The sequence below is a fragment of the Euprymna scolopes genome, chromosome 16 (assembly GCF_053919585.1).
Source record: "Euprymna scolopes isolate OS-2025 chromosome 16, ASM5391958v1, whole genome shotgun sequence".
NCBI lineage: Eukaryota > Metazoa > Mollusca > Cephalopoda > Sepiida > Sepiolidae > Euprymna > Euprymna scolopes.
Genome location: NC_136497.1, coordinates 22780229 through 22924407, shown reverse-complemented (window position 1 = coordinate 22924407; position 144179 = coordinate 22780229).

Sequence of the window (144179 nt, the reverse complement as noted above, 5' to 3'; positions counted from 1 at the left end):
AATAGTCAACTACCTCAGCAGGAATAACCTTCTTAGTGACACACAATATGGTTTCCGCTCTGCAAGATCTACCGCAGATGTGCTGACGGTTATATCCCACAGGATTAGTGAATCTCTTGACAAAGGCTTCCTTTCTAGGGCAATTGCTCTTGACATATCAAAGGCCTTCGACAAGGTATGGCATAAGGGTCTACTTCACAAGATTTCCATCTACGGTATAACTGGAAATGTTTTCTCAATCATTAAATCTTTTCTCTCCGATAGGCTCATAAGAGTAGTGGTAGATGGGCAAAAATCGGAGGCCTGCAATATAAATGCTGGAGTCCCTCAGGGGTCAATCCTGGGCCCAACTCTCTTCCTGATCTACATCAATGACCTCCCTAAACACATACTTAAATCATTCGTTGACAGCTATGCTGATGACACGACCATCTATGGCAACACATCAAAGGCTGTAAATGACAAAGTTCTCTCTGATTCTCTCTCCTCTGATCTCGAGCGCGTGGTTCAGTGGGGGAAGATGTGGCTCGTTACCTTTAATGCATCCAAAACCAAACTCCTATCCTTACATCATCAACGCTCTGATCCCCAGCTGGCATCAATTGTGATGGATGGCTCTCGTCTGGGTGAGGCCCCGTGTTTTGATAAGCTTCTGGGTTTGATCTTTACTCCTGATCTGAAATGGAACACGTACATCAAGTCTGTTGCCAAGGTCGCTGGAAAGATGGTGGGATCGTTCTAGCGCTCCAGAAGATACCTCACTACTGAGGCAATTATCTATCTATATAAAAGCCAAGTACGTCCAAGGATGGAATACTGTTGCCATATCTGGGCAGGAGCTGCTAAAAACAGCCTATCCTGCCTTGACAGAGTACAAAATAGACTTCGTGGCTTAGTGGGGGATGCCCTTTTCTCTTCCCTGCAACCTCTCTCCCACAGAAGAGACGTTACGAGCCTATCCTTGTTTTATCCTTATTTCCATGGCAGATGCTCGTCTGAACTCCAATCTCTGGTCCCCCCTCGCCAATCTTTCACGAAAAACACCCGTCTAGCTGAATCCACTGTGAAAAATTTCCCCCACTCTATATCTGTGCCTAAATCAAAACGCGGATTCCATGAACAAAACTTCTTTCTTAGAACTGCACGCCTGTGGAACTCTGTTCCGTCTGCCTGCTTCCCTTCGGACTACAACTTGGATGTCTTCAAGTCCAATGTTAACAAATTCCTAATGAACCGCCCCCTTAAGTAAACACTTCATCAAAGCTCCACACTAAGGTAATGTACTATCAATAACCCTTATCCCTGAGTGGCTTCTGGGCCTTGATAAGTGGTGATCAATGTGTAAAAAAAAAAAAAATTATTTATGACAAAAGTATGTGATAAAACTTGTGAAAAACATATTATTTCAAAAAGACAACATTTATAGAAACGTAAATAATAACAATTCTCATTAGTTTTTTTCGTGATAACACAAGTGTCTGAACAAAAAAAAACTAATCATAAAAATGTAAAAAATGAAAGTTTATTATTTTTGTTTCATGATGCACAAGAAAACTTAAATGATTTTGGAAATAAATTGTTTCTATATGGTTTTGCATTTCGTTTCATGTTTAATGTCTTCGATTCCATGTTTAGGTAAATTGTATCAACTTTCGGTGTCTTAACTTTTCGTACTGAATTTTATGACATAAATACCAGAAGTTTTGCACTTAATTTTTTTTTATCAAAAAATAATTCAATTTTATTTGACAAGAACGAATTGTTTGGATTTAAACAAGGGAAGTAATTTTGCAAAACTTCATGTTTATAAGTCAATGAAATTATTCAGATAAGTGTTAAAACAAAAAAACAAAAAACACTATTGATAGAAATGTAAAAAATCAAAAGTTTATTATTTTTGTTTCATGATTCAAAAGAAGTGTTTAAACTTAAATAATTTTTTGAAATAAATTATTACTATTTTTTGTATTTCGTTTTATTTTAACTGATTTCCATTGCATATTTATGTAACCCGAGTCCACATCCGGTGGTTTAACTTTGCGTACTGAATTTAGGAAATAACCGGAAAATCTACTGCTGAAAGACTGGAAATATCATGATGACTCTAAGAAATCTAAATGGTAAATGTTTTATAAGAAGCAATGACTTACGTGTTCAAATGGTAGTATAAGATTTTCTTTACTACATTTGCTGCATCTCCTGATGCAGTAATGCAATCATCCATGGGATGAACTTAGTTAGCTGACCATGCAATAGGAAATACTGAAGACAAAATGAAGTCGTCTTTATTGCGACAGTAAGTGCCATTATCTACATCATTAAGGTGATATGGAACTGTGTTATTGCGTTAGGGCATGACATAGAAGCTAGCGAAATGGAATCAGCAATTCCTGGTCGCAAAGACAAAATACTAAGATAACCGCTAAGCGTATAAAAAAGAATTAAAGAGAAAGCTCCAAAGAAAAGGAAAACGTTTTATTCAAGAAAAGAAAGCATGTTTAAAAAAAAGTCGGTTCTTATGTAAGACTAACTGGACACCAGGTGTTGCCTGGTCATATAACACGCTTAAACATTTTTTAATTTATCCAGATTGCGTATATATTATTATAGATCAATCCTTTATTGTTTATTATATATTATGGGGAATAATTTATTCGGTGGAATACTTTGAAAAAAAAACAAATAACAATTATATCGTTTATCAAATTCCGTCTGTGTTTACAATATCACGTCAGTTCATATTTGGGCTTGCCGATCTTAAAACTAGTATTTATTCTCTTTTAGATATAAAGAAAAAAATTACATGGGAATATTTTACGTTACACCGGCCAAGGTTAAACCGATGGAACGTAAAATATTCCCCTGTAAAAATTATTTTTTATCTATAAGAGACGAAAGACTATTAAGATCAGATTTTTTTTTAATTTTCGATACTTATCGGATAATGTCTATAAAAACATCTAACAACACTGCCAGAAGTTTAAACTACCTTTGTGTGAAATTTGCAAAAGATATGCTCAGCTGTTTCGGAACCTATGAGGAAGGAATTCACACACAAACACAAAGTGACTTTTATGTAATAGTAAAGATACAGATATCTATTCTTCCATAATAATGCATTACATTAAAATAGAAAAGCAACAGCATCACTGATGACAATTTTAACTATATCTATAAAGTTATCTTATATGACTCATATAGACTTTAATATGATAAATTAATGGCAATTTGCATTTGTTATTGCTATACAATGTTATTAGCAATATAATAACACACTTCGCAGCAAATTATTTGAAAACATAGTGAAACTTTGCACAACGTTTTTTTTTGCGATTCAGAATAATCTTCCGTAATATGTTAACGGATCCAACACGTTGTAGATGAAAGTCTCACAATGAAACAGAGAAAAGAAAGAGGAAAGAAATTTGTCTCGGCATGTTTTCTTTTAACAAAAGGCATTTATTCTTGGTATTTCCAACAACGCTGTACATCTTGTTTTTAACAGTTAATTTTAGTTCATCTCGTCTGCCATGTCTTTTTAGAATGCTCTCGTCATACACGTATTACCCAGTTATTTTTTGGCCATGTCTCGAACACATGCTTCTCCGGCCACGTATCTCTTTCTGTCCCTTCTGTGACGTAACTGACGTGTCTCGAAGATGTGTTTTTCGTCCTTCTCCTCTCACGTGTGTCTATGCATCTCTGTTTTTACTTTCCCTTCTTTGTGACATAACATCGAAAACTGGCGTTGTCATTTGCATATGTATTATGTATCTACCAGCGTCAGTGGCTCTGTTAGAATAGTTCGACCCGGAAGACTCATAATAGAAAATCTGTTTTCCAATAAATGAAATTTATCAATGGGGCTGACATAAATTTTATATTTAAAGAAAGATATAATAAAAGTATTCTCACTTATAAATATAATTTTGTTTATTTTTTTATAAATTTTTAAATTGTGAAAACAAATAGAACGTAAACACTAAATGATTGCAACGCATCCTGGGCAACGCAGAGTGAATACAACTAGTAGGTAATAATATAAGAAACTAAATACAGAATATGAATGATTCTGAACTCCTTTAAAACACATTTTAAGTGTTTATTTTAATAAGATTAGCATCGGTTAAATTGAAATAATTTTTATTTTTGATTCTGGAGCTGTTCACATTTTTATACGTGAAATATCTATTATATTATAAAACGCGAATAGTCTTGCTTCGAAGTCGAAGCCGTGCGTCCGTTCCGGTTTACTATGCGCATGCATAAGGAAATGAAATGAAAATCATAAAAGTTTTTTTTATAATCGACAAATTTTCGCTTTTAAAATATGCAAAGGAAACGAAATCGGTTAGTAGCTTTGCTTTTTTTACATCGGCATTTTACCAATTTTATTTATATTTTTCATTGAAAGTTAGAATCGTTATCAAACTAAGCAAATGTTTACGATTTAATGTACTTTATATATTCTATAATTTACAGTTTAAAGACGACAAAAATTACTCAAATCAGCTTGCTCAGTCGTTAAAAATGTGTTGATAACAAGAAAATATTTTTCTGTTAACAAATAACATCTGACATTTTATATTATTTAAAAATTAGTTTGCGTTATAAATAAAAGAAATTGGGCAAGATTGGAAACATAAAAGAAACCAAATTTTCCTTATCACAGTTATGTTACTATGCAAACGAAACATTAATATCGATATTTCAGAAGTTAAAAGTTTTAAATAAGCAGAAATTCTTAGTCAAAAATAGACAATTTTTAGTTGTGACTATTCACATTAATCATAAAATTCCAACAGTAAAATCAGATGAATGATAAAGTGTTAAGGTTTCTAATCTATACCGATAATCCGCAGTAATTCAGTATATTCACTGATTTTATTACCGACTGAAAATTTCAATTTTATTAATCACTTTCACCTTATAAAAACAATGTTACAAAAAGTAAAACTTTATTATTTCTTAATAATACTTACAAACGTTGTATGTGTGCCACTCCTTATAAAATGTTCAATTTATTATAAAAATCCAATGTATTTCTATCGACTACGCATGAACATACGTATCATTTATAAAACAAACCTGCAATAAAAATTATACAAATTTTAATTTGTGAAAGTTTTAAAAGGATAGGATGTTTTGATAAGTTGGTGAATGAATTTTTTTCGCAAAATCAAATTTTTCAAATCAAATAATTCATTGAATTGTAAGCGACTTTTTGAGTAAATATTTTCAAGACTTAAACGTGATATTTGTGATTTTTTAGCATTTTTTAAGAATTAAAAACAAGTTTCAAAATGAATAATTTTATTATTTTAGATTTTTCCTTCAACGAAATTTAACCACTAGTCTCTCTCTCTCTCTCTCTCTCTCTCTCTCTCTCTCTCTCTCTCTCTCTCTCTCTCTCTCTCTCTCTCTCTCTCTTGAAATGAATTTTAAAAAAACTCAATACCAACCTAATACGTTCTGCACTTTCAATTAAGCTCCAACCGATGAATTCGCCGCACGTGTATCGTCTCGTCGTACATACAAACTCTGTTTAACAACAAAACCCCAACCCTTTATTGAGGTAGTCCTTAGACGCTGGAAAACCTTCTACAATGATAGGTTTTTTCCGTCGAACTTCTAAACTTCAGTGTTTGCTCCCTGTTAACTGCCTACCTGATTCTACTGCCATGCAGAAGTTTAAATGTAATTTGAACCAATATCACTCACATCTTCTTGTTTATATAAACATGGTCCCAAATTGCAGCTCTATTACGTCTAAGTTGTAATGTGCCTTGTTTGAGGCGAAAATGATTTTAAAAAATACTAACAAGTGATAAAGATTTTGACCAGATAATAATAAAATTTAGTTTTAGCAAAAAACAATAATAAATTAAAGTTTTAGCAAAAACATAAAAAGTAATAAACGATACCATTAATGTTTAAAGTACAACAAACTAAAATTCACGTAAATAATTCGTTGAATATAAATTTTCATTAAAATAACTGGCAGACAGATCCCCCCACCAATCAGTTTCTCACGATTAAAGTATTATAATTTTATTTTCGTTTAAACAGAATGATGTAGAGGGAGATCCGAAGATTCCTTTTCGTTGTCTACTACATCGGGATGAATAGAGGGTGACACATATTCCCCTAAATTGCTCCAGTAGTCTTTGATCCTCATTTTATAATACTGAATGTTTAGCAAGGAACCATCATCAAATATGTTCAAATCTTGAGTATAATTAGACTAGGATTGGACCATGGTCACCCTGTTATGTTACGAACACTGACTATTATATCAAATCAATCGGTCACTTTCGTTCACATGATTATAAGATGCATTTTTTCATTGCTCAATAAGTTAAATAACGGTACTCCATAACAGCAAGAAAGTTTAATTTTTAAAATATGCAAGTTAAATTTCCTTATCTTTACATTTTCCATACTGCTACAAGTTAAAGTTATTCATTTAATTCAAAACTCCATGAGAAATAATGTATTTAGGAAATATTTCAAAGAAATTACATCATTTTATTTACTGTAACTTCATAATAAAAGGCTAAGATGCAAGTTTAAATTTTCAAATACATAAATTGCGAATTACTTAAGATTTCTATTCGACCATGACTAACAGAATGAGAGCACGTTACTCTCCTCGATTAAATAAAGGGTTCCGTTCATTCGAAATGCATATTCCCGAGTTTTACAGAAAGATATGCCAGGAGAAATTCAGAGATTACATTGGCGAAAACGTTGCAAAAATAAGAACTTTTGATGAGAAGAGTAGTTAGAATTGTTCAAATGATACGAATTTTTAGGAATCGCTGATAAAACTATGGATTTTCTGACGACTTTTCATTTAGATTATTGGATCTCACATCATCTGATTCGATGCCAGAGACTTTCAGACGCCGAACCAAATTTATAGTGTTAAGAAACACTACTTGCTTCAATAACGCTCGGATATCAAAGAAGAATTCATCCAATATAATAGGATTATCTCTTTATTTTCAGATTAGTATTGGTTAGTTGACTGAGATATAAGAAAAAGTATTATTTGAATAGGGATTATACAGAGTAGGTTTTTCCACTTGAAATTCGAGAGCAAATATTGTCGCTAATGTTGCGTTGGTATCGAACCAAACCACACAGTTTGGAACTTACAGAGTGGAACGATAAATTTGTCGCCCTAAAAAAACAACACTACAGCTTTAGTTTAAAACTTTTATTTAAAACACCAATTCAAGTTACTTGGTTATGTAATAGAGCTGTATTAATGTAGCCTCAACCTCAAGTAACGCGGCGAATGGTCGGTGGATAGCGACGATCAGGCTTGCTTTATTGTTGTGGGAGGTCATTTTGGCAATATTCTCGAAGCATGACCCAATGAAGTAGTCCAATGGGTTCAGCTCAGGGGAAAGAGAGGGCAAGTGAGAGAAGGGTACAAAGTCGTAGCATTCCTGAAGCCAAGCTTGGGTCTCTCTGTACTTGTTGGCCGGCGCCAAGTCCTGCTGCAACATCCAGTAGATCTGCCAGCGGCAACCTGATTACACCACGGAATCACCACACTCTTCAGCACATCCATACACATGGACGGAAACTTCGTTGAGGTGTGGCCTCAAGCGTTAAACCGCCTGATTTACATTTTGAGAGTGCTGGCAATGCTCCTGTTGTCATAACTTGGATCAGTAGAGAGCATGAGTTATACAACGGCTCATCTCCGATCCTGCTCGTTGACCATTGCGTCACTTTCAGACATGATAAAAGGCTCCTATCCCTCTTAGGATTTGTACACAACTGGCCAACTAGTAGGTGGTATGCAACAAAGAAAAACAGTTTTTTTCAAACGGAAATGGAAAATGTCGTCTTGTCTAGGGCAACAATTTCATCGTTCCACCCTGTAGTTTAAACTTCACCTATTCTGGCACAGCAAGGTCATTTAAATACAAATGTAGATAAATAAGCATTAAGTAAATTCCAAACGATATTCGGGAAAATTAAATTATATGCATTTATATAGAAACACAAGGAAGTTAAAAATTGAATCAGTAATATTTCGGTTGAAAAAATTAGGTTGGATCACACTGATAATTATTGTGTGAGTATGTGCATTTGAGCTTTGTGTATTTTTTCTCGCGGGTTGTTTTAAATAGTGTTTATTTTATACTAGAAGTGAGTGTTTGATTTTAAAGTGGTAAACGTCGGTGTATATTATTGTGCTGTCAAGTTATTGACGATTCGACTGTAAAAAAGCTCTGATTAATTTTTGTTGCATGGGGTTTCATATCCTGGCCACGGCACCAAATCGCATGATGTTGCATGGGGGTTCATATTTTGTACATAACGTGCCATGTATAACGGGGTACATATAATACACAAATGACGATTCTTAGGAGGCATTTATAACAGTTCTTATAACACATATAGAAAGGAGATAAGTCACTTATGATGATTGTGGGGAGGACACATAATCTTGGAAGGATTACGATGTTCGTTATAAGATGATGATAAAACACATTTACCTTTTTTGTTGTAAGCAATGACGACATAAAACAACAGTTACAAACGTAGTTGGTTCCTTTATTATTCAATCGGCCGATCGGTGATGCTAGGAATTCAAACTTTGATTTACATGGTCTATGTTTCCTTACTTCGTTCCTAAGAGAGCTCTCCTCTTCAATCCACTCTAACTCAGAAACTGACCAACTCTTGACTGACCAACTCACATACTGACTTGTAACTTCGAGCCCTTAGATTACTATAGTGAGAAATCTCCTTTGTTTTTGATGTCAGAAGTGTGTTTTTCAACGTGACTAATTTTCACGTGGATTTACAAATGTTTGTCCTAACACACTTTGGGCAAACAAAAGAATCATCAATTCTAATTCTAACCTATTTTTAAACAATATATATTTAATTTGCATTGTTCATTCTTTTAACTAACATATTTAATATTCAGATTTCTAAAAGAATGGGCAATCGACTCTTTTTTCGACATAAACAATATTTAACTATTTCCAATAGAATTGTCAATAGACTTAATGTCTAACATACCATTCTACATTTTCTTTAACAGTTGCCTGCAGGGTTCGATTCTAACCTTATCCTAATATAATTTTCACTTATTTAGTATGCCTTCTTACTTAAATGATAAAGGGACAGCCCTTTCATGTAACATTTTTATAGTATGAGAACTGGCTTCCAGCGACTAATTGACTCAGTTTATGGTTTCACTGTTTACTTCTCATTGGCCAAAAAATAGACAGTTTCTTCTATTTTATTATATTTGAATTAGGGGTTGATTTTTAAATATTTTCTTTTTGTTCTTTTTATTTTGATTGTTCGAACTATCGTTCTCATCTTGGCTGGCGCATATAAATCCATATTAAAAAAAAAACACTATATTAAGCCCTAATCTATATTTTTTAAGTGTTGGAAGAACTTTTTCTCACACATTCATATTGACTACCACTGTCACTTACGTCGACTGGGAAGCATTTAGTAAGAAACTTCTTTCGTAGCAACATTGCTATTATTATTTATATCAGGTTTTAAATAGTACATTAAATATTCAATCATTTAATATGAATCGGTGCAAGCTGCCTCCTTCAACATGCTTTCTTTTTTATGTACGTTTTCACTAAAAAAAATCCGCATTCCTAAACATTATGTGTTTATATGTATTTTTTATTTGCAGAATATTATCCTTATCTTCATAGTTGTTGCTTACCACATTTCCTTTGGCCTTCTTCTGGTGGAATAGTACAATGGAATCTTCAGAGGAGCAGTTATCCAAAACCTAGTGAAACAGCAATAACTATGAAGATGAGGATAATAGCCTGCAAATAAAATAAATATATGCAAATTTAAAGGATTCCAATAATAAGAGTAAATAATATTATGTGTTTATTAATCTCAGTCATCAGAATATCAGAATTGCAGAAGGACTAATAATACCGAGACTTTTAGTATTCTTTGTCAACAAAATTATACAATAATCTAGTTTACTTTTATTTCTTAAACAAAAAAGACAATTCCCTAAAATGAATCTATATTAAAAACAATAGTCATCCCGTTATTCTGTATTCCTATAATCGATCACATCATTAAAATCAATGCTTGTGTTTATTATGTTTATATTAAAGCTGGCATTCTACTCAGTGGTTTATCACATAATTATGCCATTTGTTATTTTATAAGCAATTATTTGACGATCAATCGCTTTCTTTCTAAAACCCGTATATAATCTAATCGGTTAAAATAACACAATAAGTTACCTTTAAACAATCAAATTAATTTGGACTGAGTTAAAGTAATCGTCATTCCGTTATTCTATCATTTCGTAATCGATCGTTTCATAAAATTAACATGCATATTGTAATCAATTCCGCAGTATCAATTGTTTTGCACCAATCAAGGATAAATTTCCTTTTCTATGTTTTTATTGTGGCCCTTATCCGACTCAGTTAAAAGAATAGTTATTTTATCATCCTCTCAATCTATAATTAACTACTTCAACAAAATCAAAATGGATGTGCTTTCTTTTAATGTCAGCTTCCTAGTTATCCAAATCCATAATTCTGTTGGGCGTCCGACAACGTTAAAATAATATTTATTCCGTCATGAAATTGAATTGAATTCGAATTGAACCAAATAGTTAAATAATTGTTGTATATTATTTTATTAAATTGACTTTAAAAATCATATTTAGAGGATAATTTATTTACAAAAAATTACTAAAAATAAATCAACACGAACGCTTTTCGGTTTCTTAGAGATATTTTCCAAGGGTCAATCAATCATTATAATGTTCTAACTTTAGATTTCTTTGCTGTCCTTCATTTATTTTATTTTTCTACTTTCGAAGCAAATTATGTTAAATAGTTTTAGAAACAGATATTTAAACAATATTATCCAAACTTGCAGCCTACCTTACATGGGGGCATAAAGTATATTATAACTAGACGTACGGCGAATGTTTATCTGTATACTTTGCAGAGTCTTATTATTAAAAAAACTACTGCTGATTTGAACCGTTTTTTTAAATCATAATCATTCTGATATTTAATTTTTATATACGTCAATTGATTAGTTGAACTAGTTAAACTATTTTGTTCGGGTAGAAGCATTAATCCTTTATTATTCTTGCTTGTTGTTACATAGAATTAGGATTGAAACTAAACACGTTATGAAAATTACCACTTTGAACTAATTTTTTATAAAAATCACTACAGACAAGTCATAAAGCTACTTGATGTAAAAAAGCTAAAAGTACTATATCAAGGTTACAAGCTAGTCAACAATAAAGGTTACATGAATAAATTTCAACAGAGAAAACAGCAATTTTTTCCTTTTATCAGAAACATCGCTTGTATTATTGGGTAAAATAAGAGAAGCAAGAATTGTAAAGCTACACTGTTAACGCCAATGTTGATAAAGAATTTATTATTTTATATATTGACTAACTGGCAGCCCGGCGTTGCCCGGTCGTACAATACGCTTAAAATGGTATTTTATCTATTGATTATTATATATTACGAGAAATGGTTTGCCCGGTGGACTAATTCTCAAAAAATTATTAAATAAAAAATAATAATGATAATCAAATTCCGTCTTTGTTTGTTTGCAATATCACATCAGCTGATATTTAGACTTGACGACGAATGCCCTCTACAGGTCACTTCTGGTTGATGTTTAGTTTTAGAATATGCAAACAAAAAAATAATTTGCAGCGATTTCAAATGGTGTCTCTTATTTTATAATAAACTGAACTCATTCATAAGAAAATTTTTAAAATAAAATGGTGAGGTACACCGGGCTAAAACAGGAGATTATTCGATCTGTAGTCGGATGCTCTACCACTAAGCTTCATCTCCAGGTTATAATGAATCTGTTTTTTTACGAAGAAATTATTTGCTAGAAGTTTATTGTCTCCCTTGGCCGGTGTAACGTAAAACATTCTTCTGTAAAAACCATTATTTTTTATCTATAAGACAGAAAAGATATTTTTAAGATCGGTTTTTTTCGATTTTTGATAGTTATTGGATGACTTTCTGTACGCATCATATATAAGAACACTGCCAAACATAGATTAGCTGTGAGTGAAATCTGCAAAAGATAGGCTCAGCCGTTTCAGAACTAATGAGAAAGCAACTCTCACACACAAACTGACTTTTAAATAATAGTAAAGATATATACAAGCAATATTTCCGTGAGAAAGAGTTTAGTTATTTTTGTAGTCGTTGCATTTGTAGAGAAATGATTTCGTTTCACATTATTTTAATTGAGTTGAATTTGTAATTCAGAGGCAGGAGAAATAGATGTGTGTGTTTATATTAAAAATGCAGAACAATAATGAACACTTTCGCTTCTAAGAATTTCCTTTAAAATTACGCATTAAATACATAAAAGATAATAAAGTTTTAAACTCATTAGCAACCATTCGATGTTGCATGAATTCTGTTTTGCTTCGAGTCATTTCGAACCATTTGTTTAACTTAAATGAAAACAGAATCTATTAATATTTATTAAATCTTTCAAAATCAAACAAAAACAGTTTTTGAAGTTTATTTATGCGGAAAATTTGCCGATATGTCCAACGACGGTTATCACGCGGGTCATAGTTACCAAAGTACTAAAAAAGTGCAACAATAGAAAGAAGAAAGAAGCAAGGAATGATCGTCTAGAAGATAAAATAATTTATTGAGAAAGAAGAGTTAACAAAATGATTTTTTAAAAAATAAGAAAATGTAAAATGTTCACTTGCGTCGTCAACTGCTAAATTTGTCCCTTTAGCAAGGTCTAATAGACCTTAACTAACTATATAGAAAAATAGTAAAGTGGGTGAGGTAGAGAAGAAGGAAAGAAAGAGAGATAGGTAGAAAGAAGTCACTTACTGAAACGTTTTTTACAATGAACGACCTTATTATCTTTAATAAGTCAACATAAGTTACTCCCCGTTAATTGTCACAATATCTCTTTTCGACTTTGGGTAAATAGATCACTGTTAATTACTTGTATATGACGAAAATAAAACCACCAATGTTCAATCTAAGTTCATTTGGTAATTCCCGTAATTCCCGTAATTTCGTCTCTTTGGTAGCTGAGTTTCCACCACCTTGCTCGGCAGAATTTCTCTTCTTGTTGTGCACATCGAAGCCGTCCTTCCATTTGTAAAGTTGCTAAAATTTAACCTCGCAGCTTTTCGGCTTCGTGTATGCCATTAAACAACTTCTTCATTCCCAGAAGAAATATTCTGTCTTTTACTCTCCGATTCACGAAGGTTACTGATTTTTATGTCTTTACTGACATGCCTACTTCGACTTTTTATAATCTAGTCACATGAGGATAAACATAATCTTCACTTAGCGATTTTCCCAACTTTCTTGATTTCCAACTGTTTTAAAGTCCAGTTTTTACGCCTTTTTTGACGGAGACAAAGTTCACACGTCAATGAAGCCATGTTATGTAAGGACCTAAGTAAAAAAGAGCCAACGATAAGTGTTCACAAATTTCGACCTAGAAAACAGCAATTATTGACTCTTTGTCAGAAACATCACCCATAGAACGTAAGGACTAAAATATAAAATAAAAGAAGGAAGAGATACGAGGCTGTTGAAACTAAACCTCAGGTCTATATTCTACTATCCTTATATCGGCATTGTGTCCAGTTGTCCTGAATTTCTCTTTGCCATTGGAATCAAGAAATGTCGATTCAGAAGAGCTATGGTTATCGATGGCACAACCTATGCTTCACAATTTTATTCGCACTCATCCTTTCAAGGGCATTTATTGTCCCTCAAAGTTATAATCCTATATGTAGAAATAAGAATATGCGTTCAAACACATTCTGTTTAGTTAGGTTGATTTTTAGAGAAACACTGTGCATGTTAGATACATACAATAAAGTAAGTTGAACGAGTATTCGCTTTAAATAATCTTTCATTTGAAAACTAAGCGTTTCCTAATTTATATGTATATGACAATTTTTTATCATCTGGTCCTACCAGATCGGGTTGACTGAAGATATTGGCTAAACGCGCCAAACATTGATATTATTGGAATTTTTCTTTTCCTCTGCTAAACTCAACCATGTTACACAAAGCTAAAAAAAAGAACCAGCAATTTTCTCTACAACGCAACAAAAAAAAAATGAATATCATCATGAATAAATATTTGAAGACATAAATAACTTGAAGCAATAAAACTTTGCTAAAACGATTAAACCAGAAAAGGGTTGATATGACGTAAAACAAAACAACACAATCAAACTTTTTTTAAATTATTTTTCCTGTAGAATATAATTTCGAAGTGATTTATTTTCCAAACTTTCCGTATGGATTTGAAAATATCTATTTTAACTATAATTGATGTTACAGTTCCTACATTGCGCAACACATTTAGATTTCATATGATTAGAACTCTATACCACAAATTCCATAAGCCAGTCACACGCTTTCAAAAATGCATATTTTTATCGGAATCAAATTTTGCTCGGATTCTCCATTGAAAATATAGATTTTTTTAAAAGCTTTTTTTTGCTTGTTTTTAATTATGTTATTTTTTTTCAATCAGAATACTCATAGGGGCATTCCTGTCAACAAATGTTTCGAAAGTGTCACAAACCATGTTTACGTCTGTCCATATGTTTCTAAGTCGACTTGTAAAACATTCTGTCGGTTTTTGCTTTTGTTATGGGAAAAGAAACAAGTATCCCCGAAGACGCAGAAGATATAACTTTTGATTATAGTAAAACAAGCAGTCTATATTTTGGAGTTTTTTATTGGTCAAATATTTGCCATTGCACGTTGTGTTTTATATTTTATAATATACCTGAAAAATATTGAAAGAAAGAATCAGTTATAGGCTTCGTCATGAAACTGGATTGATTTTTCTTATATAAAATATTTGACAGGGACCTTATAAAAAGTAGCTCTGAAGAGGAGATGAACTCTCGAAATACAAATATATAAATAACATTATACAATAGAAATAAATTTAGAGCAATAGGAAGCAAATGAGATAGTTTGGAAAAATATGTGCCAATAGCTGATAGAATTTACATTCCGCAAATGACAGATGAATTCGAAATTTGTGACGCAGAAAGATTGCACTGATTTCAAGGGTTAAATCTAAACACATCATAATATTTAAAAAATAAATGTACTTCGCATGCATTTTTGTTCGCGTGACTTACATAATATACTTTAAATGATACCTTGCAGAAAGAGACATTGGCACATAAAAACTGCCGCAGTTGCTATATTTCTGCCCATGTAATAGTCTTTAAACTGGTCATGATGTGTTCGCTTAAAGAGGATGATGACCGTGTTAGTGAATAGCAGCATATAATGAACTAATAGGAATTTTTAGTTGTGTAATTACTGCAGGCCGTGGTGACGCGAAATCGATAAAACAGATGAACTCTAAGTCAAAACAAAAAGAGGTCACGTGGGTTAGATATCAAAGAAGTATGAGATGAAATTATGATAATGACGTTTCATTTGTCTGTCGAATTGAGGGGTGAGAAAGTTTTTTTTGGGGGGGGGTCTGTCTGCGAGTTGCAGTTGGCAAGGTATTTTCAGAAAATACATCTTTGAACAGAATCAAATTTGCCCGGATTCTCCATTGGAAAAATATTTTTCTGTATTCTTTGTTGCTTTATTATTTCTGTTTTATTTTTTTTATTGTTTTTTTTTCAATCATGGTTTCTCACAACAGCTTTCTTTCCTGCCAACCCATGTTTCAAAAATGCCATAAACTACGTCTACGTTTGTCCATATGTTTCTAAGCCGACTTTTAAATCATTCTGTCGGCTTTTTTCTGTCTGGGAAAAGTAACAACTGACAAGGAAGAAGCAGAAAAGAGAACGTTTTATTATTACTATGAAAAAGTAGATGGTTTAATTATAATGTGTTTGCCTTGGTTTTATCGATCACGTTGCCTTGTATAATATCATTGAAAAATATTTTAAATATTTAAAATAAAATAAGTTCAAGTTTTGTCATGAAACTAAAACTGACTTTTCTTACATAAAATATTTGACAGAGACATAAAAAATACCAATAAAGAGCTGCTACATTATATAAATATACACAATATAAATATAATTATGCAATAAAACAAATTAAGAGCAATCTGTTCTTTTTAGTATAAACTTAAACTAAATAAACAAGCACCTTAGTCTCCATTTCTGTGCGAAGAAAGTTTCTTTCAGTTACCTACACTGAAGTGTCCCTTCAGAAGAGTAAGTCGATGTAAATCATGTAGTGATCACTAGACCAAAAATCAATGCGACGGCGAGACGAATCGCCAGACACAACTGCGGCGACGGCAGCGATAGCAGTATCAGAATTTTGGGGGAATTTTTGACACCCCTAACAGAAAACTGCGATTAAAATATAGAAAACTCGTAATTTCTCTTTCTAAAGTGGGTTATTTATTTTCTTTATAGAATATGCTTCCAACATAAACTATTTAAGTTGTTTAAAAAATAATAGAAATATTATTTTTCATTGTTTAAAAAACAGTGTTTACAAAGTGCGTGCGTGCGCTCTGGGAAGCCATTTTGTTACGTAATGAAATCAATTGATTTTTATGAGATGAATATTTTTCAATTTTTAAACTTTAAAAATCTATCAAAATTTTCCTATTCGTTCAATTGTTACGTTTTTTTCAGGGTGAATGTAAAATTTTATGCTCTTTCCGATAAACTAAATATAATATTTTAGACAAAGGTTGTTTTATAAATTCACCCCCCCCCCATTTTGGAATGTCTATGAGAAATTTAATAATTAATTTTGCTTGAAACGTTTTATATATCACAAATTGAAGATAAAACATGAATAAATAAAATACTCAAATTTAAAACAACAAAAAATATCACTTATCTGGTAATTTACCGGTAAAGTCCAAAATTTAAATCCTTCTTTTTTCGATAACCACGTGTTATTTTTTTGTTTTGTTTTTTTTACGTGGAAGCTTAATTTTTGTTTAGAATGTTCCAGTAATTAATAGTCGATCAGTTTATATAATTATATTTAATTCCTGGTTTCCTTTTTTTCGATATATAAAAAAAAAAGACGAATTCGGATTATGCAGATGTATAGTATAATAAAAAAAATATTCAGGTATTTCTTTAAGATATTAAAAAAAGAAAAATACCAATGAACATCTGCGTCATATAGTAATTCGTGTTATTGAAAAAATGAAAACTATCAGATTTTTTCTACGATAGCGTCAAGGCACAATAATAAAAAAACCGGACAAGTTATAAATAAACTCAATTTCTTATTTCAATAAATGCAAATGGAATTTCTTTGTCTTTCTGCTTAATTTCTCACATCTTTGAAGAATTTATAAGAAATTATTTGATTAAAATCTTACTTACATTGCAAAATAGGAAATGTCAATCCTAAAGTGTTACCTTCGTTTATTTTATACAAAACGGAATAAAAAACTTATATTATAAAGAAGACGTGTTTTGGTTTGTTATTATTGTTATTATTACATTAAATATTTGTTTAATCATATATTGTAAATATGAAGAATTCCACACTTTATTCAATATAATCCAATATCGATTATTAAGGTTTCTGAATTAGTGTTTTTTTTTTACACTTATAGGCCTCCGTACATAAGTAAGAGATAATTTTTCACTTCCGGTGTCGTTACAACTTGCTTTAAAGACACGCGTGGTCGCGATGTGTGTTGGAAAAATCCTTCCATTTAAAAATACATGGATTATAATACATAAATATGAATAAATTCTCATACAGGAAGATTAAAAGAAAGCATATCTTACTCATTAACCAGGTAAGTTCTTTATTTTGCCGTTAAAATAATTATCGTAAGATTCAAGTAATGTTATTGTTCGAATGTTAAGTGAAGAAATCGACGGAAAAATAAATAAAATTGTTTATTTCTCTATTAAAGCTTTTATGATATTAAAATTTGGTCTTTGCTCGTTTTATTGAAATAAAATTTACGGGTTTAAATTACGTTTTACTATTATTAAAATCTGAAAGAAAGATAGGTGTATATTCAAAATGGCGACTTCGCCTGCGAATGTCCCCAAAATTCTGATACTGCTACGGCAGCGACGGTGGAAAAAGAAGAAAAACCACGAAGAGAAACAGCAAGAATTCAAAAAAAGAAGAAAAATTGTGAGTAAAGGCTTTATCCGAACACAAACTTGAACGCCGGGATAGAATTTGAAAGTATTTCTTTTTCTCCCATCGGGAGAAATGTGGTTGGAAAGTGTGATTTAAAAGTCTCACCCTGCAAAAGATATATGTGTAGCCTCGTTGTCATTCCTCGCCAGAGGCGCACCAGGCAATTACCAAAAAACTCAAAGAGAGAAAGCAAAGCCTGTGAGGGTGGATCTTCAAGGAGTACATAGAACTGACATTACACCGCAATCAACAAGGAACAAGTCATTACAGGAATGGTCTAATTTCTGTTCCTTTTGGGGCGAAATGAAAAAAAAACGAAATAAGCTAGAATATGAATGTCTACTAGACGTCATTCCCGAGTGTCTATGGTCTTCCTGTACAGGATTTTGTCAGGACAACCTGGCATACGGATACTTCCTCTACAAGTAAACCGTGATTGCATATTCAAATAACACAGTATTCGAAGCTTAAAAAAGATTTTATGATAGTGCTAATGAATGCTGGCTTATATAAGAAATTATGCACCTTCTCCAAGTTACGTAGATTCTAGTAAGAGCACGAAGCTGGATACTCCAGCAGACTAGATGAATTCTAGTCCTTGAATTTGGTAAGACCAAACGATCACAAGAAAGATATATTAGAACTTCGTTAACTGGCAAATTAGGGAGAAAAAGTTATTCAACATTTGAGGTGTAACGGAAAACTTTAATAGGATATTCGAATATCAGTGTATCCCATATAGAAATCAAGTGCTACCATAGAAATAGGGCTCCTAGATTTTTGAGAACTTCGACTGAAGCAAAATTAAACAACAGTGAGAATAAACAATTCAGATTGCCGCTTTAAATAACAAACAAAATAATAAACGAATGAAACGCGTAAAAGTCGTGTAAATCAATTGTCAATAAAATATGTTACGTATAAAAAGAATATATTAGAAATGTTTAAAACATTGCACGTGCATAACGCTAGAAATGTCTTAATAAATTATTTTGCATCCGGCACTAGATCATTATTTGATAGCTTCGAGAACGCTCAGTTTAATAATGTATCAGGATTACTGTGTTTAAATCCAGAAATGATTTATTTGGTGGTTTTAATGCCTTCGATTTCTATTCAAATTGCGATAGGCCACAAAGTAAAAACATTTTATTTTCTACCAACTTTTATCAAAAGATTAAAACGTCTTACTTGAAGAAATACAAGTAGATGTATTTATTGTATTATATTTATATATCTATATCTATAATATATTATATATTATTATACTTATATACTAGCAGGTTGTCCAACGTTGCCCAATCATAAAGTACGCTTAAATATAATACGTTAATTCATTTAGATTACTTATTTATTGTTATAAGAAGTATTCTCTATTGATTATTATATTAAGCCTAATATATATTAGCGAAATCAAAACTTAAAACATATAGATATGACTTGGTTGAAATCAGCTAGAATTGAAACGGAAACATCCAACTTTCCACCCTAATCCCTTGGCGTCTGAGCCCCGTATATACGCATAAATTAATCTACCATTCTTTTTAAAAGATGGAATCACCCGATTGTCTAAGACAAGATTCAAACAATCAAGTAGGCACACACCCACACACCCACACACCCACACCCATATATATGTGTGTGTGTGTGTGTTTGTGTGTGTGTGTGTGTGTGTGTGTGTGTGTGTGTGTGTGTGTGTGTGATCCTGCTCGATTGTTTTAATCTCGTCTCTGAGAATCGGGCGATTCCATCTTTTAAAAAGGGATGGTAGATACATTTGAGGAAAGACAATCTATGATCTTTTAATTTAATTTACCCTTATTCTTTTTGCACGGATACTCAGCTCAGTAAGTATTGCCCCATGTTGAATTGTTCGTGCTGAATACAATAACAATATTAAATCTCTAGTTTTATACTAAACACAGATTAAATTATATAGGAAAGATTAATTAACCTCTGTGGAAAAATAAATTTAGACATCTACTTCGTAAAATCAGAAAACTTGTAAATATCTCCAACTACTACAAACAGAAGACGCACATGTTCAAATAAAATCCGTATATTATCTACAAAAAAAAAGAGATCAAGTTTACATCTTTATACTGACTGAATTTAAAAGAAATTTTATAAAATAAAACGTCTGCGTTCAATGTAAGTAAATGTCTTAAATGTATGGTATTTTTTCTTCTTGCTGTGTGCATTTTATTTTTAAAACAATCTATTTTAATGTACAATTCACTGTTGCATGTGTGATAGTATTACGGTTTTCTTTTTTGTTTCTCTCTCCATTCATTTCCTAAAATTTACTTCACGTTTGGATTGGCTGGTTCTCAAATACAATACCTCGAAGATATTTGTACCCAAAATACATGTATCTTCATTAGACACAGGTTACGGGTAGGGAGCGACAGGAAGGGATGACTTCACTACTGTATACTTAAATATTACATTTAACACGTTTATCTAGTTAGCTTTCCAGGAATTCTATTTCATGCGATAATTTATCACGTGTACGTTCATTTTAGTTTTTTTATGCAAGTCATTTTTTATCTTTTGATCCATAGTCATGTCACGATTTCCATTGCTTGGAGAGGGTTGGAGAATTTGCTGTAAGGCCACCATAATACACTACTTACACTATGTATAACTATAAATGGGATATGATATGATATATATATGATATGATATGATATATGATATGATATGATATGATATGATATGATATATTGAAATCGCTCTAGACAAGGCATGAAGCCACTTGATATAAGGAGCTACAAGAAAGAAAACTGATCTTTTACATTTAGGAATCTCTACAGTGTGGGGGTGTGATTTAGCAGCCTGCCGGGTTTGTCGAGGGTGCTCACGTCGTGGGGGCACAAGTGATTGCAGTTCGTCAGAGCATTCACCACTAAAATACTTGTAGAAAAGGCAGAGGGATGCAACATTTCGTCGATGGGACAGAGGCTGAAGCTTAGATGCCAGTTCAGGGCCTATCAGGTTTGCGACTCTCTTTTGAGCCTTGTCCAGGAGCGAGAGACTAGTAGCAGATGCACCAGCAAAATGTGACAGCAATACTCAATACATGGGCGAATGGTGGCCTTATAGAGGTACAGGATACTTTCGGGTGTTAGTAGTTGTCTAGCACGGTAGAGAGCCCACCTTTTTTGCAGCGGCCCTAGCAATGCCTTCAATGTAATTGTTCCAACTCATGTTTCCTGTGAACGTTAGGCCAAGGAGTTTGAAAGATGTACTCTCAGATAAAGAGTCGTTAGCCATTGCTATAGGTGGTAGAGAGGGTTTCTTGTAATTATTGAATGAAACTAGTTTAGTCTTGGCGGCATTGAACGCGACCAACTACTTTTGTCCCCATTCCACCACAGATTGGAGGTCTTCCTCTAGTGTTTCTGCCATTTCTTTAGAAATATGTTCATTCGTCTTCCTGTCGTGCCTGCTATAGAGTGTAGTGTCATCAGCATATATACCCATCTCAGAGGCAATTTTGTCGGGGAGGTCATTTATGAATATCAGGAACAATAAAGCTCCAAGGATAAAACCCTGGGACACCCACGCATTTATATCATATTGTTTAGATGTACGACCGTCGAGGACAACCTGGATTTTTCTCTTGTCTAAGAAGGATTTAAGTATGTTAAGTATTCTACCAGTGATACCGTATGATCTAAATTTCCTGAGAAGACCCTCATGCCGTACCCTGTCAAAAGCCTTAGATATATATAGAGCTACCGCTCTGCCCTCCCCCGCTTTGTCCAGTGAATGGTATATACGTTCAGAGATTACAGTGAGGATGTCTGCTGTGGAACGGGTTTATCTAAATCCATATTGTTTTTCAGTCAGAAGTTTAGCATCTGTAAGATGATGGACTAGAGCATGGTTAATTAAGGTCTAAGATATTTTGGCAAAAAGTAGGAGGAAGCTAATGGGGCGATAATTTAATGGGTCAGCTCCTTCGCCAGAATTCTTGAATACTGGTACCACAGAAGCAGTTTTCCAACAGCCCGGAAAGCAAGCTTCATTAAGGCATTTGTTGTAGAGTTTGGAGCTACTTCGGCTGAGCACTTTTTTAATAGCACAGCTGGGATGAGATCGGGTTCACATGCTTTTGAAGTGTCAAGGTTTTTCATGATAGCATGCACCTGAGCAGGGGTGATTTTCAGATCGTCTAGCGTGGCGTTTGTCGGCATAGGAAAGTCAGGTAGGGGGTTGTTGGAAGGGTCCAGTGTGGAGTTTGAGGCAAACCGACTGGCATAATGGTAGTAATTGCAAAACTCAGAATATATGTCATTATTAAACTTATAATTAATTACATTTACTTTTTATTTTATTTTATTTATTCATTTTTGTTGGCAGTGATAATGATTATTCAGCTAAAAAGGTGATTAGGAATTCCTCCCAGTTATTTTCTACTAACTAGCACTGATATAACTTTACTGGGGGTTATATTAATTATCTGAAAATAGTAGTACCCATGGATCTTATGCACGTATAAGACTATGTATACACACGTATCCATATTCTGATATTTTGTATAACCCCTCCGATTAGATGTATACAGGTGTTATGTGGATTCATTTTTCAACGTCTATATCTTATACAACAACAAATCCGGGTAAATCCTAACCTTTTAGCATAGAAAAATCGTAATATTAAATTAAAACAAATAATAAAAGGTCTTTAAGACAGCCTACACTTGAAGTTTCAGACAGTCAGCGGACAACAGACGAGTTAACCTCATACTTGTTTAATATAACATCTACATAGCTCTGCCTGTACAACCCAACTCCTCAATTCCCTAACCTTACAAACCCTACTACCTAACACCAACATTAAATGAATGAATAAAGACACGGTAAATAAGTGAATAAACTAATAGAAAAATAAATAAACTAACAAATTCGCACTCAATCAACCCAGTTCTCCACACAGCTGAATCGTCACCCCATGACCCGTTTAAAAAAATTTAAAAACTTAAAAAAAAAAAAAGGCTTCTTTTGCTGAAAGTTGATTTTCGGTTTTCATAAAGAATTCTGCTTTCGTAAATAAGCGATGTTGCCGGAGGAGATCTAGTTGCTAAACGCTAGAAGACCGAAACATACTCATGACTGTGTAGCAACAAATTACTGCTTACGTAAAAACAAATTGAAAATGCAACTTGCTCTTCTTTTGTATTGAGCACTCTTGTATTAACTTCGTTATATTTCATTGGTTACCTTACTTTTAAAAAATAGCAACCTCAAATTATATATATATATATATATATATATATATATATATATATATATGATCACACAAACACTCATATATGCGGGAATTCTGAAAAATAAAAAATAAACTGAGCGTGGTGCATTAACTACAAATAATAGCATGATTATAAATAATAATTATTATTTATAAAACATTTGCAATTGCGCTATGGGTCTTACTTCACTTTTACTTGTTGCCTAATTAACAAAGTAATATATCAATAATCTTTCTATGATACAGTTTAATCATCATGTAAAAATAAAATGATAAAGACCGGCTAAGACGATAATCAAATTAGAAATTGCAAGACATTCGACTTTATAAAGCTTAAAGACAACTTTTCCGAGTGTACGAGACCAGTGCGAATACATAGAGGTATCATATTTTCTATTCCATATTAAAAAAAATATCATATTTTTAGGTATAAAAAAGCTAAAACACTGTATATCATTTAGTGTTTAGTTTCGGCTCTCACATTTGTGGCTATCGAGAATGCACGTACGGGTTCACAAGTATGAAAAATAAAATCAAACAAAAAATACAAAAAATACATAAACTTACAAATATACTGAAAATATAAGTTGTGTGTGACACCATCGACCTTCTACATGTTAAGGTCCACATCTACGTCCTATTGAGGTCGTGTTCGTCAGTCGATGTCAGCCCATTTTGATCCTCTTAAGCTCTCTAAACATGGCCTAAGCCACGATCTGTATTCTACTGTGTTAAACAGGAAATTGTCGTCGACAGCCACTGTCGTTACCGTCGCAAATCGTAGACCGTCGCAAATGTTCTGAATTGTTCATCATCATCATCATCATCATCATCATCATCATCATCATTATGCAGTCCGTCAGTCTTGACAATGACTAGTCGGAGCCTCAGTGCTTTATCCTTCGGTTACAGGACTTTCCACGTTGGATCCTAACTTGTTTGCGCAGTTTAGGTGTAGTATCTGTTGCGCATCAGATAAACACTCTCTGAACCTCCAATGCTCATTTGCAGTGGAACGAACCCGCGACGACTGGCAGCAGAGGAGGTCGCAGCTTATGTCCAAAAGTAATCTCAGTAAGGTAGACAGTCGCCTTATCGTGTCCGCTACTACGCCTTTTCTTTCTGAATGAGGTTCCATAGCCTTTTAAGGAAAAATGCAAGGCAGCAGTAGGATTCGAAACCAGAGTTCCCATCTCTTAGGCTTTTGCTGTTGTGCCCACAAGGCAGTGGTGTTTGATTTTGATATTTGTTCCCCTAGTCTTCGCCCAACCAAGGGCACCCATGAGACAGTGGAGTAAGGGGTTGGTAGTGTGCCAGGGCGTGTCCACACATCGGTGGGCCATAACAGACTACCTCTGCACTCTCTACTACTCCGAGATCTCCTACAGGTTTAGCTTGGGGCCACAATGCACCCAGTTACCGTGTGTGGCCAACGTGGAGGCACTGTAGGAGTCTTGATGATGTAGAGGCTATGTACTCGCAGGGAAAACTTATGCATAGCTGCTCCCTTTTCACCGTGAGGTTAACCAGCAGTGTTAGCTGGAAGCGAAAAGCATGCAAGCATGGACTTAACACTACTTTGTACCTAACACAATAGACGCATCATACACCCCTGCGGGATTAAGAATCCAAACACACAAATTGTTGTAAAGTGTTACAAAACCCATTCCCACTTCTATAAATGGCTGTCAATTAAGCCTAACCATATTTTTTTATTCATTGACACATCCGGATCAACAATCTCATCTCAGCATCCTTTTGTCTTCCCATTGCCTTGCCACCAACCTTACTCCCTATATTTTCGTGTACCTAATAAACCTATTTCCCCCTTTTTGTCATTATTTTTCATCTTTCTACGCTACTTCCTAACACATATAAAGACCTCGATAATATCACAATGGGCAAACGGAAAAACGTATAATATCACAATGGGCAAATTCGAAAAACGTATATGAACTTTTATTATAACATTACGTTGACCTAATTACATATGTTACGTTCGATTAGATGGGTCATTTTTCGTTGGAACAAAGCAGCTATGAATCTTATTAACACATTTTACGTAGTTAATTGAATGGATAGTGACATATATTTATTAAAGTATGTATAGTATGTTTAATCATTATCGAATAGAAATTATAGTACCAAAAAAGTTCTGTCCGTTTTATTTTCGTTTTTTTTTAGCCATTGAATGAAGTAGCAATTGTTGGAGACACTTTGCAGAATGTGCTAGATGTCGACTGCAATTATTTCAAAACTGAATATATGTTACTATAATGAAAACATTACACATAAAACACGCGAACAGTATCTTTACTCAATTGCGTAATGTTATTTAGACTTTTTTTCTTTTACAACCCTTTTAAAGTTCCATAACCCTATCACAGCTGCCATGCTGGTTAAAAGGGAACCAAGCTTCGAAAAAGAGGCGACGGAATCCGATCAACTCATCTGTTTAAATTAAAGATGTTTCTTCTCTTCATCACTTCGTGTTCGTTGACGCCATGGTACATTTACCCTAATCTTTTAACTCCTAATGGAATTTTCTCTCTCTTTGTTTTATCTAATTTTACGTGGAGAATATCCTATATCTCCACAAAGCTTTTATTCGATCATGCATGGGGTATTTTTGCCACATATGGGCTGATGTATCTACCACTAGTCTTTCAATCTTAGAAAGGGTCCCAAAAATGTCTCAAATCTAATACATCCCGCACTCTTGACCAAACTCTAATCTCTGTCCCATCACCGCTATATTGCATTCTTGTGCATGTTTTATAAATACTTTCATGTAATGTTCCCTAATTGAATTCATATTACTTCTGCTCCTTCGACATATATACTCCCAACAAACTCTACATGTACTATAATCCCACCTCTTTAATGCTGAGGTACCTGGATGCCGGCAAGCTATTTACTCTAATAATTTATTAGATTACTAGACTTTGGAATTTCCTCTCTATTTCCTCCTTTTTCTTACAATATTAACATGTATATATTTAAATGTACTGTGAACGGACACCTTATTTCCAAACTCCCCAAAGTACCCTGCAGAAATGATTTCAAATGGTAATCCCTCACATGCTAGTGGCAATATGTTTTCTTTGAGATGAAAAAGAGTAAAAAATAATTTAAATGAAGAAATTCCATGAAATGAGAAATATATTTAATCAACAAATATATTTTGATCAAGCTGATATTTTTTCTTACAATGTAAATTAAGTAACACTTATTTTAATGAAATATATTCAACAATCTGTAATGTAACGGTTCTGTAAGTTTTTTTTCCTGTGCAGATTATTTTTGAGATATCACAGTTATCTAAAGAGTCATGCAAGTGTAAAAAGTTTGGAAAATGCTGTTTATCGGCAACGTGACAGCTGTCAAACTTCCCGCTTTTAATAACAAATTAAAAGCCTTCGAAATGTTATTAATTAATTTCGTGTTACAGAAAAAAAATCAACATATATATATATATATATATATATATATATATATATATATATATATATATATATATATATATATACATTAATTATTATTATAATGCTTACTGTTAATATAAATGCTTTTATATACGAGAGAATTCTACGTTCATGAACATTCCAGATTTTCAATTCTAATTAGACATTGCTTATTAAATAAAAAATAACGTTGAAAAGAAAAACATATGATCCGTTCTATTTCAGCGTATCAAAGAGTTCGAACATCATATGATGTTTTCAGTAACAGTGTTCTAATGTTGTGGTGTCTTCCTTACGAATAACAATGAAATTTGCTACTTGTTATTAAGACATGGAGAAAATTCCTCCCGGCGTATGCACGTTATGTACATCTAGCAGTCTGACAGATGTATAACCAATCTCTTTATTTAGTGTACTTGCTTTTCTTTTCAGTATTTATATTTTTCTCCCGGATCCTTACCGGTCCACAATGCTCAAAGAATTGGATAATCGTATGCTGATTTCAACAACATTTTGTTTAAGAGTGCAGGAATTTTCTAATGTTTTCAATAACAGTTTGTTTTACAGGGCAGAACGATAAAACTGTCGCCCTAAAAGAAAACAGCTTTTTTTAAAGACTTTTATTATAACAAACCAATTCACGTAAATTGATTACGTAGTATGGCTGGCATCTACTCAATGTAGCCGCCGCTAACCTCAATCACACTCAATACGGGTCTGAAACTAGAAGCATGCATTTTCCATAAGTGGGGGTGGGATATCGGCGAATAGTCGGCGGATGGCGGCGAGCAGGTTGGCTTTGGTGTTGTGGGAGGCCATTTACTGATGTTCTCCACATATGATCAAACGAAGTAGTCCAACGGGTTCAGTTCGGGAAGAAGGAGGGGCAATGAATACACTTTGTACACACTCCTTCTAAAGTCAAGCCTGGATCTGTTTGGAATTGTGTTCCAAGTCCTAATGCCACACCTAAGGTCTACTAGCGGCGACCTGATTGCACCAGGGGATCATCACACTCTTCAGCACATCCACGTACACTTTGGTGTTAACTTTCAAGCCGACTTCGAAGATGTGAGGTGGCATAATGTGCTCCTCACATGAAACCACACGAAAGAAAATAACCGTGACCATAAACTTTGTTTTCATCACTTTAAGCATGTCCTTGTTATCCGGGGCAATACATCGATGCATTTTGAAGGTGCTGGCAATGGCCGTGTGTCTATAATTTGGATCGGTAGAAAGCATGAGTTGTACAGCAGCACATTTCCAATCTTGCTCGTTGAACACTGTGTCACTTTGAGACATAATAGAAGGCTTCTATCACTTTTGGGATTTGTACACAACTGGCCAACAAGTAAATTGTCTACAACAAAAAACGAAAGCCGGATTTTAACCAACGGAAATGGAATCATGTCATCTTTTCTGGGGCGAAAATTTTATCGTTTCACCCGGTAGAAGGCAAGAATTATTATTAGTTTCCAATGTCAGCTTTTCTTGAGTTTGTAAAGACATGTGATATTTTAAATGTATGCTTTTTCAGGATTTCAAAAATCACTTTTTTTAATGCCAGACTGTTCTAGAGTTCAAACGTGATGGAATATTTTCCATAAAGGCTTATAAGGGAGTCATTTGACGTATATTCTAGAGTTCGAAAATCAGATGATATTAGGTTGGTGCAAAAATAATGCCGTTTATATATATATATATATATATATATATATATATATATATATATAGTTGAACGTAAAAAAACGACATTATTTTTGCACTAACCATATGTTTTTAATGTGAACGTATTCCTTAAATAATACACCGGTTTTAATAACATGTTTTTGTCAGAGTTCACATATGTTTCTACATCTTTAACGCCATCTCGTTTAGGACATTGGAAATCATAAGATGCTTTCAATAGCAGCGTCTTCTAGAGTTCAAATATACATAATGGTTTCGTTTACCGCTTTAAAGAGGGTTCAAAAACTATGGTGTTTTAACTGTCATTTAACCCCTTAGTTAAAAAATCACATGCTTTGTAGCAGGGTTTTTTTAGAGTTCGAAATTCCTATGATGTTTTAATGACAGATTGTTTAAGAGTTCAAAAATCATAGGATGTTTTAAATGGAAAGGGGGGTTTTTTCCTCCAGAATTCGTAAATCATACTATTAGATAAAATCATAAGCTTTTTGAGTTTGAAAATCATGTGATGTTTAAAATAAGCTTTAGTTCAGAAGTTAGAAGTTCACATGATATATTTAATGCGAGCCTACTCATAAATCCAAACATCATATGTAATTTTTGATGATTACTTGTCCAGGAATTCGAAAATCATATGATGTTGCCATTGCTAGCATAATGGTCGGAAATAACATGATATTCAGTGCTAGCTGGTTTTAGAGTTCGCAAATATGGTTTTAATTAACGCGAGTTCTAAATTTTCCAAAATCAAATGTTTTAATTGTGATTTGTTGTGATTTGTGTTCTAAAATGGCAGATTTTCTTTCCTTAAAAATCATATGATGTTTGAATAAAAGTTTATTATAGAGTTTAAAAATCCTATGATGTTTTGAATAACAGTTTATTATAGAGTTTTAAAATTATATGATGTTTTGAATAACAGTTTATTATAGAGTTTTAAAATTATATGATGTTTTGAATAACAGTTTATTATAGAGTTTTAAAATTATATGATGTTTTAAATAAACGTTTATTATAGAGTTTTAAAATTATACGATGTTTTGAATAGCAGTCTATTATAGAGTTTTAAAATCTTATGATGTTTTGAATAACAGTTTATTATAGAGTTTTAAAATTATTTGATATTTTGAATAACAGTTTATTATAGAGTTTTAAAATCCTATGATATTTTTTTACACAGTGGTCACCACTTATCAAGGTCCGGAAGCCACTCAGGGATAATGGTTATTGCAAGTACATTACGTTAGTGTGGAGATTTGATGAAGTGTTTACTTAAGGGGGCGGTTCATTAGGAATTTGTTAACGTTGGACTTGAAGACATCCAAGACATAGTCAGGTGGGAAGCAGGCAGAGGAACAGAGTTCCACAGGCGTGCAGTTCTAAGAAAGAAGCTTTGTTCATGGAATCCACGTTTTGATTTAGGCACAGATAAAAAGTGGGGGAAATTTTTCACAGCGGATTCGGCTAGACGGGTGTTTTTCGTGAAAGATTGGCGAGGGGGGATCAGAGATTGGAGTTCAGACGAGCACCTGCCATGAAAATAACGATAAAACAAGGATAGACTCGCAACGTCTCTTCTGTGGGAGAGAGGTTGCAGGGTAGATAAAAGGGCATCCCCCACTAAGCCACGAAGTCTATTTTGTACTCTGTCGAGGCAGGATAGGCTGTTTTTAGCAGCTCCTGCCCAAATATGGCAGCAGTAGTCCATCCTTGGACGTATTTGGCTTTGGATATTTTGAATAACAGTTTATTATAGATTTTTTAAATCCTATGATATATATGTAATAACAGTCCATTATAGAGTTTTAAAATCCTATGATGTTTTGAATAAAAGTTTATTATAGAGTTTAAAAATCATATGATGTTTTGAATAACAGTTTATTGTAGAGTTTTAAAATCATACGATATTTTAGTAGTAGCTTTTGTAAGATGTCAAAAGTAGTATGAGTTTTTTAATAGTAATTCATTCTAGTATTCGAAAACATTACGATGTTTTAGGTAACAACGTGTTATGGACTTTTAAAATCATATATTTTGAGCTTAAGTCTTTTTACGAGCTTGAATATTATATGATGTTTCAATGACAGCATATTCTACAATGTGAAAATCATACGATTCTTTCAATGTCAGCTATTTAAAGAGTGGATAAATTTTATTATGTTTGTCATTATATGCAATTCTCAAATGAGATGATACGTTCTGGTTTACGGGTTGTTTGTTTAAGTGAAACTGGATTGAGAGTTTGAAGACATCTTTAAGTGTTCGAAAATAATATGACGTGATTTCGAAACTTATAATATCTTCTTAAGGACAGCATCTTTAAGAGTTCTTATATCATATGATGTGATTAATAGCAGCTTTTTAATGCATTCTAAAGTCATAATAATTTAATAGGATTTTGTTCCAAAGTTTGAAAATGATAGTGTTGAAAAATGGTTTTATACCAGCTTGTTCAAGAGTTAGAAAATAAGGAGTTTTTCATGATTTTATCAGTTATCAATATCACTTACACTTAAATACAGGATGATGCAGAGCAACTTGCTTATTTTGAACACTAATTAAAACACAAATAATGCTGGTATACAAGTAATTCTTTGAACTGCAACTAGAACAACATTTAAGTTTTATTCTTTTACTAGTTTTAAAAATAGTATCGGTAAGATAGCGTCTATTTTTCTCTATACACCGACTTAATCGAACTCTGAAGTTTCGGTCAGCTCTTTCCAGCATATCGATGAGTATGTTGGCGACATCTCGACGAATGTTGTTTTTCAGATGAGTCAACGTGCTAGGAAGATCGTGTGTTAACAATTGATTTCAGATATCCCCATAAAAAATAGTCACATGGTGATAAATTAGGGGGCAGTGTTGGCCAATTCAGATCGCCCCTCAAGGAGATGAGGTGCCCTGGGAAGTTCTGCTGCAAAACAGTCATTGACGTGCGCGCTGTATGTTCCTGAAAAGTAAACAAAAAATAAATAACGCACGTTGAGAACCAAACTACCAAAGCCCAACTACGTCCCTCTCTACTACTCTTTTAGCAACCATTGCTTCAGAGTGCAAATTTAAGTAAGCACTCTTTACTATATAAAATAAAGGTTATCAGTTAATTTTCAAGTCCACAAAAACCTGTAAACAGATTGCGAAATATACATGGTAAGTGTATAGCTAGGGCTACTTAAACTCGTATATAGTTCTTAAAATATACGGTACTACCGTCTTTTTAATATTTTTATACAGTTTAATAGTTTATAAGATACACATTATAAATTTACCATAAAGAACAATGAAGTTAGTAAATAACTTATAAAATCAACATTATCAGATTTTTGTTTAGACCACATAAGCTTGTAAATAGTTTATGAAATAAGACCACTTAACCTTGCTAGTTTACTAAATAAGCTTTATAAGCTTATTGTGCAGACATATTTCCTAAAATATATTTACTCACTTTATTTTAAGACTGATTGAGCTTGTAAACAGTTTATAAAATAAAAATTACCAGATAATTATAAAGACAACGTAAACTTGTAAATATTAAAAAAAAAACATTATCTGTTAATTGTTAAAATAATTTGCATATAATTATAAGTTTATTGTTCACTCAGTCTATACCTGTAAATAGTTTATAAAATAAATATTAATAAATGGTTATTTAGACCACTAAACATTGTAAATATTTTTAAAATAAGCGTAATCAGTTTATTATTAAGACAACTTAAGCTTGTAAATATTTTACAAAATAAACATTTATATAAGCATATAAATATTTTATATAAATAGTTTATAGAATAAACGTTATCACTTTATTGTTTAGACTAATGCAGATTGTACATATATACTGTATATACTCAATTTATAGTGAGGACAACTTAAGCTTGTAAATGTTTTTTTTTAAAAACTATCAGTTTATTGCTAAGAACATTTAAGCGTGTAAATAACTTACAAAATATACATTATCAGTTTATTGCAAACGCTAATTAATGATGTACATTGTTTATAATATAAACATTATTGGTTTACTGTTAAGATCACATAAGCTTATAAAGAGTTTATAAAATAAACCACATAATTTCATTGGTTAATACAGCACAAGTTTTTGAAAGCAGCCAGCATGTTGTTGAAAAATTATGTGTAGTTTTTAACTTTATTGTTGGTAAGAAGTTCTTCACTACCAGACAAAGTGCCTTACGCGCTTGAAGTTCTATTTCACGTTTTAGTATATTGTACAGAATGATTAAACTTGTAAATACTTTCTAAAACAAAATGTTATCAGCTTATTAAACTATTTACGGTTGTACATAGTTTATAAGATATGCATTTTCAGTTTATTGTTAAGTTTACTAAACTTCTAAATGGTTTATAAAATATACGTAATCAGTTTTTTTATTAAAACTGGTTCAGCTTGTAAACTGTTTATAATATAATAATTATTAGAATATTGTAAAAACACTTAAGCTTTTAAATCGTTTATACATTATACAGTTAGATAAACTATTCTAATAAAAAACGGAAAATAGTACATAGTTCTTAAAGAAATGGAACACATTGTCCAGAAGAAAAAATAAGTAGAACATACTGTTTATACCGGGGATGGGAGCAGATAAAAAGGAAAGAAGCGTGCTGTGTCACCAGTAGGTTGCAAAAAGGAGGTAAAGACCAACCGGAAGAGGAATAAGGAATAAAGTAACTTTTTAGTTAGAGTAAATAAAAAGGGGATAATAGGTTCAAAACATGAGGCAGAACACTTCATTTTAAGGTTAAAAATGTATAAAATAGCAAATATCTCTACAACTTGACCTGATAAGAAATAATTAATATAATTTTTGGAATTAGCAGCCTCAAATTAGTCTAAATCAGCTTATAAAACTTAAGTACCAGAAAATGTGTTAGCCAGTGTAGTTTATAAAATAAACCTTGTTATTTATTATTTTATTTTTAATTTATTTTTAATTTATTTTTAATCTATTTATATTTATATATTTATATTTGTTTATTATTTTATTATTGTTGTTTATTGTTAAGATCGCTTTAGCTAGTAGATTGTCACTATAATATATATAATTATTTAAAACGTTGAACCTCTCAAGTACTAAATAGTTAATAAAATATACATTATCAGTTTATTAGAAAGTCCACTTAAATATTTAATTTTTTTATTATATAAACATTATCAGTTTCTTCTATAATCACTTAAGTTTAAAAATCTAATATATACATCTCACTATGTCTGTTTGTCTGTCTCTGTTTTCCAAATTGTATCTCCTCTCAGACGGAAGGTCGCTGGACAGTGTGCAGCAGCTCAAAAGATTGCATATTTAGTGCAGACTTTTATTACATGTATTTACTCGGTTAAAATACTTGCTAAGGTGTTCAAAAATGGGTTCAAAATTAAAGGAAATCACAACTTGGCAAGCGTAAGGCAATGGCGTCGTTCTGCTTATGCGTACGTCCTGTAAAACAGACATCTAGCTATATAATTATTTCACAACATCTTCAAACCTGTTGTCCCTTGGTGCAGTTGATAGCATTCCGCGTGGGGACATGTGCTTCAATTGTTGTTTTAAACCATTCATTAGTCTTATTTGCGAACTTTTCAGCAGGAAGTGAAAAGATATTTCGCCATGGGGCGTATCCGATGAGATTCCTGATGGCTTCCCAGTCAGCCTTTTTATAATATCTCGTTGTTTTGAGTAAAGGCTCTTCAGTTTTGGCTCTAGAGTTTAGGGCGATTTCAACCAGCAATATATGATCAACGTTCCCAAGTGGGCTGTGGGCATTCGTAACACAATCATCAGAAACTGTGAACAGAAACAGATCTAGAAGTGATGCGTTTTGTTCTTGCTGGTCTGGGAAACGGGTTGGAAACGTAACCATCTGTGATAGGGAATGAGATATATAGAAGCTATGTGTTGTGCTACCAGCTGCGTCTGTGTAAGTACAAAATCCAAGCCAGTTTTTGTGGTGGACATTGAAGTCACCAAATATATGCACTTGTACGCTAGTGTCGAGGGAAAGTGTTGTATCTATGCTGGCAGAGACTTTGTTTATTAGGGCACAGTCCTGTGTCGGGAGAGAGCGGTAGAGAAAACAAAAGTAACTAATGTTATGTTGCATGGTTAGTCTAAAGTCTGATCGTCCGATTCTAGTTGTTTCTCTAGTCAAGAGGGGTCGAATATAGACTCCAAGCCCGTGCATATGTATGTCAGAGTCCTTACGGCAGAGTGGGGGATATCCGAGCACGTTAAATTAATTAGAGGGGATGGAGGAGTGTAGGTTAGTCTCACTTAGTGCTAAGATATCCGGGGTGTTTGTTAGGAGAAATGCTTCAACATCGTTTAAATTAGTGCTAAGACCACGGATGTTGGTAAATGCAAGCCTCAAGGGAACAGGCAAGTTGGTTTTGTTTACGTTTTGGCCTGGTTTAAGCGTAATTTTTTTGTACTGTCATTTTTAAGAGTTTCAGTTTAGGTAAGGGGTGCTGAACATGTGGTTATGCAGAATACCAGACATGAAACACAAGTAGACCATCAATTGACCTTCCATCTACTAGGATTGTGGCGTCAGGAAAGCCTACCGGGGATGAGTGCAGGGTCCCTTTCCATGCGCGACATGGCACTAAAAACACCCCGATATTATTCAACTGTTGATGGAGAAGCCGCTCTGAATGCTACCAAAGAGTTTGGGCACCTGTACTACCAGTCGGAACTGTCCATCCGATACTCTCAATCCATTAGACGATGGTCAACCCAATTTTCTAAAACTGCCATTATGGCATTCAAGCACTCCAAGTGCCCAGTTTAGAGGGACGGGATGTGTCGGTATTTGAAGTGTCGGGTTTGAATTGTCTCTAACAAACTTTTCTCAGAATATTTTGTCTACATTGTTGAAATTTGTATATATTGGGTATTTTGGCCTGTAGATAACCTTCGATTTGGTTTTAGTCGGTAAAAATTGCTACAAAGAGATCAACACTGAAAATAAACAGTTGATTTTAGCAGGGTAAGTCAAATGAAACATTATTACAGCTATTACATTTGCACAAAAGTTGCTTAATTGTAACTGTTCGTATTTGTTCGTATGGTAGCTCAGACGGTAACGATGCTGAAGACATAAAAATGTCTAAGGCTGGAACATTAAGCGTTCTGATTTCGATCTCGCGGCCGATGCTCAAATCATATGTTTTAATAACTTTTGAAATCACTACGACAGATTGAATAATAATTAGCAACGAATTATTTCTATAATTTGAAAGACAAAATTTGCATGGATTAAAATAAAATATTTATGCGTATTTTACGACTGGACAACGCCGGGCGAGCCGCTAGTTATTTATAAAATATATATTCTAAGTTTATTCTTAAAACCACTAAAGTTTTTAATATTTCATAAAACAGAGAGAGGAACGACAAATTTGTCGCACTAAAGAAAACAATACTGCAGCTTTGTTTTAAAACTTTTACTGAAAAAATCAATCCAGATAACTTGATTATGTAGTAGAGCTTACACCTATTCAATGAAGCCGTCTTCAGCATCAATCACTGCCTCGATACGTGTTCAGAACTGGGAGCATGCATTTTCAACAAGCGCCAGCGGAGCTCGGCTGGTGCTCCGCGGATGGCAGCGATCAGGTTGGCTTTAATGTTGTGGCAGGTCATGTTGGTGATGTTCCTGACCTATAACCAAACGAAGTAGTCCAGCGTGTTCAGTTCAGGGGGCAGGGGGTAGTGCGTAAAGGAAGAATACAAATATTCGTAGCAGTCCTTCTGAAGACAAATCTGGGTCTATTTGGGCGAATGGGCCAGCGCTGAGTCTTGCTGCACACCCAGGGCCTGCTACCGGTCACCTGATTGTGTTGAGAGGTTTTATGGTAACAGTATTGAACAAATAAAAACAATGTTCCAAATAAATAAAAATTAATCAACCCCCTAAAACAATGAAAATAGCAGCAAGTACTCGTGCGAGCGCAAAAAAAGTAGTAAGCAGGCAAGCCGGCTCGAACTTGTAACGCTAAGAGGAAAACGAAGTGAAAAAATAGTGAATAGTTTTGTCACCGCGCCCACCGTGACAAATTATGCTGGCAGAGATCGAAATAAGGCTAATGATTTCAAGGCGTATGATGACGTTAAAAAATGTCGACGAAAAAAGTGACTTCCTCCTTGTAAAAACGGCCCAGTTGAAAGTGAAAGAATTAATGTTTTGGGCAAATTTTGGGATATTTATCGTCTTATCCCAAAATTGGCCCAAAACATTAATTCTTTCACTTTACACTGGGCCGTTTTTACAAGGAGGAGGTCACTTTTTTCGTCGACATTTTTTAACGTCATCTTTCAAATGATACCAATTTTGTGAGTGTTTGTCGGGTAGGTGAAATTTTCAGCAGGACATATAAACACACACACACACACAGTAAGAGCCGTTTGAGATTTATATTATAGACTAACATGGATATCCGGCGTTTCCCGGGTGTCGAGAGATGGTATGGTAGGGGTAGTGAGTAACCAAGCCCTCCGAAAAATGTTTCAATAAAAATGGCTGCAAGTACCCGTGCAAAAAAAAAAAAAAAAAAAAAAAAAAAAACATTAGCTGCAGTAGCCGGGATCGAAAAAGGAAAAGGGGGTGGAAAAAAACAAACACGTAAACCATCCTGCCCACAGCGCACTTGTGACGCCATGGCCTTCGAAATAACGTTTTCAAAGCGTTCGCTGAGATTGCTAGGTGTGAATGACTTGCGAAAGTATCGATAAAAAGTGACCCCTCGTTGCAAAAAACGATCCAGTTGACGGTCAAAGAATTAATGTTTTTGCCTAATTTTTGGATGTTCGTCGTCCGAGAGATCGATCATGCTAATGATACCAATTTTGTTAGTGTTCGTAGCGTTTGTCGAAAGTTTTTGTCTGACATACAAACACACACAGACACACACACACATGCTAACACAATTTTGCCTTTATATAATAAACTAGCGGAGGTACCCGGCTTTGCTCAGGTGTGGAGAGGTTTTATGGTACGGTTATTGAGCAACGTAGCCCTAAAAATGTTACAAGCAAAAAATAAATCAACCCCTAAAAATGTAAATAGCATCGAGTATTCGTGCGAGCGCAAAAAAAAAGTAGGAAGCAGACAGGCAGGCATATAGGCAGGCTCGAACCTGTAATGCTAAGAGGAAACGAAATTTTGAAAAAAAAGCGAGTGGTTTAGTCGCCACCGTTAATATGCCTGTGACATAGGATGTCGTCGCCATTCAAATTAAGCCTAGTCATTGCAAGGCGTATGATGACTTTGCAAAAATGTCGACTAAAAAAGTGGCCACTCCTTTTAAAAAAAAGGCCTAGCTTACGGTGAAAAAAATGAATGCATTTTGCCAGTTTTTGGATATTTGTCGATCGAGAGACTTAGTTTTCAAACAATATCAATTTTGTCAGTGTTGGTCGCGTGTATCGAAAGTTTTTGCGAGACATACGAACATACATACTAACAGTCGTTTGAAATTTCTATCATTGAAGATTACAAACTTAAGCAATCTTCAAAAGCAACCATTAATATTGCATTTGTTATGTATTTTTATTTAATAAGAATAAAAAAATATTGACTTTTTAAACTGATATTACACTAAATGAAACCCTTTAAAATACATCAAATACCTTTACGTTGGCAATATTTTTATTCGGTAGTTGCTACCTGTTGTAAACAGTTTATCAAAACCGGAGATATGTCAATCTTTGCAGAGAGGGTCTTGTCATATCTCTTTGTTTTATTTGCATAAAAGTCCATTAAACTCAACATTTTACCTACACTTATATCTCGCAATTGTTTTCAGAGAATTTTCATGATTAGTTAATTTGTACGTGGTTTATTGCACACACATATATGTATAAACATCTACGCATATCTACCTTAGCTATTTGTGTGTATGTGTTTATGTGTGAATAAATTATTTTTTCTTCATTGTTTGGTTATTCCTCTAACGAAGGTCACGAGTTTCTAATATAATCTCTTTGTTTACTGATGCATCGTGTCTATCGTTAATTATATCATAGTTACGAAACAAAGAAAACTCTATCATGCCCCCCTCTCTCTCTCTCTCTCTCTCTCTCTTTCTTTCCTTCTGTCTCATCTACTCGTCCACTCTTTTGCTCTTGTATGAGGTCGTATACAGACGCACTAAATAACCTCTCTGTGATAAAAGATTGATTGGTTGGTTGTTTTTGTTTTACAGCATATCAACTCTTTTCAGGTTATTTAATGTCGAATTCAAAGATTTCTAAGAAAAAATTTTAATAGAATATATTTGTTGTTTTCAAGTCGGTTTCTATTTAACCCATAGTTGGGATCCTAACAGGTACTACCACTCCGGGTCAGAGTGGACCTGGGAGCAATGGCAATTAAAGGGTGCCTCCACACTCCCCAAAGCCTGCAAGCTTGGGCCTCACCACTGGATATAGTTTAAGGTCATATCCAGAACCGGGAAGTAGGGGAAGAAAAAAAGGGGGGCTGTTGATTTTGTTTTTGGTTTTGTAGAACATAATTAAGTTTTACAAAAGAGAATAGAAAAACAAAAAGGAACATCAGGAAGCCAAATGGACAGCCTGATCTGGTAGCACCAGGTGATAAAATGAAAATAAAAATAAATATTAGTTATGTAAACTATTTAAACGCCATTTTATATTTAAGGTTGATACATTGATTGTAAAGAACGAATTGTTAATATAGATAAGTACTATATTTAAAACATATTTTGGAATAATGAAATATCTATCAAAATCCACTGACAAGTAAAAACGGTGTTTAAACAAACTGACTGTGTCTTAATTTTATACAGAAAAAACAAATAATGAATTTAAAATGTTTTAATTTATTGTAGATTGATAGCGCGGAAAACTAACATAATTAGTACAACTATATTTAAAGAGTTTGATTAAGCTTGGCGGATTTCCTAATGAACCGCGCCCTTAAGTAAACATTTCATCAAATCTCCACACTAACGTACTGTTCTTGCAATAACCCTTATCCCTGGGTGGCTTCCGGGCCTTGATAAGTGATGATCGCTGTGTAAAAACAAAAAAAAATTCAAATACCGACAAAGAAAGTTAAATAAACCCTCCATCATCAAATTTATAGTCACAGATATTTTTTTTTTCAAATTAAGTGTGGCCATATTTTTATTTACTGTCAATATAAAATTGTGAATAATCATTAAAACAATTGGAATTTTTTTTTTTACTGAGATGGTTCATAGAGTAAATGTGGTATTGCGGCGAATGCTGAGATGAAAGTGGTGGCCAAATGGTAAACGAATTGAAGGAAATATTTTTTATTTACTTATGTCTGAAGAATAGATTAAAATCCGTTTAGTTCATCAGAGGATGGCCACAACTTTCACCACATTTATCCTTTATCATAAGATTTTCCCTATTTGTATTCTTTTTTACTTTTGGAAGATAATCTTTAAAAACTTAGATAAAAAGCTTAAGATAAATTTTAAGCGGTTCATATTATATTCGTTGAATTGAAAAGCATCTATCTCACCAAAAGGTGCCAGTTAATTGAGCGATCGATTCAATAAAAATTATTTTCCTTTTACTTCACACCTAGATGAGAATAATCGCATCGCATCTAACACGTGTTCGTGAGCTAGAGGGGGACGAAGAAAATTCTAGCGATTCTATTTAACTGGCGGAATCTGTGAAAATTCCACAACGGCCTATTTCATATGTAATATATTGTCGCTGGGTCTTCTTTGGATGTTCAGCGTAAAATGGACACCCAGTGATATTGTAGCTTTTTTTGTTAAAACTGTAAAGGTATTTATGTAAGGGTTCTGGTTAATGTAGTGTCAGAATATAGCTGGTTATTACGGTTTGTCTCCAATATCCTTATAGAAGTGTGTGACATACTTCCATTTTATTGAAGCCCGGCTCGAACAGAAACCTCACAATATCATTATACCATTTTACGAAGTACAGATACCACTCTTGATTTTTAGCTAAAAAAAAAAAAAAAAATTGGTATATTTTAGTTTCACGTACAGTCCAAAAGTGACATAACTTTTTTATATTAATTTTTTATATTGCGTCTTCGGTGATCGAGAGATCATATAAATTACAAATTAGCGTATATATATAAACTAATTTAATGTTCGTAGTGTGTTATTACCTTCTATCTTCTTTGTTTAATAAATAGGATCTCCCGATCGAATAATTTATAATCTGGAAACCATGACACAAGTAAAGGTACTACGATATTTATACATAGATTTGTTTTTGAGGAACTGATGTAATTTAAGCTATAATACTAAAACTGATAATAATAATAATAATAATAATAATAATAATAATAATAATAATGATAATGATAATAATAATAATGATGATAATGATAATAATAATAATAATAATAATAATAATAATAATAATAATAATATTTTCGCATTGAATATATTAGATGATCCGAAGGAGTGTGGGAATCACGGATTTGAATTGATAGAAAAAGTAACAGCATATTAGATGGAGAGTAATAGGATGACGCAAATAAACACTTAACATAAATGCGTCTGCTGCGTCACCATAGCAACAAAAGTTTGGATTCGATAATATAAATATAGTTTTATACGCCAATAGCATTTCTAACAATGTACTTAGTTTTTTCATAGTTGATATCTAGTACGCTGTTCGTGAAATCTCGCTAATTTCTGTTGAAAACAGATGGTAATGTTATTCCTATATACTTCTAAAATTCATCGTGACAATCAGTTAATGACACACCTGTTTGCGTTTTTTTAATTACATTTTCACCCCAAACAAGGCACGTTGCCATTTTGATGTAGGGAGCTGCTATCATGGACTTAAGTTGCAGGGGTACTAAGTAGGGAATTTAGCAGCAAGATGTCTGTACAGTTGGGGAAGCAGCAAATCGGAAGAGACTTCCAAAGTCCTGCAGTTCTGGGGAAGAAGACATTAGAGTAAAAGGCTTTCTTACATCTAGGCATCTCAACTGTATGGGGGTGGGGCTTCGTTCACTGACGGGTTTGTCGCAGGTATTTTTGTCGAGGGGGTACACGGGCTTGAAGTTCGTCACAGCATCCACCATTAAAATACTTTTAAAACAGGCAGAGGGATGCAACATTTCGTTGGTGGGACAGGGGCTGAAGTTTAGATGATAGTTCGGGACCTATTAGGTTGGCGACTGTCTTTTGGACCCTGTCCAAAAGCGAGATGCCCCAGCCCAAATGTGACAGCAGTACTCCATACACGGGCAAATGGTGGCTATGAACTATGTTGACCCAAAGTTCACAATCCGTTTAATTAATTTCACAAAGCATGAATTATTGCCGCGTTTAGCCGACTTCCTTTAGAAAGGGTAAGTTTCTAGGGAATATCTAATTCACATACGGTACCTACTCGCATATGTATTTCAGTTGGTGAGATAATTTTAATGACGTTACTTTTGTATGGCCAACAACATTTCATTTGTTTTCGAATCATAAATTATTTTTTCTGAAAGCTCCATAAATATAACTGTATCTTAGTGTTATGGATTAGGCTGCGTTGGTGTTATTGTTTTCGCAGGTAGAATTACGAGACAAACTATTTAGTTTGTTAGAGGAATGGATATAAACAAAGTCTACTAGAAAGTGTAAAAATAAAGACTTGTTCAATATACAAATAATGAGACGTAAAGTAAATAGATTGCATGTATATCAATATTACTGTTGCAACAATGGTTTTATAAACAACTTAATAATTTCAGAAATAAATAACTAATATTAAAACAACAATATTAGTATTTAAAAAAAAACGGTTCTGATATCTCCGATTACAGTAGCTTCCGATTACAGTAGCTTATTATACAGCCTTGTAGAACTCTCTGCCTGCTGATTGTTTTCCCCTACATATTATCCTGGTCATTTCAAGACAAAATATTAATTAGACATCGCCTATGTTTGCGTTGATCATTTTCTGTTCTTTTCAGTTCTTTAATCAAGTGGCTTAAATTAGTTAAGTTTATTTAAACGTAACACACATTGTTGAAGGGTTCCTAAATTCAAATATACTAACATGAAATATCTTATTAAAAGAATAGTTAACGAATTGAATTTTGAATTCTAACACTAAAATAAATAAATCTAATAATAACTTTTTTGTACAAACATAACAAATACGGAATATTTTTAAATGAAATAGAGAAAACAATGATAATTACAGGAATTTTTTTACATGGTAGTCACTACTTATCAAGGCCTGGAAGCCACTCGGGGATAAGGGTTATTGTGTGTACAGTACGTTAATCTTGGATATCTGATAAAGTGTCTTACTTAAGGAGGCGGTTCCTCAGGAATTTGTTCACATTGGACTTGAAGACATCCAGGTTGTAGTGGTGGGAAACAGGTAACCGGAACAGAGTTCCACAGGCGTGCACTTCTAAGAAATTATTTCTAAAAATTATTTAATAACTTTAACCATTTTAGTGTAATTGCTTCGTAGTCACTTTGATATTTACTGCAGTAATGCAATACAAACAATATCAGCAATGAGATATGAGTCAGTCACTATTTTAATCAAAAGTGGTGTTTCTTCGAAAATTATACACCACTTGTATCGAGTGATTCCATAAAAACTTATTCTACAATAATCTTATTAAACGTTTTTAATTAGTCGCTAACGAGCGACCGTTATGACAAGATAATTGACTCATATGACCTTCGGAGGATCATGCGCTGTTTCAATTGATGTCTGCATCAATCTGAACAAAGTAGATCTGTCCATTTTTGAAGATTTTGTGTGTTTTTCTTTCACGGATATATTCGTAAGGGAAATATCGATCTAACTTCATTTCATTGAATACTTATTCTGCAATTCGTTTCTGAAATGTGAATATGATGCTATTACTTATAACTTCTGTTTCTAATATGAAGCGACACTAATGAAAGCTGAAGCGGACTAGCTTCAAAATATATCAGTAAATGTTATAGTGATACCTTGGGACATCAACCACGATACATGTCTGCCCTTCGCTTGGCAACGTTTCATAAGCTCAAATTTCATATTTAGTTTGACAAGTGAGAAGGATAAAAAAAATAATTCATATTCACACGTCATCATGAATTATTACAACTAGTAAACTACATTTGCTAACATACGCTCGGCGAATAGAAAAAGAAAACGCATACATATTGTGTAGGTTGATTTGGCTATAAATTCAGTTTAATAAAGTAAACACATACTTGTTCAAATGTTGTGTAGGACTATAATGTTTTTATTCATCTGTGAATGATTTTAAAACACACAGTGATCCGGAATAAACGTGAATAAAGATTATGGAAAGTGGCGTATATCAATATATCAATATATTTATCTCATCGTCAATAAGGTAAATGGATGACAAACTTTGACTGAAGGTCGTAGGCGATCAACATATGTATATACTTTCTATATATCAACTGATAGCGATTAAGACCAAAAGCTTCTTTCTTAGAAGTGGAACGCTTTTCTGTTTTCCTGTTTCCCACCTGACTACAACCTGTAGTTCTTCAAATCCAACATAAATAAATTCCTGATGAACCGCCCCCTTAAGTAAGACACTTTATCAAATCTCCAATACTAACGTACTGTACACGGAATAACCCCCTTATCCTCGAGTGGCTTCCGGGCCTTGATAAGTGGTGACTACCTTGTAAAAAAAAAGACTAGTGAAACGGTTGTTCCCGCTACAGGGTACTCTATCAATCACGTAGGTTAAAATTGTTGCGCCACATTAGGGACCATCCTGATTTTCTCTCCGTGCATTCCTTTTATCGTCAGTACTTGATGTTTCCTAACCAACACACATCCAATCAAACTTCAAGATTCTTCGAACAAATACACCCAAGCAGAAGATTAACAAATGCTAACTTTTGAAAATTAAACTTTTATGGCCATCTTTACGTATTGCATCTATGTTATTTTTAATAATTTATTATTTTTTAATAATTGATTAGTATCCTTTTAACTGTTTATTTTGAATTTTAACTTCCTTATAAGGTAATGTAAATTTCTTGAAGCATTTTGTGTAATATGTATATAAGGAGGTTTTAAGAGGTAATTAAAAACAAAAAGGATAAATGTTTTAATGTGGAGAAAGTTATTCATTTATTTATTTGAATAAATCTTATATTATACGGTCTAAACTTCCCCTTAGTCAAAAAAATCGCTTATCTAAATTAACGAACGGCTTTAAAATCTCGGCATGAAATACACGCTACGTCGAGCTAATCAGTAGAGCTTTGATATGGCGTAACAGTTGTAGGTTGATGCCGAAATTCTTTTCCTGTTAACTCGTGGGTTCAGCTCGTTAGTAACGGAATAGCCGAGTATGATTTAACGAAAGGCACCAGGAAATGGTGTGAATGGAAGAAACTTCGACTACTGACAAAGCGGTAAGGTTTCGGAACTTAGATTGAAACCTTGCTCTATGTACTCATACTGAAAGGCCGTAACACGGTGGAAATTATATATATATATACATATATATATATATATATATATATATATATATATATATATATATATATATATATATATATATATATTTCTTCACTTTTGGAGAAATAATTTCCTTCAAAGTGCTCGATTACAAAGAAAAAATTTCAGTATAAGAGCTTAATATTTATTTATTTAAAACTGTATAAAAAAACATTGGTACCGTCGGTTTCAAGCCTAACATAAAGGGGGTCCAGTTAATGGTAAATAATGTTAGGCTCTCTTCAGCCATATTGTTTTCTATTTATCTTTCTGAGGAAAAACTAGGAGCACACACATTATCTCTAATAATGTTCATTTTTATTTAATTATAGCTTATCTGTCCCTATTTCTATATATTTTATTTTAATATCAATTTTTCAATTATTTATGTAATATATTTTAGTAAGTATATGTTTATATTATTTATTGTGTCCTATTTTGTTTTTGATTGACATGGCTTCCGGTCTTGATTGGTTATTTCTGACAGTTCCAAGAGAAGTAATTAATGTATCTTATTAATTCTTTTAACTTTTTATCCTTTTTTATTTTAATTAAAGGGAAGAAACTCATGAATTTTTGCTATTTTTTGCCAGTACTTTTATTCTCATACTTTTATTTTCATTGAAATCGGTAAAATCGCCCATTTTTCACTCAAATTGATTGATGGTCTTTTATAGTCGGGAACCTACTACAATGAATCGAGAGAAAGCTTCATATGCATCCACGCAATAATCTACATTGCACTGTAGAGAAAGTACAGCTGATTTTATATAATGGTCTAAATTAAATCTTGTATTACGGTTTGATTATGGTGTAAAAAGTCCTTAATTTCGAATGCATCCCTGTCTTATCAAAGAATCCACTGTTGATTTCATATGCTTTACCCTTCGTTTTGTGCATTGGTAAAACTACTAAAAAGCGTGTGTGATGTTAGGCTGTATCAGAGTGTTAACTTAAGTCAAAATCGAATATTCCTTCTTTCGCTAGATGTTTTGATTATCGATTTTTGACTTTTGATACTTGTGGATCCAACTCCGATACACAACTACCTAAAAACACTGATATATATAGTACATTTGTGTGAAATAACAAAAATTGGTTCAGCTATTTCAGTGTCTATAGGGAACGAACTCACACAAAAATTCCATTTTTGTATATAAGTATATCTATATACAGGCTGTCCAAAAAGTAACTGAATTATTTTCAACATTGATAGATTCTTTATTATTTATTATATATTTCTGTAATTTAAAAACAATCTGACTAAGACGTTGGACATTTATTTATTTTTTTAATTCAAAATTCAAGCAATCTTTATGAAAATGTCTGTTGCTCATTTTTAGCGTTGCATATTTGTGCTTTGTCCAAAACATTATTCATGACGGATTGTAGAATCTCTGGATTGCGAATTAACTCCCTTATTTCCTTCTTGATGTGTTCCTTCAATTCTTGCGGGGTTTGCTCAACTCAGTGGTTAGACGGCGACGAAGCTCCACAACACTTCCCGAGGCAAGAGTTGCACCAAAAGAAGATCATGCTAACTGTTTGGTGATCTCATCCATTACAGTTTTTTTAGAATGCAGACGAAACTGTCAGTAAATGGAGAAAATGCATCAGAAACATCGACAACTCCCAGCATTAGTCAACAGAAAAGACCCAATTCTTCTCTACGACAATGCCCGAACGCACGTTGCTAATCGATGCTGCAGAAGTTGAACGACTTGGGCTGATCCGCTTCATTGCTACATCCGCCATACTCTCCATACCTCTCACCTACCGATTACTACCTTTTCAACTTTCTGCATGAGAAATGCTTCAAAAAGCTAAGTGATATCAAAAACTCCTTTACTGACTGAATCGCTACCAGAACACAAACTATTTACGTTACTGGCATAAATACACTTGTTTTGCCTTGACAAAAGTGCGTTGATTCTTATGGTGCTTATTTCGATTGATAAATTTTTGTTTGGGTCGAGATATGTTCATCTAAATTTAAAAGCAAGAAGTTTCTTATCAAGGTAATGTGTGTGTCTTGTTCGTCTCTATTTCAGCGTGGATATATGTGGCGAGTGTATATCTAATGTATAAAAAGCTATATGCCTGTGTCTGTCTGTCTCCATATTTTCAAACTCTATCTTCTCCGAAACAATAAGTCGCAGAGGGGCGTTAGCTGCTTCAAGTGATTGGATTTTTATACAGGCCGTTATTTTATAGATCTTTTGTCGGTTAAAATAGTTCTAAGGGGTCCAAAACGGGTCCAAATTGAAAAAAATCGTTATAAATGTTGTACAATTATCTTAGTTTATTGTTAATTTTTAATCTGTTTATATGCGTGTCACAATGGTAGCTTTGAATGCTACGGTTTCGGGTCTAGCTGATGGCGCCCAAATACTTTTATTTATTTATTTTTACTTTGGAAATCACGACTCTATAATAATACTATACTACCCGTGACCCGTTGGGTCAGTATGTTATATTAGCTATGGAATTCATATATGAGCATGGCACTTGTGACGTAAAGAAAATAGCTTTCTTTTGACATAACAGAAACATTTCTATGAAAGTATATTAAAATGAAAAAAGAATATAGATAGATTTCTATGAGTCGTTCTGTTTATTAGAATTGATTATTTTTGGAAAAAGCATATTACAGTTACTGAATTATAAGTGGTTGACCATACTTATAGGTAAATGTGCACTGAACAGATAACATAATACTTATTATAGTTAAATTCAAATTTTGATATATCTGCTTTTTTTTTTACATCGTTCATTTCTGTATTACGTTTAAGTTATTTTAGACCCCACCCTTCCTATGTTAAATAATAATTTCGAAATAATCACGTTAATATTTCAGCGTCTCAATTGTTCTTTTGTTTGTTTGTTTGTTTGTTTGTTTTTTTCGCGTTTGAATTATCCAAATAAACAATTGTTAATACTGTCTGCTTTTTTTTACATCTTTTATTTCTGTATTACGTTTAAATTATTTTAAACCTCACTCTTCCCATGTTAAATAATAATTTCGAAATAATAACGTTAATTTCAGTGCGCATGCGCAACCGGATGTCGTAAACAGGAAACTGGGTTACATACATCGTTACAAGGTCATTTGAGTTTTATAATTATATAGATATACGAAATCTGGACAAATTTAAATATTATAATTAAGCGTAATTTACGCTCCGATAAAGCTAGACTCCGCCCCAATTTGTATATATATATATATATATATATATATATATATATATATATATATATATTTATATATATTTATATATATACATATATACATATATATACATATATACATATATATATATATAAGTAAATAAGTAAATATATATATATATCTATATATATATATATATATATATATATATATATATATATATAGAGAGAGAGAGAGAGAGAGAGAGAGAGAGATAGACTGAAGAAACTTGGAGTAAAAAAAAACTGTAAAAACAAAAAAATAGAATCAGTTCAGTTTAAATTCCCGGGAAAAAAAACTAAAGTTAACCTATTGCAGCACTTAGCACCTACATAATACGACTTTTAAAAGAGAGAATTCATTTATAAAAGGATGAAAAAAAAGCCTTAACTAAAATTGTTAAATAGAAATAGATTTAGCACTTGCATGAGCCAATTTCTCAAAAGTCTTCAATCATAAAAGAGAATTTAAATATATAAGGATAAAGAAAGAAAATCTTAACTAAAATTTTGTAAATAGAAAAGGGGGATCCTAAGCTGCTTACCATGTAGCGGTTTCGAAGATTTAAAAACAGGGCAGTTGTTAAATACATGGCTCTCCAGTGAATAACACCACTTCCTTATTAAGAAAGTGTAGAATAATACGGTTAATATTTAAACTAATATATAAAACATAAATATGAACTATTAATAATATACATAAGTTAATTTAACAAGATGAAAAAATCTATTCTGCGATATGTTAACTAGCATATAAATTATTTGACATTAAAATGCATAAAAGCTTACGTACCTTTGGTACCAGAAAGGCAAATAGATATGGGGAAAGAAACCCTAGCCATACATAACTAAAACTCAATATATAGTCTGAAGAAGCTTTAAATAACAAATGTAAAAAAAAGAATGCAGTTTAAATTCCCGTAAAAAAAACTAAATTTACCCTAACGCAGACTTAGCACCTACATAATCCGTCTTCTAAAAAGTTTTTTAATTACAAAAGAGAATTAAATTATATAAGGATGAATATATATATATATATATATATATATATATAACATTTGTTTAAAATTTGTTTTTGAAATGCCGTTACTTTCAATGTATACCGTTTGAGATAACACTAAAAGATGGAGGAAGTGAGGAAGCATGGCTGTGGAAATCTTTTTACCCGAATACGATGTCCAGCATGTTAAAAATATACCATTTGTTGTAAAAATCTGATGGATAAACATCTGATGAAGTTGGTGAGGACAGGATATTTTTACTGAAACATAAATCGTAAAATTGCCAACTTATTAATGAAACGGCTGTAATGGAAAAATCCAGGAAATAAACGAATGTTATAAAAAAGAAAACGTGAGTCGTTGAATTTTCAACAAAATTTTGCACTATATATATATATATATATATATATATATATATATATATATATATATATATATATATATATATATATATATCATAAACTTTCCCGACGCGCGTGTCATATTCGTTTATAACACGTTACACGGCAACAAAATTGCTACCTATTAATGCGTATTATCGTGATATAAACAAGTACAAAACGTGTGTCAGGAAAAATTTTAAATAACATAATATTTTACATTTATTTTATAATTTATCGGCGACAAGACATTAAAAGACTGTTAAAGACATGCAGATAAACGAAAATATACAACAAATGGAATTGCTATAAATTATTTGGAAACAAGAAATACAATTTTCAATGTTAATACGAAAATATTGAAGAGACAAAATAAAAATAAGCGAATAAACGGAAATCGGAAATCATTTACATCGTCTTAACAGTAGAGATTTTTATTTCTTCGTATTATCTAAAAGTTGTTTGGCCTCAGTCGGAAATTGACTTCTCGTGATTTAAAAAACATTCTAATAATCATATCGCATGAATCATATGATTTTATTGTTGGCATCGGTTTCCTCGATATTTCTCCAGTGAGAATTATTTCTAGAATAATATCACGATATCATGTTAGAAATAATTGTAGAAATAATATGGTAAGGTTGTTGACATCCCAAGTGAAAGTCATTTTGTGGAAGAAACCAAGTTTGAACTTGGAACAACCAGGTTGTCAGCTCGTGTCATAAATCACTTACCCATCGTCACGTTCCAAAAAAAATATACTAAAGAGTATAAGTCATTTGGACAAAGTCTAACGTATTCCAATAAGAGAGTTTCATCTTTGTATTTAGGACAATGAAGTGAAACAAATAAGTTATATCTTTCAGCAGATGCGCCCTTTAACGCAAAAAGCAATACTATCCAAGTGCGATAACTTTACACAGAACCAAATACTATCGAAACAACGACGTGTGTCCTAACGTTTAGTCTTATCTTTAAGTGCAATATCATATTAAATACTTAATGAAACGTGTTTATACTCGGTTATATCAAATTATTCGTGTGTTATAGGGATTGCAGTAGAATCTTTTGACTTAACTATGGATGTTTTCAGACAGCGAGGCGCATAGATTGGCAAAATGGACCGAAAATCAATGTAAACAGCCCTTCTTATTTAATAACCGAGTACGCGCTGAAACTTCGACTTAATTATATCGACAGCTAAAATCAATAAATAAAACATGACTGCAAATAAGAGAAAATGGTGAAATAAAATCTCTGCGAATTTTTTCCAGTCTTTTACGTATATAGTTTTTTTTTATAACAAAAGCAGATTCTTTCATTGTGTTATATTGCACAAGAATTCAGGGAGTGCCTTCGGGACTTCTTTTTAAACGTATTGTCGATAAATCAAATGTAAGTGGGCAAAGGAATTATATATATATATATATATATATATATATATATATGTGTGTGTGTGTGTGTGTGTGTGTGTGTGTGTGTGTGTGTGTGCGCCCGCGTGTGGGTGCGTGCTTACCAGTATATATATAGGAGGAACGATAAGATTGTCGCCTTAGAAAAGACGACATAATTTCATTTTATGAAATTATTTTTTTTTTATACCGTCTACTAGTTTGTCGGTTGTGTATAAATCCCAAGAGCGATAAGAGCCTTTAGTCATGGCTGAAAGTGACACAATATTCAACGAGCGATATTGGAAATGTGCCTCTGTACAACTCATACTCTCTTCAGATCAAAGTTATTGCCAGCACCCCCAAAATCCATCGCTGGATTTGAACGAGTAACAGGGACATGCCTCGGGTAAAGAAAACAAAGTTGCCGGCCACTGTTATGGTCTTTGATATGGTTTCAAGTGAGAGCCACATCATGTCACCTCACATCTTCGAAGTCAATACCAAAATCTACCTGAATGTGCTAAAGAGTTTGATGATCACCTTGTCCAATCAAGTGGCCGCCGGCAGACCCTTGGTGTTGCAGCAGGACCCTGTGCCGATCCATAAGTCTGAAGAGAGCCAGGCTTGGCTTCAGAAGGAGTGATAAAAGTGTCTACTTTCCTCTCACTAGGCCTTGTCCTCCCCCGACCTGAATCTGCTGGACTAATTCGTTTTATCATATGTCAAAAACATGACCAACATGACCTTACGCAACACCAAAGCCAGCATGATCGTCGCCATCCTCTGAGTATTCACCAAGCTCCCGCCAGCGCTTGTGGAAAAGGTGATGATTGAATTTGAAGGCAACTACATGAAATAGATGTCAGCTCTACTACATAATCAAGTTACTTGAATTGATTTGTTCAATAAAAGTTTTAAAATAAAGCTGTAGTTTTGTTTTCGTTTAGGGTAGCCCTAAACGAAAACATACAAATTTATAAACATATAAACATTTTTAACGTTATTTCTCATATGATAACTAGGGCTATGACAACAGCATATTTTTTTACTGTTTTCACTCTTGAGTATATATCGGTTAATATCATATATGTTGTTATATAGACTGATGTGGTTTTCGGTTGATTGATTGTGTCTTACTGTGTCGGATATATGCTTAAGAGTTAAAAGAATGAAAAGAATATTCTCTTGTGACAAACCTAATAATAATATAGGGAAATAATAATGATTTTTTGCTTCTACAAAAAAGACAGCATAGCTTCGAAAACGCAGACGACACATAAAAATTAGCTATGCTCACACAAGATATATCTGGTGCAAGTTTTCCGGATATTACGTTTCTTTATTAATCAGTATCATATCTTCTTATATAAATTCCGGCTAAAGTCACTCTCCCAAAAAACACACATATAGAGGGAGTAGCATATTACTTACTCCCTCAACACTTTCTCCTTGCACATTTCCATCATACACCGGGGTTATTATTTCATAGTAATATTTCATTTTATTCGTGACCGTTTTCCTCTTTTCACTACATCATTTCCACGAAAATAATTATCGGCCTCTTCTCAATCGTCACTTTTCCAGCGATTTCATTAGTTGTTTTCTTTCATTCAGTTAATCCATTCCTATTAGTGTTTGACATCAGTGAATGCGCGTGGATCTTTAATGGTTAGGAATGTGTCAGCTTGTTTCACTGTGACGGACTACCTCGCTTTCTGGTTGTGTCAATTTTTTCAGAACGATTAGGTAGCTCATCAAATGAATTAACACACGACTTCCCACAAACCAAAAATCGTTAAACATGTTTCGTCTCATCACTAAAAGATTTGCCCACAGAGTTTCATACCAACGGTCACGTGTTGACAACATCGAAAGCAACGCCATGCGTGTTCTTCTCATGATATTGCCGTCACACTATTTTTTCTAGCGTTACATTCTTCCGTTCGGATTACAACACAGTGGTCGATTAGCCGGTTCTCGCATTTATTTTCTAATAAAATGTAATGAATTATGTGATATATTCACAGCGGCCGGTCGTTCAAATGTGTTTTTTAGTATATATAATTGCTAAATCTTGTCACTGGTCTACGATATATACACACTGACAGCGAGTAAAACAGAACACAGCTGACCTATAAAATAATATTTAGTTTTATTTTACACCGACAAACAGTTTTAAATTTACAGTTATGACAGGTGTTTGACATTAGTGAAGGCGCGTGGGGGTGGTGTGAATATCTGACGGTTAAGAATGTGTCAGCTTATTTTCGCTCTGTTTGTGTCAATCTATGTAAACATTCTTTCACGCTGGATGTTTAATAGTTTCCATTGTCTATTGTCTCAATCCTTTGACCGATATCCTGCCGCATATTTCTGGTCAATTTATGCATTCCAATAGACAATGGTAGAAAGTACTGGGTTCCTCAATGGAATCAAAACTGCGTGTGTATAACTTATCGAATGTCTATCTTCCTGGAGTCACTCGCCAATCCTACAATTATACTATGCAATTTCAGCACAGATGTTTACATTTCGATACATGTAACTTGTATTCTCGTAAATAATAAACTCATTTCAACAAATCTATTTAAACAACGATATACACACAAGGTCTCGTTTTTTTATTTAGTTTTGTGTAACATAAACACAATGTTTGTTCGATAACCTCTTACTAACTATTTCAGTGGATAATACAGTATATACACAAAACACAAAGAAACGTTTTTTTTTTTCACATATATTCCTGGACTGTTTAGCTAGGAAAAACTGTTCTACATATTCTTACACTAAACTTGACCTTTTATCTTCTTGGTCGTTATAAACTGGTACTAGACAATACATTAAAAAATATTTAAATATAACTTTATGGAATGAGGTACTTTACATTTTGGTACCTATCTAAAATGCCTCTTTCTTGGGAGGCTAAAAGTCTTTGTCATTTTATTTTGGTTAATGTGTCTCAGAGGACCAAATGAAGACTCAAGATTAAAAAAGTTTATTTCTCGGGGTATTCATGTGTGGTATGAATGAATTTCACAGTTACATTTGTCGCCGACGAGTAGTTCTTATGATATTAAGACCGTCATTATCCAATGAATTCTTTATTGTTTTCATTGGTCGCCATTTTTAACATGAGAGGTGGTTGTATTGCTTTGAGCTTACGTCAGATATCTTATGTTACAAGAAACATTGAGGACACTTTAAAGTGTTTAATAAGACATGGGAAGATATTAATATCATAAAACATTACTTATCGACAATATATTTAACTGTCATATTCGTTCTTACCGTATCAGCATACCTCTAAATATTAACTTTTCAAAGGTATGTCACAATGAAATATTTTATACATGTATCTCTTTATACATTGCCACAGCTTCAATTACAAATTAAATAGTCAATAGATTTTCCTAAATACCCTTTAAATTATATTGAATAATCGTAGGAATGAACTCATTTAAAAACGAGATCTTAATCAATAAGCAATACTTCGGCACTTATTTCTTACAATGTTTTCTTCAGCTAAAATACCCAGGAAACAACACATTCTTTATAATAATTCCATCTATTTTTATATTTAAGTTAATTATTCACATCAAAACAGCAGTAATTAGTTCGAAACAGCAGTGCCCGCTACTGTCCATCATTCCTAGCCATTATCAGCTAGTGTCTACCACTAACCGCCATTGCCAAATAGTGACACTAATCACTGTCAGTAACCGTCTTGACCGTCAGTGTACAGCAGTGCATGGCACTGGATGACACTACTTTACAATGGATGACAGTGCATGAATATAAAAAAACGACAATGACCACCAGTGTGCGCTATTGAAAACAGAAAATTTCATTTAAGATAAGTCAAATGGAAACCGATGTTGGTCATGGCTGACAGTGAACGTCGCAAACAGATAATGACAGTTGGAAAGTACGCCAGTGTCCACCAGTCAAATGGAACTTGATACTGATCATGGCCACCACTGACTAACAATTGCAAAGCCAGTCAGTGCCTACCAGTACACGCCAGTAATCTCTAGAAACAAACATTACTCGCATTTAACCCGGAGTGCTGACAATAGCAGTCAGTGGTTTCCGCTAGCTGTCACTGCCACACAATGCCCGACTGTGGTAGCCGGGTGGTTTCATTTGAGGCGCAAACGCTAGTCCCGCTATTTTCAAGGGCTAGCAATCCTAATTAATATGTTTACAGGGGTATGCTTCATCAAAGTTATCTGTACTTGCAACAGGCAACGCCGGTATACGAGTTCTCCTAGTGTATATATATATATATATATATATATATATATATATATATATATATATATATATGTATATATATATGTATATATATATATCTATATATCTATAAAAGTGAACGTGTCTGTCTGTCTGTCTGTGTACATTTCCCTACGCAATAACTCTGTCAATTTTTAGTCTATAGACTCGAAATTTGAAATACTGGGTACTGAGATTTGGGAAAATCGATGTGACGGGTGTCAGCCAGAAATTTGGCTGTTAAGGGGTCAAATTTCAACGATTCGACCTTTAAGAAATCTACCAAACTCCTCCGACAATTTTGGGTCTAGACACTTGAAATTTTAGATATAGGTTTCTTGAACCTAGATCTAACTTAATAAAGTGATTTGAGCCCGAAACTATAAATTTTAAGGGGTCATAATAGGGGTCAAATTAAAAAAAAAATTTACTCTTTTTTTTTTTTTTTTGCTCATCATACACCTCCAAACACCCGGGCAACGCCGGGCTGAAATGCTAGTATATATATATAAAACTTTACTCATTTATATACAGAAAAATAAACAATATATATGTAGCAACACTTACAACATAATATAAGCCAAAATAGACATCTATCCAACGTTCATGATACAGTATAAGACAAACCAAATAAATATTAACAAAACGCATTTACATATATATATATATATATATATATATATATATATATATATATATATATATATATATATATATAACAAATTCAATCAGTATATATATATAACAAATTCAATCAGTATATATATATATATATATATATATATACATATATATATATATATATATATAACAAATTCAATCAGTATATATATATAACAAATTCAATCAGTATATATATATATATATATATATATATATATATATATACATATATATATATATATATATATATAACAAATTCAATCAGTAAAGATTAGGGTAATCAGCCAAAAGCTTAAGTAATCTTGAACTATCATAAATATAAATATTAATGTTTATACAGTAATCTCAACCAAATAAAAAAGCTCAATACAACAAAGATAGGAAATTGTGCTTGTTATAGAAAAACACAAACTTAAGACTCTAAATTATCTGTGTTCAAATACTTACGATTTATGATTAATAAATATATATTTACTTCAAATTTGATTTCGTTTAACCTACATTTCGAAATCTTTTGTTATTGTAGCCTGTTTTCTATTATTTCCAATATTTATTTTCGATAACATTGTACATTAGTTCGATCGTTTATCGATATCTGCAGTTTCACGGAAACACGAGTAATCTAGCCTGTAAGCCTAATGTTGTATATTTAGCAGGTGACACTGTAAAGAGAGGCATTCAATGGGTTGAACACACGAAAATGAATTCCATTTGAAGAATGCTAGGATTCCACCATTGTCTATTGAAATGCATAAGTTAACCAGAAATATGTTAGAGGAATATCGTTCAATGAGAAAAAGTAAAATCCAAGAATGAAAGAATGTTTATATAAATCGACAACAGAAAGCTAACAAAACAGAGAGAGAATGGTCGAACACAGAGAGAAAACAAAATAACACATTTTCTTCACTGCTAAGCAGACCCACCTACCCCACGCACCTTCACTGATGTTACAACTATTATACTGAAATCGAAAAATTTGTCATGGCCAATAAACAAAATATTTTATAACCCAGCTGTATATGTTTTTATTCGCTGCCAAGTGTATATACCGAGACAGTGACAAGCGTTGATTTTAAGAAATTATATAGGCCGCAACGAATATATAACGCTAAAAACATTCTGAAACATGGCAGCTTTCGTCTTCAGGGTCTTAATACATAACAATATGAGTTTTATCGATCGAATTAAAAAACCAGACCCGAAAAATATAATATTTTATTTATATAAAAAATATACAAAAAGTAGATCTAAGTAATGATTCTTTTTATATTAGATTGAAAAAATATGTATAAATTGAATGAATTTCGGAGGCATTTTAATTTTTTAATCTGATTGTAAGTTATTAAACACTGGTAAACTCTTTACATGAATACAGGGTGACCCCCCCCCCCAAAAAAAAGAGGACATTCAATTGTTTTTCTGAGCATTTTACAGTCAACGGAGAAAAAAGGGCCAAGGATCCTAGTGTTTTGATGTGATGTTTTGAATATCATAAACTATTTATGACCAAAGTTTCATTTCATTTGGAAAAACATTAAGAAACGGGGCCTAATTATAGTCGGGGCCCGTTTTTTTTAGTCACCCTGTAGTAGTAATATTTTGTATATCATAAGCTATATCAATATTGGTATATGTTGTTAATATTGATAGAACGAATTTCCAGCAAATAAAGTGTTTTTACATTTATACGTATTATGTTTATATGACGTTAAATTAATTAATTTCTCTAGCCATGTACAATAAAACTGCTACGTAAAACTTTGTGTAGAATTTAATTTTTTAAAATATATAATATTGTTTTTATATTTAAATTAATTTTTTTAAAAAAGTCAACTTAGACTTAATATGGGTTGTATTTGATACCTTCCTGTTATCTTTTCACACGTTATAATCTTCATTCCATCATATTTTTCTCTTAGTGCTAATTCTACCTGGATATAGCTCTATTGAGTTAGGTTCGAAATCGTTTAGCTAGCTATTTTCGCTTTTAATTTGTAAATTCATTATATTTAAATATACATAGTATGTATATAGCTATATTACAGTTTTGTACTACACAGAAATTTGTATGAAGGGATTTGTATAAATGGAACTTAGTTTAACGGTGATAAGAGCTGACTGTCGCCTTGGCGGTCGAGTTTTTATTCTAGCTTGAGGTAGTTGCTGGTCTGGCCGTCATAATGAACTGTGATACAGCGAAAAAGTATTGCATGTGGATGACTATATATATATATATATATATATATATATATATATATATATATATATATATATATATGTGTGTGTGTGTGTGTGTGTATACATTTTTTCAAGGAGATTAAACACAGAGTAAGGTCCAATTATAGGAAGCCAATGAACAAGGATAAGCTTTTAAAATGTCTGAGCAGCTTAGTTGATATTTCTTGATAGGGGCGTCTCAGGCATTTAACAATAAAATCATTCGTTCTCAGATAATAGGCAAATTTTAGTAGTTGAGGCCTTGCTAGAGCTGACAGTATTTATACTTTAGCCTGACAGCAACAATGAAACTATCGGACTGAATAAAGTCGTATACTAATTCTATAAACAACACACACATACGTATATATATTTATACATAAGTTATACTAACTATATAGCAAGTGAAATACATATAAATGTGTGTGCATTGAATTCCACGAAGTAATTCGCCAAGTAAACTGTGGAAATGAACATTCTAACATCTATTTCATATGCAAATGATATTTAACATTTACTTCCTACCAATTAAAGTTATTAGTTTTATTGTCTATAACACAAAATCTCACATGAACTTCACGCTTTACATAATTAAAGTTAAGCTGATTTCCGATAATATTTTGGCTTATACACAAATGCATTGTCAGCGCTAGTAATGTTTAGGTTATTTGTGCTTCAGAATTCTTATAATGATGTTAAATTTTGTTGATATATATATATATATATATATATATATATATATATATATATATATATATAAATTCCCGTTCACATACACCTTTCAAGATAAAGCTAGAACCCAGAACTAGATAGAATCGAGCAATTGCATCGACAACGGACAACGCCAGACCCAAAGTGGGTTTCGATGTACTGCATCTCATCAGTGACGTGCTCCGACATAGGCGCGAACCCAGGTCGTCGCACTCATGTAGTGTGCAATACTGACGACCTAACCTCCTCTTAATGTCTAATATATGTAGAAAAAAAAGCGGGTCATCCTTCGTAGGGACGTGATGTCCCTCAACAAATAAGGTTGTTCCGTAATCGTGTCTGGGGAGTCGGCTAATTTCAGTTAAGTTTGTAAGATGTGATATCTACCGCCTGCATACCAGCAGTAACTATCTTAGTTGTATATGACGCGTTGCTCGTTACATCGTAGAATGTAGAACTGGATGAAAATATAAGAATTTAAAAAATCGAGGCATAGTCAATAGATTGTGCCTTGGCCCATTTCGTTAGGTCGTCAGTATTGCACACTTCATGAGTGCGACGACCTGGGTTCGCGCCTATGTCGGAGCACGTCACTGATGAGATGCAGTACATCGAAACCCACTTTGGGTCTGGCGCTGTCCGTTGTCGATGCAATTGCTCGATTCTATCTAGTTCTGGATTCTAGCTTTATCCTGAAAGGTGTATGTGAACGAGAATTTATATATCTATCTATAATCTCCTCTTAATGTCTAATATATATATATATATATATATATATATATATATATATATATATATATATATATGAAGCAGTAACAATGATACTAATTTTCAATTGTCAGTGTCTGGTCGGCGAAGATCACAACAAAGTATTTTCATCCAACTGTAGTTTTGCAAGACGACGAGGCTACGAAGTCACAACGTGGGCCGTGTTTTACATACCTCACCTGGTACTTTCAAATAGTTACCCAAGAACTGACCAAGTTTAACATCGATTACAAGGTGGAACGATAAAATTATTGCCATAGAGAAGATGACATGATTCCATTTCCGGAGATGTACCGCTGTACAATTCATACTTTCTACCGATTCAGGTTATGACAACAGTACCATTGGCAGCACCCTCTAAATGCTAATCCGGATGGTTCAATTCTTGAGGACACTTCGTTGTTTTTGGTCACAGTTATAATCTTTGGTGCGGTTTCAAGTGAGAGACATATCATGTTATCTCAACTCTTCAAAGTCGGGTTGAAGGTCAACATCAAAGAGCACCTCGGTGTGCTGAAGAGTGTGGTGACCCCTTTGTGTAATTAGGTATCCGCTAGCACACCCTGGGTGTGGATGTAGGACCTGGAGCCAGCCCGCAAGTTCAAAGAGACCAAGGCTTGGCTTCACAATGCGTTCGACAACTTTTTACTCTTCTCTCATTCTCACTCTTTCCCTGACTGGAACCCGCTGGACTACTTCGTTTCGTCATACGTCGAGAATATCATCAACATGACCTTCCACAACACCAAGGCCAGCCTGATCGCGGCCATCCGACGACTATCCGCCGAGCTCCAACTGACGCTTGTGGAAAAGGCATGCTCCCAGTTCCTGACAAGTATCGAGGTGGTGATTGATGCTGAAGGCGGCTACATTGAATAGATGTCAGCTCTACTACATAATCAAGTTACCTGAATTGATATTTTCAATAAAAGTTTTAAAATAAATCTACAGTGTTGTTTTAGAACGACAACTTTTTCTTTCAACCCTGTATTATAGCATCAAAAATATATTCCCTGAAATAATTTTCAGTATTTTCTTTATTCATTAACTCGCACACACAAGATGAAAATAGTAAGATCGCAATCTATTAAGAGTAGACGTAAATTCACCATCTTAAAGTAATGATTTCATTATCAATCTCTATATACATGGCTATCTATATACATGTCTATCTATCTCTGACTTTATTATCTATTTATTTATCTATATTTCGTGATTGATATACGTTTATATTTGTTGTATCACCTAAATAATCCATCATTCAATTAGAGTTTTCTATTCACGAAAATATCTCTTCACTCTGAAAACCCAACGATGCACACGTCGAACCAATTGAGATAGGAATTCGATGCAGTGATAGGCTGATACGTTAGTGTGTTGAAAAGTCAGTGTTCACATAATGAATCTCAGCTAAACACTTCAAATATTCCTTACAATCTCTTCTAACCCAAGGCAATTTGTTTCAATCGAGTTTTACTTACATTACGTCATTCAGTTTCAAACTTCAAGATGGAGTAGCATTCTTGCCTACTATCTCTGTACGCTCACAGTTCCCCGGGAGTCATTTTACTTTCATTTTTTTTTATTTTGATTTTTTTTTTTCAACAATGGTTTTTGTAGTTTTACGATATCCAAATAGATAAATGCGAAACACTTTTCCATCTATCCTAACTATATTAACATCAAAATGGCTTATGCATATTTAATTATATAGTAACGTATAATGTATTGAAACACCTTATAGAGTAATCTCAAAACACCAACAACCCGCCATATCTATATCCCACTTACCTATTTATATCATAAATTTTTTTATCTACATTTCTTTTTTATTTCAATTATAAATTATTGATAATTTTTATACTTATCGATGACATTCCTATACAATACTTATCTAAGAACACTGCCAAGCATATCAGGTATCCTAGTGTGAAATTTCATAAAAATCGACCCAGCTGTTTTCGAGTCCATAGGGACAAAGGCACACAAACAGACACGTACACAGACAAAGTTCCTTTTATATAATATTTCCTTCCTACAATGCCTCCCCACGGTACAGTGTTAGACACTACGGTCGTTTTTAAAGGTGGCAAAAATGAACAAAAATAAAAATTGTATCAGTCGTGAAAGATTGCTCCTCCACTGAGAGGGAAAAAGAAATTAAAGTGATCTTGGGCCGAAGAGTAGATAGAGAGTATCGTTAGAACATTACTTCTGTTAGACTTTGAAGCCTTCTAACTATGTCATAACCAGGAAATTATAAGTAGTCAATATAAAGGCATTTGGCGAACTGTTTTTTTCTCTAAGTATAAGGACCATGTTTTGAAACTCTATAGAAAAAGAAAATAATAATCTTTATTTTGTATGCTTTTATTCAAAAAATATATATTGTAAAATATAATTTGCAAAATTTGAACTTCTTTTCACACATCTCTCTACTGTTATAGAAAATGAACTTTATCTGTCTGTGAGAGTCCGTTCCTTTTTTTCGATTTTTTGGAAATTTCACACGAAGGTACTTAATGTATCTGAGAGTGTTCTTAAGTAGGTTTTGTATCGGAATGCGCCTGATAAGTATTGAAAATAAATAACTGAAAAAAGAAAGAAGTCTGATTTTGACCAAAGTTAACAGTTTTAAACAACCTAACATCACAAGTGCATCTGAGAACATTTCCATTGCAAAAACAATAAAGAGCATATTATAAAATCAATTGTAGATTCTTTTATAAGACAGGGGCGCGTTTGAAATGAATATTTCCTCATAGAACACATTTGAACCATGATACTTTACTTTTGCATTTTAAACTTTAAGTGAAGCTATTATTTACATATAATTTTACACAATCAACAATAGATTCTCTACAGCGCAGTAAAGACTAAAATGTATTGTTGGCTAAGTCACTGCGGGAAGGCATATTAATATTCCTCCCGGCACTCTGCGAGGGGTGTCCCTTACTAGAGTAGACAATCAATCGATTTAGTTTTAAAAAATTAGTGATTTCACTGATTTCAATTACAATAAAAAGAAGTGTGGAATATTTGTTAATACTTATTCAACCCCGGACAACATTTTCTTATATAAATCTGTTGTTTACTTTTTTTAAAAATTGTGGAGGAGGGTGCATGATAGGTTAAAACGTTTGACAATTATTGTATTAGTGAATACCGTGAGAAAGAAAGTAAACAATATTATTTGAATATGACGCCAGGCATCCAATAGAAACAGTAGCTGGTGCAATTCCATATCATTCTCAGTGAGCGGTTGAACAAAAAAACGCGTTTAAAACTTATTTAAAGAGAATATTATTTGCGTAATATTTGTACTATCAACTGTATTCTTGCATTAAATATTTTTGAAAATATATAATATGCATTTAGCTTTAATAAGTACATATGTCGACACAGTTCCAAATCAACTGCAGTAACCTGCACTCTAATAACCTTTATAACAGCATGCACCCGTATTTTTCGCTGCGAAATGTGAAATAGCAACTTATGTGCAATTTATTGTATACATTAAAACTGAGTAAAATAGTCATTTTTGTCAACATTAAATAATCTAAAAGGGCTGATATGCCGTTTAACAGATGAAATCAAGCATATTTTTTTCATATGAACGCGATTATTATATTTGGGTAAGAATCTACTAAATTACATGTCCTTTGTATTTCATTTGAAACCACTTCCAATTCAATTGTTACAGTTCTATAAATAACGTATCATATGAAGTTTTATCAGATTTCAACGTGTATTTTAAAAAGATTTGAACACAAAGTTTTCGTTAAGTAAATTCGGTTGGTAAATTACTTTGATATTGACGTAACAGATAACTTACTTGATAAAATTCAGTTGTGAGCTACCCTCTACTGGTGGATGACGGTTCAATCCTCAGTGTGGGCGATACTCAGCATACAATTGCGAATTACTTAAGACTTCTACACGGTCATGACTGACAGCACGAGGGCATGCTACTCGCATGGATTAAGTAAATAGTTCATTTCAGGATTCCCGAGTTCGACAAAATACAACTGAAGAAGGTCGGAGACTACATCGGTCGAAACGTTGTGACATTAAAAAAGATGAAAAAAATAATTCGAAAAATGCGAATAATACGAAAATAAATTTAAGTTGACTTTGCATTTATGCTAAAATGAACTCGTCCCCTACATCTCGTAGATATCGATGGGAATGTTCGATGCATTTTCTAAATCGTGCATGTTACCTGGCCGTACATGTTAGGATCAGAATGTAGAATTTGTTCTGTTCATTTCTTGGGACATCCTCCTAGACAATTCAGAATGTACGGATTTATCGTTTGTAATCCGAGGTACTCCCAGTAGGGAATGCATACAGGTCCACCCAGGCACATTTTATAATTCATTAAAGGCAGTGAACACGCTTGTGATATTCAGAAATTGACGCATATATTAACCTTTCTATTTTATCATACTAAGACCCTGTAGGGAGACAAGCAAAACAGTAAATTTCATTACATGTTGTGCAGCCGTAGTCTAGGATCTAAGTACAGCATCTGTTCTGTTTATTTCTAGTGAAGTAATTCTTCAAGGCATTAGATGTCTCGCTGCTGATGCGGTTCTCTGTCTGTGTGGGAATCAGGTACGTTTAGGGTAGAGTATTGTAGGCAGGAGCTGCTGAAGAGATCTTATCCTGCCTTGACAGAGTTCAAAATAGACTTTGTAGCCTAGTAAGGAATTCCCTTTTCTCTTTCCTGCGTCCTCTTTCTCACAGAAAAGATGTTGCGAACCTGTCTTTGCTTTATCGTTATTTTCATGGCAAGTACTCGTCTCACATCCAATCTATGGTCCTCCCTCGCCAAACTCTCACGAGAAACACTCGTCTTGCTGAAAACACTATCGATAATTTCACCCACTCTTTATCTGTGCATAAACCTAATCGTAGATTCCATGAACAAATCTTCTTTCTTAGAACTGCGCACCTGTTGAACTGTTTTCCGTTTGTCTGCTTTCCAGCTGACTACAATATGGCCGTCTTCAAATCCAACGTAAACACGTTCTTGATGAGCCGTTCGCCTTAAGTAATCCAATTTACCAAATTTACACTAATAACAATTACTATAATATTGTCACATTGACTACTGTACACTCTTTAACCCTTATCCTCAAGTGGCCTCTGAGCCTTGATAAGTTGTGACTCCCATGTAAAAAGAGCTCCTCCGAAAAGGTAAATCGGTTTATCACCAGGTTCCTGAGCTGCCCACAGCAGAAATACAGACGAGTCGAACAAAACAATTTTACAGATAATTCCTGTTCAGAAATGACAACACCTACATTAAAATCAACCTTATGTCACATCCAGCCGTCGTGTAGAGGCAGATAAATAAGGTTCCTGTTGCATGTTGTCATTCACATAACCGCCGGCAAATGTCATCCATTCATCGATTTTGTGTTTAACTTCTTTATTATCTTCTTTTTAGTTTTAATCCATGGATTTCGATTTAAAAGCTTAACCTTTGCAGTTCATTCTTTTGCTAGTTCTTCTTTGCCTAAACATTGAAGATACAATTTTGATTTGGTTTCTTGTTTCGTAGTTGTTTTCTTTACTCTTTATTCCACGCGTTTCCTTTTTTCTTTAAGCGTCGTTGATGTTGACCTATTGTCAACATAGTTTCTCGATAACCTGCTACAACTTTCACCTGGTGCTCGCATCAGGGATCTTTGATAGTGACAATAACGAAGGTCAATGATAAAAGTCACTTCATTCACATAACTGAAAAACATTATATCCATTCAACTGAGCATGCTCCTTCTACGTATTCCCAATGTTAAATGCGATGTTTTTTGTTCAGAATTAAATACTCAATGGACCAGATGCCCGAAGCAAAATGATAAGGGTTAATCAAAAATTACAGATACAAATAAGAAATGTATTAAAATAATTAAAATGTCTTTATGTTATGACATTTCTGAACATTGTAGATAAATATTAAATAAACGTAGTGTTTAGATTCCTCGGACTACTGTCCCTATCTTGAATGTTATTTCCATAACGTTTCCGCCGATGTAACCTTCGACCTTATTTCAGGTATATCCTTTTTAAACTTATAAATATTTTTGTCGAACTCAGGAATATTTCTGTGCAAAGCTAATACCTTGAATTTAAGTTTAAATGAAAAAGGCAAGTACCATGGTAAAACTGTGCTCTCAACAGAAACATAAATGTCGACAAATAGTTGTTTTATATGACAGTAACGTGTCCCTGTCATATTAAAGAACCTAAAGTTGATTTTATACGCCGAGTGTTTCGGCTTGTGTGGTAATGAAACTTCTTAAATGTTTTTAGGATGTAAGGTTGCGTAAGATGTAAACTTTGGTAAAAAAAATTCGCCCGTTCCTTATTTCATCGGATTATTTCGATTATCGATATTCATCGAATACATCCTGATACAAAAACTTATCTAAGAACACTGCAAGGCACATAAGGTACCGTCGTGCGAAATTTCAGAGAAATCGACCCAGCTGTTTTGAAGTCCATAGGGAACGAACTCACAAACACGCATATAAAGTTTATATATATATATATATATATATATATATATATATATATATATATATATATATATATATATAAAGCTGAATGCCTGCGTGTGTATGTGTGTGTGTGTCTGGTCATGAATAGGCTCCTATATGGTTGACTATTTTAAACAACTGATTACATATAATGATAGAAGATGTATCGAGGCACAGGAGTGGGTATGTTTGATCTGGCAGAACGGTGTTTCATTAAAATTGTGGGGTCTGCATTCGCGCCTGGTCCACAAAGTATGGAAATAAAAAATAAAAACATTTTTAAAATAAACGTTTACAAGTGTTTTTGATATTGATGTGCATAAGAATCATTTGATAAGTATGTTTTAAGTTAAATAGGGATGGTATAATAAAATTGTGGGTCTGCGTTCGCGCCTGGCCTCCATGGAATGGAAATAGGGACAAACTTTGATAAAGACTTTTCATATCTACCTGCGTAAGTATACTTTGATAATTATGTTTCAGTTTGAAGAAATATGGTATGATAAAATTATGGGGTGTTCGTTCGCATCTGACTTCCATAGAATGGAAATATGTCACAAAGTTTAACAAGCGTTTTTAAAATAGATCCACAGAATATTGTGATAAGTGTTTCAGTGTGAACAGATATGGTATAATAAATTATGGGGTTTATCTATTTTTTTTTTTACTTTCATCATATTTTGCTTTGGTTTTGATACCCCCAAATTCGAAGCTATCTCTTTACAGCCCTTCCTTTTCATAAACTATCATACCTTCATAAATCAGACTCTAGTTTCTGTAGGCTGTTTTTGAACCCAGTCAACTTGCTAGTATATATATATATATATATATATATATATATATATATATATATTCATCGAATACATCCTGATACAAAAACTTTTCTAAGACTGCAAGGCACATAAGGTACCGTCGTGCGAAATTTTTCCGTTTTTTTTTTCCTCCCCCTCCATATTCATGATTTTTTTAATCGTATTTTCCTCAATTTAGCTCTGTTGAGCGAGGAACTAAACCTAAATAACCATGCATGTGCCACGAATTTCAATGCTGACATGTTTATGATCTTGAGTAAGTCGCACTCTCCCTGTCATTTAAAAATTCTGGAGACTATTTTTATTAAGTTTTTGAGTCCTTCTCTTTACAAGCAAAAAGAAAATCTTTTAGGACTTAATTAAGCTTCTACGTAAATTTTCTCCCCGTTTATTTTTCGTTCCCCCCCTCCATATTCATGATTTTTTTTTAATCGTATTTTCCTCGATTTAGCTCTGTTGAGCGGGAAACCTGGTTAGCTAACCTTTATTTTCATTTTTTATTTTTTTATTTTTTAAATCATTATGTTGATTTCTCTGTATTTAGCCATATATATATATATATATATATATATATATATATATATATATATATATATATATATATATATAATCCAAACACAGTAGTGTTTAGAATATATGGTTAAGTAGCAGTTTTAGTCATTAAGAATTGCTTTGAAGCTTCACCGGTCACTTATTTTTTGACCAACATACAAAGAAGTATTACAGGTTACATTCTCAGCTATATTGTGAAATATTTTTTTTCAATTTTCGTTTAGTAAAGCGAAAGTTATGATGAATTTGTTGGTGTTCAAAGTCGTAAAAAATATGTAAGGAGGTGAGCGACGCTTTTTATGATTAGTTTCCATAGCAACCAAGTCGCTTTAGCGACGACTGCTGCTGCTAATTCACTGCTATCGGTGAAAGAGAATAAATAAGAGAACAGAGAGAATAAAAGCATGAAAGGGAGATTATGAGGGGATTTTATTGAAAGCAGACGAGTGCCGTGCATTGTTATTACATATGTGTTTATGGAGGCAAACAAAATAAGACGAAAATTAAACAAAGAACAAGTGAATTTATTGGAAGCCTGGAAAAATTATGGATTACAATAGAAAAATGCGAGCATGAAAAGTAATATGGTAACGCTTAAACATGGAAAAGTAAAGGACTACTTGTTTAAACTAGAAAAGAAAAGGATAAGATATTCTAGTAAAAACATAATAAACTCATGACTTAAAATAATGCAGCATTCTAGTAAAAATATTATAAATTTTCAATTTAAAATATTGCAGTATTTACATTTTTTATTCAATTTATAAAATTATATAATCAATTCTTAATGCTGCAATATTTTAAGTTGAAAATTTATAATATTTTTTACTAGAATATCTTTCCTTTTCTTTTTCCAGTTTTTTGTTTACAACTAGTTCTTTACTTGTCCATGTTTAAGCATAACTATATTACTTTTCATGCTCGCATTTTTCTAGGGCAATATATATATATATATATATATATATATATATATATATATATATATATATCACGAAGCTCAAATCTCCTTGCTTGGGCGGTGGAACTGTCCAACCGCTTCCACTTTACAAGTTCCGGTTAACGACTTCTGGTTAAAAAAATTCTGAGTAAATAAATAAAAGCAACGCCATAATAGCTTTTATTAACTCGACAATTTACGAGGTCGCAATGTTTTTTATTTTATTTATTTTTAAATAGATTTATACATTTTATTTTTTTACACCGATAGCTACATAAAAATTAAATAAAACCGAAAATATTTTTAAAAATTAGTTTTCGTTACAAATAATATATATATCGCATAAAAGGTAAAGAATTCCTCTAATCACCGTTATGTTACTATGTAAATAATAATAATATATACTATGTTAATAATAATATATACTATGTAAATAATAATATATACTATGTGAATAATAATATATATATATACTACGTAAATAATAATATATATACTATGTAAATAATAATATATACTATGTTAATAATAATATATACTATGTAAATAATAATATATACTATGTGAATAATAATATATATACTATGTAAATAATAATATATATACTATCTAAAGAATAATATATTATACGGTGAAAGACTTCTTCCAAAAGCCATGTACGTTTATAGCGCCCAAAATGTTTAAAACAATTATTCCGTTTGTATTTGCATTGGAATCGTTTTTAAAAAAAAATAAAACAAATGTCTTTCTAATGTAAAAAAGTACAAAAACAATTATTTAATCAATTTACGCATTTAAAAAAAAATATTTAGTATTTTTTTACGACATAACCCAGCGTATTTTACCTCCAAAAACGAAATTAATAACTCAGATGCTGCTAGTTGAGTATTATTTTTTTTAATTCATGGTTCTAAATGCAGGGTTGTTGCTAGAAAAGCGGGAAATTTGAAAGTCAGCTTAGATCATGAGCTTGGAATGATATCCCACAAGTTACCCTTGAAAACGCCACACGAGCTTGGATTCCTAGGTTAAGACGCTGCAGTGAATTGCATGGACGACATTTTAAGTATCTATAAGTATAATATAACATTTGTCTTTGAAAAACTTTGTAAAAATTATTCTTTTTAAAAATATATCGTTGTTTGACAAATTTTCTGCTTTTCTAGCGACCACCCTGTATTTTAAATGCATTAAACAAATAGGCATCATAATGGAGTTTATTTTACCTAATCTTCAATTCCATCAACGAGGATGTTTAAGGGTAAATTCTAAACAAAATATCACTATTGGAACAAAACGCTATTTAAAACACAACCGAAACGACAATATAAATCTTGGGTGCAAAAAATATTTGTATCCAGATGTGGACAAGTTGAGATCAGAGTCACTTAAGTCTGAGCTCCAATCTATGGTCCCGCCTCGCCAAACACTCGTCTAGCTGAAAACACTATCGATAATTTCCCTCACTATTTATCTGTGCATAAACCTAATCGTAGATTCCATGAACAAAGTTTATTTCTTAGAACTGCACACCTGTAGAACTCTCTTCCTTTTGCCTGGTTTCCAGCTGACTATAATATGGTCGTCTTCAAGTCCAACGTAAACAATTCTTGATGAACCGTTCCCCTTAAATAATCCAATTTACCAAATTTCCACTACTAATAAATATTATTACATGGTCCAATTGACCACTGTACGCTTATTAACCGTTATCCTCGAGTGGCCTCTAGGTCTTGATAAGTTGTAACTCCTTTGTTTAAAAAAGACTCTTTTAGCACCATCTTGTCTTGAGAAACTGCGATTTTCTTCATCATTTTTTTTTTAAATCTAGTACGTTATTTGAAGACATCAATCATTTTGGCAAAAGTTTTATTTAACAATAACATCTCGATTTCTTAAATAAGAAATATTTATCGACTGTATTCATAAAGGAATTAGTAAATGAAATTCGAGTAGTAGTAGTAGTAGTTTAATTTGGTTTTAATCTTGAAATATCTCTTACGTCACAAAGTTAAGCAAATCAATTGTGCATGACCTTTGATTTTTAGTTAGAATATCGCACCTTCAATAATCTTTCCGTTACACATAACATTAATTTTCACCATATATATCTCGTGTGTGTCGTGTTGTGTTATCTGATACTGTTTGCATTAGTAGTTCCAGCAAAACGTATCTCCTTACTGTAGCCAAAAATGTGAAAAACAGCAAAGTATAAACTTTTTTTTAATATATTATTAGTTTCATTTTTCTTTAAATTTCTTTTACAAAATTATGTTTGGTAATATTTCTCCTCTTGTATGTGGAAGTCCTCATGAAACACGTCTACCTTGTATCCCATATATAACCAAAGAGCATCTTGTATTTTTCCGGACGTTTTACTATCCTGCGTCATTTTTTTGAAGAACGATTTTAACTACTCGTTACTCAGCCACGTAGCTCCACATTCTTAACTGCTTTTGTGTAAATTGTTATCACGTAATTTTTTCTTTCGCAATTAATTGCATATTATTAATATGAGGTCCCAACTGACCACAAGGACATCCATTGTCATTTAGTTATGATAAAAAAGAACACGTAAAGAACTCCGATGCAAAAATGCCAGCTCAGTAATATGCAATATAAGAAAGATAGACGAAAAAGCATGCTTCATTTATCATCCAATTTCGTATGTTGTTATTCGATTGATTTATTCGAGAAACTTTTTGTTCATCAAAGTAGAAATTAAAAAATACAAATTATTGCAAGCACTATTGCAATATTACAACTCATTAGATACATTGGTAAATTATACACTTTAATTTGCTGCACACATCAGGACGTCTTTGTGACAAAGGCTTCCTTTCTAGGGCAATTGCTCTTGACATATCAAAGGCCTTCGACAAGGTATGGCATAAGGGTCTACTTCACAAGATTTCCAGCTACGGTATAACTGGAAATGTTTTCTCAATCATTAAATCATTTCTCTCCGATAGCCTCATAAGAGTAGTGGTCGATGGACAAAAATCGGAGGCCTGCAATATAAATGCTGGAGTCCCTCAGGGGTCAATCCTGGGCCCAACTCTCTTCCTGATCTACATCAATGACCTCCCTAAACACATACTTCAATCATTCGTTGACATCTATGCTGATGACACGACCATCTATAGCAACACATCAAAGGCTGTAAATGACAAAGTTCTCTCTGATTCTCTATCCTCTGATCTCGAGCGCGTGGTTCAGTGGGGGAAGTCGTGGCTGGTTACCTTTAATGCATCCAAAACCAAACTCCTATCCTTACATCATCAACGCTCTGATCCCCAGCTGGCATCAGTTGTGATGGATGGCTCTCGTCTGGGTGAGGCCACGTGTTTTGACAAACTTCTGGGTTTGACCTTTACTCCTGATCTGAAATGGAACACGTACATCAAGTCTGTTGCCAAGGTCGCTGGAAAGATGGTGGGATCCTTCTACCGCTCCAGAAGATATCTCATTACTGATGCAATTCTCTATCTATATAAAAGCCAAGTACGTCCAAGGATGGAATACTGTTCCCATACCTGGGCAGGAGCTGCTAAAAACAGCCTATCCTGCCTTGACAGAGTACAAAATAGACTTCGTGGCTTAGTGGGGGATGCCCTTTTCTCTACCCTTCAACCTCTCTCCCACAGAAGAGACGTTGCGAGCCTGTCCTTTTTTTATCGTTATTTCCATGGCAGATGCTCGTCTGAACTACAATCTCTGGTCCCCCCTCGCCAATCTTTCACGAAAAATATCCGTCTGGCTGAATCCACTGTGAAAAATTTCCCCCACTCTATATCTGTGCCTAAATCAAAACGCGGATTCCATGAACGAAGCTTCTTTCTTAGAACTGCACGCCGGTGGAACTCTGTTCCGTCTGCCTGCTTCTCTCCGGACTACAACTTGGATGTCTTCAAGTCCAATGTTAACAAATTCCTAATGAACCGCCCCCCCTTAAGTAAACACTTCAGCAAATCTCCACACTAACGTACTGTACTTGTAATAACCCTTATCCCTGAGTGGCTTCCAGTCCTTGATAAGTGGTGATCACTGTGTAAAAAATAACACACACACATACACACACATATATTGTATGTTTCGCTATTTCCGATTGGTCAAGGTTTCACACTGACATAAGTAGTCTCATGACAGTTTTTTTGAAACCTTACTACTTTCGGACTAGCTTAAGGAGAAGTACTTTCCGACTTCCTGGAAAACCTCATCAGTATGCCCTGTATTTAAGAATTCAGCTGAGAAGTTATCTCCCTCTCAGTACAGACCAATAAGTCTCCTGTATGTTGTGAGTAAGTTGCTGGAATCCATATTAAATAGAGAAATAGTCAACCACCTCAGCAGAAACAACCTTCTTAATGGCACACAATATGGTTTCCGCTCTGCAAGATCTACCGCATATGTGCTAACGGTTATATCTCACAGGATTAGTGAATCTCTTGACAAAGGCTTCCTTTCTAGGACAATTGCTCTTGACATATCAAAGGCCTTCGACAAGGTATGGCATAAGGGCCTACTTGACAAGATTTCCGGCTACGGTATAACTGGAAATATTTTCTCAATCATAAAATCACTTTCTCCGATAGGCTCATAAGGGTAGTGGTCGATGGACAAAAATCAGAGGCCTGCAGTATTAATGCTGGAGTCCCTCAGGGGTCAATCCTGGGCCAAACTCTCTTTCTGATCTACATCAATGACCTCCCTAAACACATACTTCAATCATTCGTTGACATCTATGCTGATGACACGACCATCTACGCCAACACATCAAAGGTTGTAAATGACAAAGTTCTCTCTAATTCTCTCTCCTTGATCTCGAGCGCGTGATTCAGTGGGGGGAAGTCGTGGCTGGTTACCTTTAATGCATATAAAACCAAGCTTCTATCTTTACATCATCAACGCTCTGATCCCCAGCTGGTATCAATTGAAATGGATGGCTCTCGTCTGGGAGAAGTCCCATGTTTTGACAAGCTTTTGGGTTTGTCCTTTACTCCTGATCTAAAATGGAACACGTACATCAAGTCTGTTGCCAAGGTCGCTGGAAAGATGGTGGAATCCTTCTACCGCTCCAGAAGATATCTCATTACTGATGTTATTCTCTATCTATATAAAAGCCAAGTACGCCCAAGGATGGAATACTGCTGCCATATCTGGGCAAGAGCTGCTAAAAACAGCCTATCCTGTCTTGACAGAGTACAAAATAGACTTCATGGCTTAGTGGGGGATGCCTTTTTCTCTTTCCTGCAACCTCTCTCCCACAGAAGAGACGTTGAGAGCCTATCCTTATGTTATCCTTATTTCCATGGCAGATGCTCGTCTGAACTCCAATCTCTGGCCCTCCTCGCCAATCTTTCACGAAAAACACCCGTCTAGCTGAATCCACTTTGAAAAATTTCCTCCGCTCTTTATCTGTGCCTAAATCAAAACCTGGATTCCATGAACAAAGCTTCTTTCTTAGAACTGCACGTCTGTGGAACTCTGTTCCGTCTGCCTGCTTCCCAACTGACTACAACTTGGATGTCTTCAAGTCCAACGTTAACATATTCCTAAAAAAACGCCCCCTTAAGTAAACACTTCATCAAATCTCCACACTAACGTACTGTATTTGCAATAACCCTTATCCCTGAGTTGCTTCCGGGCCTTGATAAGTGGTGACCACCGTGTAAAAAAAATGACAATTTGCTACACACATCAAAACGACCCACAGGCTCGACTATTCTAATTCCACATGCATCTTTAAAATATGACGTATTTTAATTATCGACTAATTATCAATTATTTAAAGCAGTGATTTTGCAACCTTTGCTAATTAAGTAGAGATTACAATTCTATTCATGACATCTGTTTATCAATCAGCTTGCCAAACAAAAGTATAAATAGAAAGATATTTCCAGCGTTAGTTTTAAAAACATTCCATCTTATATCAGCCTCATCATTTCTCAGAAAAGAATTAATACTCCTATAAGAATGCCATCGTAATAGTGATATAAGCGTAAAACCTGTTTGATGGTCAATATGAGTAGGAGGGTACGCTCATGTGCTTTAAACGAGTTTAAACGATTTTAATCGACTTTTTTCATGGATTCTGTAAACGCAATCCTTTAATTCATCATTCGCCTGAAGAAGACCCATGAAAGTCGAAAACGCGCGACGATGGAAAATTTCTTTTTACCTACGAACAAAACGTTCGAATATTGGCTCACCAAATGAAAAAAAAACGGATCGCAAGAGAAACAAACAGGAATTATCTCTGCCGTTCAATGAAACAAGCATAAAAGAAAAAATGCTGCCCAAATATACTAATATATGTGTGTGTATATATATATATATGTATATTTATATATGTGTGTGCGTGAAATGTTGGTTTTTGACATGAATGTTTCTAACAATACATTGTTCTTTATAACCGATAATATATTTTTCGTTTCAAATATGTCAGATATACATTAATAGACACTGAATCAGTGTTAATTTAACACGTCACATGTCGTCTACTAACTCATCAAATATATTTAAAATTTCCAAAGCTAGGTAATAGTTTACTTAATTTGTTAGTTTTTAATTACTAAGTAAAGAATTTTTTTTTAATTTTCACAAGAAACACTCGTCTTGCTGTAAACACTATCATTAATTCCCCCCACTCTTTATCTGTGCCTAAACCTAAACGTAGATTCCATGAACAAAGCTTTTTTCCTAGAACTGCACGCCTGTGGAATTGTCTTCCGTTTTCCTGCATTCCGGCTGACTACAATATGGTTGTGTTCAAGTCTAACGTAAATAAGTTCTTGATGAGCCGTTCCATATAAGTTATCAAATTTACCAAATTTTCATGACTAATGATTATTATATTGACCAATTTCTACTGTACACTCTTTAACCCTTATCCTTGAGTGGCCTCTTGGCCTTGATAATGTTTTAATTCCTATGAAAAAAAGAAAAAGTCCAATGTGAACAAGTTCTAATCGAACCGTCCCTCTAAGTAACACAAGTTACAAAATTCCCACTGTTTACTATGCTAAAATCACAATGACTAATGTATAACTATTAACCCTTATCCTCGAGTGGCCTCTGGCCCTTGATAAGTGGTGACACCCATGTAAAAAAAATTATTTATTTACTTAAATCTTAAGTTTTATATCCACATTAAAATTAAACAAATAACTGAAATTTTATGGATAATTTAAAAACTACGCCTTTTCATACTGACATGACAGTAATTTTAAACATGCTATCATGTAACCAAATGTCCATCACGGGATATAATTTTAACATGCAATTATGATACCTATTTTTTGTTTTCATATATGATATCAAATTCCAGTCAAGAAGTTCATGTAAATACACTTAATAAAATACATGTGGCGTTGCATTATAAAATAAAAAGTACTTGTACAGTTTAATCAAGACATTAAAAAATGAAAACATCGAAAAAGATAAAGTTGTACGTATCCGTTTTGAACTGCAGATCTCTAAAAAAAAATTCACCTAATTTGATCGAGTAGTTTTGTTTCTTTGTTTTTTTTTCTTACAGCGGAAAAACACGTTTTTATGACAGCAGGTTGAAGGCAGACATCTTGGATTTTTTACATCTTTGTTTGGAGTTTAGAAGCGCCACGGGAGATAACTCCAGTTAAATCGCCGACACTCCCTCCCCATCTTTAATACTAACTTTTCTTCTTAAAAATCGAACCTTTTGCTCGGTATCATAAAAAAATTGTTGTTTTTTTTCGCGGTAAAAAAAACTACTTGATGAAATTAAGTGAATTTGTTTTTTCAGAGAACTTCATTCCATAACGGATACGTAAAATTTAAACTTTTTTCAATATTTTTTATTTTTTTATATCTTGATTAAACTGGGCAAGTACCAAATAAAATTAAGATGCTAATAACTAAACAATTATATTTGTCAAAAGAATAATTAATCCTAGTATACGATTCGTGAACTGAACGTCGTCAAAGCGATTCTCTACCCTATCTTTTGATGGATGCCATCATTATTTTGAACGACTGTCCTCATCTCTCTATTTTAATTAGTCGTAGGCAAGTTTTGATTATTCAGATCCTTACAAGTGGCTTCATGCCTTGTATAAAGCAATTCCCATATGGAAATTGAGAAAGTCATCCATTAGCAACATCATCTAATGTGCACGGTTATTCAAACATCTGTTTTAAGCATAAGCAAGATAACAAGTGATATTTACAGCGATTTAATAGCATGTAGATTATATGCAGAATTGATTATTTTAAAGTCAATGTTTTTTAACTGAAATTCTTAACTCTGAAACTAATAAAATATATATAAAAATATAATAAGTAACTGGAGTTAAAATGGCCAGAAAATTGAAATAATTGACGCTACTAGAAAATGAGTATGGTCTATACGAAAGCATTACGCATTATGGCAACCGCGTTTGATGTTTATTATTTATAACTTGTAGAAACTAGCTGAAGCTATCCGTATTTTATATGTAATATGAGAGATTGTGACGATCACTATATATCTTAATCTCACCTCAATTTGTTGAAATTATGCGAATATTTTCGCGATATCTTTCTGAATTTATCCAACTTGCAATGGATGGTATCTTAAAGAGCACTGTTTGTGCTGAACTTCACGCAGAATTACGTAAACAATGAGTGTATTAAATAGATCCACTCAAATAAATCTTACGGGCAAGACATTTGTTTTCTACTCTTTGGTGTTGCAAGGATGCAAAGGTGGGCTTGTTGTTCAAGATTGGGTGTCATCATAATTACGTTGTACGCAGGAAAACCTCAGATTCCGGATTATTACAAAAGAACCTGAATAAATGAACATCATGTTGTTTTATTAATTTAATTTTACAATCGTTAGCGATGTGTTATCCAGAAAGATTTCTTTTCTTCCTGCATTGCCTGCGAGTTGTCTACAATAATAATAATAATAATAATAATAATAATAATAATAATAATAATAATAATAATAATAATAATAAAGAGACTTGAACAGACAGCTGATTGACAATACATAACTGCGATTAAAATAGAAAGAGGGATCTTCCAAAGTGATTCCCTACCAACATTACTTTTCAGCATAGCCATAGTGCCCCTGAACAATATACTAAGAAAATGCTAAACCGAATACAATTTTACTAATACAGGTGAAAAATGAACCACCTAATGTATATATGCATGGATGACCTAGAAACTGTCTGTAAAAACAAAGATACAACTAGTAGCGCTAATGAACACAACCAGAATCGTTAGCCAGGATATTCGAATGGAATTTGTTATTGAAAGTGCACACTGCCGATTATGAGGAAGGGAAAACTTGAAACAACGGAAGGTGTAGTACAACTCAATCAAACTGAGCAGAGAGTACTAACTGAACATATTAGCTACAAATACCTGGGAGTTCTTGAAGCAGACCCCATCAAAGCAATAGACATGAAAAAATAAATTTGGAAAGGAATACCTCTGAAGAACAAGAAACTTCATCGAAACTAAACTATATAGAAACCTAATAAAAGTTATAAACACGTGTGCAGTGCCATTAAGGAGATACTCTGGACCTTTTATATGTTGGGCCAAAGAAGAACTGAGGAATCTGACGAAAGGACCAGGAAACTAATGACAACGGACAATGCACTACACCCAAGGAATGATACTAACCGACTCAATGTGAAAAGAAAAAACGGAGAAAAATGGTTGGTTTGTAAAGAAGACTGTGTAAATAACACACGCAGAAAGAATAATTAGAAAAAAACATAATGCAGTACACAAAAAGAATAATTATCGAAGCAAGGGACACTGAAAAAAAAAAGATAGAAAAAAGACACGGGGAAATAAGACAAGAAAAGAAAATGGAAAGAGAAACAGGCGGTCCATAAGGATTACAGAAGATAAAACTGACGAAAATACTTGGAAGTGGCTACAAAAAGGAAACCTAAACCGGGAAACTGAATCCCTAATAACAACCGCATAAGATAACGCGCTTAAAGCCAACCACATCAAAGCAAAGATCGACAAAACATAAGAAAACAGCAAATGCAGACTCTGTGGACAAAAAGAGGAAACAATAAACCACATAGTAAGTGAATACAGCAAACTAGTCCAAAAAGAATATAAAAATAGGTACGATCAAGAAAGGCAGTGCACTGGCAATTATGCAGACAATTACATCTTCAACACCCAGGCAAATGGTATAAACACAACTCGGCAGCCAAACTGAAAAATGAAAATCACAAGATCCTATGGGACATGGATATACAAACGGATAAGCCAATCCAAGCAAGAAGACCAGAAATCATAATAGTTAACAAGAAGGAAAAGTCTTGCCAGATTAAAGATCAAGGAGACGGGGCAGCGGAGCAAATACACAGAGCTGGCCAGAGAGCTCAAAGGGATCTAGAAAATTAGGAAAGTAAAGATCAGACCACTAATAGTAGGAGCTCTAGGAATGATACCGAAAAACTTTGAAAAAAGAATAGGAGGGATTGGAATGAGAGAGATGATTGAGAAGATACAACGAATAACAATAATGAAAACTGCAGAAATATTAAGGAAAACCCTTGAATGAGGAGACTCACACACAAACTGGACATAAAACACAAAGGAACATCACATGGAACCATGAAAACTGAAATGGTATAATTGTGAGTTAAATCCTCCTGCGTCCCTGCCTTCCGCCCACCCTCTTTTTTGTATGTGTTCTCATAAACTGGCACCACACTAAATATGTGAAAAGGATCAAGGAAGATGGAAGGACCGAAGAGAGAAAACAGTAACCAAACCTCCTCTGGATAAATGCAAAGAGGACTGGAACCTTGGGGAGGCTAATTGCCGCCTAAATTCCAGTGAAAACCAATAGTTGCTACTAACGAGAAATCAATGGTAAGCGGCCGTTGCGATAATGCAGAAATCTGCTAAGGTTATCTAAAGTGGTGGAAAGTACTGGAAATCTGAGAAAACTTGTCACTCAGACTCCAGATAACACCACAAGTTGTTCTCAAATAGAAATCTTGATGATAACTTGTGTGACTACTCCTTTGGAGTAAAATAATAATAATAATAATAATAAGAAGAAGAAGAAGAAGAAGAAGAAGAAGAAGAAGGCTGTATTACTCATGGAGATTTGATATCTGTATGTCTGAAATCGAAACTATTATGATCAATTCGGTTTCCTGTACTATTTTAGACGAATATATTATGGATCAATTAAGGGAATAGTATGGTATCTGTTGCTATGTCGACGAGATTTGTAATGTAGTAGCTGCACATATTTATACAACTGAATTGCCCTGGTTTTAACTCAATTCACTAGTAACAATGTTCTCGTATTTTGTAATTGTTGTGCCTATTCGAGTTTCCCATGATGCAATAAAATAATTTTAAATTTTAGTTTTATTCGTGCACACGTTGTGAAAACTTATAATGAAAAAGAAAAAAAAATCATAGTTATAAGACAGATGAATCTTTTTATATTTTTTGATGAAAAATATGAGTTCCATCCCTTGCTAAGATTAATATTTTCTGTCATAATAAAGGTTTCCATAATATTAGTGGTCTAGTCGAAATTACGTATGTTATTGAATAAATAAACACGATAAAAATTGCTTCGTTAAAATCAAAGTTTGATATGTTAACTTAAATGCTATTTAGGTCTAACTTGCAAAATCTCAATAAATAAGTTATTACAATAATATCTTATACGGATAAAGCTTATAATTTATGCTTAGTAGAAAGTGGACCTTTGGTCTTCTTTCGAAAATCTTATGATTCTCATTTTCCCGTATTTTGTTCTTAGAATTCTAAAATTCATAGAACCATATTTTTCAAGAAAAATGGTGTGTGATTTTCCGAAATCCCTGTTATTTTGACTAGGTGGTATGAAAATATTTCCAATCCTCTCATAATATTCATCATTATTTATCTGTTATCCATCTCATTTAACGCTTTTTTCAAGTGCTTGATAGCTGGTAACTCATTAGGGCCAAGACAACAGCATATTCTTTTCATTGTTTGGACTCTCGAGTGTGTATCCGTTTATATCTTATATAATTTTTTATAAAGTGATGTGGTTCTCGGTTGATTAACTGTGTCTATCGGATATATATACTCGAGAGTCAAACCAACAATAAGAATATTCTGTTGTCAAAGCCTTACTCATTACTAAAGAAATATCAATATTATGTTTTATTTGTGTACCCTTTTTATCACAATCACCGAAGTGTTTGATTTCCTTTTCCACTTGTACGTGCAATGCATCTTGACATTTTTATTGAATGACTCCGACCTTTTTAAATGCATAGTTTCCATATTTCTTTACAGGATAAAATCGTACATTTTATTATATCCAACGAAGTTTAAAATGCCAAAGGATAACAGACATCAGAACAGATGTTTTCAAGGATTATTTTAAAATGCGTCGAAACTATAAAATATTCTCTTGAAATCCAATAAAATGCTTTTTAATTAGTTATATATCTTAATTGTTCGAAATAAACTAACGTTCGTATTTATAAAAAATATTGCTTGATGTCTTGATGCTCAGAAGTAATGCAACAAAATATACATTCCCGTAAGACATCATCAGGCTAAATGCCTGACGATTTCTTACGCAGTTGAAACGCGGAAGACTTTATGTAGCTTATTTCCAATATATGTTCATAATTTATTACCTATATATATATATATATATATATATATATATATATATTAATTTATAAAATATATATGGCGGTTAAGCAACACTGAATATTCCGCTTTCATCCACTCTTGGACTCCTTAGACTTATGCGCGAATTCTGTAGTTGTTTATCGTTTTTATAGGAATATATAAAAACGATAAACAACCACAGAATTCGCGTATAAGCTTGAGGAGTCCTAGAGTGGATGAAAGCGGAATATTCAGTGTTGCTTAATCGCCATATATATTTTATAAATTACTAACTAGCTCTACCTACGTATTGAGCACTTTTGAAGTAAATACTTAAAGTTTACGCATAAATCTATACTTTCGTATATTAATTTTATGTGATTAAATTAAGTAGTTATATATATATATATATATATATATATATATATATATATATATATATATATATATATTCATAATTTATTATATATCTATGTATTTATATTTATTTTGTGGGTCCCACTTACATCTTTTTTCTTCCGAGTGACTGTCGTTTAATTGTTATGACTATTCTATTTTATTATAAACTAGTGGGGGTACCCGGCGTTGCCTGGGTGTGGTAAGGTGAGGGGGTAAATAAAAACAAAAATAAAGAATAAGCGAACGTAATAACCTAGTTTCAATATTTAACAGCAAAAAACAACAAACGTGATGCAAAATAAAGAATAAGCGAACGATGTTAAAACTTCTTTAAAAAATCGGAAAAACGAAAAAAAAAAAAACAGCGAACGTGATGGAAAAATAAAAAAAACGAACGAAAAAAATGGCATAAATAACTCTGTTTCAATAATAAAACCTTAAAATATATATATATATATATACACACACATGATATCTAGGCTCGAACGTGCAATCCTATGATTACGATGCCGCTACTATACCACTATGTCTACTACCGTGTGGGTTAAATCAGGTCAGTTTTTTTAATATTTAAACTAATTCACTTGTTTTGCACATGTGTGTATGGCTAAATTGTCATAAGGAACGATTTTTGCTACCTCTCCCTGTAGAAAAGTGCCCAGTTGAGGGTGAAAGATTTAATGTTTGTAGCTATTTTTTCGATATTTGTTGTCCGAAAAATATTTAATAACAGGCTTAAAGGCAGAAAACGTTAATTGAGCAAGTTGTAGTAGCAATATAGAAAGAAACGTAGCATAAACCAGGTGCCGTGAAGCATTCTTGTTACAAACAATCTCATCGTATATTTTAAAGAAAGTTATTAGGAATTCGAACAAAATCTTTTATTCAACTGTTTCTGAAACTACACAGATGACTTACAAGCCAGAATTGCGACCTCATATATGCAAAAAACAGAAGAAGTTAATGGAACATAGTAAGTTGCATCGACTTTAAAACCTCTTCACTAAACAGTTTATTATTTTCCAGGTAACATATTATTTGTATGAATAGATAAAAAGTAAAATGTATTTCATTTTATAAATATCAAGAGCCAAAATTATTATTTGTATGAATAAATAAAAAATAAAACTATTTATTTAAAACATATACGTTGACTTACTATATGTATTTATAGATATTTAATTCCTTCATTCAATTCATTTCATTTCATTCAAATCGCATTAATATCTTGAAGAAGCGATACTACATTTACAAGTGAAAATATACCGGACACAAAAAACTAAAGAAATAATGTTATTGTGACTATGGATTTTTAAACCCATAGTCACAATAACATTATTTCTGTAGTTTTTTGTGTCTGGTATATTCTCACTTGTAAATGTAGTATCGCTTCTTCAAGATATTAATGCGATTTGATGCCGGAATTTTTCACGTAATTTTCTCCCTTGAATATGAAATACTTAAATTTGTTTAAAGTACAACCTTTTTTAATAAAAATATATTTAATTGTATTAATAATGTTTATAATTGTATTATAGATTAAATTATCGCGCATATAAAATAGTATTTGTCAATAGCAATCTATAAGCACATATTACACAATATTAATTTAGTAGAAATATTTAAAAATACATATATAAATAAACCATACCGAATTTGTCTCAATGAGTTTATATATATACTAACCCAGTTTATATATATATATATATATATATATATATATTTTATTACACAGTGATCACCACTTATATATATATACTAGCATTTCAGGCCGGCGTTGCCCGAGTGTTTGGATGTGTGTGTTGAGCAAAAAAAATGGTAGTAGGAAGGCAGGCTCGAACCAGTACCGCGAAGGAGGAAAAGAACGGGAAATAAAACATGACGTCTTTGTTGTTACGACCACCGCCAAACTGGAAGTAACTCATGTTGAAATTATGACTGTCAAAAATATCGGCGAAAAAGCGACCCCCTGTAGAAAAGTGCCCAGTTGAAGGTGAAGATATTAATGTTTTTAGTCACTTTTTCGATATCTGTCGTCTGGAATGTCGATCGTTAAAACGATACTGATTTTGGTAAAATCTGTCGCCTCTGTCTAAAGTTTTAGGCAGACATGCAAACATACATACATGCATTTATATATTGGTAACTAAAAATCTTCGACCCAAACCGATTAAAAAGCATGCCCTATCTCAGAATACTCTTTATGTAACATTTCAAATGTTTAGACAAGAAATTGTCTGAGTAATTTGGCAGAAATCGCAGAGGTCAATTTTTTTAAAACTTTGACCCCTATTATGACCCCTTAACATTTATTTTTGGTGCTCAAATCAAGTTATTAAGCTAGATCCATTTCCAAGGAACCTATATCTAAACTTTCAAGTGTTTATACCCATAATTGTCGGAGGAGTTTGGTAGAGTTCTAAAAGGTCAAATCGTTGAACTTTGATACCTTAACAACCAAATTTCTGGCCGAAAACCGATCAATAGAATAATTAAACTACGTTTTTTTTTTTTACAAATTGATACGTTTTACATAGCAAGCAGTGAGTAGGAAGAGAGTTCCAGGAGCTTTTAGGTCTTAGAAATAAGCTGCTAAAATAGTACCAATACACTATATATATAGATATAAAATGATTAGAATGAATAAAACAGCAAGTGACGGGTGTTCGTTTCAACATTTATCTGATCAGAATTGAATCCGATCGGTTGATCGTCGGAAGGGAAATAATTCATTAGTCAGTTGCCCTCCCACATTCTTAAACTCGATTAAATAATTACTAACGTGAATGAGATTCGATACTGATATTAAATTTATCAAGATTCTCGTCGCAGTTGACGTTCGAACGAATTATGTCGACAACTAACCACTCAGTTATATTTCGCTATGCTCTCGTCCCCTCTAAATAGATAATTTATTACGATGAAGGCTATATAATTTGAACAAGCTCTTGTTCACATAACAATTGGTGTAACACGCGGATATATCAGAAGACGCAAACATATTGTTACATCTTTATAATAATCAATGCTCAAACAAAATAACTCGTTTTTCCTTTCTGAGAAAATCGCTCCAGACAAGGCATGAAGCCACTGAATGTAATGAGCTTATGAGAACAAAAAGTGATTATCACAAAGACAGGAAATGCTTATTGACTTTCGTTTTGAAAATATGAAAGTTAAATGTGGGGAAAACAGTCAGTAGGAAGAGAGTTCCAGGAGATTTGAGGTCTTAGAAAGGAGCTGCTAAAATACACTAATACAACAAGAAAAAAGCTGCTAAAATACACTAATACAACAAGAAAAAAGCTGCTAAAATACACTAATACAACAAGAAAAAAGCTGCTAAAATACACTAATACAACAAGAAAAAAGCTGCTAAAATACACTAATACAACAAGAAAAAAGCTGCTAAAATACACTAATACAAGAAAAAAGCTGCTAAAATACACTAATACAACAAGAAAAAAGCTGCTAAAATACACTAATACAACAAGAAAAAAACTGCTAAAATACACTAATACAACAAGAAAAAAACTGCTAAAATACACTAATACAACAAGAAAAAAGCTGCTAAAATACACTAATACAACAAGAAAAAAGCTGCTAAAATACACTAATACAACAAGAAAAAAGCTGCTAAAATACACTAATACAACAAGAAAAAAGCTGCTAAAATACACTAATACAAGAAAAAAGCTGCTAAAATACACTAATACAACAAGAAAAAAGCTGCTAAAATACACTAATACAACAAGAAAAAAGCTGCTAAAATACACTAATACAACAAGAAAAAAGCTGCTAAAATACACTAATACAACAAGAAAAAAGCTGCTAAAATACACTAATACAACAAGAAAAAAGCTGCTAAAATACACTAATACAACAAGAAAAAAGCTGCTAAAATACACTAATACAACAAGAAAAAAGCTGCTAAAATACACTAATACAACAAGAAAAAAGCTGCTAAAATACACTAATACAAGAAAAAAGCTGCTAAAATACACTAATACAACAAGAAAAAAGCTGCTAAAATACACTAATACAACAAGAAAAAAGCTGCTAAAATACACTAATACAACAAGAAAAAAGCTGCTAAAATACACTAATACAACAAGAAAAAAGCTGCTAAAATACACTAATACAACAAGAAAAAAGCTGCTAAAATACACTAATACAACAAGAAAAAAGCTGCTAAAATACACTAATACAAGAAAAAAACTGCTAAAATACACTAATACAACAAGAAAAAAGCTGCTAAAATACACTAATACAACAAGAAAAAAGCTGCTAAAATACACTAATACAACAAGAAAAAAGCTGCTAAAATACACTAATACAACAAGAAAAAAGCTGCTAAAATACACTAATACAAGAAAAAAGCTGCTAAAATACACTAATACAACAAGAAAAAAGCTGCTAAAATACACTAATACAACAAGAAAAAAGCTGCTAAAATACACTAATACAACAAGAAAAAAGCTGCTAAAATACACTAATACAACAAGAAAAAAGCTGCTAAAATACACTAATACAACAAGAAAAAAGCTGCTAAAATACACTAATACAACAAGAAAAAAGCTGCTAAAATACACTAATACAACAAGAAAAAAGCTGCTAAAATACACTAATACAACAAGAAAAAAGCTGCTAAAATACACTAATACAACAAGAAAAAAGCTGCTAAAATACACTAATACAACAAGAAAAAAGCTGCTAAAATACACTAATACAAGAAAAAAGCTGCTAAAATACACTAATACAACAAGAAAAAAGCTGCTAAAATACACTAATACAAGAAAAAAGCTGCTAAAATACACTAATACAACAAGAAAAAAGCTGCTAAAATACACTAATACAACAAGAAAAAAACTGCTAAAATACACTAATACAACAAGAAAAAAGCTGCTAAAATACACTAATACAAGAAAAAAACTGCTAAAATACACTAATACAACAAGAAAAAAGCTGCTAAAATACACTAATACAACAAGAAAAAAGCTGCTAAAATACACTAATACAACAAGAAAAAAGCTGCTAAAATACACTAATACAACAAGAAAAAAGCTGCTAAAATACACTAATACAACAAGAAAAAAGCTGCTAAAATACACTAATACAACAAGAAAAAACTGCTAAAATACACTAATACAACAAGAAAAAAGCTGCTAAAATACACTAATACAACAAGAAAAAAGCTGCTAAAATACACTAATACAACAAGAAAAAAGCTGCTAAAATACACTAATACAACAAGAAAAAAGCTGCTAAAATACACTAATACAACAAGAAAAAAGCTGCTAAAATACACTAATACAACAAGAAAAAAGCTGCTAAAATACACTAATACAACAAGAAAAAAGCTGCTAAAATACACTAATACAACAAGAAAAAAGCTGCTAAAATACACTAATACAACAAGAAAAAAGCTGCTAAAATACACTAATACAAGAAAAAAGCTGCTAAAATACACTAATACAACAAGAAAAAAGCTGCTAAAATACACTAATACAACAAGAAAAAAGCTGCTAAAATACACTAATACAACAAGAAAAAAGCTGCTAAAATACACTAATACAACAAGAAAAAAGCTGCTAAAATACACTAATACAACAAGAAAAAAGCTGCTAAAATACAACACGGTACCTAATACAACAAGGTACCTAATACAACAAGGTACCTAATACAAACGAGTCAAACGATTTGCAAATAAATAAATCAAATAAAGCAAAAAAATAAATAGAGAATAAATCAGAAAATTCTGAAGAACAAATGTTGTAATAGTATCTCTAGAAAAGACTGAGACTATTAACATCACGTCTGTGAATAGATGTTGTAAAGATAAGGAAAGGATGCGGCCACTTAAATTACAGACATGTTGCTGTACTTTATCAAGAATTACCAAATAAGATGCCATTTATCAGTACAAATATAACAACAATTTACAATTATTTCAGTTTACCATAAAGAACAAATGCCTATCTTCACAATCCACAAAAGTTGGTCAGATGGGGAAATATACAGAATGAAAAGTATTTTCTCCTATTACTACAGCAAGAAAATAAATAACAATAAACCGATCATGATAAATTTTAGAACAAAGCTGATATACGTAAGTGTGGTAAATGTAGGCTAGATTTAGTTTTATGCTAAAGGAAAAATAAGTGAATAAAGCCCTTTGTGAAAATTCAGGTCATTCCGATTTTTGTTAAAATTTAACCTCTGCATTGCATAGGAAAAAAATTATATATTATATACTAGCATTTCAGGTGTTTGGAGGTGTGTGTTCAGCAAAAAAAAAATGTGGCAGTAAGAAGGCAGGCTCGAACCCGTACTGTAAAGAAGGAAAAGAACGGGAAAAACGTGACATCTTTGCTGTTACGACCACCGCCAAACCCGAAGTTTTGGAACCTATACCCAAAATTTCAAGTGTTTAGACCCAAAATTAGCGGAGGAGTTTGGTAGACTTCTCAAAAGTCAAATCGTTGAACTTTGACCCCCTTAAAGGCCAAATTTCTGGCCGAAAACTGATTACAAAGATTTCCCCAAATCTCAGTACCCTGTATATCAAATTTCGAGTTTTTTAGACTTAATATTGTCAGAGTTATTGCGTAGGGAAATGTACACAGACATACACACACACACACACACACACTTTTATAGATATACTAGCATTTCAGCCCGGCGTTAACCGGGTGTTTGGAGGTGTGTTTTAAGCAAAATAAAACAAAAAGTGGTAGTAGAAAGGTAGGCTCGAACCCGTACCGTGAAGGAGGGAAAAAACGGCGGAAAAAAACGTGATGTCTTTGCTCTTAGACAATCGAAAAGAGAGGATGACTTTCGAAAATATCGGTGAAAAAAGGTACCCTTCTCTGTAGAAAAGTGCCCAGTGTAGGGTGAGGAAAATTTTTAGCCAATTTTTTGGTATTTTTCGACGAAGGGTCGAGCTTCAAACAATACTGATCTGGGTCAAATCCGTCGCCTCTGTCGAAAGTTTACGCAGACATACATATATACATACATACATACATACATACATAATACATTTATATATTGATAGCTCAAATTTAAGGCACAAACCGATTAAACAACTTGCCCAATCTCTGAATACCCTTTATGTAAAATTTCAAATGTTTAGACCAGAAATTAAGAACGTAATTTGGTAGAGACCAAAGCGGTCAATTTTTTTTAAATTTAACCCCTCAGTACCCTGTATATCAAATTTCGAGTCTGTAAATTTAAAATTGACAGAGTTATTGCGTAGGGAAATGTACACAGACGCACATACACACACAGACGTTTTCACTTTTATAGATATACTAGCATTTCAGCCCAGCGTTGCCCGGGTGTTGTGAGGTGTGTGTTCAGCAAAAAAAAAAGGGGGTAGTAGGAAGGCAGGCTCGAACCCATAGTGCAAAGGAGGAAAAGAACGGGAAAAACATGACATCTTTGCTGTTACGACCACCGCCAAACCCGAAGTAACGTAGGTTTTAATTAAGGCTAGACAATCGAAAGGAGAGTTGAAGGGAAAGATATTAATGTCTTTAGTCAATTTTTCGATATTTGTTGTATGAAAGGTCGAACTTCAAAACGATTCTGAGTTTGGTAAAACCCGTCGCCTCTGTCGAAAGTTTAAGGCAGACATGCAAACATACATACATACATACATTTATATATTGGTAACTAAAGATTTTTGACCCAAACCGATTAAAAAGCTTGCCCTATCTCTGAATACCCTTTATGTAAAATTTAAAATGTCTGAGTAAATTGTCTGAGTAATTTGGTAGAAACCGCAGAGGTCAATATTTTTTTTAATTTGACCCTTATTATGACCCATTAACAATTTATTGTTTTGGTCTCAGATAAAGTTATTAAGTTAGACCCATGTCCAAGAAACCTATATCCAAAATTTCAAGTGTTTAGACCCAAAATTGCCTGATAGAGTTCTCAAAGGTCAAATCGTGGAACTTTGACCATTTAACAGCAAAATTTCTGGCCGAAAAACCGATTACAAAGATTTTCCGAAGTCTCAGTACCCTGTATGTCAAATTTCAAGTCTGTAGACTTAAAATTAACAGAGTTATTACGTAGGGAAATGTATAGAGACACACGGACACACACACACACAGACAGACACACTGTCATGTTCACTTTTCTTGATATACTAGATTACTCGTGACCCGTTGGGTCAGTATGTTATATTAGCTATGGAATTAATGCATGAGCATGACACTTGTGACGTAAAGAAAATAGTGTTTTGTGACATAACACAAACATTTCTATGAAACTATATTAAAATGAAAAAAGTGTGCACTGAACAGATACCATAATATTAAAGTTAAATTCAAATTTTTATATATCTTTTAATTTAAACGCGGAATAAAACAATTGGAACGCTCAAAACATACGCAGTAAAACAATACGTTTTATCATCGCGTTGATTATTTATTTGTAAGGAAACTGCGTTAAAATAACTTAAACATAATACGGAAATTAACAATGTAAAAATAAGTAGAAAATATTAACAATTGTTTATTTGGATAATTTAAACGCGAAAAAAATGGAAGGCTGAAAACGTACACAGTAAAACAATACGTTTTATTGTCGCGTTAGTTATTATGGATTAATGTTTATATACGCATGCGCAACCGGAAGTCGTGAACCGGATGTTGATTACAACACCCTTACAAGGTCATTTGAGTTTTGTAATTATATAGATATATAAATAGATAGATTACTAGTACAATACCCACCCGAACACAGTAAAAATTAATTAATTAAACGAAGTAATTCTTCACTACTTTTATCTTCTCTTACGAAGACTAAAGCCCAATACTAAATATGGTGTCTCAAATTTTCATTCTAATTATTATCAAAATAAATTACAGTATTCAAAAAAAAATAATGTCGAAAATTAAATACTTTAGCTGAAGGGGTCTGAAGAACAAATTGAAATTCAAGGAATTTTGCTTAATTGATGGCTGACTATATATTAAATTCAATGCAATTTTAAAGTCAACGATTGTGCCTATATTCTGCTCTCTAAAACCCCTATCCAAAGAGTAAAAAATAAGCAAGGTGCAGCTTAGTACTAATCTGATGTAATAAGTCAAATATGCAAAAGACTTCGATTACAAATGTAAGGTAGCACATCTAAGACCGTAAACGACCAAGTTCTCTCTGATTCTCTCCTCAGATCTTGAGCATGTGGTGCAATGGGGAAATGGGTGGCTAGTTACTTTTAATGCATAGAAAACCAAGCTTTTATCTTTACATCATAAACGCTCTGATCCCCATCTGGCATCAATTGAAATGAATGGCTCTCGTCTCATGTTTTGACAAGCTTCTAACGTAAACAATATTTTGATGAGCCGTTCCATATAAGTTAACGAATTCACCAAATTTCCATTACTAACGATTACCATATTGTCCAATTTCTACTGTACACTCTTTAACCCTTATCCTCTTAAGGCCTTGATAAGTGTGATGCCCATGTAAAAAAAATCAACGTTCATAGATAAGGACGAGATATAAAAAATGACTAAGTTAAGCATTTGCCCCCTATCCCATTTAGCCCCGAAAATCCTCAGGTGACATCAAATCCTGGTGAAAATAACAAACGGTGCAATTTTAGGCCTTTACATATGTAACTTTAAGCTCTGCATTAAGCAAATAAAGAAATGACAAGTCCATGATCCCCCTATTTAGTCACAAAAGTCTATAAGGCCTTAACATATTTAAATTTGAGTTCAGCACCATGCAAAACTTACAATAAATAGACATACACAGAAAATTTGGGACAAATATAGCAAAATAGTCCCCAAAATGGAGTGTTTTATTAGCCCTAAAAGAGCCACGGGGGCATACCCAAGAGTCATCGCGAAGTATAGACAAACAAAATTATATAGAGATCAGTTAGTTACAACTTTTCAGAAACTTTTACAAAAATCCAAAACATCTTTTTTTCTAATAAGCACAAAAGTATCAATTTTAGCCATTTTAACCCAAAAAGGAACCCCTACGGGGGACAACCGGAGTTTTCCCTGAAAATGTGTTCTGTAACTTTTTTACTCATATCATGTTTGTGCAAAATTTTCAGAAATTCCAAGGCGTAGTTATTTAGAAAAGTGCGGACAGAGGAACGGAGTAACGGACAAACGGACGAACGGACGAATGGACGAACGAACAAGGGTGAATTTACAGGTCCACCCTCTTTTTGGAGCCAATAACTGAGTCATCTTTCTTACTATTATATTCAATAATAACGTATACTAGTTATTAATTTGGACCATCTTATTGAATACAATTTTGAAGATATCTTATTTTTTAATACAATGAAGGTGTTTAATTAAACTGTCCTCCTCTTAACTTGTCCGTTTGGTTTACATGGAAATTGAATTCGATTAGTGCATTTTGACATAAGAATTATTGAATCACTCTCTTTGAAAAAGTTCCATTAGTATTTACTAGTTATATTTTTACGTAATGAATCGAGCATCAGTTTTTTAGTGGCATAAGAGATTTACGTGCGGGGTGAGGAGAGGTGTGGGAGGAGCAAGGGTGTCAAATTACGAGTGTTGATTAGTCAACTAAAGAATTTCATGGACAAGGGCGTTTGTTTTTAGAGAAAATTAGTGCACAGTTTGATGTCAGTGTGGGAACTGTTCACACAATTATTCATGAGGAACTGAAGATGCGGAAGATTTGCGCAAATGCACCAGTCCAAAATTCCATTATTGTCACAGACTATTTTTTTTTACACAGTGATCACCACTTATCAAGGCCCGGAAGCCACTCAGGGATAAGGGTTATTGCAAGTACATTACGTTTGTGTGGAGATTTGATGAAGTGTTTAATTAAGGGAGCGGTTCATTAGGAATTTGTTAACATTGGACTTGAAGACATCCAAGTTGTAGTCCGGTGGGAAGCAGGCAGACGGAACAGAGTTCCACAGGCATGCAGTTCTAAGAAAGAAGCTTTGTTCATGGAATCCGCGTTTTGATTTAGGCACAGATATAGAGTGGTGGAAATTTTTCACAGTGGATTCAGCTAGACGGGTGTTTTTCGTGAAAGATTGGCGAGGGGGGACCAGAGATTGGAGTTCAGACGAGCACCTGCCATGGAAATAACGATAACACAAGGATAGGCTCGCAACGTCTCTTCTGTGAGAGAGAGGTTGCAGGGTAGAGAAAAGGGCATCCCCCACTAAGCCACGAAGTCTATTTTGTACTCTGTCAAGGCATGATAGGCTGTTTTTAGAAGCTCCTGCTCAGGTATGGCAACAGTATTCCATCCTTGGACGTACTTGGCTTTTATATAGATAGATAATTGCATCAGTAGTGAGATATCTTCTGGAGCTGTAGAAGGATCCCACCATCTTTCCAGCGACCTTGGCAACAGACTTGATGTACGTGTTCCATTTCAGATCAGGAGTAAAGGACAAACCCAGAAGCTTGTCAAAACACGTGGCCTCACCCAGACGAGAGCCATCCATCACAATTGATGCTAGCTGGGGATCAGAGCGTTGATGATGTAAGGATAGGAGTTTGGTTTTGGATGCATTAAAGGTAACCAGCCACATCTTCCCCCACTGAACCACGCGCTCGAGATCTATTTTGCCAAAATGGGAATCATAGCAGTTTCTCAACTTCCCTATTGTATAGACCTTGCTCCTTGTACTTTTTGTTATTATTTAAGCTCAAGGAACACCTTAGAGGCTGTCGTTATGAGACAATGGAGGAGACAACAGGTAGGATACTCTTATCATTTTATTCATTTAAAATATGATTTTATCTTTCTAACAGATATGTACTTTTAGATCATTATTTAGAAAATGCTTCATATTATCAGTTATCTGAACTAGAGTCTTTAAAATAAATGTGTACTAACAGAGGCAAGTGCATAAGTAACACTAATAAATAGTTAGAAGCAAAATTTGAGTTGTCTGCTTAAATGCTATTTGGATATGATTTTGAATGTCCAACAAAATAATTTTGTATGTTAAATGTAATATTTCATTTATTTGATTTATAGAAATTACTCCAGACAAGGCAAGAAGTCACTTGATATAATGAGCTTAAAATGAAGAAAATAATTACTTCAAGATTAAAACGTAATCAACGATAAATACAGCAATTTTTCTCTCTTTCGTCAGATCCATGGCTCACGGAATTTTAGAACTAAAGGACAAAATAATGGGATCTAAAGTTCTGAAACTGCTGAAAATATATTATCATTATTGTATTTTAACGTGCTGTTATTATGCTGTATGGCAGGGGTACCCATTACGTCGATCGCCATCGACTTGTCGATCGCAGAGACTGTGTGAGTAGATCGCAGGTATTGAAAAAAAGTTAGTGTTGGCAAACTTCTAGAACCTAGCGGCAGAGCTGGAGACAAAAGAGCAGTCATGTGCCAGCTTGAGAGTGCATGGTAGATAAATGGCAATTTTCCATCAGTTCGACAAACGCTTTAAACACTGCTTTACTTGAGCTAATCACTGCATTCATGTGCTGTTCTTTCTAAAAAGATGCTGATAGTTTCACTCGCATCGAAAATTGCAATCTGAACTCTTCTGGGTATTATTTAGGCACTATTTACCGACATCCGGCTGATGCAGAGTTCATAGACAACTAGGGAACTTACTCACAGAGGACCACAACATCAATAAATGTACTACCTTCTTGACTGCATTATTTGGGTGTATATATTTGTGTGAGTCTTCTTTTCCCCCACATAAGGGTTAAAAAGTCCAAATACCTCTCCACCATGACTGATGAGCATCTAAGTCTGCTTGAGGCTGGCTATTAACAGTTACTGTCCGGACAATGAATCCCTGACTGATTCTATCTAATGCAAGTCATCAGAGTAAGGTAATAACAAAAATGTATTTTATGGGTGTAGTTTTTTATGTGAATCACCATTTCCCCACATAGGGGTTATAAAATCCAAATACCTCTCCACCTTGGCTGATGAGCATCTATAAGTCTGCTTAAGGCGAGCTATGCATTCCTGGTTATTCCATCTAATGCAAGTCTTCAGAGTAAGCTAATGACACAAAAATGTACAGAGCTGTACTGTGCAATATGAGCTGATGCAGTAATGCAACATACACCTGCATATACTGTACATGTAAAAATAATTTACAATATATTTATAAATAATGTGTCTTGCATTTTTAGTAGGTCGTAGATTATTTAGACTTGGTCGTGTCATAAGTAGCTTTTATGCTGAAAATGTGTGCTCACCCCTGATCTAAAACTTTTACATTAAGCAATTATCATTTATTCTGGTTTTGAAATAACATTTAACTAAAAGATTAACATGTTTTGCACCATTCAAATTATTCTAAACAAAAGTTGGTTGAAATGAAGTTGAATATTTCTGTTGTAATAATTTTGAGCTTTTATCCACTTGAACGGATGAAAACATTAGGCCAAAATCATGTTTTTCTGATTTCTTATTTTGCTTATTCTTCAATTCTTCATGGATAAAAACTTTTTTTTTCAGATAATTGTTTCAAGTAATAAGTAGCTTCATGTTGAAAAAGTGTGTGCGCCCCTGCAAGGTTACTATATGTGACATAACTGTATATTTTTCAATTTGTTTTCATTTGTTTTGACGACAATTGCCTTGGGTGGATTTGCGACAAGCCTCTTTGCGTTAATCTCATTCTGAATTGCGTATAGGCAATGGTTTCTGGTCGTATTAAAGCGAATATCGCAAGGGATTAAAATATTATTTAACCAACATGTGCCTTCTCCGGGATTATCTCTTATCGCTGGAAAACATGCAAGATAATTGTTTGTTGTCTTAATTTATGGCGATAAAACAATTATTCAACGCTGAAAATGTCAACTTTATTGACTGGATCTCTCAGAAGGCAAGATCTAAAACACTTGAATGATCCGCGGCGATAATGTTCGGCTAATGATTGTGCTGGATTGGTAGGAGGAAAATACAGGCAGAATGATAGAAATTGGGTCTTACCAAAAGTGATGTAAACCTCCGTAATGACTTTGGTAAATATAGCAAATTAGTGTGTGTGTGTGTGTGTGTGTGTGTGTGTGTGTGTGTGTGTGTGTTTAAATAAGATTTCTACCACTTAATGCATTTACACTTGCCAAAATTCGCTTCTAATAATTTAAATAAAATGTAGAGAAAATTTACCCAGCGTAAGCAAACTTATGCACACAGCCGCAGTGTTTATTATCAAGTACGTGAACCAATTACTGCAGACGTTTATAACAAGACTTTGAATCGTTGGATTACAAATTGTATTCCAGTTAAATTAAATCAGAAAAAAATTAAACAAATAATGATAATAAATTAGTTTCTTTTGCTCATTATGATTGTAGCAGACTCAACTACGAAGAGTTTTATGTGATCCACGAGGCGTAACTTTGTATAACACACACTTTAGATGTCATCATTTGCTGCGGTATATATTTGTCTGGCATGCAGGTTCAGGAAGATATCTTGTAGCAGGTTGCCGGTATACCATTATGTGGAGTACCGCCGTGTCGTCTACCCGCCGGGCAAGTTTATTCGAGAGTTTATCTATAACAGTGAATTATACGCGCCTCCAGATACCAACCTGGAAATTTCTACGATTCGACGCGTGTATATATAGTTTTTAAAATATATATGGCAATTAATCCACCCAGAATTTTCTGCGTTTCATCCTCGTGAGGATTCGTCAGGCTATTGCATGGAATTGATGTTGGTTCGTGTTTTTATATATCTCGGTGGTACTGGGTTTTCTAGACAACCAATCATATTTTTAGTTATTCACACTTACGTTTATTGTAGTCGATTAGCAAGCGCGCATGGACGTGTTTTTTGTCGTTTTAGCGAAGATTTTATCATTTATTTTTAATCGGAAATGACCAAGTTTTTATGTAGATGTTTATTTACATTTTATTTTATACTAGAGTGTTAGTTTATGTATTTGTTTATTTATTAATTATTATTATTTTGATTATTATTTTTGTTTATTCTGTTTGTTGTTATTCATAGTAGTTATAGTAGTTTATCATTATACGTTTTTATGTATGTTTGTAATTTTTCTTGTTGTTCACCTATAATGTTGTTATTACATTGAAAATAGACCAAACTTTGTATATAAAGACTCGCAAAGAAAACTTTGACGCAAACTTTTTTCGATGAAATAAAAAAGTTGTTTTGTTCGTCCGATTCCACACATAATTCGCCGGCACGTATTTACAACATAAATTTGCCATATTTTAGCTTTTCAAAATTTCAAGCCTTTAGGTCTTTTAGCATAAATCCACTGTTAGGTCGGCGGACTAGCTTCAGAAAAAATTGGAGGAGGAGACAACGGGTGCTTGTCCAGTGCACCTTTAGAATCGATAGGCGTTTTCCCTTCCTTTTTTCTCGCCCTTTCAAGACTGATACCACAGAAATATAATTTGGAAGAATCAGTGATTGCAGTAATTCGAACAAATGCCGAAGTGAAAAATATGGTAGCAAACATCATTAAAGAACTACCGGTAACATTGTCGGACATTAAAAGAGAAGCCGATAAAGATGAATACATAAATGATATAAAAGAAAAAATTATAAATGACAAAAAGGTTCAGGACATTTTTTCCATATGTAACGATGTGTTATTATACAGCGAGAGAGTAGTAATACCTAAAACGTTGCAGAAGATTTTGAGAGACTTCCACACAGGACATCCAGGGATAAATCAGATGAAGTCTCTAATGAGAAGCTACATATACTGGCGTAACATGGACATCGACATAGCTACAACAATAAATAGATGTAAAGGATGCCAGTTAGCGGCAAAATCCCCACCTATAGTACACAAACCTTGGCCTAAAACCGACCACCCATGGTCGAGAATCCACATGGACTTCGCTGGTCCAGTAGGAGAAAATTACTAATTAATTGTAGTAGATAGTTACACAAAATGGCCTGAGGTAATGCGATGCATGAATCCAACAACGAACAACTCAATAGGATTCCTACATGAGTTATTTGCACGATTTGGTGTACCAGACACATTGGTCACTGACAATGGAACTCAATTCACATCCACACACTTTAAGGAATTTTGTGACACGTTCCAAGTAAAGCATATCACTACTCCTCCGTACCATCCATAATCAAACGGCCTCGCGGAGAGGTTCGTGGACACGTTAAAACGAGCGTTGAAAAAGTCCATTGGGATACCAACGGAAAAAGCTTTGCAACAATTTTTGCAAATATACAGGATAACACCGCACCGTAATACACCGTCAAACATATCACCAGCTGATTTAATGTTAATAAAATTAAATCGACAACTGTTACTAATGTGAAACGATTTCAAATGAAATATTTGCTAATTGCAGATGTGAAGACTAAAATCACTTTCGGACTGTAGAGTTTTTTGGTTGGGTTGATACGATTTATGCGTCCTAGACGACAGAGACGTTAAGATGTATCATAAAGATCTATCGTGTACCGACTAGCTAATTTTACAAGGCGAAAGAGGTTTCTGTTGTGATTTTGCAAAACAAATATCCAAACTAGTAATAGCTCCTGATTAGTTGCCTTCTAACTAAGGCAGAGTTAGACACAAAGTCAGATTTAAATGTGGGAAAAATCAAACCCCTTAAAAAGAGGCGCTCTAGATTTAGACAAAATAAAAATGGTATATTACGATATAGCTGGCCATATAATATGATGTTTAAATGTAGTATCAGAACAGATGCTATACTTTGATTTTGGAGATAGCACGGTAATATTTCAATACAATTAACGCGCCGTTAGCCGTTTTATAAATATCTTAACCATTGTACGGTGCCTTCAATAAGTTTCCAGATTTTTTCGTATGGGCACTTTTATTGATCGTACATACATGAAACTATTCCCCTTCGAAGTAATCTCCTCCGGCTGCAATGCACTTGCTGTACAGTTCCTACAACTTCTAGAAAGCTTCATGCAATTCCTATTGTGTTAGCGTGTCAATGGCCCTCGTCACAGTCTCTTTCATCTCCTCAATTGTCTCATGATGACAGCCTCTAAGGCTTTCTTTGAGCTTAGGGAATAACTAAATGTCACAGGGAGCAAAGTGAGGAACTTTTTTTGATACCCATTTTGCGTTAATAGTCTATGATATTCATAGAGTTATGGACTGGCGCATTGTCCTGGTGGAAATGCCACTGTCCCGATTTTAATCGTGTTGTCCTCTTTTGACGTAATCTCTTCCTGAACTCTCTTAAAACCTCGACATAGTATTCCTTGTCCACTGTCTGTCCAGTGGGCACTCAGTACATGTAGATCATGTCCATACTGTAAAAAAAAAAATCATCATAGGTTTCTGGTTGGATTTGCTCTCTCTCTCTCTCTCTCTCTCTCTGTCGTTCTCTCTCTCTCTCTCTCTCTCTCTATCTGGCCTTCTTAGGTCTGAGAGGACCAGCATGCTTCCATTGAGAAATCTTTTGGTCTCTGAGTCATATCAGTAGATTCAGCTTCCATCGCAAGTCACCAGAGCATCAAAAACTGCGGGATCTGAATTCATCAGCTCGACCGTTTCCCTGCTATGATGACAACTTTCTTTTCGGTCTCCTCTGAGCACTCTTTCGACAAACTTTATGCAAATGTCCGCATCTTCAGTTCCTTGCGAATAATTGTGTGTACAGTTCCCACACTGACATCAAACTGTCTACTTATCTCTACAGACACATGACGGTCTTTATCCATGAATTTTCTTTATTTGGCCAATCAACTCTGATGTTCTGACTTCCTTACTCCTTCCACATCTCTTATCATCTCTCACAGACTCCCTGCCTTCCTTGAATCTCTTATACCACTCAAAACTTATCCTTGATCCATTCAAGATGGTGCAAAAGCATTCCATACGTTTCTGTGGCATTTTTTACTAAGTTTAAAATAAAATTTTATTGCATATTGTCTTCTAAAGTGTCCTCACGTCCTGATTGCATTTTTGAAATTCAACAGCTGTAATGATCAGCCTTTAGTAGGGTGTATTTCAATTCCTGCTGTAGCTGTTCATTTGAACTTAAAATCATAAAAACTGGTCAGTCATCTCATAACATGTATAGCAATATCATACAGCATTTCCATATTCAATTTGGCTACGAGTATAGATGTAGGCATATATATATATATATATATATATATATATATATATATATATCACATATGTGACAATTTAATGTTTAAAATCTCAGCAACTATTGATCAGAATTTAACAAATGAAAGCTTATTAGAAAGGTAACGATGTAAATTGTGAAATAGGTTATGTTACATTAGCCCCTAAGGGCAAACATTGAAAAGGAATAATCCATCATCCAGACCCTCTTTTTCGCACTTTTTACATCTATAAAATGTTTCAATGATAGTCATTCATTTTCCTAGCTTTGCATATGAATTACAAAATACCTGATATTTTCCTCAAACCCCTGGTCTTGATGAAGGGGAGACCAAAACTTGTTGCTATGGTTTCAAAAGATCTTAAATAACGGCAAGTGGAGAATTCATTACAAATATTTCTCATATGTTATATCTCCCCTCTTTTTTATACATAAAGTAAATTTCACAGTGTATAAGGACTATTTGATACTGGAGATATTCATAATTGTACCCCATTTCCAAAAGAGGGGAGATATAACATATGAGAAATATTTGGAATCAAATGTCCTCTTGCTGTTATTTCAGGTCATTTAAAACTATAGCAGCAAGTTTTAGTCTCCCCTCCATCAAGGCCAAAGATTTAGGGGAAATATATATATAAAGAAAAATGAATTTATATATATATATATATATATATATATATATATATATATATATTGAAATTTAAAGCAAAAAAGTTTACAACAGCGAGGAGCACACACACACATATGTATATATATATATGTGTGTGTGTGTGTATGTGTGTGCTCCTCGCTGTTGTAAACTTTTTTGCTTTAAATTTCAATATACATATATATATATAGAAATATATATATATATATATATATATACTTCTATAAATTCATTTTTCTTTTGTGTGTATTGATATTCATATTAAAAACTCTTTTCTATTTATTTAAAAAGAAAATACAATTTTCTTATATATCGGTTGTGAAATTGCATTCACTAGCAAAAGATCTAGCTAATTTGCATATTCTTTTAAACATTCATTTTAATTAATTTCCTATTAGTTGCTTCGGTTTTCTAATGGGATAATCATCTTTAATTAACTATTACGTGTAATTATATTCATGCAGATATTTTACATGATGTATACTTGCATAATATTTGCGTAAAAAGTTTATAGTAAATACAAAATTGTTTCCATATATATTTATGTATACGTATATGGTTTTGTTTAACAAATTTTGCCTACCAAACTCACCCTAGAGGATTTGGTCTATAAACATGAAACTTCATATATAAGGTATTTGAATCCATGCAAAACTTTATATTTGGGTTTTACCCCGGTAAAATCGGTGCAAAAGTGTGAAAATTAAAACAAATAAAACTTTTCAGATCAAGCTCAAACGCTGGCATTACGAATGCATAACGTAGTAGCTATTGTTTCTGTTTTAATTTTTAGCTTTGCAGTAAACATGTTTTCTTAGCCCAGTCATTGACGACAGAGGCAAAATAAGTCGTGAGCTGAACGTTTTGGTTTCGATTCTCGGTGGTGGCGCATGAGTCATTTTTTAATATTTTTTAAATCATTACTATATATTGCATCAAATCTACCTATCTATCCTTCTATAAAAATGAAAATGTCTGTCTGTCTTTTCTCTATGGTAGTTAAGGAAGACTATTATATAAAAAGGCGTTACTTTAGATATTCACACTTTTTAATATATACATATGCACATAAGCTTATGAACAGTACATAGGGCCAAAGCAATAAAAAAAAATCAATTAATCAAACACATAAAACAAAAATAAGAAAAATACTCCAAGACACGTGTTAAAACAAGATCATCAATTAATACATCGCATTCAGATAAAAGAGCGACCCAGCTCTCTTAAAAACCGAATAAAGTAAGAGAAAGTAAAAATTAGGTAAACTTTTGTCTGAAAGAAGCCCTGCCATTGGCTAATGAAAATAGTAAAACATGGGTGTAAATGAATCTGATTGGTTAGCTATTTAAAGTAAAGACCATGTGTATATATAATAAACATCTGCTAACGTAGATTCCATACATTTTAACCTTACAAGTCCTTACGGGTTTCGAGAAAATTCTATGTAGCTTAATTGCTATATATATTTTCATAACTTACAATTTCTATATATAATGCTTGTATCGTTGTTATTTCCTGGGTGTTAATCCAATGAAATTCCAGTGCTTATAAGATAGTGTTTTACCAGTTCAATAACAGAACGAGCCGTATATAAATTCATTTATTTATGCAACCATTTTAGGCTACACATGTGCATACATGTTTCATTTACGATTTTATTTGAAACTCAGTTTCATCAGACAATTTTAAAATCCGAAGTTATTTTTTAATACAAACTGCATTCTTCATACTGTTTCGCCAGCCATTTTGACAAATATCAGTCCGTGTTCTTAACAAAGATGAATTTTCAGTTGAGTTTATTATTTTAATATTTTATTCAAGTCGATATTTGCTTTTTGGTTGGTCATATTTATAGGAGTAGGCGAGGTGTTTACTCTCACGCTCAAAAGTCCTCCAACTGTAATTTATTAAAAAAAACTCGTCAGAGCCAAATGATAACGCAATTTTTAAACTTAACTTTTAAATTCATATTTACAAAAATAATTTTAAAAGGCGTGGCAAAGTAAAAACTCTGGTAAAACTGGGCTGAGATAGTTTGTAGTAATTTCTGACATTAATTTTAGATGATACTGAAGCAAATCTTATTGAGCGATGGTGTTGAATGGTTTGAGCTGAAACTACAATTTATTTGCATTTTATTAGAACTTGGATAAAAAAAAAGACAGCGCGAATATCTTTTTGGATAGGAAACAGTTAGGATACGATTGGCCATCAGAATGATAAATATAATACCAGCATTAAACTCTTTCTCGTACATCTAGATTGATTCAAGAAAATAACACCTTTACTTTTCATTTTATTTCTTTGTCTTTATCATTTTCTTTTCAACTTTCATCAAATCGATGATAAGCAAATCTATTGATCCTACGACCAATTTATCTCCAAGCGTTTCGCTCCTCGCTGGATCCACTCAACTAAACAATTTTCAACTGGGACAACTAGATTTCCGAATAGACTGTAAAGGACACGTATTTTCTGAAGTCATTGGAATATATTCGCCGAAAAGAAAATAAAGTACCCTGTGGGAAATTCAAAACAAATACAGCAAACTCAAATATCGACTGAGTCATAATTGCCCTCTCAAAGAGAGAGAGAGAGGTGCTGTCTTATCAGTCGTGTGCAACCACTTATGTATTAAGTATTAACTCAGATGAAAACGTCTGCGCCTAGCCTTACTAGAAGGTCACTTCTAAGATGATCAGCTGGGCAGTAAATCAATACCTTATTGAAATCAATTATTATTAGTAGTAGTAGTTGGGGGAGGAGGGAAATAGGAGAAGCAAGAAAAGAGAAGAAATGTCAATGTTTCGAAAATAGTGTCGAAAACTTTATTTTTGCTACAAGATCAAATTATGATGTAGGTTTTCTATTTAAGGTCATGAATGAAAATCAGTCCGAAGAGTTTGGCAAAACAGGGTGCTTATTCGGATATAATATGTAATCTTGCTATGCCATGAGAAAAAAAAGAATGTGGTGTTGACAACGTTTCGATCGGTGTAACCTTCGACCTTTTTTGAAGTGTACTTTGTCAAACGCGGGAATGTTTCTGACGAGCTCAGAGATTTGAGCGGAATTTCGAGCGGGCCCCTTTATTTACTTGTAAAGTTGGAGAAAGAACAGTCAGTTGGTAAAGATTCGCGCGTTGTTTCTCAGCGGTTGTAATTTGAAATGCCGGAACGTGCGTTGGCTACGCGAGATTATGGTCCCTCCAACTTTACAACATGGCAAGAAAGAAGGAGTGAAAAAATCGAAAAAATAATATAACATACTGAGGATGGAGTTTGACTCCGAAATATATTTAAATTATAAATTAAAAGCAAGTAAAATATTTGTTTATTTTTGTAATATTGCCTTTGATTTGGCTTTCAAGCGCACCTGGTACGTATTATATATATATATATATATATATATATATATATATATATATATATATATATATATATATATATGTGTATATATATGTGTGTGTGTGTGTGTGTGTGTGTGTGTGTGTGTGTGTGTGTGTGTGTAAGTGTGTGTGTGTGTGTGTGTGAATTATAATTCACAGAAACTTTTGGTTAATAGTTCAAAATATAATAATATAATAATATAATAAATATTTTGATGCGTTTGAACCCTGTAATAATCTGATGGGTGTTCCAAACACGGTTAGCCCGATCGGATGTTTATGCACCCTAATACAAAAGGTTTATAGTGTTATTATTTTAGAAAATTTAGTTGTCCTGCCGGTTTAGGATATATCTACAGTTCTTGTTGAACAGTTTGAATCACTTGTAGCCTGTTGATATTAATAGAAAATAATACAATGCAATAAATTATAAAACTAAGGAAAATACAAAACTCATTTAGATCACATTTATTTAAAAATACCCACACGAGACACTAGTTTGTGTTATTTTTTAATATCTATGATGAACACAAAATGTGTCCATGAATTGAAATAGCAAGAAAAATGAAATATATAAGTAAAATGATAATGAGCTCATTACATAAACATCACCTTTTAATCTGATTCAACTCCAAGGAAAACTGTGATACAAGTGCGTCATGTTACGTGTGTTATATTCCTACTAAGTCAGGTGATTATTTACAGAGGGGAAAAGAAATAAGTTGCCACTCGGAATTATGAGCACTTAAGCAAAATTGGGGTGAGAAAACACCCCATAGAACTAACGCAAGATAAAAATCATTTTATTGGTCCCCCGAAAAACGGAGGGTGGACCTGTATATTCACCCTCGTCCGTTCGTCCGTTCATCTGTTTACATTTCTTTCAATAACAGCGCTTTGGAAATTATTGAAATTTTACACAAACATTAAACATGATATGAGTAAGAAAATAACAGAACGGATTTTCCGGAAAAATCCGATTGCCCACCCCTAAGGGTGCCTTTCGGGTTAAAATGGCTAAAATTGACCCACAAAAAAAATTGATGCCTTGAAAACTTTCTGAACTGAAAAGTTGTAACTGATTTCTATATAATTTTGTTTGTCTATACTTCGCAATAACTCTTGGTTTTGCCGCAAGGGCTCTTTTAGGGCTTATAAAAACACTCCATTTTGGGGACAATTTTACCATATATATGCAAAATTTTCTGTGTATGTCTATTTAGCAGTTTTGCATGGTGCTGAACTCAAATTTAAATATGTTAAGGTCTTTCCGGAAATTTGGGGGTTAAATGAAGGATGGGGCAAATGATGAGCTAAGTCATTTCTTTTTCTTTTTTTTTTTGCATGGTGCAGAACTCCAATTTACATATGTTAAGGTCTAAAACTGCACCGTTTGTTTATTTTCACCAGGATTTGACGTAATCTGGGGACTTTTGGGGCTAAATAGCGGAAGGGGGAGGGCAATGTTGAACTTAGTTGTTTTTTATGCCTCGTTCACTGTGCACTCACGTGGAACCATGCGTGCTTCATTTGTTTATTATTACTATGTGGTTATATGGCTTCTTTTTTATTATTAATTTATATTCTAACTTCTTTTTTATCGTGAATTTTTATACAGATTCATTTTTCTTATTAATGTTTATACGGCTTGCTTTTTCTTCTTCTTCTTCTTCTTCTTCTTCTTCTTATTATTATTATTATTATTATTATTATTATTATTACTACTACTACTACTCATACTATATATATACATATTATTTTTAAAATATAATTATCCACTGATACGTGTTTCGTCGTCTACGACATCAAAGTGGCTGGATCTAGCGAGATTCGAAAAAGTTCACAAGTGGATTCCTTAATTGCTGTTCTCCGTTAGCAAAACATCAACTAAAGACTTTTTGGTAAACCAATTTTTTTTCTTTCTCTCTTGTGTATTAAAAAATACCACAGTTAAACTAAAATCAAGGGATGATTTTTTTTTAAACTGAAGTTGTCACTGGATAATGGATATAAGACAGTAAAACGTCACGTAAGAAAAAAAAACAAAAGAAAGAATTAAATGTAGTCCATACATTTTATTTTTTTCAATTGTGACTCGAATTGAAAAATCTTCTTTTTTTTTGTGGAAAGAGTTGTACTTAAGTTCTGCTGTTACTTATTAGGAAGTGCCTAAAACGGAAAAGTCAATCGTATTTGATGGGTTCAGTAAAAGCCTCGGTTATTTTATTTGGTTGGATGAGCTTGACTCGTTAGCGAAGTGAGAAAATATTATTCGAGCAGCAATATTATTATTTATTGAAAACAGGAACTCTGAACAATTTTTGTTGTAACACAAGCCATTTTATATTTTAGAATACACTAAAACAATGGAAGATTTATCTAGAATGTTACTGCAATTTTTGCAGACGCAACAACAGGCACAAGCCGAGCGAGATGATCGAAGAGATGAGAAATTATTGAAATTGCAACTGGAACAAGAAGAAAGGCAGAAGAAATTACAATTTGAACAAGAAGAAAGGCAGAAGAAATTACAATTTGAACACGAAGAAAGGCAAAATGAACGTTTTACTAAAACACTGGAACTACTAATGAATAATCGAGAAAGTGTCGACAGTGCTAATTTCTCACATACAACTATTTTTAATAGTATGGACACATTTAATTATGTGCCGGAGGAAGAAAAGAATTTTGAAGCATACTATACAAGATATGAGGATGTCTTTCAACTGGATTGCAAAAGTTGGTCAAATAGCCAGAAAGTGAGCCTTTTACTCAGAAGGTTAGGTGTAGCAGAACACTGTAAATTCGTAGATTATATATTACCTAAAGAAACTACGGAATTAGATTTCATGGAAGCTGTAAAATTACGAAAAGAATTATTCAATACGAATATATCTCTTTTTCATAAGAGATGGTTGTGTATGAATCTAAGGAAGATGGACAACCAAGATTATTTGACATACGCATCAGTTGTCAATAAAAACTGTGATAATTTTAAGCTAGCGGAACTAACAGTAGAAGATTTCAAATGCCTAATCTTCGCACAAGGGTTGATTTCCACGAAAAATACAGAAATACGCAGACGAGTGCTGTTTAAGCTGGAATCTGGGCAAGATTTAACACTTCAGAAATTAGAAGATGATTGTGAAAGGGCCATTACACTAAAAAAGGATTTAAAAAAAGAAAGAAAGGTTAGAAAACAGTATACACCAACAAATAACTATACAAATAAAAGCAGTCAAAATGGAATGAGATATTCCAAATATAAAATTATAATTATAGTAAAAGAATATAACAAGTCTCTCCCTAGATATAACTGTAAGAGATGTGCAGAAAGACATTGGGAATCAGATTGCCCTTATAAGAAGAAAAAATGCTACATTTGCCAGAAAGTCGGACACAAAAGCGATTGTTGCAGATATAAAGATTTCACCAGAAAGAGAGTACAGCAAACAAAATCAAATGAAAAATTAGACATAAATTGGCGAAAATACATAAAAGTGGAAATATTTAAAACGCCAATAAAATTACAACTGGATTCAGGATCCGATATTTATATAATAAACTTGAATACATGGAAAAAGTTGGGTAAACCAACCATGATGAAACAAGTAAATCAGCTCGGACGGTAACTGGTGGTGAGATAAAATTTGAAGGAGAAGCTATCCTTCCGATAAAATTAAAAGGGATTACGAAGAGATTGAAAATGTTCGTATTGAAAAATAGCGAAAATCTGTTTGGAATAGATTTGATTGAGTAATTTGGACTGTGGGATAAGCCAATCAATACATTCTGTAAAAAAATAGAATGTACTACTCCAACAACAGGAAATATAAAAGAGGAATTAAAAAAAATTATTCCCTGAAGTATTCATGACTAAATTAGGTCGTTGCAATAAATTTAAGGCCTCGTTTGAACTTAAAGAAAACACCAGCCCAATTTTTTAGAAAAAAGCGAAATGTTCCGTTCGCTGGATTGGAAAAGATTAATAAAGAATTAGACAGATTGGAACAGACAAGCATACTATCAAAAATAGAACACAGAAAAAGAATGATGAAATCAGAGTGTGCGCAGAATTTTCGACAGGTCTAAATATCATATTACAAGATTACCATTACCCTCTACCAAGCCCAGAGGAAATATTCACAAAGTTGAATGGTGGTAATATCTTCTCCAAGATAGACTTGAGTGACGCGTATTTACAAATACCGGTCGAGGAGAATTGCTCAAAAATACTATGCATCTACACGCATAAGGGATTGTACAAATACAACCGGTTTCCCCTTGGCATCAAAATAGCGCCTGCCATCTTTCAGCAAGCGATGGACACCATGCTAAGTGGTATTGAGTGCGCATGTGCATACCTGGACGACATTGTTATCAAGAGCAAATCCCTAGAAGAACATAAGAAGCATTTAAAACAAGTATTCACTCGAATACAAGAATTCGGGTTTAAAGTAAAAGAAAATAAATGAGACTTTTGTATGAGCGAAATTAAGTATCTTGGACATATAATAAATAAACATGGGCGACGTCCAGACCCAGAAAGATCTGCGGCAATAAAAAACATGACAGCACCTAATAACGTAACAACCTTGCAGATTTTCTCAGGACTCGCAAATTATTACCAATCTTTTATTGAAGGGATGCATAATTTGCGAGCTCCCTTAAATGAGCTGCTAAAAAAGGACACACATTGGAACTGGACGCAAAAATGTCAAACCGTTTTTTGACAAAATAAAAAGCGCACTAAAATCTGAATTATTCTTAACTCACTATGACACAAAATTAAATATAGCCGTCGCTAGTGACGCTAGTTCCTACGGCGTAGGAGCACGCATTCAACATATAATGCCTAATGGATGTAGAAAGCCGATAGCTCATGCTTCGAGAACTCTGCTTCCAGAAGAGAAGGCGTATTCACAGATTGAAAAAGAAGCGTTGAGTATAATCTTTGCAGTTCCACCGATATTTATATGGTAGACATTTTATACTTGAAACCGACCATAAACCATTATTCACAATCTACGGATCTAAAAAAGGATTGCCTGTATACACCGCAAATAGATTGCTGCGCTGGGGTACGATCCTACTGAATTACGATTTCCATATACAACATCTAGCATCTAGCACCTAGCATCGAAAAAGATTTGCCATGCGAATGGACATTCAAGACTGATACCACAGAAATATAATTTGGAAGAATCAGTGATTGAAGTAATTCGAACAAATGCCGAAGTGAAAAATATGGTAGCAAACATCATTAAAGAACTACCGGTAACATTGTCGGACATTAAAAGAGAAGCCGATAAAGATGAATACATAAATGATATAAAAGAAAAAATATAAATGACAAAAAGGTTCAGGAAATTTGTTCCATGTGTAACGATGTGTTATTATACAGCGAGAGAGTAGTAATACCTAAAACGTTGCAGAAGAGGATTTTGAGAGACTTCCACACAGGACATCCAGGGATAAATCGGATGAAGTCTCTAATGAGAAGCAAGCTACGTATACTGGCGTAACATGGACATCGACATAGCTACAACAATAAATAGATGTAAAGGATGCCAGTTAGCGGCAAAATCCCCACCTATAGTACACAAACCTTTGCCTAAAACCGACCACCCATGGTCGAGAATCCACATGGACTTCGCTGGTCTAGTAGGAGAAAATTACTACTTAATTGTAGTAGATAGTTATACAAAATGGCCGTAGATAATGCGATGCATGAATCCAACAACGAACAACTCAATAGGATTCCTACATGAGTTATTTGCACGATTTGGTGTACCAGACACATTGGTTACTGACAATGGAACTCAATTCACATCCACACACTTTAAGGAATTTTGTGACACGTTCCAAGTAAAGCATATCACTACTCCTCCGTGCCATCTAAGATCAAACGGCCTCGCGGAGAGGTTCGTGGACACGTTAAAACGAGCGTTGAAAAAGTCCATTGGGATACCAACGGAAAAGGCTTTGCAACAATTTTTGCAAATATACAGGATAACACCGCACCGCGCACCGTAATACACCGTCAAACATATCACCAGCTGATTTAATGTTTGCCAGAAAGGTGAAATCGGCGTTTGATAAACTATTTCCAAGACAGGCAATTGTCCGAAACCCTACACACATAATAAGAAAGAAATATAACTCGGGAGATCGAGTATATTTCAAGTGCTACAGGAATAACACCTCTTACTGGGAATGTGGAGTAGTGGATAAACGCATTGGTGATTGTACATACATGATTAAAGGTCCACAAAATATACATAAAAGGCACCTGAACCAAATAAAAAACGCCACATTCAAGATGGTGATTATACAACATCAGTCGAAGAGGAGGAAACCATGGACATCATATACGAATCCTTTAATTTGGAACCGCCTCAATATACACCTGAGCCCCGAAGACCAGGTAGAAAAAGAAAGTTTAATGAACCATTAATGCTAAATCCCAAGAGAAAAATATATTGAAATCTGTGTGACTTCAAATCTTGGGAGGAGAGTGCTGTGGTGGCACCCACTTATTTATATATGTGGATAATATTACACATACATAACAAGACTCGGTTAGTCTGAGTGTGTGTTAACCAGAAGCCACCGAAGGCCGAGCCGAGAGCAGATATGTTCTCCAGCCAAGACTCTCTTACCTGACAACCATTATGTAAATATACTGTAAATATACTTTTCCTAATACACTTCTTATTTATCTACCTTTGTTTGTTGACTCTTCATTTGTATTGCCTTATACGTTATTTGATTCAACCTGCAAACATAATATATATATATATATATATCTTCTTATTAATTATGATTTGTGTTGCTTCTTTTTCTATGTTCCTACTGTTTTTTTTTCTTCTCATCATTAATATTAATACTGTCTTCTTTTTCATTATTAATTAATGTCTATACGGCTACTTTTGATTATTAATATTTATACTCCTACATGTTGTTTTTATTCATTTGTGTTTATAGCACTACTTGCTTATTATTAATTAATGTTTATATTGCTTGTTTTATTATTTTATAAATTTTTATTAATAATCAATAGTTATGCTCTTTTTTATTACTATTCATTATTGTTTATATTACTTCTTACTCTTTTCCTTCTTTACATATTCTAACATGTTCCTTTTAAAAAAGTGCAACAAAATTGAACATTCTTTTCTTTCCCAAGACGTTGTGAAAGCTTTCCGTATATTTTAGACTATTTAGATATTTTTTATTAGGCAGGTATTACGTCATATTATGAATATGTCACGTACTTAATAACTTTTTATTTATTTCCATTCGATTTTTTGTTCGCATTTCGCCTTCTTTTGGACGAAGATTGACAACAACGGAATTCAAATGATTTATCGTTACAAAATTGCCCGTAGTGATTATAGAAATTTTCTTACTCGACGAACAAAGAAGTTTAATGAGTGTTGAAGGTCAACATTATTCTCGAATAATCTCCTGTTTCTCCTAATAAATTGTAGAATACTAAGTAAAGCAGAAGAAAACAAAAAAATAACAGAAACATAGCTGTGGAATATTCGTATGGAGTGATCGGCGTTGCGTGTGTTTAGCTTTGTTACTATGGCAACTTACGGTAAAATATCGAATGAATGAACCGGCGAAATAATAGGCTCATTAATTTGAAAAATCAAAATGGATCTCGTTAATATACATTTCTAAGAAATAAATACATATTAATAAAAATAAATATATAATAATATACATTCGTGAGAAAAGTTTCTGTCGAATTATTATTATGTTTAGCCATTAACATGTCCGTCGCCAAAGGCGTTTTATCCTCCCTTTTTTCTTCTTTCTTCTTTTTTCTTCTCTTCTCTTCTTTTCTCTCTTCTTCTTCTTCTGTATAATAAAATAGGAACAATTATTTCCTTACGGAAATAAACGTTATGGTAGTACGACATTTTCCCTCAATGCTCTCTCTCCTCCTCCTCCTCCTCTCCCAGTTACACCGTTACCAAATATTTCATGCGGTACAATTACTATACGCGTCCGTGATTATTTCGTGTTATCATTCCGTTTAATTAACAGTCACCTAACATTCATCCCATACTCGAATAATGAACGCTCCCGTATTTTTGTCTTCAGACTCTTTGATTGTCTGCTCAGAGTCGTGTCACGGATTCTGATTTACGTTTCCCAACACTAAAGAAATGACATTAATAAAAGCCAATATGGCTACCATAATAACGCGTCGATAAAGAAAACATAGGATCGTTCGATTATTACACTGAAAACGGCACAGGCTTTCAGAAGTATTGCCGCTAACAATAGACACATGTCAATTAGTGTCTTTTAAAGATATATTAAGAAACAGTTCATTTTCCATCAATGAACTCCTTTATTTATTCTTTCTTTAACGCCGATAAGTAAATAAAGACTTTGCTTTTAGCTGGCTCCCAGCCAGTTGCTTTTCTTCTTTCTTTTGGCGCTCTTTTATTCTTTTTCTTCAGCGTATTCTTCATCTTCGATTTAGTTTTGCTGTCTTTGTCTTCTCATTCTTGTTCTTCTTCTTTACTTCTTCTTTTTCTTTTATTCTTCTTTTTCACCGGCTTCTGATTATATTTTTATTTTTCTTTACATTATTATTCGTATTCTTACCAACCGTCCGTATAAAATTAGATATGTAATTTTTAATTGGCTCAAAACCAGTTGTTTCTCTTTTTTTCGGCTTTTTTCTTCTTCTTCTTCTTCTTCTTCTTCTTCTTCTTCCTCTTCTTCTTCTTCTTCTTCTTCCTCTTCTTCTCCATCTTCTTTAACACCGCCTTCACATGATGTATTAAACGCACAGAATAGATTTTCAGAAGTATAACTTTCTATTCGACACTTTAAATGCTTCAAAATCTATTTCAATTCGTTCCTGCAAACGTTACAAGTTGTTACAACAGATTACGGAAATGGATTTTCCTAACTGCTGAACACGTACTGATTCATGACACCAATACATTGCGCAGCTTATAAGATTCATCTCAGCAACGTAGATGAAACTCATAATTTCGTTACAGAATATAAAATTTGACATATCGTACGTACATAAACATATTCGTTTAAAAACAAAAAAAAAACGCAAAATACAACATTATCTATTACGTTATTTACAACAAAACAGAATTACTAGAGATACGAGGCATTTTTATTTAATACAAAAAAATCAATATTGTTATTCACTACTTAAAAGAAAAAATCGGTTACGGGGTGAGACGAAAATCAGTTTATCACCTACTACTTCCGCTTCCAATTTACGTTATTGCAAATTAGAATCAGTTAAAATACTGGATTGCTTTTATGTTCTTATCATTTAACAAATGGATACTCATGCAGAATACGGACCATGCTGAAATAATATAGTTATTATTTATAAGCCTAGTATTAACATGGAAGAAACCTAAAACTTTAATAAACAACAAGTACCGTATGCAATTTATTTTTGAACATCGTATGAAAAGTATAATTCGGTTCTTATTCTTCATAAGCACAACAACATACGGCGATTTACTATCCACACTAACACAGCAAATCAGTATTGAGTAGAAAGAAAATAAGGGTGCCTTTGCTTTGCATAGTGTTGGTCAGAGCTGCCATTTACCGACACTTAACGACAGTTATAGAGAGTTGCTAAGGAAGGCAGTGCTTACAAGTAACAACCTCAATACATCAGTGCCCGACAGTGCTCAAAAGTACTTGCAAGTGCCTCACAGTACCCTGTAGTGCTCCAATGTGCCCGCCAATGCTCGCCAGTGTCACAAAAGGGTTCGCTAGTGTCATCAAGTGATAGTAACCAGCTTAAAAGAGCACTATCTCCCAGTTACCAGAGATAAGTTATAACCGCCACTAGATTACAAGGCCTATCACTGGATGACTTAGCCCGACAATTGAAGACAGGACTTTCATTTTGGAGCAGTCCAATGGACGCCAACAGTGGTCGTAAACTTTTTCAGAGGTAGTCTGTGCCCATAAAACGCCTCAGAACCCAACTACACGCAAGTGCTCACCCGTGCTCGCCATTGGTATTCAGTGACAGCCAATTTCAAATAGTCAAATTTTGTCCACTATCTGCCATTGCCAGACAATGCACGACAGTGAACGCCAGATGATTTCATTTTGGCCACTGTTGCCAGCGCCTTCAAATTTCCATAGCCGACAATGGCTATCACTAGCAACCCCCACAATCTCTCTCTGTTAATATTTTTGTTGTTTATCCATAGTCAGTAATTTACATGATTAGCATGCGATAATGCATTAAATAATTATTAAATATTATTTTCTTGCCGCAGTTAATTTTTATGTTTTACTTGTATTCCAACATAACCATTTAAATGTAAAAGACTATTGTGATTAGGCGTCAGATTTTGGCAGTGAAATATTTGTTCACATTACATTGAAATTTATGCACGTTTATACAGCTGGGTAAAAAGGAGTAAGGGATAGGAGTTCCAAAAGGCAAGCGATTTAAAGAAAGTAAAGATTAAAGTAAAAAAGGATTTCTACAATGAAGGTATAGAATTTTGCTGCTACTATAGTTTGGTTGGCTTTATTTACGTTGAGGTGGAACAAGTTCGGAAAATTCATCGGAGACAATTCTTTTGAAGTAATTGTAAAAACGAAATACAGGGATGCATCAGTGCGGCGATTGGGACAGGAGTTGGAGTTGGATACATAGTGCAGGATCTATTAGGTTAGAGAATCTGTTTTTTTACATCCTGCCCAAGAGAGAAAAACTAACGGTTCGTGCACCAGCTCAGATGTGACAAGAATATTCCATGTATAAGTAAATAGCGGTATTGTAGAGATATAGAAGATACTGGCAGATGTGAGTCGGTTTTCTAGCTTAGTAGAGGAAGCTCAGCTACTTTGCAGTAGACTTGACAGTATCTTCTATATATTTATTCCAATTCATGTTAGCTGTGTATGTTAGCCCGAATAGTTTGAACGTTGAACTCCCGGAAAGTATGTCATCAATGGAAATCAATTGTTGGAAATTATGTATGGGCTCACATTATTAGAGACTGGAGGCCATTTTTTTTTAGATTTGGCTATTGCTTCGGATAAGTGTGTGACCTTACCTTATTGTAGACACCGAAGAAATTGTTATTTCTATTATCAGCAAAATAAGTATGCATACAGCTGCAAACATGAAACTAATAATAGATAACGCAGCTGTTGGTGAAAGTACATGGTGAAATCATTTTATTAATGTATTTTTTATCGATTAAGCACAGTCATTGTTCACTCGTCAGTTTTAGTTATAGCTTTTCAACACCATGTTATATATCTAGTTTGCCAGTAATAAAAATGCAAGAAATACACAGCTTTATATAAAAAGTATATTTTTATTATGTTTTGTACATCTAAAAAAAGACTATTTAGTATACAGTACAGAGTGGGCCGATAAAGTTGTCGCCCTAAAGAAAACACTGCAGAACTTTTCTTGAAAAAATCAATCAGGTAACTTGATTATGTAGTAGAGATTTCCACGAGCGCCAGCGGGAACTCAGCGAATACTCGGTGGAAATCGTCGATCAGGCTAGCTTTGGTGTTCTAGGAAGTCATGTTGATAATGTTCTCGACGTATGATCAATAGTATCAAGTATCATAAAAATTAATGTCAAAAATTGCTACAAACTACTATAACTATCTCAGCCCAGTGTCACCAGAGAGTTTTGCTTTGTCACGCCTTTTAAAATAATTTTTGTAAATATGGTCAGCAAGAAAAAAGAGTGTTCATCAAACGAAAATGCAAGAGTCTTTCTAAGCACGTTCGAGTACGAGAAGACGTTATTCTGGAAGTACCTGTAAATAAATGTTTGTTGTTTCAATTTTAAAAAGCGAGTTCTTTTCCTATATTTGTTTCCGTTTCGACTGTCTGCATAAAACATGTGGACCCCGAGTTTTGACATGTTAACGACAACATTACGTATTAAATTATTTGCATTTTCACGAAGCAATGTTCTTTCGCATACCTTATACGATGTCGTAAACATACGTCTTCAATTTAAGTCTGTCTGAAGACGGCGATAAAAAGCTAATTTTCTGGGTCGATTAAGCTGAATCATGAAGCACGTTAAACTTATCCTGCTCGCCTTTCATTGCTTTTACGTGTTATTCATCCTACAAATGAATTGGGAGATCTCCTTTTGCGTTACTCATCCCTAAAGTCGGCCGTTTTCCCCTCGGGGCACTTGATTTCCTCTAAATGATTCAACAGTTAATACTTAGATGAATATCCGATTCTTTTTTATTCGTGAAAAAAAATCCTAATTATTTAAATTGCTAGAATACAGGCTGTGTATTCCTTCACCGACGAGCAGGACGAGCCGAAGTTGCCTAAGACTTAATGAAAGACCATATGGCCTTATGTGTTCATTCTTATTTCCTGCTATTTCCTGATATCGAATTTTCGGAGTTAGGCTCACGTATGCATTCTGTGAGTTTATAATCATTTTAACATATTTTTATACGTAAACATTAAACTTCAGATCAATAAGCAATATCATCGCACTTTTCCACTGTATCTTACCCAACATGATCTATCATTAATTAGATATCTTGAAGAAGTTGCTATTTTGATGATGTAGACGCCACAAACATATTTTATCAAGGCAGCTTCTTGTTGGTGATTTAACTTTTTTCTGCATACTTCCACCATTCCTTTAGACAAAACCGAATGCATATAGCCTTTTAAAATACTGTGATTTCTATAGATAACGTATTGCCTTTTAAAATTTGTGAAGAAATTGTTCAATCTATCATGCAATCATTTATATTGTTATTCTCAAACAATCTTTCTATAAAGATTTGCCCAATGTTGGAGAATATCTTATATGTATTATTTAGATGAATCGGACAACTTTTTTCATCTTGCGTGTCATCTGCCCAAGTTTCAGTCGATTTAACCCCGACCTTCGTCAGGTGTTAAAGTCGCCATTTTAGGACAGGAATAAATAAGGTAGTTCTACACTTTAAGGTTTCAAATTTTTTAATCTAGTTGAAAGTAAGTTTACACGAATTATAAGAATAATTTAATTAATAGAGAACCCTAGGGGATTTAATTTTTAACTTATTATGATTAAATGCTTAATAAAATCTATCAAAAATTCGTAAGTTCTTAGAAACATAATATTTACGAAACTAAGAGGTTACTGGTTTCAGTATGGTTAATAACGTGTTATTCCTTATATAGATGATTGAAAGAAGATAAAAAGAGGGGGGAAGAGAAAAAGAAAAGGCAGCAAAAAATAGAGGAATAAAGAGAAAGGGGGAAATCGAAATTGTTTATATGTGAAAAGAAAAATAAACATGGTAAAGGGGGGGGAACAATTCTAAAACATGGGTTGACTATTTGGGATTATCTCCCCTGAGAGTAATGGGTATTTTCTAATAAAAATGCAGCTGAAGAAAACTCAAGTGGTTTCTAAAGGGGGATTAAAAAAAAACTCTAAATATGCAATGAAGTTGTGTTCATGTCATTAAAGTTGAACTGGGTTGTTAAAGTATATGATTAATCGTAATATATATATATATATATATATATATATATATATATATATATATATATATATATATATATGATGTCTAATGATTTCTATGTCCCAAAGTTTTACTTTGGTTATTATCAAGTCGTCTTTTTATATAGAGAATTCGGCTTTTGGAGAAAAATTCTGCATTACTTTATTTGAATTTCAGAGGACAATCAATAAATGTACATAATAATAAATAAGTACTTAATCCGGATATCATTATTTGATAATTTTTTAGTCGTTGTGCAATTTTCTATAGTCTCTGTGGAATTTTAATATCCATTTTTCATGCTAGGAACCGGCTATTTCGAGTTTATCTTACTACTGTATAAAGTATGAAATCGGTGACATTTCAAAGTATGCATACGCACAAACAAGTATAGATAATTGTTTTCTCATGTCAATTTATTTTCAAATGCATTGTATTGAAATATTCCTGGTTATTGATTGATCGCCCTTCCTCATAAGAACGGTGATCTTTTCTCCTCATGACATTCGCTATGAACGGACGAGTTGTTATAAATGTTCATATTTATTACTTGAACTACAGTGTGAAACAAAGCATATACGTTCATAACAATGTCAGAAATGTTTTCCTGTGTAATCCCATTTAAATGCTAGACAATATTGGTACTAAATATGAGCAGTAAAAATAAACGAGTTCAATAAAAATAGTAACGCACCCAAAGTTTATGTTTGGGGAGGGCTGATTGCCTTGATCTATATCGTTTAGGTTGATCGAATCTGCCATGCTGAGTTCAAATATTCGTTTATCTATCAGAGGCGAGTGACACGCTAATACTGTTCCAAAAGACATGAACTCGCAAGATGCAAGTAAATAAATACTTGTATTTATTACTCCTCTACTGTAGACAGAGTTAGACACAGACCATTTTATTAGATTATAGTTCCTTTTTTTGTAGTCTTTGTTTGATTTTGTCAAATTCTATGACTAGAGTTGGTCTAGTCTGGTTAAGTATCCAGTTTAGTGTTGTTGTTGCTTGTAGTAACATTACTACGAGGAATTGTACCTTTGCTTTTCTCATATGACCCAGTGTATATCCATGATGAGGGGATTTTTTATTATGGGAGACATTCTGCCAGTTTGTGGATTTTTTAGTTCTTTTCATTTTCATTTTAGTTTGAATGTTTGGTCAGGGTTTACTTACAAACTTCAAGTATCCTCGTGTCAAAGTTGCTGACAAACCCCTAAACAGGGAGACAGAAAATAACCTGGGTTGGTATCTAATAGGCATTCTGTGCGTATGTTAGTATGTCTAGCTAAATTCAACAACTACAAATAAAAAAAACACTATATTAGTATATTCTTGAACGGCGTTGCACTGGATGAATAATATATACAATTTAGAAAGGATTATTCATTCTCTAGATGTAATTCGTTGTAGAGGTCGAGTTTTCTGTGTTATGTACATATATGGAAAGATAATGCCGATTAAATCCGGGAAGAATCTAATTCATAAAGAAAATGGTTCTGTGTATATGCACATGTGTATGTCCAGTTGGAGTGGAATGACTTGGGCTGGAGAGAAGGAGAAGATTGGGGAGATGGAGGGAGAAAACAGGGATTGAAGAGAGACTTGAAGAGGGTTAAGTGTGATTTCGATAACCACATTACTCTATCTAAAGACATAAAATATAAAACTGATATATATACTCGAGAGGCAAAATAATGAAAAGAATATTCTCTTGTCATAGCCCTAGTGATTACATAGTGCAGTATCGTCGTTGAGACTGTCATATTCCAAGAATGGCACCATTCAAAAGTCCAGACTCTTTAAACCATTACAGAATATCTAGATAAATGATGAATGTGACAGTATTTTTTAAGAATGTGTCATACACTTTTAACTTAGTCAGTCCAAGCCACACGTCTATTTTGGAAAATCTCTTTCTTATTTCATAAATTCAATTCGTTTTCCATTCGCCAATTATACTTATAAACTTTATTTCCTCACTGAATAAAAATGGCGTCACATAAATTTTCTGTTTTCAATTTGATGACAAATTCAGAGCGTCTTAAACCTCGTTTAGAATAGTCTTCTTCCTTTAGAGCATGTGACACTTGTAATGCGATAAGTCATTTTTTAAAGATATTGAACGTAAAATGGTGTGCATAAATGTGTTTAGCTTTTTGGGTTTTCCGTAAATGTGTTATTATTCATTTGTACAAAATTGTTAGATTTGCTTAATTCTGCTGGAAAATTTCTCTTTTCTTTTTCTAATTTTGTTCACAAGTAAGCAGATCGCTTGATCTCCATGATGGTTAAGGTTATGAAATCTATTTTGACACGTATTTGTACTTCGTTATATTTAGATACTCGAATAAGTACAATTATGGCAAAACTCCTTCTACGTTTTAAGTTCTGAAAAAAATACAAGCAAAATGACGCTATGCATAAACATTTAAATTATATATATATATACTAGCAAAAGTGCCCGTCGTTTACTGGGTTCAAAAACAGCCTACAGAAAATGAACTCTGATTTATGAAAGTATGATAGGTTATGAAAAGGAACGGTTGTAAAGAGATAGCTTCGAATTTGGAGGCATCAAAATCAAAGCAAAATATTATGAAAGTAAAAATAAAATAGATAAACCCCATAATTTATTATACCATACCTGTTCACACTGAAGCACTTATCACAATATTCTGTGGATCTATATTAACAAACCTTGTTAAACTTTGTGACATATTTCCATTCTATGGAGGTCAGGCGCGAACGGACACCCCATAATTTTATTATACCATATTTCTTCAAACTGAAATATAATTATCGAAGTATACTTACGCAGATAGATATGAAAAGTCTTTATTAACGTTTGTGCCTATATCCATTCTATGGAGGTCAGGCGCGAACGCAGACCCCACAATTTTATTATACCTTCTGTATTAAAGTTAAAACATACTTATCAAGGTATTATTATGTACATCTATATCCATAACACTTGTAAACTTTTTTTTTTAATTTTTTATTTCCATACTTTGTGGACCAGGCGCGAACCCAGACCCCACAATTTTTATGAACCACCGTTCTGCCAGATCAAATATACTCATTCCTGTGTCTCGATACATTTTCTATCATTATATGTAATCAGATTTTTAAAATACTCAACCATATAGGAGCCTATTCGTGACCAGACACACACACATTCAGCTTTCTATTATAGATATAGTTTATTTTTTAGTGAAATATTTCAAGAAAATAAACCTTCGAAAAATAGGTAGTTAATTTAAGTGCACGATGTATAAACATATATTTCATGTCTAGTGATGTTGATTTGCGTAAACATTTTTGCAGTAAGTTTTCAATTGTTTATTATCAATTATTTTATTAAAAAATTAGCAAGAGGTTCTCTATTATTTAAAGTAGTCTGCTATTCCTGATGACAATCAATACGCGTACATGATAATAAAAACTACCTAATCCGATCATCGTGATTTTGTAATATAGTCTTCGTAGAATCTTATAGACATCTCAGGTGAATTTTAATATACATTTTTCAAGCTAGGATCTGGCTATTTAGGATTTACTCCATCAACGTGTAAAAATAAAAATGGCGACATCCCAAAACACACACACACACACTTACACACACACACACACTCACATACACACACACACAAGAGAATTGTTTTGTCCTGGTAATTTATTTTCAAAGCATTGTATTGATATATTTCTGTTAATTGACTGCACAACCCCCATAAGAGCGCTAATGTCTTCTCCTCAGGACATTCTCTATTGACTTCGACGCGTTGTTACAAACATACTTATTTGTTATTTGTTGTACGATGGTATGCAAGAAATATACACGATCGTAACAATGTTGGAAATGTTTTCGTGTGCAATCCTATTTAAATGTTCGACTATATTTATACGAAGCATAAAAACTAAAAAGAGACGAGTTCAAAAAGAATCTGAACAACATCTACTGTGTCCGTTTGACTTAATCGATACCGTCTCGGATGCTGGAATCTGTTCAACCCGTCTCAGATCTATTAAGAGTGAGTTACACGCTAACGCTGTTGGGAAAGGCAAGAATCCGCATGATACGATCAAATAAAACTAATGTTCAGTTACTCATCTATTATATAAATGGCAGTTGTATGTGTGTGTATGCTTGTATGTCCAGCTAGAAGTCGAAAACTACTAAGCAAAGACCCACAAAGTTAATATTTTTTATCGGTATTGCCTGGGTGTATAATATTTAAAATTTAGAAATAATATTCACACTCTAGTAGTCAACTGTGTCATGTTTTGTCATGGAGAGTCTCTTTTCAGTGTAATTATGTAAAATTTAGAAATAAAATTCCGCGATAAAACTATTATACAAAGGAGATTTGTCATTGTGTATGTATGTGTGTATGTCCAGCTACATGGAAATGAGTTTGGTGGGATAGAAAGAGGGTATTGGGGAGAGGGGTGGATAAAAGAGTTGAGAGGAAAGAGACAGACAGAGAGGACGTAAGATAGAACTTTTAAGAGAAATATGTCACACTTTTCTTACGTGCAACGCCGGATAGCCCTGCTAGAATACACTAAAAGCCTTTACAATAAGTATTGCGCTTCTGCATTTTGATACGAATAAGTTACGACTTACCAGGCAAGAATAAAGGATTAAAAGAGAAGAATTCATGGGACTACTATTCTCATCTTAAACGTCATTTTCACAAGGTTTCGGTCGATGAATCCTCCAACCTTCGTCAGGTATTAATCTCGGGAATGTTGCCATCGAACTCGGGAATTTGGATGGTATTCCGAATAAAACCATTTATTTATTTCACGGGGGTAGTATGCTCTTTTTCTGTCGATAGCATTTTCCGCTCGCCCACACTAAGAATTAAGCCTTCGAAATTCCATACAACTTACCGAATTCGACAGAGACAAGACCAAACTCGACAAGATGAGTATCTAATAAAGCCGGAGGTTCCATCGATCTAAACGTTGTGTAAATTATACTCAAGATGAGAAGAGTGCCCCAATGAATTCAAATATGAATTACACATCCTCATCTCAAAAATTCAAAAAGATAAAAGAAAAGGGTCATTAAGATTGCTAGTTAGATTATGAGTAAAGCTGTGAATGAATAAAAAACGAATGAAATAGAAAAAATAGCCCGACAGGTACTTGTTTACATTGGATTTGAAGACCATTATATTGTAATCTGCAGGGAAGCAGTGTCATGGCAATGTGGTCTATAGTTCTCGTAAATTAACTTTTTTCATGGAAATTCAGTTCGGTTTTAGTTACACGGATAAGGAAATTCTATCCTCTATGTAGTTACGGTAGAACACAAGTTATTTATGTGAATGTTTTAAAGGCAGAAACAAGAGATCGGAGCTCAGTCGAACACATTTCGTAGAAATAATGAGTAGAGAAAGGCAAGCATTTTTTCTTTATTAAGAAAAAGGTTTGCAGAGGAGAGATTATTCTCCACTAGATTGTGAAGTCGATTTGTACTTGGTCAATGCAAGAAAAGATGTTTTGAGCGCAACCTCACGTATCTTCTCAATTATTGTCTGAGTGATATTTCGTAGCAATAAGCCGTAATTGTATGACCTACAGTAAGCCATGTCCAAGTTATTTAGACTGGTGTAGTTTATTTCCCATTTTTCCGGGTACAGTAATTATGTTGATTGCATTTACTTCAACACTGAATACAAATGGCATCACATAAATTTTCTTTTTTCAATTTGATGACAAATTCAGATCATCTTAGCCCTCGCTTAGCATAGTCTTCTTTTAAAGCATGAAACATTTGAATGCGATAAGCTTTTCTTTTTTTTTTCAAAAGTATCAAACGTAAGATCCTGTGTATTAATGTCTTAAACTTTTCTTAAAACATTAAATTCATGTGGTGGCATTTTATTTAGTGATGAGATAAAATTAACCTTCATAATTTGTCGTTTGCGTTTCGGAATTTTTGATATGAGGATGTGTTATTCAGATTATTTGGATTCATTGGACGACTGTTCTCGTCATGGCTGTTATTTTCTACAACGTTACAATCGATTGAACGCTCGACTTTTTTCAGGTGTATCTTGTAGAACTCTGGAATGTTTCTGTCGAATTCTCGAATTTGGGCGGAATTTTAAAAGTTCAATTCTCAGTATGGGCGAATTAGAAATACAATTGCGAATTACTTAGGACCTTTGTTCGGTCATGTTTCTCCTATCTCTTTATAAGCATCTGTGATTACTTACCAAATTTTGAATTAAAAGCGAATATTACTGCAGTGAATTTATTATCACCTAGATACAAATGTACAAGGAACTTTCAAGAAGTCGCACCCTGATCCATTCCTCACAGTAGTACAGCAAGGAAACTTGATACACTTATGAGTCTTTTTATACATAGGAACCATCCAAAGTTAAGCATTTTCTCCCATCGTTTAATGCAGCCGTTGAGACCATTGCTATTACTACATATTACTTTTGCTTGGTGTTGTAGTCAACGTACGATTCTTTTGTTTACATTATATAGGTGGTGAGAGTAAAAGTTTAGGTACTGTCCAGTGAAAGTTGACTTCCGATATACAGGTTACGTAAGCACCTGACCAGTACAAGTTATTAGCACATCTAGAAACGATAATTTGTTAGTATGTTCTTTTTCCATCGTGAACTGTACAGATAGATGGATAGAGTTCACATGGTTCAGTAATGTTTGAACATCTTCCTGGTGGGGTCAGAGTATGAATGTGTCATCTACATATCGCAGCAACATGGTTGACGTTAGCGTTAGTTGTGTTTTTGCAACGATAAGGCCAGAAACTACGCATGACTTGTCAATAACATGCTGAGAAACCTGAAGATATGTGGGGAATATTAGATCGACATTTTCGGAAATAGAATCCAAAGCCATCTTCCAAATCAAAACTTTTAAGATCTCTGCGTGAAAATGTCGTGATCTTGCAGTTCGGTAATAACCAAGACAAATAGAGTGGTATAATTTTAAAAAAAAATGTATTCGCAAAAGTATGCTACAGAAGTATACGTCATAATTCTGGCGCCATAACTGCACTAAATTATAGTATTTATTTCCTTCCTACCGCAGGAAGATGGGACACAATATCGGGAGGTGGGTAGAGCCAAAGCGTCTCTAAATGAAAAGCACTCTTGCTCATATAAAATTGCCTGAGTAGTTCCGTCAACACTCCCTCAGGTAAAACTTAGTAACACCCTAACCAAAACCTAGCAAGAAACCCTTAAATACAATGTTAACTGATCACCAGTATGAATGTCTAAAAGGGTCCTTGAATAAAAAAACACCAAGAATCTGTCAACTAAGTATTAGTAATTAAGCATCAGAACAATATTTTAATTTTTTCATTAAATAATTAATAGGTTAAATAAACATATAAGCATATGTAAGTGCATATTCATTTTTTGTTGACTACTATCTTCTTCTTTATAGTTGTTGCTTTACTACGTTTCGGCCAACTCATCCTCTGATCTTCTTAAGATTGTTAACAGTGAAGGGATAGGAATGCTGAGTTTTGTAACGGTATCCCCAGTAATAACTGTCTTCCATGGTTGTTCTTGTCTTACCACGTTTTGCCCAACTAATTCTCCGGCCTGCTTTGATTAAGATTAAAACCATAATTTTCAGACAATGTTCACCTGGAACCGTAGAAAACGCTTCTATCCCATTGCACTACGGGCTCCTAAGGGCGATCAAGGTTGGATTTTATGGTCTTATGAATCCAATTTTGTGTTCTTGTTTCGTCTTTCATTGTTGGGTCCGTACAAAACGGTATTATTGTTATTTTTTTATTTATTTGTTTTTTTAATCCTTTGAGATTAGTCTTCATAATTTGTTGTTCACATCTTCATTGTTGTTGTAACACCACATGTCGGCCAACTAACCCTCTGGCCTTCTTCAAGAAGTTAACCGCGACCGGGTTAGGAATGTTGAGTTTTGTAACTGTAATTGTTGCCTTCCATACTTGTTGTCTCACTACGTTTTGCCCAACTGACCCTCTGTCCGGTTTTAGGTAAGATTGAAAGCACTATTTTCCGATAATGCTTACCAAGAACCATAAAGAATAAATGAATGCACAAATTATACATATATATATATATATATATATATATATATATATATATATATATATATATATATGAATATTTAATTATGTTATGTCTGTTTTTCTGCGTATGTTTTGGCTTGTTTTTTTTTTAATAAGATATTTTTTCAAGAGGTAAAATAAGGGACAAAATATTATTCTAACATTTTATCAATTTTATGACCTTCATTCGACAAGTAAAATGAGTACTTTAGGAAGGGGAGATTAAATGTTCACGTGTTTTGTGTACTTTAACGTCCTAAAGTCAAGACGAAGAAAGTGTGATTAAAACTGGACGAGCAAAATCGTCTTATAAACCACAAGAGAAAAATGTTATTCTAACCACGTCTACACAGGAAATTACGCAAGACGCACAGATTACAATTATCAGAAGTAAGTATACGTTCAGAGATTAAATTATCTACGTGCTGATACCAACCAGAGGATAAAGACGGGGTTTTGTGCAGGAAAAAATGTTGGGCGAATTTAAATTGACAAGGGTTCGTTAAGAACATGAACGTCTCGTCGGCTAACTGTCTAAAAAGCCCGAACGCATTCGTTTTAATATAATCTAAGAACAGACGCTCTCTTCCAGAACAGATTGCTTGTGATTGGTTGAATGCCATATAAGAAACCAATCAAAATTGACTATTTAATAAAATCGTTTCCAATGATTTGAATCAAACAAATACCGAAGGATTCTAAACATTTTTCCATATCGCTATTGTTGTTATTGTCGTGGCAACTACTACTACTACTACTATTGCTGCTGCTACATATTTACATATAAAACGTAATTGCGTTTTAACAATAGCCTAAAATTATGAACTTATTAGCAAAGACCAAACTTGCTGATTACTTACAACATAAATAGTCAATATTATATTAATCTTAATCTGACTGACTGTTCGTTCCACTTTCTTCTCGAAAACTACTGAACCGATTTGGTTGAAAATTTGTGTAGCCATTTGCTCTTATAAGGTGTGGCGAACCAAGTGTTGTGGTATGCGTTCGATGCACAGTTAGTGATTAATATATATGGCTCCCTTCAGCCTTAACAGACTATGGATACCCACTGTAAGGGTGCCTGCGCGTAAAATTTGTGTGGCAAGAGTTGCGCAATCTCAACCACGCCTCTCCTAAGTCAACATTGTTGCATACCAGTGGCAAGTTGAGGTACAGGACGACTGGAAACAATGCCGATATGGTCGGAGAGCACGTACAGCGCCTATAATTTCCAAATGGTCACCCATCTGGTACTAGCCAGGCTCAATGTTGCTTAATTTTGGTGATCTGGCGAGAACCGGTGTGTCAACGTGATTTTGCCGTATACTGATTAATAGGGATATGACAAAAGAATATTCTTTTCATTGTTTTGACTCTCGAGTATATATCTGACACAGACACAATCAATTGAGAACCACACCACTCTATATAAAAACATATAAGATATTAACTGATATATACTCTAGAGTCAAAATAATGAAAAGAATATTCTCTTGTTATAGACCTAGTGAATAACAGAGATTAAAAGGGGTTATTTATTACAATATTTCATTTACTCTAGAAATTTTCACTGAAACTACTAGGCCAATCTGGTATAGTATAGACCTTTGTTCGTATAAGGTGCAACGAATTAAGTATTATGGTATACATTAGATAAATGGGAATTAATAATGATTAATATTTAATGTAAAAATGTGCACAAATTTAACCATATTCAATCATCGATTTAGCATGAAGCACTCATTCTAAGTCAACGGGCTATAACTTTTTTCCGTGTTTAATGGGATAAAAAGTCTAGTGTCTAACAATTATATATTGGTGTGGAGTTCAATATAATAGAAAAATCATTTCGTTACTTTTGATGAAAAATGCCAAAAGAAGACGGTTGCAATTATCACTGATTCCGGAATAAAAAGCTGATGAAATTGTCTCGCAAACGGTAGAAAAACTTCCTTGCAATCGATGAAAGATATTTATTTGTGTTGTGGATTTGCAATTGTTCGTTATAATTGAGCCGGCTTCATGAGTATTGATGTAGGCATTGTAAGGCGCCTCGATCAATGCGATATCAAATAGGTCACACTCGTTCAACTTTACTCACTTCACAGAGAACAAATTTAATGATCGGCTCGACCACGACGTATTTCTAATCAGTGATAGTCGTATTAGTCAAATTAGTATCAGTTTAGTTGCATGCGAGTAATTGGTTGGCAGATGTTTGTACGAAGTATGAGAGAGATGTAAATAATGGCTGCTAGACATTTTGATGTATGCTTTTGTACAAAAATTCTTGTGACGAAAGCGTATTTAAGAGGTTAAGCAACATCTACAGCACAAGCTCTAAAAATAGTAAATCAAATACAAACAATGGGACACCAATAGTTATAATGACTAACAATAGAAGAAAAGTAAATATAATTTCGTATACACCGCCCTATAAGCAGCCCCGCTCTCTCCACCAAACTCCAATACATCTCATCGACGAAATGTTGCATCCCTGTGCCAATTTTCCGAATATTGTAATGGAAGGTGCTCTGACGAACTCCATGTCCTTGTACCACCTTGACGTAAATCCGATAAACAGCAAAATCCCACCCCTACACAGTAGAGACCTTTTACTCTGTCTTCCCTCGAACTGCTAGACATTGGAATTCCCTCTCGGATTCATACTTCCCTGATTGTATTGACATGTTGAAGTTCAGGTTTAATGTCAACAGACATTTTGATGTTTAACTCCCTACATAGTGTCCCTGCAAATTGTAGCCCCTACACACAGGTGGTACTGTGCTTTGTTTGGAGTGAAATAGCAATAACAAATGTTAAGAACCAAACTCTGCAAGAAATTACTAAATCTCATTAGACAACACTTTTCCGTAGTAAAACTTTTACATAAGATCTTTAATAAAAACAACCTAAAATTGCTGTAAAAGCATAACTAAAACACATGATATTAAAATATTAGATTGGATTAGTAAGAAAAGAATAATAACAAAAGTAGAAAGAAAAGTAACCCACATAACAACAACAAAAATAACACAAACGACATATATAATTATTAGAAATAGTAATGAATTAAACCTTAATAGAAATGACAATGGACAGAAAATTTGTCCACTACAAAATAAATGACTAATCAAAAGCAGCGTTCACCCAGCCACAATATTCGCAAAAAGAAAAACCGTATAACAAGAAATATTACATATTATGGCATTCCTAGATAATAGATAGAATAGCAGATATTAGGATCATAAAATTACATTAAAAAACAAAAAACGCCAAATAAAAATAGCATTAGGGAAACAATAGTGGGTGTTCAATGAGAGTGAACTCTCGCTGATAGTTACAAAATACAAACTAATACAGCAACTCAGCACACGTAGGAACTAAGACGACGGGTGTAGACTATGTATAAATGAGAAAACAATTATCCTAAATTTTAAAGAACCCCAAAATGTATTACACTACAAAAGTGAAACAGTAAAAATATGTATTAGTGTTGGGACGATTGATCGAAAAATCGGGACATTTTGGGGTATCGGAATCGGTATTGGAATTGAAAAAAATTATGCCTATTTTCTAATGCCAAAATCGATTCTTTAATTACATTTTTAAATTTAATTTCCGTCTAAAAAATCTTCCACTTCTAGTGGTAATAATAAAATAATAATTAGTTATTGATTTAAACTTCTATCCTCCACAAGTGTGCTTATACGTTTGAGAAAATATCTGCACATTTCAACTGTTTTTTTTTTTACGGTAATTGGGATAAAATGACCATTTTATAATTAAATATTCAGAGTTTTATCGGACCCGGAATCTGTAATTGTATCGGAATCGGGTATTTAGTACGGAATCGGTAATTGTATCGGAATCGGAAAAATGCTGAAATCGTCCCATCACTAATATGCATACAATAAATTTTAGGTTGGTATAACACATAAACACAATAAATATAAAAATCAATAAATGTTAATAATAGCAACAATAATAATCAGAAAAATTGGTGAATGAACAAATACATAAAATAGTATAAACTATAGGCAACTTCAAAAGTTATGTGTAGAAACGCCAACGTTTTACACAATATCGACAACGTCATCATTTGGTGTGTACATTATTTTCTGTGTCAATTCTATGGATGCTCATCGGCGCTATAATCATTAATGTAAATAATGTTTTCTTTTGTTTTGATTTATTTTTTTTTTTTTTGCTATTGGATTTTCATATTTACATATACTGTAAAAAATAATAATTTAATACACACACACACACATATATATGTAAACCAAGCTATTTAATAAACACACACACACACACACATATATATATGTGTGTGTGTGTGTGCGTGTGTGTGTATTTATTAAATAGCTTGGTCTATATTTTCCCTATACAATAAATAGATGTATTCTCTCATCTGCAAAATTAACGGTAACATAAGTGCATAAATTCCAAAGTATAATTTCTCGTATATTACAAAAAAATCTAGTCCGTGTTAATGATAACTGAAAGAAAAAATATATAAAACATCAAAATTTATACGTTACTGGATAAACTTTTATACGGTTTATTATGCAGAAATTTATGAATAAACAAACATTTACAATAAAAAATGGATAACAAATAATATAAGATTTACTTTTTTTAAAACAAATAAATTTCTTTTTAAAAACCTACACAAATGAGAGTTAATCGTATCAAATTAATTTTCACGTTCTCTATTAGCGAAAAGTATGTAAATTAACGGGTCTGTTAATTAGAGGGCTCTGTACATTTTAAAAAAAGGAGCAAAAATAAAGTTGAAATTTCTTCTATTCAAACACGTTAAAACAAATTTTTTAGAATGATGTTGGATTTCCGATTTTAATATTGCCAATACTCATATGTCCTGTTATATGAATTTTTTTTTAAATATTAGAAACATGTTACAAACAATTCTATGTTTAAATTCCATATCACGCAATATTGAAATTTAATATCATTTAAATCATTTTTTTTAATAATTATTTATTAGAAATTATTTTGTTTTTGTAATTCAAATGATTATATTAACGAGAAAAAGCGTTGATTTTTTAAACATAATTATATTGATTTCAATTTTATTTACAACTTTAATGTAAGTGAAATAAATAATGGGTGTTCCTAATATATATATATATATATATATATATATATATATATATGTGTGTGTATGTATATATGTGTGTGTGTGTGCGTGTGTGTGTGTGTGTTTTAATTATTAAAACTCTTCAGCTTTAAAAATGTTGCAATTTTTATGGGCTAAAATTTATTTTGTTTGGTTTTCGTAATATGAAATATAGGGGGTAGAAGCCATAAAAAATAATATTTCCCCTGTTATATTTAACGAAACCTACTTTTGGTATGTAAATTATTTTAAAAATCAATAAGTATCAAACAAAATAACCTTTTCATAGTTAAATATTTAGACATATGTAATGAATTGGAATCGGTAATTATATAGGAATTGGGAATTTAGTACGGAACTATTGTATTAGAATTTGGAAAATATTATAATTTTCCCAATGAATGAAGGTAAATGAATTTTCTACACTTCCAATACTATTATTGTCATCAACATCGGTGAAATCGCACATTTTCAATCAAATCGATTGATTGCCAGCTCTAGTCAGACACCCACCGCAGCGCGTCGAGAGGAAGCTTCGAATGCCTCCACGCAATACATTGTAGTTTACATTGCACTGTAGATAACGGACAGTTGAATTTATAAAATTATTTTATCTAATAACATGAATTAAAGTTTCAATTGCAAAAGTCAAGTATCATGATTCAATTCATTTTGAACGTGTCCCTACCTTATCAAAAGAACTTACCGTTAAATGTATATGCCCGGCCCTTCTGCTTGTACTATGAAAAAATTTACACATGCACTTGAGATGTTAGGCTGTGTAAAGGTGCTACATTTTATCAAAATCTGACTGTTTCTTCTTTCAGCGGATTTTCCTTTTAATTTTAGATACTTATCGATACAAAACATATCTAAGAACACTCTCAAACACATAAAGTACATTTGTGTGAAATTTCAAAAGAATCAGCCCAGCAGTTTCGGAGTGCATAGGGAACGAAGTCACACACACAAACATATACACAGACACACACACAAAGTGTTTTCTTAATTTATGTCAATAGAACAATTCTGTTTCAAAAACCGATTAAATATTATTTACTCAAATCTTATTTCATATCATGTTTTTAGTGTTTGACCTCACGAACAAGTCTAGTGCTATTTTTTTATGAATCAGTAGTAAATGGAGTGCTTCTATATAAACCCCAGATTAAAAATTATGCACTTCATGATATTTATTAGGAGAACATGGTAATATTCAAACACATTTGTCAATCGCGTCATAAAATTGTTTATTTCTGAATTTCTTTAAATCTCTCGATCTTCAATCCCGCATTGACAATTAATTTTATGCACGTTTTGACATCGTCGAGTCGTGATGGAGGTAATGACGACATCGACATTTTAATGCGTTGCATCTGTCAAAGACAAAGCTATTTCTATCGACTGCTTCCGGTGTTTTAACTCAAATTGAATCCCTCTTCAGCATTTAAAGTTCCATTCTCTTAATGTCGGCAGAAGGTCGCAGTTCAATATTTCAGTGGGCATTATACTGGTAAGCAGACTTAAATCGGCGTTAGACATCAGCAAGTCAATTAAACTGGTACATCACTCCTCTCAAATGATACAGAAATTATTAGAGATTTTCTTTATTATCTATTTTAAAAAGGTCATGTTTACTATAGTTAGAATATAAACTCGAGTGTTTTCAAACAAAACAATTCTGCACAAATTTCCTGAATAAACCATTTTATTTTCTGTACGTTCAATTTGACACGTAGGAGAGTATTTGACATTTTAATCCCAGATCATAGTGTGGTATTTGTTCTGGCTGTGTATGTTAATGTCATGATGAGGTTCGCCTGGGTTTGTCCTGGCATTAAGGGATCTGGCTCGCTTAGTTTTGTTCTATCCTCTTATCTATTATTATTATTATTATTATTATTATTATTATTATTATTATTATTATTATTATTATTTATGGAAAGCTGTAGTTTAGTTCCGAGAGAGTACTGCAGAAGGCATGACCGCGTCAGTTTATAGATTTACTGAGAGGTTTGTATGAAGTTTGGATGAACTGTGCTTGTAAGTGTTTTAAGGCGGTGCCTTATAATGCAGTAATAAGTGTGTATGGCAATGTGGAAGTATAGTAGGATAAAAATGCCATGACAGCCAAGCAATAGGAAAGTAATCGTTTGGGTTTGGTAGTCGTTTACAATGTCTCAAAAAGGAGGCAAATCATTGACTTTACAGTGCCCTGGGACAAGAATGTGATTGAGAAGAACGAGAAGTGTAGCAATTACGTTCCGTTGACCTTGAAGGTAAGACGTGTGCACGGGATTAGCACAAGTAATCTCGGTGGTGATAGGTGCGCGCGAAGTGTGGTTCCAAATCATCTAGAATGGCATTTGAAAAACTACGAATTTACAAATGTGTTGGGCGATTTTCAGATCTCTGCTCTTGTAGGTCGCACAACTATTCTTAGGAAAGCTTTTGATCTTCGAAACTCCTATTTTGGGAACGGGTTGAGGGAGAATACTCTAAGAATTAATTCCATCTCTTTTCAGGAAGATGGTATTAAACGAAACCAGGATTATTATTATTATTATCGTTTACGTCACAACAATAATAATCATACTACTGCTGCTACTACTACTACTACTACTACTAATAATAATAATAATAATGATAATATTTATTATTATTATTATTATTATTATTATTTACTCACTATGAGTATTCACACAAGCCATCGTCAAAGATTGTTCTTTGAGAATAAATTGTGGTGTTCCCTGGAGTCTGAGTGACAACAAGTTTTCCCAGATTTCCAGTACTCTCCAACTATTTTGGAAACCTTTGCAAATTAATTTGCGTTATCGCAACAGCCGATTACCATTGATTTCTCATTGGCCGCGACCGTTGGTCTTCACTGGAATTTGGGTGGCAATAAGCCTCCTCCAAGGTCCCAGTCTTCTTTGCGCATCTCCACTGGAGGTCTGGCTAGTGCTTTCTCTCCTCGGTCTTTCCCTCCTCCTTGACCCTCATTATTTGGTGTAGTGCCTGTTTATGGTGACACTCACAGGAAATTATTATTATTATTATTATTATTATTATTATTATTATTATTATTATTATTATTATTATTTACGAACTAAGAGTATTCACACAGGCCTGGTTAGTACTTTCTCTCTCCGTCTTTCCATCCTCATTTGAAAATCTTTGGTATGGTGGTTGTTGATACCAATCCCCGCATTTTTATGTCTGTGGGTGGGAATGTTAACTTACAATTATAGTTTCAGTTTTCTTACTTCGGTGTGGTGTTTCTTTTTGCTTTATCTCTGTGACACTTTCTATGTGCCCGGATTGCGCCTGTGCCTCGCGTGTATTAGTTTCTGCATTCAAGAGTTTTCCTTAATATTTCAGTCGTTTTTATTATTATTATTATTATTATTATTATTATTATTATTATTATTATTATTATTATTATTATTATTATTATCCATTGTATCTAAGCCATCCCTGTGATTCCAATCTTTCCCTTTTTTTGCGAAGTTTTTGTATATTGTTCCTCGTCCTCCCACTATTATTGGTGTTATATTAACTGTCTTCATCTTCCATATATCTTTTAGCTATTTGGCTAATTCTGTGTATTCGCTCCGTTTTTTTTTTTTTTTTTTTTTTTTTTTTTTGTCTTCTTGATTTTCACTCTGTCGTCTGCTAAAACGGCAAACTCTAAAATCTGGTAGGACTTTTTCTTCTTGTTAACTATTATGATATCCAGTCTCCCTGATTGGATGGGTTTATCTATTTTTTTATCTATACCACACAGGATTTTGTGACTTTCATTTTTTGTCGATTTGTGCTTGTACGATTTGTCTGGTTGTTCAAGATGCAGTTGTTTGCATAATTATCAGTGTACTGTCTTTCCCACTTGATCGTGTCTATTTTTATATTCCTTTTTGGGGTTAGTTTGCTGCAATCGGTAATTATGTGGTTTATTTTTTTCGTCTCTTTGTCTTTTTGTATTTACTATTTTCTTGTGTCTTGTCGGGGCTTACTTTGATGTGGTTGATTCTAATCGCGTTTTCTTGTGCGGCTGTTATTAAGGATTCAGTTTCTCTGTTTGACTTTACTTTTTGTAGCCACTTCCAAGTGTTTTATTTGTATCATCTTATAAATCGTCCCTGTCGTTGTTTCTCTTCCCATTTTTCCCGTCTTATCCCTTGCCTCATTTTCCTGTATTGATTGTTTTTTCAGTGTCTCTTGCTGCGGTAATTATTCTTTCTCTCGGTCTTCTACATTATGTATTTTTCTAATTGTTTGTTTGTGTCATTCACACGGTCTTCTATACAAACCAGTCCTCTTCTTCCATCTTTCTTTGTCACATAGATTCTGTCAGTACCATCCTTTGGGTATACTGCATTGTGCATAGTCATGAGTTTCCTTGTCTTCTCATTGAGATGTCTCAGTATGTCTTTGGTCCAATCGATAAACGGTTTAGAGTATCTAACTAGTGGCACTGTCCGTGTGTTTATACCTTTTATTAGGTTCCTACTATATGGTTTAGTTTCGAGAAGTTTTCTTGTTCTTCTGAGGTATTCCTTTTCAATATTCTCTTTTCATTTTTGTTTCTTTGATGGTGTCTGCGTCCAGAATTCCCAAGTATTTGTAGCTATTATGTTCACCTGGTTCGCGTAGTTAGATTCTCACCTTTTACCCATATTATTATTATTGTTATTATTATTATTATTATTATTATTATTATTATTATTATTATTATTATTATTATTATTAATTATATTATTATTAATATTGTTATTATTATTATTATTATTATTATTATTATTATTTGCGGAAAGTTTTCAGAGTCAGATGCACAGCTGGCAGCAGGTTGTAGTGTATTAGCTCAGAGGGAGCACCACAAAAGGTATGACGATGTGGAGCATATTCTGAGCATATTGTCAAACAGAATCATAGCTATGATGAATGGTAGTGGTGATAGGGAATAACCTTAAAAGATACCTATTTGTATTTTAATCTCAGTGATGTATTGTCCATCAGCTGTCAGTTCAAGTGCCCATGCTGTCATTGCATTTTCTATTAAATTGATAATCTTTCCTGATATTTTGTACATTCTCATATCGATGGTGTGGTAGTCAAGGATACAGCATAGTTAAGAAAGAAATGTGGTTATAATCGCATCAATATCGCTGAACTGAAAGCTACGATAAAAGGTGTGAACCTTGCATTTAAAGGAGGATATGAAAAAACGAGATCCACACTGATTCAGTTACTACCGTAGCTGGGTTAATTTTATGATAATTGATTAGAATGGATCGGGAGAAAAGGATCAGCAGAATTAATCATCCGATGACGTTTATGGATTCTAACAGAAATGATTAATGAGTTCGATTTAAAGTAAAGTGTAACGTTTGTGCCCTCTAGTAGAAATAATGCCAACATACTGATCAGATTAAAAGGAAAATTGGCTAAAATCAAAGAGAACGATCACGGAGGTGACGAATGATAGTGCACAAACGATAATCAGAAACTGATCAATATCAAACGATCGACTCATCACAAACATTCCTGAACCAGGGGAGGTTCAAGTGGCAGCCGATTGGACTCTGTTGTCTGTTACCGTCATACACTATAAAGGAGGAATATACCTATCTTTGGTAGATTGTGACCCAGGGAGTTTTGCCATTTGAAGAGAGATTTGAGCAGAAACAGCAAACATCATTGCAAAAGCATTAGAAAATGTTTTTGAGCATGAACCAATCTCCGTTTGGAGATATTTCGGAGGATGTTGGGTAAGTGGAATATCAGGTAATATTATAGTTTATCGACCGAACTAAAATGGTATTGTAGAACAGAACATCAGAACTATAAAAGCCATTTCTGAGAGAGGGGGAGTACCACCCGCAGAAGCAGTGTTTTGTTTCAATATGTAACCTAATTATGGTCAAATTGATGAAACAGTACTGCATAGGGTGATCTTTAAGTACCGAAAAGATAAGCTTTAATTTATACGAGTTGGAGAGGAGGTGTGAGTTAAATCACCTGTGACCCGCTGCACATTAAAATGGACAGCAGGTACTGTTAATGGGACACAGTCGTATAACAATATTGAGATGGACGGTGTACCAAGACATTTTGACATTAGGTTATTTAGGGGGATCTAGAGAAAGATTAAGATAATCAGCAACAGGAAGCCGAACAAGAAACACTGCGAAACAGTCAGTAAAATCGACGTCCGCCGAAATGGTAGGATGACTAATTAATGATAGTGATGAAAGAGATAAGGGGACATATGATTAAACGCCAAATTGGTGAAACCTGTTCTATCGGCAACCCGTAGTGTCCGGTGCAAACAAAAAGAACAAAGAAAAGAAAAATGGCTGCTGCTTTTTTCTTTCATATGCTTGCGATATGGCACCTCATATGCAAATGAAATGCTTCTCGTTTAAATAAATAAAAAAAGCATAAGCTGCCAGTGACTGACTTGGGGTTGAATGTTAGAGTAGCAAGTCTTTACAGCAGTGTGTCACATCAAACCCCAAAAATTGTTTGTTGGAAATGCTAAATAATAAAGCTTTGCTCATTCAACCTCAAACATCATTTCTTCCATTCATTCGTATTTTAATATTTACTGGATTTAACTAAGAAAAGTTAATACCAAAGATTACATGGTTTTTGTTACTTTCACAAAATTGTTTGAAATACGTATGAAAACAAAAGCAAGCAATTTAAAATCCTCAAAAGATGTAATTCAGTTATTAAAATCAATGTTAATAAATGGATGTAATAATTCATAATAATATATACTCTTAAAAACACGGTTTCATTGTACAAAATTCGAATTGGGTGTAAAGTAAAATAAATAATCACCAATGTAAATAACATCAATAATATAAATCTCACCTGTCTGTTTAAATGAATGTATGTATATCGTCTTGAAGCACGACCTTTCGGCCTACAAATAACGAAAAATTGGCCAAAAACATTAATTCCTTCACCCTTAGGTGGGCACTCTTCTGCAAAAGAGGGGGTCGCTTTTTTCGCCGATATTTTCGAAAGTCATCCCTATTTTTTTAATGTAAAACCTTAATTTATACCTTCCGGTTTGGCAACGGACGAAACGGCAAAGACGTCACGTTTTTTAATGCTCGTTTCCTCCTTCGTAGTACGTGTTGAACCAACCTACCTACTACCACTTCTAAACTTTTGTTTATTTTTTTTATTTTTTATTTATGTATGTACTTTTTGCTGAACACACATCTGCAAAAACCCGGGCAACGCCAGGCACCCAGGCTGGAATGTTATAAGTAACAGTGTGCAACATTCAAAAATATACACACACACATATATATCCATATATACATAAATACATATATATATAAATATACATACATATATATATACATACATATATATAAATATAGATACATATATATTAATATAAATATAGATACATATATATTAATATAAATAGACGTACATGTATATTAATATAAATAGATAGATATAGTAATATATATACATAGTAATATATATATACATATATATAAATATACATATATATAAATATACATACATATATAAATATATATAAATATACATATATTTATATAAATATACATATATTTATATAAATATTCACATATATTTAGAGAGAGAGAGAGAGAGAGACAGACAGACAGACAGAAAGCTTTTTAGTTAAAAAGTTGATAAATACTCTTAAATAAAAAAGATGTAAGCCTTCGTGGGCCATTTCAAACCTGAACATAATTTATTTTCGAATAAAAATACAATCCAAAATTATAAGACTGTAAGATTATATATAAAAAATAAATCATGGATTGTAAAATAATTATAAACAGTTTATTATATAGATGATAAAATTATGAATTATCATATCTAATATAAATTAGTAAACAAATAAACAAAAACATAGTCTTTTATATTAAAATACTAATTCTTATAATATTAGACCCCAGAGATTAATTAGTTAAATGCCAGTAAATTCTACATAATCAAAGTTTACGACTTAATAACACTGTGCAACATTCTTAAAAGTACAGAACATCTGTTGACATTCCTATATGCACAATGGCATAGAAAATTCATTTCTGATCTTCTCTTTCTTGAATTACGTACAACTTTTTTTGTAAAATTGTTGTTTTCAAGAATTTTAGGAGAATCTTAGTGATGTTAGTGATGAACACAGTGAGAGATTCCATCAGGATGATTTAGTGATGGAGAAATGTTTCGAAAGAAAATCAAACCCTGGCACGTTGGCGGACCACTGCTGGAATATAAAAAAGGAGTATGACACTCAACACAGTAGATTTAAGAAGGCAACTCTCGTTTAAACTGACAATTCTATGTTTTTCATTCATGAATAATAATAATAATAATAATAATAATAATAATAATAATAATAATAATAATAATAATAATAATAATAATTACAGTACATGAAAACGGTGCCTAATCCATAGAAATCAGGATCAGATTTTGTATCAGAATATTTTTCTTACATCAGAACAGATCTTACGTGGCATGTATTATTTTAATCTGAAATATGTTGCACAGATTTATTAATGCTTAAAATTTAGAAAATAAATCATATGAAATTGGAAAGTATAAAAACTGGGAAGATTGTGATGTAGCTTTGGATCTATATATATACACGTAACCGCAATTATAATAGGATATCTAGATAATTGTAATGATCGCAGCCGTAAAGTAATCTAGTTTTCTTTGGGAATGATTATAGAACAAATGCGTTATTAACATTGCCGGGATCAATTACAGTTCGACGTATTCAAATTCAGCGATACAAATTACGCCTTTGGCGGAGACCATTAAGATAGTATATAAAATATAGACCAACGTGAAAACTAAGGGTAAGTGGCCTTGTGTCAGAATAGTTCAGATCTAATCCGAAGATAACAATAACAGAATGACCTTTAAAGCATGACAGAAACATACAACTCGTAAAGAGACGAGCTGGTAGAAAACAGAACTAAAAGGTCAAGTAGGTGAATGCGCGACAAAAGCACTGAACTGACCTACTCGACGAAACACAGATCGGAACAACAAACAAACTTTTTCTGCATATCTTTTTAGTTCTAACAAAGACCAACGAATATAAACTTATCTGCGCAATAAACAGATATCACTTTTATTTTAGTTATGCTGAGTCCCGCTAATTATTCCAACTTGCACACAAAGTGTGGATTTAACAGATCAAATTGAAGACAAGATGCTTGTCGTTTAACATGCTGTGGCAGTGAGTAATTACGATGGTCGTTACTTTGATAGAACTTCCGTTTCAATATAGTGTGCTCAGTGCCGAAATAGGGCAAGATATATATTGTATATGTTTTACATAAGCACTTATATGTCGTTACATATTCATTACGTTACTGACTGGCTACCTGATACATGTTGTTGAATGTGTAGCGACATATAAATGCTTATGTAAAACAAATAAAAAGTATATATATATATATATATATATATACTAGCAAAAGTATCCGTCGTTGATTGGGTTCAAAAACAGCCTACAGAAAATGGACTGATTTATGAAAGTATGATAGGTTATGAAAAGGAAGAGTTGTAAAGAGATAGCTCCGAATTTGGGGGTATCACAACCAAAGCAAAATATAATGAAAGTAAAAATAAAATAGATAAACCCCATAATTTATTATACCATACCTGTTTACACTGAAACACTTATCAACAATATTCTGTGGATCTATATTAAAAAACCTTGTTAAACTTTGTGGCCTATTCCCATTCTATGGAAGTCAGGCGCGAACGAACACCCTATAATTTTATTATACCATATTTCTTCAAACTGAAACATAATTATCAAAGTATACTTACGCAGGTAGATATGAAAAGTCTTTATTAAAGTTTGTGCCTATATCCATTCTATGGAGGTCAAGCACGAACGCAGACCCCACAATTTTATTATACCATCCCTATTTAAGTTAAAACATACTTATCAAAGTAATCTTATGTACATCTATTTCAAAAACACTTGTAAACTTTTTTTTTTATTTTTAAATTTTTTATTTCTGTACTTTGTGGACCAGGCGCGAACGCAAACCCCACAATTTTAATTAACCACCTTTCTGCTAGATCAAACATACCCATTTCTGTGTCTCGATAATCTTCTATCATTATATGTAATCAGTTTTTTAAAATAGTCAACCATATAGGAGCCTATTCGTGACCAGACACACACACACACACGCACACACGCACACATTCAGCTTTATATATATATATATATATATATATATATATATATATATAGATATATATATTCATTACATGATCTGTAATTACATTGAGCTTCTTAAATAAGGATTGGTATATATAAAGAAAATATAAGTGAATAATGAATATTTTCACAGATATATATATATATATATATATATATATATATATATATATATATATATGAACAATCATTATAACACAGCAGAAAATACAGATAACTCTTTTACATACATCTAACATAGAACCCAATCCTTCAAATAACACTAAGATTTTATCATAGTCAGAATAGCGGGCCTGTGGTATTCCTTGCTCATGGAACCAAGAGTGGCTTCGTTGCAGGGTTATAATCTTTCGACCAGCACTAAGAACTCAAGTTGATGTTTCACAAGTAACGACGATGTCATCCAAAGAGCTAGCCAATATTACATTTCTCGAATGTAAGACGATATATAAAGTCCTTTGGATTGATGTGCTAGCTAATTGATATTCTTGTGCGGGGTCCGCTGGCCCCACGTGGCAAAGTAATCGCTTCGTGAGTAGGGTTTCAGAAACCAGAGTTCGGATATGTTCAAGTGATAAGCCCAAATGAGGACGAAACTCGAATCTTGGAATTCAGGTTTGTGGCTTTCATGGTTTGTGTAAGTTGCGACCTAGTTTGATTACGGAAATAAGTATATAATATCTCACATCCAAACACTTTATATATATATATATATATATATATATATATATATATATATATATATAGAGAGAGAGAGAGAGAGAGAGAGAGAGAGAGAGAGCGATAGAGAAAGAGAGAGAGAGAAAACTAGAAACAAAACTAGTGACTCCGTTTACTGTTACTTGCATTAATCTTTTGTAGATTGCTTGCCATTATATATATATATATATATTTAAAACAAAGAATCGACAGTAGATCGAGGAGTGCTTGACGGTATTCCTCAGAGGCCAACCATCGAGGCCCTTGCTGATACTCCATCCATGTCGGAGATTGAATAGACTGTGAAGCAACTTTCAAATGGTAAGGCTCCAGGTGATTACGGCATACCTGCAGAAATATACAAATGTGGAAGCCAACTGTTAATCAGGAAACTAAGTGCCCTGTTTTCATTAATATGGGAACTTGGTACCGTGCCACAACAGTTCAAAGACGCATCAATTATTCACCTGTTTAAGCACAAAGGAAATAAGTGTGAGTGTGATAACCATAGAGGAATATCTCTTTTGTCTGTTGCTGGTAAGATTCTAGCTCGTGTAATCCTAAACAGACTCAATGGTTCAATCTGTAAAACTGTGCTCCCAGAAACCCAGTGTGGTTTTAGGGCAGGAAGAGGTACTGTGGACATGATCTTCAGCCTTCGGCAACTACAGGAGAAAGCGAGGGAGCAGAATAAGGACTTGTTTGTCACATTCGTTGACCTCACAAAGGCATTTGATACCGTCTGTAGGGATGCCCTGTGGACTGTTTTGAGAAGGCTTGGTATTCCGGACAAGATGTTGAATGTGATTGTCTCCTTTCACTGGGGAATGGGGCGACAGTACGGTCTGGCTGTGAACAAAGTGAACCATTTGAAGTGTCAAATGGAACTAAGCAAGGATGTGTCCTTGCTCCGATCCTATTTGCTCTTTTCTTTTCAGTGATGCTTGAGAGAGCTTTCAGGAACACCTCAGGAGGCATAGGTGTTGAGTATCGATCAAGTGGAGGATTATTTAACCAGCAACGGTTCAAAGCCAAAACCAAAACATCTGTGCAGACTGTTCTTGACCTCCTTTATGCTGATGACTGTGCTCTTGTCACCCATAGTCTTGATGACATGCAGACCATCCTCAATAGCTTTTCTGGTGCATGTAAGACCTTCGGTCTTACAATTACCATAAAAAAGACTGAACTTATTCACCAGTAAAAACCAAACAATACGTCCTCTTCACAACCAATGGTATATGTTGATGGTAAAGCTTTGAAAACAGTATCTTCTTTTACATACCTCGGCTCTATTGTGTCTGATGATGCTAAATTTGAAAAGGACATCCAATGTAGAATTAATAAAGCTAGTGAGGCATTTGGTAGGTTGCGACACAGACTCTGGAACAGCCACGATGTGTCTCTGAGAGTGAAGGTAGCAGTCTACAAATCTGTTGTTCTGTCTACTCTTCTGTATGGTCCGAAACGTGGACCTTGTACCGCAAGCATATAAATCAGCTTGAGTTCTTCCATATAAGATGTCTGCGTTTTATCTGCAATGTTGGATGGCAGGATTGTGTTCCGAATAGTGAATTACTGGAAAGATGTGAAATCACTGGTATTGAATAATTTTTGATCAGGATACAAATGCGGTGGTCGGGTCATCTTGTAAGAATGGATGACTCAAGAGTTCCTAAGCAATTTTTTTATGAGCAACTGACAAATTCTTTCCGTCCAATAGGGCGTCTCCTGCTTCGTTACAAAGATAAACTAAAAGACAACGTGAAACATTGTGGAATTTCTCTGAGTTCCTGGGAGAGAGCAGCAGGGGATCGCAGAAAATGGAGGAAGACGTGTTTCCTGGGAACCAAAGAATTTGAACATAACCGCCTTTGTCATAGGGACACCCTTCGTGCAAATATGAAGGCAAAACACAAGAAACATCCACCTAAAAATGAATATGTATGCCACTGTGGTTTCAGAGCACGCAGCAATGCAGGGTTATCTGTTCATTCGAGAAGGCATCTTTGATCTACGAGCATATGAAAGTTCACCATTTGCGGAGGAGTGTGCCGGACGTCTACAGGATTGCAATTACGCATGTGGTGTCACAGAGCTTGGGAGCTGCTGAAGATTGCATACTGAACCCTCATTCATCGTCTTCAATGAGAGAATTCACCATATATATATATATATATATATATATATATATATATATATATATATATACTAGCATGGGTATCCGGCGTTGCCTGGGTTGACATGAAGTTCCGTTTGAAACACGTCTGCTATACTAATCATTTTCATCATGAGTACGTGGATATCCCCACAACAATTTCAAAAGTAAAAGAACATGTAAATGTCATCGCCCCAAAAAGATCTGATACCCTCTCCACCAGATATTTCAGCAGAAGGGATCACTGCCCTTAGAAAACTCACGATTTTGTGAACCTAAAAAAATTACGTTTATAAACATTAATGCATGCATTTATTTTTTATTTTGGTAAATGTGTAGTTTAGCGGCGTAAATTATTTGCCAGACAAAAAAAATATAAAAACTATTTATTTTTATATAAAACACATTGGCTGAAATAAAACAAGAAAAAAAAATTTATTTTAATTATTTTTTATCATTTATATTTATTATTCGATGCCACTATATTGCTTTTAAAATTTGTCCTTTCTAACGTTTGGCAGATTGACC